This window comes from Haliotis asinina, chromosome 8, assembly GCF_037392515.1.
Source record: "Haliotis asinina isolate JCU_RB_2024 chromosome 8, JCU_Hal_asi_v2, whole genome shotgun sequence".
NCBI lineage: Eukaryota > Metazoa > Mollusca > Gastropoda > Lepetellida > Haliotidae > Haliotis > Haliotis asinina.
Genome location: NC_090287.1, coordinates 3,858,738 through 3,987,500, shown reverse-complemented (window position 1 = coordinate 3,987,500; position 128,763 = coordinate 3,858,738). Strand labels below are relative to the sequence as shown.

The 128,763-nt window shown below is 40.3% G+C and overlaps 8 protein-coding genes across 8 annotated transcripts in view; 4 read left to right on the top strand and 4 right to left on the bottom strand.

Annotated features, from left to right (window-relative positions):
• LOC137294917 (uncharacterized) overlaps positions 1 to 23 on the bottom strand; it is a 5,650-nt gene extending 5,627 nt beyond the window's left edge. Inside the window, exon 1 of the mRNA XM_067826088.1 lies at positions 1 to 23. This exon is cut by the window's left edge and continues 189 nt beyond it. Coding sequence (XP_067682189.1) covers positions 1 to 13 — 13 coding nt within the window. The 5' untranslated portion in view covers positions 14 to 23.
• A 12,828-nt stretch (positions 24 to 12,851) lies between these two features.
• On the top strand, positions 12,852 to 16,197 carry LOC137294060 (uncharacterized). The gene is made up of 3 exons (XM_067824989.1): positions 12,852 to 13,056; positions 14,967 to 15,128; positions 16,034 to 16,197. The coding sequence occupies exons 1-3, from the start codon at positions 12,852 to 12,854 to the stop codon at positions 16,195 to 16,197; spliced, it is 531 nt and encodes a 176-aa protein (XP_067681090.1).
• Positions 16,198 to 26,175: 9,978 nt separating this feature from the next.
• On the top strand, positions 26,176 to 30,034 carry LOC137294617 (uncharacterized). The gene is made up of 3 exons (XM_067825675.1): positions 26,176 to 26,525; positions 27,238 to 27,387; positions 28,166 to 30,034. Exons 1-3 carry the CDS (start codon positions 26,348 to 26,350, stop codon positions 28,312 to 28,314), a joined length of 477 nt encoding a protein of 158 aa, XP_067681776.1. The 5' UTR covers positions 26,176 to 26,347; the 3' UTR covers positions 28,315 to 30,034.
• Positions 30,035 to 52,687: 22,653 nt separating this feature from the next.
• On the top strand, positions 52,688 to 55,783 carry LOC137294768 (uncharacterized). The gene is made up of 3 exons (XM_067825878.1): positions 52,688 to 52,883; positions 53,614 to 53,763; positions 54,456 to 55,783. The coding sequence occupies exons 1-3, from the start codon at positions 52,706 to 52,708 to the stop codon at positions 54,599 to 54,601; spliced, it is 474 nt and encodes a 157-aa protein (XP_067681979.1). The 5' UTR covers positions 52,688 to 52,705; the 3' UTR covers positions 54,602 to 55,783.
• A 15,098-nt stretch (positions 55,784 to 70,881) lies between these two features.
• On the bottom strand, positions 70,882 to 93,834 carry LOC137293646 (ribosomal oxygenase 1-like). The gene is made up of 18 exons (XM_067824316.1): positions 93,462 to 93,834; positions 91,863 to 92,009; positions 90,959 to 91,175; positions 89,047 to 89,288; positions 87,962 to 88,089; positions 86,096 to 86,195; positions 85,583 to 85,696; positions 85,112 to 85,218; positions 84,235 to 84,342; positions 81,048 to 81,082; positions 79,509 to 79,603; positions 78,609 to 78,692; positions 77,953 to 78,057; positions 77,525 to 77,666; positions 76,597 to 76,720; positions 75,227 to 75,326; positions 75,027 to 75,113; positions 70,882 to 74,059 (listed from the first exon to the last, which is right to left on the bottom strand). The coding sequence occupies exons 1-18, from the start codon at positions 93,507 to 93,509 to the stop codon at positions 73,964 to 73,966; spliced, it is 2,079 nt and encodes a 692-aa protein (XP_067680417.1). The 5' UTR covers positions 93,510 to 93,834; the 3' UTR covers positions 70,882 to 73,963.
• Positions 93,835 to 94,027: 193 nt separating this feature from the next.
• LOC137293643 (fibrous sheath-interacting protein 1-like) lies at positions 94,028 to 114,361 on the top strand. Its single transcript, XM_067824314.1, has 13 exons — positions 94,028 to 94,256; positions 96,833 to 96,986; positions 97,541 to 97,721; positions 99,115 to 99,421; positions 99,781 to 99,890; positions 100,031 to 100,141; positions 100,716 to 100,834; positions 101,468 to 101,590; positions 102,602 to 102,784; positions 108,040 to 108,198; positions 110,615 to 110,730; positions 111,709 to 111,887; positions 112,242 to 114,361. The coding sequence occupies exons 1-13, from the start codon at positions 94,246 to 94,248 to the stop codon at positions 112,724 to 112,726; spliced, it is 2,238 nt and encodes a 745-aa protein (XP_067680415.1). The 5' UTR covers positions 94,028 to 94,245; the 3' UTR covers positions 112,727 to 114,361.
• LOC137293644 (cytochrome P450 2J6-like) lies at positions 114,282 to 123,519 on the bottom strand. Its single transcript, XM_067824315.1, has 8 exons — positions 123,041 to 123,519; positions 121,021 to 121,246; positions 120,274 to 120,400; positions 119,708 to 119,867; positions 119,046 to 119,182; positions 118,490 to 118,586; positions 117,617 to 117,823; positions 114,282 to 117,485 (listed from the first exon to the last, which is right to left on the bottom strand). The coding sequence occupies exons 1-8, from the start codon at positions 123,408 to 123,410 to the stop codon at positions 117,307 to 117,309; spliced, it is 1,503 nt and encodes a 500-aa protein (XP_067680416.1). The 5' UTR covers positions 123,411 to 123,519; the 3' UTR covers positions 114,282 to 117,306.
• Positions 123,520 to 124,637: 1,118 nt separating this feature from the next.
• On the bottom strand, positions 124,638 to 127,584 carry LOC137294704 (flavin-containing monooxygenase 5-like). Its single transcript, XM_067825779.1, has 3 exons — positions 127,535 to 127,584; positions 126,475 to 127,135; positions 124,638 to 125,824 (listed from the first exon to the last, which is right to left on the bottom strand). The coding sequence occupies exons 2-3, from the start codon at positions 127,099 to 127,101 to the stop codon at positions 124,805 to 124,807; spliced, it is 1,647 nt and encodes a 548-aa protein (XP_067681880.1). The 5' UTR covers positions 127,102 to 127,135; positions 127,535 to 127,584; the 3' UTR covers positions 124,638 to 124,804.
• Positions 127,585 to 128,763: the final 1,179 nt, after the last annotated feature.

The following is a 128,763-nucleotide window of genomic DNA, read 5'->3' as shown; positions in this document are numbered from 1 at the left end:
CCGAAAAACCCATGTTTACACGTCTTGCAGACCAGAGGGGTAGTTTTGACAACGGCAGTGTTGACACCTTTATACCACTGTAAGCGTTGTGTTTAGGGTGTCATCTCCAAGTTACCGCATACTAATTGTTCAAACAATTCTCGAAATCCACCAATCTGAGAAGCTCTGATAAAGAGGAAGTCACGCGTCCGCGTGTCATCCAATCAGAGAGTTCTTCACAATCTAGTGCACAATGCTAAGTTGTTAATATGTTACAGTGGAACAGATGTAGGCGATACACCGGCGAGGTGCTTGTGTTGGAGTATCAGGTGTGTTTGAATCAACCTCACGCATATAATCCTTGTCCCCAACTTACACATTAAGGCGATGCATATTTTTACCCAATGGGTAATGATATGTTTGAGTAACATTCTAGAAGTTGCTGGTATAGTGATGCCTACACTTTATGGATGGTCAGCTTCATTATTTTGACATGGCAAAGTTTTGGTATACGTTCTTATACCGAAACGTCGCCCTTATGAAAATAAAGACGCTGATCATCCATAAAGTTTTGTTATCTCGAAATGGGTTATACACTCCATAAATTGGAGCGTTGACAAGCAGCAAGTTTCCCTACCTGCAGGCTGATGTTGATGCCTTTCTATCACTCACACATACGAAAACTTACAACTGACATGACGTTCAATTTCCAAAGTCCGTTTTGTGACTTTGACAACTTTCGTTGATTTGGTTTTTTATATATTGTCTTCAAAATGTGTTCAAAAATGTGTTCAAAAATGTGAATGGAAGCGACAAAACTCTTTCCAATCTCTAAGAAATCTCTGCTGAAAGACTACGAATTGTACAACTGCAAATATACGAGGTGTATCTATTTGTTACAGCAGTATTGCAGCTGTATGATGGTGTTTGTAAACAAAGCTGGACAAACAATCAGGTGTTTTGTCACCATACGATACGATGACAGTGTCATGTGTTTATGAATCACTATGAAGTAGTGATGATACCAGGTGTTCGCGAAAAGGTGAGCACATCCCGTCCCATCGGTGGCACCCGTATAAATATATGCAAGATCTAGTCAATTGTTCACCTGAAATAATTGTGGAACGTATGTTTCAAGTCAAATCAGGGTCAGATATCACTGATGCATCAAATGTCGAGGTGTCCTCCCCCGTGTCTACCAATAAACCCTTTGAGAGCTTAACTGAGGCCTTGAATATGGTAACCTAGATGGAACAATTTGTTAGCAAGAGTGGCATGACGCTGTGTAAAATGAGCTCACCTCAAATGTTGTGAAATGTTCACACGAAAGACTGGAGCTGTTGGAATGTTGTTCGACATGAAATCAAAGTTGACTAGTGGGATCTTAACACAACAAGGGGGTTAGGCTATAGTCTGTTCCAAGAAAACACATGTTCAGTTTCTAGGGTAACTGCCTTTATTACATTTGAAGACCGTACATGATATCTGAACATTAGTACCTGCATTTAACTCATAACTTCATAGTTATATCTACATCTGTATTCAGCATGTTTACCAGTTCCTCATCTTCCGTTCATACACGCATGGACATGACATACACATTTTTCTCTTAACTTCAAAAATTAGCTATAAAAGAACACTAGAAGTATTAGAAGTACTAGTATTGGTTTACAGTCCAGTAAGATGTGAGACGATATCAGCATTGTCAAACACTGGTGCAACAGATGGGTCTTCTCTTTCTCAAGCCTCTGCTCGAGTTGTCGATGCCGTCTCTTCTTGGGGCGAGATTTGCTAGCTGCCTGTCGTTGTAGGATGGTTACTTCGCTATATGACTGCTCAATCTATAAAAAGCAATAATCTTTAAAATGTTAGGATTGGGAGTAGGTAACACCGATGCCATCTTCGACTGCCACCTTTCTACATGGTAAGTTGTTCCTGGTCCCTGTGTCTGCAAGTGGTTCCACATCGTGCGGCCATGGTTACCTTACACTCAGCATTCAGTCATGTAGTTAGCAGACTGGCCGAACCACAGCTGTAAGGTGTTGGAATCTGACTGAGGACCTCATCTGATATGCCATCAGATCGCAAACCCGAAATGACAGAAATAGATTATTAGATAATATTATGCTAACCAACACATGTGTTATATGGATGCATTTACAGATTTGTGGTTTGATTTAAACTCATTTAGGTAAATAAATATAGGCAGATAGTACCACAGTGCAAATGAGTTTGTCGACAACCTTTAGAAGTTATTGACAGCATGTAATTGTTCATACCTTACAGCTCTTCTCTGTATATGGAACACACTGGTGTTGTAGCCTGGCTTGTCAACAGCCAGTTCGTGTTGGTTTCACTCATGATTATGGATGTTCTTGTAATTGGTTATGAGACCACGATGGGTGTTGATTGTTACAGGACACCTTGCACTACAGCATCTCCAGTAAATACGTTCGCCCTTACTGGTATTTTTCCTGACTGTATGACCATCATAAACCATAGTGTTCACCTTGAGCATTAGCTAGGAACTGGATATTAATTTGAGCGGTAGCCATGGTTGTGATACTGACGGAAGACATTGTTTCTTTATATGTAGCCCAGTTGGATGAAGTGTTACAGTTCACCAATTTACTGTGACAGTTTATTTCAGCTCACCAATTATAAATTAGTCCGTTTGACTCAAAAGCGGACCAATGTAACTCGATACAATAAGTAATGCACATTACATACTCGCATCAAACGCTGATCATAATCAGAACATCACACCAACTCTGTGATGTTTTTGCAGAATATTCTTCCTTAAAACAAAAAGTTGTTTAAGAAACCATCATAAAAATATTGACACAGTTCACTATTTGTTACGAGGAAGGAGTGCAGAGAAAGGGACAGCCAGGTGTGCGAGAAAGCATGGAAACAGCACAGCAGAGGTTAATGAATAAATACCATTCTCTGCGCTTGTGCACGTGCTTCTCGATGTATATGTTTATGCGGATATTGTATGATGTTTTGGTTATGATCAGCGTTTCACTGAGCATGTTATGTTTATTACCCTTCGAGTTGCATTTCAATTCATCGGTCCGCTTTTGTGCCAAACGAACTATAGCCTTGTAACATGTGAACAGTATTCGCGCGGCATCAGAAACGGACTATGCCGCCTGACTGCTCTTTGTTGTTGTTTTTTTTTCAAAAACGTTCGCACTCTGTGAGTAAACCGTTGCATCTTCCACTCGAGTAAACAGAAGGACAGGTCATGTACATTTCATCATGTCGAGCACTTTTTCCTGTTATATGTATGAGTCTGTAAGACATAACTCAGAGATAATGTCTTAATGGAGCATAAAGTAAACCAGGAAGATGTGACAAGATACGATTAACTGATATAGTGCCATTCACATACCCCATGCAAACACCCATGGCATGCCCTTAACATATCCCATGCATTAACCGATATTGTGCCATTCATATATCCCATATATTTACCCATGAACTACCCTTCACATATCCCATGCATTAACTGGTATAGTTCCCTTCACATAGCCCATGCATTAACCGATATACTGCCCTTCACATGTCACATGCATAAACCCATATAGTGCTATTCACATATCCTTTGCATTAACTGATATAGTGCCCTTCACATATCCCATGCATTAACCCATATAGTGCTATTCACATATCCTTTGCATTAACCCATGTAGTACCCTTCACATATTCCATGCAATAACGGATATAGTGCTGTTCACACATCCTATGCAGTAACCGATATAGCGCCCTCTTTATGTGGCGAAGTCACCTTTTAGTCATAACTGGTTTCATAGTTTATTTCAATTCCAGTTTCAATTTCAACTACTTGTATATAGTTATTGCATACTTCAAAGGTGGCAGTTTTTAAATTTACAAATAAAATACACAAATCCATCTCAGTTAAATGTATCCCAGCATTTATGCAATTACTGAAGTTAACAATAGCCTCTCTACTGGATCAGGCCAGGTTCTGACCCATGCGCGTACATTCTGCACATGCTTCTTTTGTCCTTCTGCCTCATTTTTTTCTGGTCAGCTTGTCGCCTATTGTCTGCTTAGTTTTAAAGGTTTCTGCCATCCATAAAATTATAACTTGTTGACAGTCACATAGATCTTTCTGGAGGATCAGATCATTTCGGGTACATTTCTGGGATGTAATATCACAATCAGAATGATCCCTGATGATTGATTGACGATCCTTGACTGCGTGAACGCTATAATACACTCATTGCCATACAGCGGTAAGTGTACTTATATGTCATGTTATATGTATTGAACCTTATGCATCTTCTTCACGTAAATTTGTAATATATTTATTGAATGTCCTATATGATATATGTATGTGTGAATAGTTTTCATGTTGTTACTTATATTTCGAGATGCTAGTGCATTGTCGGGGCTAGCTGTATTCAGCGAATATATAGAAAGTGTTACACATGTATATGTAAACCATGTCACGCAATTTAATGATGCTCAAATACTTAGTTACATGTGTACATGTATGTATGTTTCCAGAGTGATTCTGTTTAATGGAAATACATGTCTGTCATCTGTGACCACCGGTAGCCTTTAGGTATGTGGTCTCTTCCCATCCACCAACATTAACCTCATATCCGCCACTGCTCACATATAACATGCATTAACCCATGCAGTATCCTTCACATATACCATGTATTAACCCACGCAATACCTTTCACATAAGGCATGCATTAACTCCCGCAGTATCCTTTACAAATACCATGCATTAACCCATGCAGTATCCTTTACATATACCATGCATTAACCCATGCAGTGTCCTTTACATATACCATGCATTAACCCCCGCAGTATCCTTTACATATACCATGCATTAACCCATGCAGTACCTTTTACATATACCATGCATTAACCCATGCAGTATCCTTTACATATACTCGTACCATGCATTAACCCATGCAGTATCCTTTACATATACCATGCATTAACCCATGCAGTACCTTTCATATCCTTCAAATCTGCATTAACCCATACATTACCTTTCACATATGTCATACATTAACCCATGCAGTATCCCCCACAATACCTCATACAACCCATACATAAACCTTCCCATACATTAGCTCATGTAAATTTCTGTACATTTACAGATGCAGTATCCTGTACATTATCCTATTTGGCACCATGCAATATCTCACAGTACCCTATACAACACCCCATACTATAACTCATGCTTTATCCCATACAGTATATATCCTCTACATTAACCCATGCATAATTGAGGACGGTCTCCCAGTAACAACGGAGCCGGTTGCACCCAGTGCAGTAAACAACAAGAAGTCATGCTGTTAAACTGCAAGCCAGTCCTTAGCAAGCACCTGCCAGTCACTTATAACAGTGCCATGTTCCCATGCAATATCATGGGATTCAGTCATGCCCATACACAGCATACCACTGCCATTACTGGTCCCAGTATAACGCGCAGTACACTGTCTTGTATCCAAGCTCTAATTCGTACAACCCCTATAGTATATCAAAGCAGTGTGCAACATCAAGAACAGTGAAAACACATTAACAGGTGAATATGCTACATTCTGATTTACAAGCATTCTCGAGTCTAGATTTTAAAGAGTTTTTTTATGTTAGGACTGTGATGTTTTGTAGACACTCTCGAAAACATAAGCAGTTGATATGTTTATCTTGACAATTGATTAGACATTTATCCCCTAAATGGCGCAGCTATACAGTCAGCGACAGTGGAATTAAAACTCCGTTGTTAACATTGTTGCATCACGACCCATACCGAATCTGTTGGACTTTCTGCAGAAACCTACAGCACTGGTGTTGTCTGGCTGGGATTCGAACACACAAGTAACGCATTATGACTTGCATGAAACACAAATGACTTGCCTGAGTAACTTGGAGTTACTACACAAACACAGTGTTGGCCTCGGAAGAATTTAAAAAAAGGCTTTGAGATATTTGACAGAATATGCGTTTTTCATCTTAAATATAAATAAATGACCGAATCTATGCCACATTAATATGCATATTAGGTTAGCAGCACAGTGTAGAAGCAGCCGGGGAAACCACCTCACTGGGGCTTTGTATGGTTGTACTGGATTTTACGGCGCTTCTTGCAATGTTTCGGCGCAATGAAGTCCTTTCCGCCTTCTTATCTCAGAAAAATGTCGGTCTTATGATCGGTCCATTCGGAATGTTCAGAATCGTTAATAAGCTAGTTCTCTAGGGTCCCTCTTTTATGACAACAAAACATGTTATAGACCGAAAAAAAACCGACCTCATTTACGCCTTTTGTGACCCCAAAACATTCTGCACGCTGATCCGACTAAACGAGTGGTTGAATCAGGAAGGGTTTAAACGTAAACACACTACCAAAGCTACTGCGCGCGTGTCACGAATGTCAACACCAGCATTGCTGTGGTTATAAAGATATTGCAGTGAATGTTTGTATTTTTTAATAGTCTCACCAGTTTGATGCGGGTCACTCCTTTTCATGTGCGCTGCACCGTGCAAGTGATGCAACTCGTTCAGTTATTTGTATAAATGTTAGACGCTCAAGTTGTTGGTCTTTTATAATCGTGTTTATGTTATCCTATGAGGTTGTGAATGTTTCAACGACAGCAGTCATCATCACTTCTGTCCATGTTAAAGTAAGTAATCCCTCATCCCCCAAAGCATATGTATCAGTGATATATTCGACCCCGTCATAAGTATGTCATCACTTGGTATTTGTGCAAGACATGGGCGATATGGGGGAAAGTGTGGCAACCTTTTAAACTCCTTACCATCTGTCCGTAAATTTTACCGAGAATGTTAATAATTTTGCACCAGTGTATTGAAAATGTTTGTCTTAAACAAATACCAAACAGTCCATCGAACGATTGTACGTAATATAACATAGGAAATCACGAAATATTCATATAATTTATTCTTGCAACAGCAGTCTTCATAAGCATAATTTATTTAATACTACACAGCAAACATAGTTATATTGTTATGAACTGTTCTGTGTAAAATAGTGAAGAAGTAGAAATCATGTTTTCTGCTTTTGTAACTAAGTCAGCCTTGTTGACCCTGGGCCAGTGGCAGCGTCGGTCGGACAGGTCAAGGGACATGAAGCACGTAGGACTCCGAGTCTTAAAAAGGAGGGAGGCAGAAGAACAGAGCCAAACGGAGACACAGACACAGCCTCAGCCGCAGTCCAGTGCACACCCTAGACAGTTTGGTCCTAACGTCACTCTGGTCCTAACGTCACTCTGGTCCTAACGTTACTCTGGGCTTATCTTGCAACAGATGTCCTGCTTGGAATAAAACATCCATCTCCTTGTACTTCTGTTGTTGTCTCTTTGTTACACTTTTTTACGGGAGTTTTATGTAGCACTCAGTTGCCTCGGTTATCCTGATCAGACTATAGTGACGTTTCAAATTAACAGTTGTTGACGTATTTGGAATTGGGGGGCGTATGTTGTGTAAATTACGTCATTGTTAGACTTTCAGCACATTTACATCAATTCGTCCTATACAAATATAATACTTCCTGATATTGGTTAACCTTGAACATCCGGGTTAGAACTGGCGACCTGGCTCGCTGACATGGTCGATACAAGTCATTGTATCCCAATTGCGTAGATCGATGTTAATGCTGTTGATCGCCGGTTTCTCCGACCGACGACATATAGCTGGAATAAAGAAAAACCGCGGCGTTAAACAACCAACCAACCAGCCAGCCAACCAACCAACCTGATAATTTTTAGCCGATGCAGATACATTACTTCCATGTGCAAATTCTAGATCTGTCATATCATAACGAGCACTTGATGTTCCTGTGACCAGGAAAAGACACCCCAGGACTTCTTCCTTGTTGCTGTTGCTGAACTTTATATAATGTTAATACCAGAAACGAAGAAAGAGTATATTAATCTTCTGTACTCGTTGGACTTCACTGAACGGCTCTTTGTTGGTATTACAGATCCCTTCATATAATGAAGCATAACAGGCAAAGGCTGGATATGCTATTTGCCATTTGGTAATACTCGACGCTGCTCTACCTATCCACCATATGTTTCCATTTTTCTGCGTTTGCTTTTCTTTTTGTAGAGTTTGTTTCAGATTTCAGTTCACCATAGCTACTCGCCATTCTACCTGCCATTGATCAATCTGTTTACTATAATATATAGTACAAATGGTACTCCCAATGATTACTGTAGTTTAGGTGTAAAATATCAGCTCTGAGTGTGCCATATTGACTGTACTATTACTGAATTAATAAAGATCTTCGTGGCAGTTACGGAAAGTGATTTTAACCACAACTTGACATTGGTAATCACATCGAAACTAATTTACATTAAAAAAAACCCAAACCTACCGTGTCTGACCACCGTGTCTACATTGCAAAAGATTTATCAACAAATGTTAAGAATATTCAAGACAAACGTGCAATCGTCATGACACCCTCGTAACCACATCAATGAACCACTTCGCTATAGAAGCGGCGGATAACTCACAAAGACTTAATGGATTTGGTGACAGACTCTCGGTGACGTCAATAATGAACAATACTCTCGGTGACGCCAGTGATGAAGGCCTGCTCTCGGTGACGTAAAAAATGGAGCACACTTCACGTGACAAGACACAACAGATGATACACATCCCAGTGACCGGTACACAACACACCTACACAATGCTTCTTTGTTAGACCTTCAGGTAACTCAGACTGATTGGGACTGACCTACTGCCAAACCTTCTCTGCAGTGCTAAAGCCAGCAAGTCTAGACGTCCTTAGGTTCTGATTCTCTGGTCTCTCTGGGGCTCCTCTTCAATTAAAAAGGGTTTATTTGTTACTATCAAATTCATATATATTCAGAGACTAAACCTTAGTCTAATGGTACACCTTTAAGGGGGGAGGTAATGGATGTCAATGTACATGCCTTCATCTGACAAAGGAGTAACGTAAGGTTTTACTCCTTATAGAAATAAAGTTGACATCCATGAATTTTATGTCCTAAATATATGCGCACATCAAAATGGAGCAGCAGCGTGTGCTCTATTCTCGGAACTAGCCACACATTGCCATGAAGAGGAGAAAACTGGAGTAATGACACAATTGAATGTGTAGCATATCAACATATGGTCGCCATTAGTCGATAGCCCTTTCAGTCACAGGACGGGATCTTTTGATCTAAGTCGATTCATAACGCTGCACAACAGTTACCACAACACAACTAAGATCGATGCATAGTCCCTAGCTTTCACCAATTTTAACGTTTAAACTTACACTTTGTAGATGTAGAAATAGGCTAGAGACAGAGGAGGTGAGTGAAATGTTTTTATCAGCCACTATCTTTACTCATCGTCACCAATATATTGAAATGCCTACATCTGACATCTCGGCTGGAGGGATACAGTTATCAGTCACAGATGTAGACTTAGTTCGATATACGTACGCTTATTCTACTACTGTTTCTAATGTATAGGCCATATCTGGCCGTATAGGATCAATAGAGTAGCTAACATGAGTGGTTGCTGTAGCCCGTTCATGTGTTCACACAATGATGTTTGTTTCTGTTAGACCCTTCACGCAGCAATATTCCAACTCTGTAGCCACGGTCTGTAACCAAAGTCTGTGATGACGGTCTGTAACCAAAGTCTGTAATGACGGTCTGTAACCAAAGTCTGTAATGACGGTCTGTAACCAAAGTCTGTATTGACGGTCTGTAACCAAAGTCTGTAATGACGGTCTGTTACCACGGTCTGTTATTACTCGAGTCTTAATACGAAAAACTACTAACTCATCTCGTGTACACATCTCATGCCATCGGAGTATGCATTAACTCGGTCAGTATCTACATCCACATCCATTAACTCGGTCAGTATCTACATCCACATCCATTAACTCGGTCACTATCTACATCCACATCCATTAATTCGGTCAGTGTCTACATCCACATCCATTAACTCGGTCAGTGTCTACATCCACATCCATTAACTCGGTCAGTATCTACATCCACATCCATTAATTCGGTCACTATCTACATCCACATCCATTAACTCGGTCAGTGTCTACACCCACATCCATTAACTCGGTCAGTATCTACATCCACATCCATTAACTCGGTCAGTGTCTACATCCACATCCATTAATTCGGTCAGTGTCTACATCCACATCCATTAACTCGGTCAGTGTCTACATCCACATCCATTAATTCGGTCAGTGTCTACATCCACATCCATTAACTCGGTCAGTATCTACACCCACATCCATTAATTCGGTCAGTATCTACATCCACATCCATTAATTCGGTCAGTATCTACATCCACATCCATTAACTCGGTCAGTATCTACACCCACATCCATTAACTCGGTCAGTATCTACATCCACATCCATTAACTCGGTCAGTGTCTACATCCACATCCATTAACTCGGTCAGTATCTACATCCACATCCATTAACTCGGTCAGTATCTACATCCACATCCATTAACTCGGTCACTATCTACATCCACATCCATTAACTCGGTCAGTGTCTACATCCACATCCGTTAATTCGGTCAGTGTCTACATCCACATCCATTAATTCGGTCAGTATCTACATCCACATCCATTAATTCGGTCAGTGTCTACATCCACATCCATTAACTTGGTCAGTATCTACACCCACATCCATTAATTCGGTCAGTATCTACATCCACATCCATTAACTCGGTCAGTGTCTACATCCACATCCATTAACTCGGTCAGTGTCTACATCCACATCCATTAACTCGGTCAGTGTCTACATCCACATCCATTAATTCGGTCAGTATCTACACCCACATCCATTAACTCGGTCAGTATCTACATCCACATCCATTAATTCGGTCAGTGTCTACATCCACATCCATTAACTCGGTCAGTGTCTACATCCACATCCATTAACTCGGTCAGTATCTACACCCACATCCATTAATTCGGTCAGTGTCTACATCCACATCCATTAACTCGGTCAGTGTCTACATCCACATCCATTAATTCGGTCAGTGTCTACATCCACATCCATTAACTCGGTCAGTGTCTACATCCACATCCATTAATTCGGTCAGTATCTACACCCACATCCATTAACTCGGTCAGTATCTACATCCACATCCATTAATTCGGTCAGTGTCTACATCCACATCCATTAACTCGGTCAGTGTCTACATCCACATCCATTAATTCGGTCAGTGTCTACATCCACATCCATTAACTCGGTCAGTATCTACACCCACATCCATTAACTCGGTCAGTATCTACATCCACATCCATTAACTCGGTCAGTATCTACAACCACATCCATTAACTCGGTCAGTATCTACACCCACATCCATTAACTCGGTCAGTATCTACAACCACATCCATTAACTCGGTCAGTGTCTACAACCACATCCATTAACTCGGTCAGTATCTACATCCACATCCATTAACTCGGTCAGTATCTACATCCACATCCATTAACTCGGTCAGTATCTACATCCACATCCATTAATTCGGTCAGTATCTACATCCACATCCATTAATTCGGTCACTATCTACATCCACATCCATTAACTCGGTCAGTGTCTACATCCACATCCATTAATTCGGTCAGTATCTACATCCACATCCATTAATTCGGTCACTATCTACATCCACATCCATTAACTCGGTCAGTGTCTACAACCACATTCATTTAATCGTCTGTACGACAGGTATGGGTAACTATAGAGGCAATAAGTACTCGGTGTGTAAATGAGTTTCCATGGAATAAATCCCTTCCTTTATGACTTGATTGTGCAGTGTACTGACGTTCAAAGCGGACTATGTTTGTCTGTGTTTAGCAGTATCAGATGTTTACAAACTTGCAGTAGATTACTAACCACACAACACTAATTACTATCGTGCATCAACCTCTCAAACATAAACGTATTCATCTGTTAATATTCACTCGTTCTTATCCCGCAAACCTATCTCAGATAAGCGTGAAAACTGACTTCGGAATTAGAGTTGGCTAAACATCGAATGGCGTAGTCAATATCAGTACACAGTTGCGTCCGTCTCCAATAGGTTTTCCAGCAACGCATGATCGTCAATTCTGCTCTGATCCGGACTAGATTTATCAGCAGCACATCCCTTCCGGTTTCACCAATATACTGCACGGGTGAGGCTTGGATCACTACACATCACGCGCTTTCTCGCTGACACGCCGTGAAAAGGGACACTGTTCAAAGCCTCATTAATACCATGCAGATATAATATTCCATGCATTCTACTCAATACAAGTTAAGGAGCACTTTGTTTGTTCAAATGACTACATGCCATCCAGGGTCCTGATCCTAATCCTTTTTTCCTCAAAGTTTATTATAACATAGGCGGATCCACCATCACCCCCTCTGGCTTAAATTCACTGTGACTGGCGTTTGTCTTTGTCAGAGTGTTACTGTTAAAATGTTCGTAGTCCTATAATATCTTTTTACATAGAGGAATTGATTCTCTCTTATATCAATCTCGAATGTCGAGAAAGCATAGCACCACGTCAGCGTCAAGAAACGGATCCGACCTGTCGTGTCTAGTGTTGATATTTCGGGTCTTTGACCTCTGAACCAAAGAGTCATCCAGTCCCCATGCATGTCGAGTGATCCGAGCAATGAGGACTCAGAGACGACAGTGTGTGACTGCGTTGTTCGTACCCCAGCATGGTGGATCTGTGTTCATACTGTCAACCAGTGGTCTGCTGGACGAGTCGCTTTCTTTACAAACAGCCGTAATATAGATGCAGTGAGTCACTGTTCTGTGATGCCATTTCCCAGCTGTTTTTGAATTCTCTGTATATAATGTTTCTTCCAACAGGAAAATGGCGTTTTCTGAACCATCAACATTGTCGAAAGTGGGGATGGGAATTTCCCTTGTTGCCGTGTTGTTTGACATCGCGGGATTTCCAACACCCTACTGGTTGACAAAGACTCTTGAAGTTACCGGCGCTCTCACAGAAACAAATGTAGGCTTGTTTCGAGCCTGTTCCTGGGGCAGGCTCTGTACCGTATTCAGCACATCGGAATGTGAGTCTTGTGTCTTCGTAAAACAAAACATAGTTCCTATAAATACAAAACACAACATGCATGCATTTCGATGTAATAATGTTATATCTGATGGGTCACAAGACCCACTGTCCAGATGAATACTGTGTACGTCTCACCTGTCATTTTTAATACCCAACCCCTTATACAACATAGCCTGGGAGTTTAGGGTAATAAACTTACTTAATTTGATGTTTTCCTTAAGTTATGATCTGTAGATATCGACAATTTTTCATGCATTTATTGACAGAAACACATGGGTGGTAAACGTGTTGTGAATCATAATATTACTATGTATTCAGGATATATCATGCCATATTATAACATCTCTAGTCGGCAGCAGTTATGTATAATGTATATTGTATATCGGCTAGTTTCCGAATTAACAGAAAGTGGAATAACATATATCAAGTGGTCATTTGTAATTGGTGACTAGTAACACTAATAACACGTAACTGGTGACTAATAACACTAATAACACATAATTGGTGACTAATAACACCAATAACCCGTAACTGGTGACTAATAACACAAATAACATGTAACTGGTGACTAATAACACCAATAACCCGTAATTGGTGACTAATAACACCAATAACCCGTAATTGGTGACAAATAACATGTACACTAATAACACGTAATTGGTGACTAATAACACGTATTTGATGAATTAACACACTTCAGTTACTTATAGCTTCTATCACTTGTCTGGAAACACGCTTTACCACGTGTTTGTGGTTTTCAACGTCAATATTTGGTATCAGCTGGTCACTCAGTGCTGGGGTTGATTGTGTATATTTGTACATACCTTGCTGCAAGTGCCGGTCACTGTAAATGGTAGAATCCGGATAGGTCAGCTCAGTGATTAACATGGTGAAACACGATGACGAGAGAGCATGTGTTTATGAAAATCTGATACCAGGTTCGGCGAAAAGGCGAGCGTATCTTGCCTAGATAGACTAGATAGGTGTCACAGGTCACCTGAAAACAAATCCGGAACTTATGGTATAGGTCAAAATAGGCAATTGTATCGGACATCACTTTTGGGCACTGATGCCTTCAGCTTGGAAATATCGACCATAATCCTTGTTGAACTCTTTATTGGGACCTTGAATGCTGTAACCTTCATCGAAATCTTGTTTAATAGAGTATGCTCAATTGTGCCTCAAAAGTTGTAAAATATGAAAACTGGAGCAGTTAGGAAAATGAACGGAAGTTCATTATTGGAAAGTTGACTGTCAGCAACCGCGAAGAGAGCTTTTGTACTCTGAATTTTCATACATAAATATGACAAACTTCAGGCGGTCTGACTTGTTGCCTATATTTCAACATTAGATGTAGGTAAATCAGTCACAAAGTTCAGGCGGTCTGACTTGTTGCCTATATTTCAACATTAGGTGTAGGTAAATCAGTCATAAAGTTCAGGCGGTCTGACTTGTTGCCTATATTTCAACATTAGGTGTAGGGAAATCAGTGAAATGAAATTGGCCATTTGATGGTTATTGAACGGTATTAGATGAAGCGTATTGTACAAATTACCTAGTTTTGATTTTCCGAAAACGAGCAGAAATTCTGATGCATATGCATAAGGAAACAGACCGGCAAATAAGCAGTATACTATTGACATACGCCTTTAAATACTCCTGCAATTATCCTGCTAGAACCTAACCAAATGACACCCAAGTTGTCCTTCCGAGTTCAAATTTCCCATTTGTTGTATTTTAAAAAACTTGTATTTGTGCGTATGTCTATATGTAGTCCTTTCAACCTGTACACATAATGTATTCCATGAAACAATTACCATATGATTAAACAGTTTGACAGTAGCGGCAGTATGTGTGTTTCCAGCGGGTTGGTTATGTGACATATGACACTGTGCCTGTTGTCTGTAGATGTCGCAATGGGCATGAGCTGGCTGGTGGCTGTGCAGGCGTTCACTATTCTGGGATTCTTCAGCGGCGTTGTAGGCTGCATCATGATCCTGCTGCACGTGGCAACCGCGCCTCACAGCAGGCGCCTCAAGGTCATCAGTCTGTTCCTGACTTTAGCTGCAGGTATGGAATTTGAATGGCGAAATCTTTGGAAAGAAAAGCCAAACAGAAGCAATCCAATTTGTTGCTCACCTTATTCTTTTACATCAGGGTTATATATCGGCTTCGACTTTTATGGGTCTCAACAGGAATCGTTGCTCCTGCTCTGTGCCGGTCCTACATTAGATTACTCACTCCGTATAGAACTGTAACGGTTGACCATACCTTATTTGCAGTGTTTTGCTTTGTACTCTGCCAATACTTACTGGACTTTCCGGGCTTTCCGCTGACAATAAATAACAACTAGATTAAAAGTGGCGTTGGAACCCTTTAAGTGAATTTGTGTCACATACAATACTTTCATTGTCAACCTTCCCAGGTGTAACCTGTTTGTCCTCTTTCCTATATGTACCCTGCTGTCCCACTTCGCAGACGTACCCTTTTGTCAGTCTTCCCAGACGTACCCTATTGTCTCTCTCCTCGGACGTACCACGTTGTCTTCCTCCTAATACGTACCCTGTCTGTCCCCCTTGCCAGGCGTACTCTGTTTGACTCCCTTCCCAGGCGTACCCAGTTGTCAGCTTCGTATACGTACCCTGTTTGTCCCCCCTTCGTATACGTACTCAATTTGTCTCTCTTCTCATCCCCCTTCCAACAAGTACCACGTAGCTTGTTTGTGCCACTTCCCATACGTACCCTGTTTGTCCCCCTTCCTAGATGTACCCTATCGTCCCCCTTCCCTGAGGTACCGTGTTTGTTCCGCTTCCCTTACGTACCATATTGTCCTAGTTCCCAGGGGTACCCTGTTGTCCCACTTCCAATACGTAGCCTGTTTGGCCCCCTTCCTAGGCGTCCACTTTTGTCCAGCTGCCCTGGCGTGTCCTGTTGTCCAGTTTCCCAGACGTACAATGTTGTACCATGTGTTGCAGCCGGAGTCACCTTGACAGCGATCATCATCTTTGGCATCAAATCAAAGGAAGAGGACATGTTGGTCGGTTATGACCTAAATGGGTCTTTCACTCTGACACTTCTGAGCAGTATGCTGTATCTGGCCGCTGGTGTTGATCTGGCCGTTGATGTCGTCGCTGGTTGAACGCTTCTCAATCCATACGCTTGGCTTTAAGAAAATCGCAGCAAGCTTTAGGAAAGGGCAACATGAATTGTGTTCTCCGACTTCATACTTATACTGGCATGGGTCGAACGGTCTTGCACATTGTAAAGGAAATCAACCGGATCTACAATTTAATACTCTGTATATCCATTGTACACTGAACTTGGTCGGTATGCTGTGTGAATAAGGAGGGCTTCAAGAAATCAGATGTTTTACGTTTCGTCGAGTGTGGAGCATCACTTCAAGTCAGCACCAACTGAATTGCTTGTTTTGATGTACCAGTAATATTGAAAGTTTAGGGGAGCTGTGTGAATTTTGAAAATGTTTTTGAATGTTTCAATATCATCTGAAATTGCCACTATTAGGACGTATCATTCAAACATACCTTTGAATACATATACCAACTTCTTGATCAACTGTTGGTCGATTGTCACAAGTTACACTTTCAGGTGTAAATGTTGCAATCTAACAGGTCGGATTTTTATTTAGATATGACATTTTCCTGAAAAATATCTTCACCGATTTGGATGGAACGATGTGACGACAGTGAAACTAACGATGGTTTAGGATCAGTGTGATCTTGTATACGTCCAAGTTGCAATTGCGAATATTTTCTTCTTACCAGATACTGAATGTGTTTGCATCACTTTTATCAACATTGATGGGAGTATTATACATGAGACTCATCGATGAAACAGGACACCTTTTAACGAACACCTGATGCCCTTAATGTTTGAAGTGATGTATAAAGACGTGTGAGGTGGAATTGTCCAATAGGACTCTGCTTTTATCGGGTGTTTCTTATGAATTAGGATAGAGTTTGTCGCTTGTATTTATGATTAGGGAACAGTTTGGCTTTATTTGTTCACAACCTGAGGGGACATGTCTGGAGTCGAAACCGGTTCTTATATGTTCTTATTGGCCCTTTTTTGCCAGTAGGCTACCTCTCCACCCCCTGTGCTTTTAATAAAGCTTTAATGAACATGAGCATCCGGGTTTTGTAATATTGATAATCTCTGAGTATTTAAAAAGCTTCCAAACCATCCAAAGGAAAAGCCAGGAGAAATGAATACTTGCACATTATGATTACAGGCCGACTCATTGACAGATGCCTGTCAGACACCAGGTGTTAACATGCCTGACATGTCTGGTAAATATCTACATGATATCGCTTATATATAGATATCGCAGCTTATAGATGTGTTCACACACCTCATATATATTTATGATAAAAATGTACATGATATAGCCTTGAAGCATTCCAAAGTTTGCAGCTTACACACACCTGACATAGCTGTTAAAACATAAAGGGAAAATACCTTGAAACACTTTGAAACAGGGAAAGTGAAAACGGTGACATGAAGAAAGACATTCCTTCCATACGTCACAATTTAAAATGCCATTACGAGAAACGTTAACACAACGCAGTTCGCAAGACAAAACTTCTTTGTTTGTTCATAAGTATTCACTCCTAAAACACGACCGTAGAAATTAAGTATCATAGAAAGGATAATACCTATAATTGAGTACGGTTTTATTTTAACACTGTCCCAACAATATCCCCATGAACGGGCTTCACATATTGTTCCCATACTGATTCGACGTAACATCCGAACGCCTTAAACACTGGGCTACCCCAGCTCTCTGTTATTGAAGTGTGTGATATACTTGGCATCATCAGAATTTAAAATATTTGCATATGAGGTCATTCAAGAAGAAATACTTTCATGGTCAAGTGGCCGTTACCATGTCCCCTGTCTCTATATGCCTTTAATGCTCCAAATATGGTCAGATTGGACTTACCGATGTTTTGCATTGTTTCTGAGTTTGCAAGACATTGAACTGGTTCTACATATACTTGATGAAGTGGGTGGTTCAGTCTCACGCTCTAAACATACACGGGGCCTGAAGCTGCTTGTATGAAATTATGTAATAAACATAATGATCTAATCAACTATAAGAAACACACAGAAGGCATTATATCGCAAAGGTACGTTTCAGTACCGTAAATATTAGAATTCGAGTCTCGTCAACGAAGACGACATTTTCTATCGCCTCTTGTTGAATCTGTCATGTTTGCAGACACATCATAAACGTTGACTGAGGTGAAATTGGTCCAGGACATGTCCTGTGTTGACTCGTCTAGATACATTCCTGAATGCCGTTGCTGACACTCTACCCCTAGAGGTTGCAGCGATGACATAACCTAACGTTTGGCGTTACGCGCCTTGAACGATCTGCAGTCGACTCCGTCTGCAACATGTTGGACCTCAGATTGACGACATCCCAAGGCTCGTATAGCTGCGGTCACGCATTGTCTAGCATCTCATCTATCGCCAAGATGATGTTCATAATGTCAGAATATTATTGACGTGTGTATGGTTCAGCAAGAACTACGGCCATCACAATTATTACCAAGAATGTGGGTATCAGGAAACAATGCATGTATCTATCTCCTACAATCACCGTCAACTCTAGGTATAAACGTAACTATATTGATCATTATTATGTCTCAATGTCACATCAAGACGCCCTATGGTATAACACCTCAGTCGTCAATATCTCACAATACTGGTCATCAGGGACGACCAAAGCTGTCTGGGGGTCAGGCTCATTGGCGGTGAAATAAACTGTCAGTCTGATAGCATGTCATAGTCCAGCAGTTGTGAACATCGCTGCTCATAATAAGATTGTCGAGAATACACTTGATCATATAAAAGCCACCTCGAGCCACCTGGTATCCACACACGTGACAAACTATGCGATTAATCAGTGTCATAGTCCACTTAGGGCGTTATTTGGGTAAAGTCCCTCTGTAATTGTTCAAGTGTTCAAACAAGGGACGGATTAATATTGCAATACAACACTACACGAAGTATGAATTTATTGCGACAGTATTTCACAAGTCCTTGTGAGTAGTTTAAGCATGCATCATGTTTCTCAATTCGCTGCTCACATCAGATATGTATGTAGTCTCCCTTGTGCTGTGACAATGGGCTGTGGTGTCAGAGGTTTCAGTTCGGTGTAAAGTCTGACGATTACCTCTTTAGTCTCATAAAGCCAGCATCGGTGGTACAAGAGCAGATAATAATATACATATGTACATAAATATAAGCATGCGTTATGATGATGAGTTATTTACGTAGCAATTTAGTGAGAGTTACACAATTGCTAAGATAAACAGATGAAACGTTTAAAATTGACTACAGGCGATATTACCTTGATTACCTTGGTAAGAGTTGGGGGGGGGGGGGGTCTACATACTCTTTCCTCTCTCGGTATGTTCTGCCATCTGTCAGAGTGAGTGAGTGAGTGAGTTTAGTTTTACGCCGCACTCAGCAATATTCAAGCTATATGGCGGCGGTCTGTAAATAATAGAGTCTGGACCAGACAATCCAGTGATCAGCAACATGAGCATCGATCTGCGCAATTGGGAACCGATGACATGTGTCAACCAAGTCAGCGAGCCTGACCACACGATCCCGTTAGTCCCCTTTTACGACAAGCTGAGTCGCCCTTTATGGCAAGCATGGGTTGCTGAAGGCCTATTCTACCCCAGGACCTTCACGGGTCGCCATCTGTCAGAATCGATCGGAAGGTTTACATTTGAGGTTCTACATTTCGAAAAAGCAGTCTAGTCCGCCTGTGACCGGGTGTTAAAACCTTGGAGTCAACTTTGTGTGCAGAATCTTTCCGTGTTGTCACAACCCCTAGTGTGCAGTACACAACCCTGTGAACTTAAAAGAACCCAGGAATTCGCTGGCATATGATCAGATGGTAGCTACATGAATACGTGCATACACTAGTTGCGGGTACAGTAACGTGCAGTAAACTTGGACAAAGTACTGTGACTATGTGTCCCAGTCCACCCAGCTGTGAACTGGGTACCTCGCTAGGATGAGAGAGCCACAATAAACTTGGTGCGCCTAGTGGCAGCAATAGCCGTATACTCCCCAATGAGGTGAGATTGATAATAAGATGCGACGCTGATACGGACAACCAGTGATCGGGGAAACAAATACCAGCGCCTTGAGCAAACAATACCTGCATGGATATGTGCGCCATATAAATATCCAATAATAATAATAATAAGATGAGTAGAGTTTGGAAATAAAGAATCTGATATTTAGGACAATGTGTTTTTAAAGTATTAATAACAGAATCCCTTAGAGCTGGAACGTTTCTCTTCTTTGCCATTTTTTAATAAACTGACCTGTTAGTATTTGTTTTGCTTTTGAAACTAAATACTTTGTAGAATACGTCGAGGGATTTACATATATTTCAGATAAATGTTTTATGGAGTGTAACCAAGTGAGTGAGTGGGTGAGTTTAGTTTTACGGCGCACTCAGCAATGTTCCAGCCATATGGCGACGTAACCAAGGGTATGCCGTAGGGTGTTGTTCATAGTCATGACTAATAAAATTGGTATAAAACATGAGATAGTTTGATCATCTCAGTAGACGCGAGTTTATGCCGAAAAGACAACATATAGATACAGGTTCTTATATTTAAGGAGGTACTACCAAATTCGCAATAAAGTTTGGGGTGGATTTTCTTAGACCGGAGGCAACATTTAGAAACTTTAAATGGACACTTTCGATAAGCTCTAGTTTTTCATGTCCCCATATTTCGGATCCGTATGTAATATCATAAGACCAAAAGCTGACATGAGACAATGAAGTGGTACAATTACATTTTGTGCTTTCTTTAAAAGACAGTACATCGCTTTTGTGGTATTTGCTGCTACTCGTTTACTACCGGTAGCCATTCTTTTATTTCTATGGAATTCTATTCCTAAATATATATTCATAGCCATCAACGATATCTAATTTTCGATTTCCATATTTAAATTCTAATCCTCGTGTTTTAGCAGGCTCCGCACCGAAGACAACGACTGTTGTTTTTGATAAATTAACGTTTAATTTCCAGTTTCCGCAATAATCATAAACTGAGTCTAACGACTTTTGAAGATCTCTTTGCTTTTCAAAAAGAACAGTATCATCAGCATATAATAGTACTATAAGTTGTGAGAACACTTGTAGTTCATTTTCACTGAACATCTCTAATTTAACTCCATCGTAGCCGCGTTCATAGAGATGGTTTTGTAAATCGTTAAAACAGATTGAAAAAAAGAGCGGGAACAAATTTTCTCTCTGGCGAACACCTTTTTCACAAGGAAAATAACAAGAGGAATCATTGTTGAATTTACAATTGATTTAATGTTATCGTACATGTTTGTATCGAGGGTAAAGAATTTACCATGAATTCCAATCTTCTATATCTTCGTTCACAGATCAAGTCTCCAAACAGTGTCAAATGCTTTCGTGAAATCAGTAAACGCTGAAAAGAGTTTTTGTTTTTGAGTCAACATCATATTAGCAAGCATAAGTAAAAGAAAAATGCTATCTATTGCTGTAAAGTTCTTTCTGAAACCAGCTTGTGCTGCGGTAATTAAATTGTTCATTTCTAGAAATTCCGAAAGTCTAGCCTTTAAATTAAAGGTAAACAATTTTTCCACACAACTCAAGATTGCTGTTGTTCTGTATGAACTGGGGTCATTTTTACCGCCTTTGTTTTTGTGTACGGATTTTATAATACCGATTAGCCAATTCGGGAAGTTTCCCTGTTGAAAGTATGAGATTGAAGAAGTCGACGTAAAACGCGGCTAGTGTATCAATCATATGATCATTTTCAACATTATATAAATCCAGTGGATTTACCTCAATTTTGTAACAGTTCTCTTTATTTCTTCTAAAGTGATATCTTATTTCAATATGCCACAATCGAGATTACAAACTGCCTTTTCAGTGTGTGGACTCATTTCAGTTGACATTTGAAGCTTTATAATAATCATAAAAGAGTCAATAGTGGGACATTTTCCATTTCCAGAGAAATTTCTACCTTTCAGGGCGTTCCATTATTGCTATGGTGATTTCTTTAAATTATTTCTAGACGTTCTTTGGAGTGAGGTTTTATGGATTTGGATATATTTATACAAATATTTGATGTAAGTTTTCGATTCTGCACGGAGTTTTTGAACATTGGCGGGGTGTTAAATTTTTTTAGCTCGGCGTTTAGCTTTATTGAATCGGAATCTTAAGTGTCTACATTCTTTACCGAATCAAGGTTAGTTAGGTTTTTTCTACGGTTGATATGGCGTGTCTATAATCGACAAGTATGCATTGTTGGAAAACAAGCGATGTGCAAGATCTGTAAGTCTATTTACTTCATTAGTATCTATGGTTTGCGGATATTCAACTTTCCTTTCTACGTTGTAATGTTTAGGTTTCGATACAGAATCTTTGTTCAATATGAACAAATTTAGATTTTTACAAATATCTATCAATTTGTAACCAAAGTTATTTACTTTTCCATAATCCCGTGAGGACCTTTCAAATGGGAGATGGTTCTTATTTAGATACATTTCAGGAGAAATATCTTCAGTTTCGCATAACATCAAACTCCTCGGTGAAGAACTTATCATACTCAGTATAATCAGATAACGTACTTGATCTTGCGTTAAGTCATCCATTAGCGTGACATAATCTCTCATTGTTAACATTTCCAGAATAGAACTTTCTAATTCAGAGCCTTCGAGTGGGATATATACAATTCCCAGAAAAATGCCATTCTCAAGTTTGAATAATATTTTACCCACATTGTCATATCATTTTCTTATCTAATACATCAATGAATTTTTTATACGTTATTTCTAACAGCAATTCCAATACCACGTGACTTTCCTTCTAGGCGATCTAGTTCTATGATGTAAGTATAAGGTGTGGCCTTGGTGAGTGAGTGAGTGAGTGAGTGAGTTTAGTTTTACGTCGCACTCAGCAATATTAAAGATATATGGTGGCGGTCTATAAAGAATCGAGTCTGGACCAGACGATCCTGAGAACCGATGATACGTGTCAACCAGGTCATCGAGCCTGACCACCCGATCCCATATATATTGGATATGGAGATCATCTAATATGTCAGTTTTAGTCTCTTGAAAACCAGTAAGTTCTTTTGTTTCAATTAAATTTTAAAATTCAGCATTTTCAAGTCTTTTGCGGAGACCATGTACATTAATACTTAAAAATGTAATGGGAGTAAAGTCATCATCATCGTCGTCATCGTGGGCCAGTGGCCTTGTGAGCACTGAAATATAGAACCGTCGGTATTGATACCGTAACAATAGCCACACATGTGCACACCATATATACACACACAATAGTGACACATGTGCACACCATATATACACACAATAGTGACACATGTGCACACCATATATACACACACAATAGCCACACATGTGCACACCATATATACACACACAATAGTGACACATGTGCACACCATATATACACACAATAGTGACACATGTGCACACCATATATACACACACAATAGCCACACATGTGCACACCATATATACACACACAATAGTGACACATGTGCACACCATATATACACACACAATAGCCACATATGTACACACCACATACACACACAATAGCCACACATGTGCACACCACATACACACACAATAGCCACACATGTGCACACCATATATACACACACAATAGCCACACATGTACACACCATATATACACACACAATAGTGACACATGTGCACACCACATACACACACAATAGCCACACATGTGCACACCATATACACACACAATAGCCACACATATACACACCATATACACATAACAGTCATACATGTAAACACCATATATACACACACAATAGTGACACATGTGCACACCACATATACACACACAATAGTGACACATGTGCACACCATATATACACACACAATAGCCACACATGTGCACACCATATACACACACAATAGCCACACATGTGCACACCATATATACACACACAATAGCCACACATGTGCACACCATATATACACACACAATAGCCACACATGTGCACACCACATATACACACACAATAGCCACACATGTGCACACCACATACACACACAATAGCCACACATGTACACACCATATACACACACAATAGCCACACTTGTAAACACCATATATACACACACAATAGCCACACATGTGCACACCATATATACACACACAATAGCCACACATGTACACACCACATACACACACAATAGCCACACATGTACACACCATATACACACACAATAGCCACACTTGTAAACACCACATATACACACACAATAGCCACACATGTACACACCATATATACACACAATAGTCATACATGTACACACCATGTATACACACAATAGCCACACATGTACACACCATATACACACACAATAGTCACACATGTACACACCATATACACATACAATAGCCACACATGTACACACCATATACACACAATAGCCACACATGTACACACCACATATACACACAATAGCCACACATGTACACACCATATACACATAACAGTCACACATGTACACACCATATATACACACACAATAGTGACACATGTGCACACCACATATACACACACAATAGCCACACATGTGCACACCATATATACACACACAATAGCCACACATGTACACACCACATACACACACAATAGCCACACATGTACACACCATATACACACACAATAGCCACACTTGTAAAGACCATATATACACACACAATAGCCACACATGTACACACCATATATACACACAATAGTCACACAAGTACACACCATGTATACACACAATAGCCACACATGTACACACCATATACACACACAATAGTCACACATGTACACACCATATACACATACAATAGCCACACATGTACACACCATATACACACAATAGCCACACATGTACACACCACATATACACACAATAGCCACACATGTGCAGACCATATATACACACAATAGTCACACACGTACACACCATATATACACACAATAGCCACACATGTACACAACATATATACACACAATGGCCACACATGTACACACCATATATACACACACAATAGCCACACATGTACACACCATATACAGACAATAGTCACAGATGTACACACCATATATACACACAATAGCCACACATGTACACACCATATACACACAATAGCCACACATGTACACACCATATATACACACAATAGCCACACATGTACACACCGTATACACACACAATAATTGCTGATGCTGTTATATTGTCATTCTTGTTTGGACATGTCAGCTCATGTCTTCACAAAGTCTTCGCTGGCATTCCGTAGTCCTTGTATTCCCTGAAAAGTATTCCTGTCAGCCTCATCGTGTTACTTGTTTCTCAGGTTTCTCCTCATTACAGTACATGTCACTACATGGTGCACACAGCTTACAAAAGTGACCCATGGAAGGCCAGGGATAGAAATTGTCCGTCTAACACAGTGCATGCTCTGACGTCCCCGACCTTGGCGGCTATGCATTCACATCTCATTGACATCACAGACACGTACGACTGGTCTGGACTCACTATCACTTTAGCTGGCTACTGGACAAACCAGGGCTCGGCTCAGGTATAAATATAAGACAAGGGAGATGTACGGGTATAAACAATTAATCTATGCAGTTATGAAAGCAATACTTGGGATAAGGTGAAGCCAGGTAACACAAGTAATGAGGATAAGGAGCCGCAAACACAGTCACCGACAATTGCTATACTCGCAGGAAGCCAGCGATGTACATGCTTTTCACGGGTGAATGGAAATGCACCCTATCTAAACTTTGCAACCTGCGCCCCGACACCCGTCCCCGCTCCCCCAACACGTGCACACATCATGCCATCATCTTCTATATTTCAGACATCGTACAATACATGGTATTCGGGTCGCTTTGTATGAATAAGGAAAATACGATCCATGTTACACCAATGAGAAGGCAATCCGATCTATAAAGCGACATAAACCCGGAGGCCCTTTTCAGCCTTCACGCGTCCTTGCTATTACGCAATTAGTCGACTCTCATTGGTTGAGAAGAGCTGCCACTACTCACAATAAGCCACATTTAAACTATTTCGACATCCCTAATATATTAATATTCCCACCCAATAACGCCGACACATACCGCCCCTCACGTCTGTTTGGGAATCTCATAATCACGATACAAGTTGACTTCTTCTATACTGGAGGCATGGGGTTTAATGATGCATCCAAGTTTTCAAGAATTGCTTTCGGATTGGCGGTAGGAGGTTTTTTAACTGACATTATCGGATTTCCCTCTCCATACTGGATTGCGGGATCGAATCTTTCTCAAGGCCTCTTCCAGACTTGTGCCCTTGGGAAGTGTGTGTCGCTCCCAGCTGGCCTGCGTAAGTAAAGTATAACTGTTGTACAATGTGGACGTAAGTAGTACTTCAATAACTCCCATCAGCAAACCAAATATTGTATTGAACATATTTGTAAATAACAGTTTATTAAGAATCTTCTAAATGTAAGAAAGTTTAGACAGTGATAAAATTCTGTTCTGTACACGTTTTCGTTAAACAGGGAAATCTGAGTTTTCGAAAGCACATTTGGATTACAGCATATTTGACCACGGGACTTGTGTACATGTATTGCTGCATGCTTGAACCGATGGGAACTTGTCGAGTTAGTACGATTCTTCAAACATGCAAAATATGCAACAAATATTTACATCGAGTCCTTTTTGCATGGAAATGAATACACAAAACTGTTATTCCATTAAGTAGACGGGGGAGATTAGAATACTCAGTTAATGTTGTCATATATTTGACATTTAGCTGAAAATAATATCGTGCTAGTATGAAAACAAGTCACTATCACTTTGATTTTTGTAGAATATAAATTGATTTAAACATGCTTACTGTAATCACCCGAGTAACTTTGAATACTTTTCCCCGGCACAAATGTATAAACATGTGATAGACCATTTGTTCTTAATGGATCAACAATTTATTATTACCATAATTATCACCGTCATCATATTACCATTTAAAATGATGTTCCCCAGCAGACTTCAATCACTGAATGTACACACACTGACATCAACCATGTGTTTAGTACCAGGTTGGGCTAAAGGAGTTATTGCGATGGAGATCCTGGGATTCCTGGCCTGTCTCGGTAGCTTTGTGCTCATGGTGCTGTACGTACATGTGAAGAATGACCAGAAGAACCTCCAGACCATAGCAACTGGACTGGCGTTTGCTGCAGGTTCGTATCAATGGAACCTTACAGCTGTTTTATACGAACAATTGTCAGAAAAATCACCTAGTGCAAAACATACAGCTGTCATAAAGCACATCCATGTAAAGCAGGCTTAAGTCGGATAAAGAAGGAAAGCTCTTGCAGAATATCTTGTGATGTAGTCTAAATTCACTTACGGTTAAATATATTGATAATAAAAACGGCGATATAAACTGGCGTCCGAAAGAATGCATGCACTTCATTTTTTATATAAGAAGAATGTTAATATGTCGTCCAAATAGAAACAAAACTTGTAAAGGTGTCTTTTGAAAAAAAAGAGAAGACATTTGTGCCTCAGGTATCAATGCACATCCAGCACGAAATGCTCGTGCTAAAAAAGCACACACATCAGAAAAGATGAACTTGTGACATCTTCTGGTTGAGAAACCAAAGGAGAAACCAGTTAGCACCACAGTCAACCTTCAGGATATGGAACTGTCTCTTCTGTTCAGGGCTATGCGACTTTAGGGACAATTTGGTTCATCACACCTTGACCCCACGTCAAAAGACACTTTTACTTACACAGCATCTCGTCTTTACACGAGATTACAAGACTACTGCCATCAATACGTACCATTTGAACAGTTTACATGTTATATTTTAGCTGCTTTACTGGTAGGGACATGTCCTGATTAGGAGGCTTCCATGTACATCAACAACCATCAGTAACCGTCAGCAACCATCAGCAACTGTCTGCTCCTCACACCTACTTCATCCATAGAGTTATTGTTGCTTCCCCTTTCAGCGGGATTCATCCTCATCGGGATCATCATCTACGGCTCTAAACTTTCGAGTTCTACATTCGGCTGGGCGTTCGGGATGACCATAGTAAGTGGCCTGTTCCACATCGGAGTCGGCGTCCTCAACGTAATGGACAAACTTTCACCATCGTGATAAGGAAGCGCAGCTTCCACTCCTGACTGCTGGATCATAAATGTACATATGTAAGATGTATTACCCCTAACTTGTACCTTTATTTTCATGGAACTATCAATATATTTTACTGTCTGTTAAATTTTTTTGTGGGAAATATAGCAAAAGTCCAGTGACGCGCACCCGCCTGCGTGCGCGCGCGTGTGTGTGTTGGGGTGAGAGGCTGAGTGAGTGTAGGCATGCATGAGATCCACACTGAGGCACCCACAATAACATGAACACACTGAACACACGTTTTCATATTTAGACACAAGCATACACAGGCACTCACGTAGCAAAGCCCAGACACTCAAAGACACACAACGAAACGGGTCACATACGAAATGTTTGGGGTTTTTTTCTGGAGAAGGGGGCGTTTTGATTTGAACCAAAGATGCCAATGATGGTGAGAGCAGCTTGTGAAGTTGCTTGGCGAGATTTTTCAAGTGACAGCTTTAACGGGTTTCTTTTGTAACAGAACAGCCAATGAGTGAAGGTTTCACACGCTGTTCGGTTTGCATAGCAGGATCTTAATAAATATTAATGTGTTACCCTGGCGGGCAACATCCCCAGCTTTGTTACTCACTGAACACGGCTACAATGGGCGAAGCGTTTACAATATCATCCTCACCTGCGTCAATGCACAGGGAAGATACTGGCTGCTAAAAGTCTGAAACTGATTGTGAACGACCCCTTGCGGATCATCCGCATACGTCAGGTGCGCTCTTCTTGAAGACTTTTGAAACATTTGTCATTCCTTGTTACAACATTTTCTTCCGTTAAAAGTTAACACTGATTGTTTGCCGTTTTATTGTGTCAAAATAACCCAAATATAATGCGATTTGTATCCAACAAAGTGTACGATTCTGACCATTCCACAACCTGCATCATGGAACACTATCGCGGAACCATGCGATCGAGAAAACGTGCTCTATTCCATCGGAATCACCCATCATAAAAACACGCAAAAGCATGTCAGTTGTTCACCTGAAGAATGGCAACTTAACATTCCCCAATATTTTTTAAAGTGATCAACAGCATGAGCACAGATATACACAGTTTTGATGCGGTGACATTTGTCAACTCGATCCCCTTAGTAGAATCTTACGACAAACTTGTGTTTGCTGAAGACTGATTGTAACCCGGATGGCCAGTGGTTTATAGCATCACGGGCAAGGCAAGAGTGAAGTAAGACAGCTAGAGAAAATGGAAATGAATAGATTGAAGTAAAATCAATAAACACAAATAACATGAATAGAGAGAATTGCGATCAGAAAGTAAGATGAACAGGGTGAAGTAAAATAAACTGAGGAAAGTAAAATGGATAGAGAGAAGTAAGATGGATAGAGAGAAGAAAGATGGATAGGGAGACGTGAGATGATAGAGAGAAGTACAGTGGATAAAGAGAAGTAACACGAATAGAGAGAAGTAAGATGAATAGAGAAAAGTAACACGAATAGAGAGAAGTAAGATGAATAAAGAGAAGAAAGATGGATAGGGAAAGTAAGATGGATAGAGAGAACTACGGTGGATAGAGAGAAGTAAGATGAATAAGGAGACGTAAGATGGATAGTGAAAAGTAAGATGATAGAGAGAAGTAAGATGGATAGGGAAATGTAAGATGAATAGGGAGAAGTAAGATGGAAAGGGAGAAGTTGGATGGATAGAGAGAAGTAAGATGGATAGAGAGAAGTAAGATGAATAGAGAGAAGCAAGGTGGGTAGGGAGAAGTATGGTGACAGGGAGAAGTAAGATGAGAGAGAGAAGTAAGATGGATAGGGAAAAGTAAGGTGGATAGAGAGAAGTAAGATGATAGAGAGAAGTAAGATGGATAGAGGGAAGAGAGATAAATAGAGAGAAGTAAGATGAATAGAGAGAAGAAAGATGGATAGAGAGAAGTACGATTAATAGAGAGAAGTAAGATGCATAGAGAGAAGTAAGATGGATAGTGGAAGTAAGATGAATAGAGCGAACGAGCATGAATAGAGAGAAGTAAGATGAACAGGGAGGAGTAAGAAGGACAGGGAGAAGTAAGATTAATAGGGAGAAAGAAGATGAATAGAGGAGCATGGGAGCTGTACATTCAAAGCAGCGGTCCCCGTATTTGGTCCTAGATGGTCTGGTGATAAGTAGATCTTTATCTTGTGATCTAAGAGTTCTTGTTGGTCTGTGGCTGTTCAGAAGAAATGACAAGTAAAATGGAGCGGTGTTAGTCTTCAGGCACTTGTATCTGATGGTGATCACTTTGAAGATGAGTTAAAGGAAAGTAGCCAAAAAGGTGAAAGTGACACAACAACAGGAAGGTTAAACAGAGGAAAGTAACATTAACAGAAGGAAGTAGGACACATAAAGTGAAGTAAAATGCACAGCTTTACTGACGGACCATGACATGCACGGGCGGAACTGAAGCACGATGCTATAGACATGTCAGTTCACATTAACTTTCATTGTTACTGTTACATCCCTCTATTTACCTTTCTACCCTTTCCTCAGCTTACTGCATATACATGCGGCAGTAATGTAATATGCACTTGATACAACGACTCCCGCCGCTGATGAGTCTACAAAAGTTACAGATACAGTTGTTGAATACGAATCCTCATTCGTTATGCATCATATAAATAGAGGCATTGTGTACGGATCCTGATGAGGGATTAAAGCGCTCGCCAGTCACGCCGGAGGCTCGGGTTCTACATACAAGACGCTATTATGGATGACAACTTCTTTAATTCTTTTAACACGACGTTTCAAGGCTAATTCTTGCCCCTTCTTCATCCACCTGACGAAGGGGCAAGAATTAGCCTTGAAACGTTGTGTTAAAAGAATTAAAGAAGTTGTCATCCATAATAGCGTCTTGTATTACCTCACCAACTTCTAAATGCCTTTGAATGGGTAGAATGTGTAAAACCCATTTCTGGTGTCGTCCGCCTGGTGTCATGTCGCTGGAATATTGATTAAGGCGACGTAGGACCCAACCTACTGCACAATCATTATGTTGTTGGGTCCAGACTCGTACCGTGACGTACAGTTGTAATCGTACTGAATGCGATGCCAATCGAACACATATTATTCATGATACAGTCACAATTTGACTTTCTTACGGAGGCGGAAATGGTTTTGTCGTCTCTATCTTAACTATCTATTGAAGAGAACGTCTTCAATATCAAGGCGTGCCATCAAATCCCTCCTCTCTCTTTGCCTAAATAGTATGGAAGATATTGACAACACTGATTCCAACAATAAACATTGATGGCTGTGAAACACTACATCCTATTCATGGTAAAGACCTTGAATTAGCTGAAAACATCCTGTGGTGACTTTGCCAGGATTGTACTAGGTCTTGATAGACGCACTCCCGCTGACGTGACTGATTGTTAATCACTGGCATTGTGACAACTCATGCATCTCAGTAGATCTGTTTTCTGTGCGCCTCACTCTGGTATTTCCATAACTATAATTAGGACAGTTTATGTGTGGTGTTGCTCTCAACAGCTACGACATAAAACCTGCTTCATCAAGTATTTCACCGCGTTCGCTCAATGGAGAAAAATAAGATGAGGTTTGCTTGAATGAGAAACAAACTTGTCAACTATGGAAATATAAGTTGTCATGTCAAATAGCTGCCATGTCTCAATATATTCTGACACACAGCACCTACACTGGTCCCCTACACCACTGTGTTATCACGCTGGGCCAGGTTATATCCAGCATTGAGTGAGTAGGTATAGTTTTACGCTGCACTCAGCAATATTCCAGCAGTATGGTAGTAGTCTGTAAATAATCGAGTTTGGACCTGATAATCTAGTGATCAACAACATGAACATCAATCTACGCAGTTGGGACACGATGACATGTGTCAACCAAGTTAGCAAGTCTGACCACCTGATCCCCTAAGTCGCCTCTAACGACAAGCATGGGTTACTGAAGATCAATTCTAACCCGGATCTTCATGGGTCTATATCCAGTATTGAGGAAAGATATGCTCTGTACAATAAGGGAGGGATGTAGAAGCAAATGAACACCGTGTAATACTATTGTTGATGATTGTTATCACCCTGCCAGTTTTACAGTGAATGTGTACCTGAAGAGTGATACGCTCTTTTATACTCGATGTTATTAGAGATGGTGAGAATTCTTTCTTGTTTCAAATAACAATCATGACACTTAAGAAAAAGCATGGCATTTTAGAATTCCCAAAATAATTCTTTTGATTAAATTATGCTAATTGGACTTAGTTGGTATTTATGAATACTTCTGAATGTTTTATTTTGTACATATGAGGGACTGATATATTTAATTACACGATGCCATTTAGAAAGTGGTCAAATGCAACATATGTCATATTTGGGATTTCACTTTCTTAGTAAAGTACAAATTCTAGTACTTTTTTTCGGTTGAGTCCCATCCGGGATTCGAACCCGCACCCTCAGAGTCAGGCACCTAATCGCCAGCACACAAAGTCAGCCGCCTAGCCCGCCCCGCCAGCACACAAAGTCAGCCGCCTAGCCCGCTCAGCCACCGCGACTTCCACGAAGTCGCGGTGGCTGAGCGGGCTAGGCGGCTGACTTTGTGTGCTGGCGATTAGGTGCCTGACTCTGAGGGTGCGGGTTCGAATCCCGGATGGGACTCAACCGAAAAAAGTACTAGAATTTGTACTTTACTAAGAAAGTGAAATCCCAAATATGACATATGTTGGACTGATATATTTAAGTTTTCATATTACTTACTTCAGTTAACTAGATAATTGTCTGTTTTGAAAATTTTCAGTTTAATCTAATAAATAATGAAATAGCAATCCATTTATCATGCGCATTGTTCCATGCACAGTGAATGCTCGAAGCGCCCAAACAATCTTATTATTATAAACCAGGATAACCCAAGCTGCCAGGGAGGGGCTAGAGGGTTATGGTCACATGACATAAGACACATTTTTTGATTGGGTGAACAAAGGCAATTTTGAACAAACACACTTGAGTAAGGTGAGACCAAATGTATACTAACATGTCCTAGACACGCTCAGATACAAACTGCTAAACACGGTCACTGATTCAAGGCACTCTCCGCTCCTAACACTGCTTAACGTCACTCACGGACCACCACTTGTGAATGGAGAGAAATAAGGCTCTCATTCATTCATTCATTCATTCATTCATTCATTCATTCATTCATTCGGATTAGGAAGACTTCCCATCAACTATAAGTAACCAAACTCACAACACATAGTTTTAACCTCCTATGACAAGCAATAGGTGCTGTTATAGTGTTAGACACGTGAAGATCTACTACAGAATAGGCCTTCAGCAACCCTTGCTTGCCATGAAAGGCGACTCTGCTTGTAAGAGGCGACTAACGGGATCGGGTGGTCCGGCTCGCTGATTTGGTTGAAACATGTCGTCGGTTCCCGATGGCGCAGATCGATGTTCATGCTGTTGATCACAGGATTGTCTGGCCTAGACTCGATTATCTACAGACCACCGCCATATAGCTGGAATATTTCTGAGTGCGACGTAAAACTAAACTCACTCACTCATTCACTATTATAGTACAAAACAATAGACTAGTCTGGCAGAACTGTCGGCTATGACAGCAAGAGTTGAAAGCGCCTATGACACGTCTCATCGCGGCTTTGAGTTACTAAGGATCACATGTGAATGGCTACATAGAGCACAGGTCACTCTTATTTCGCAATGTCAGCGATAATGATAACTCAAGTATTTGAAATGATGTGGAGAACCGCAATGACAAATTTCCCGGGACACGACGCCATTTTCTATCGCCGTTGTTCATATCACCCGTAAGATGCTTTTCCCTATTTTCCCGACTATTGTTAACAATATGTATATAACGGGTCACAAAGTCGACAAAGTCGACCCGAACCAATACTCCGGCATGAACACAATCTAGAAACGAATCCTACTGGCCTAGATATCAGGTGTTATCCTGTCAACTTGAGGGGGCGTGGCATGTATCTAGACCAGCAGCCAGAGTCCGTGTATACTACCATTGACATAGACACAGTAGTATTTATATGACGCATGAATGTCATTGATACTCCTGGCACAACTGAAGCACACTGGATTGCAGACCCGATTACAGACTGGGGAAATCCCACTGAATCACTTCAAACAACACGTGCAATGAAAAGTTGAAAATATTTCGACATTCCCCGTGTATTTATTTTCCCAGGTTTACCTACGGCCACTCTGTCTAGGCACACTCGTAAAACCAACAGACATGGGTTTTCGAGAAGTAGCGATGTTTCAAAAATCGCTTATGGTTTGGCGTTGAGAGGTTTTTTAACCGACATCTTGGGATTCCCCACCCCTGTCTGGGTATCGGCCGGTGGGGCTACTCAGGGCCTCTTCCAGATTTGCACAAATCGCTGCGTTAAAATCCCATCGGACCTATGTAAGTAAATGATACCTCTTTGATCAGCCATAGTAAGAAAACATCGGATTTGATGTAGTAAGCACCTAAGGTACACCTCTTCCGTAACCTTGCGAAGAAACATGCTGGATACAACACGTGACCTTCCAACAGGTGCACCTCTTAAACTAATGGCAACATATTAGGAATCAGCTCCCGAATATCGCATTTCAGGTATAACAACAACAGAGGCTATATCTGGGAAGCAGAAACAATGGTTTCTCGATTATTTTTGGAATCGATAACATGGTGTCTCGAAGACGAATTCCAGCTCAGCTTTTCTGTGATAGTGACTCCGTGGTGTTTCCTCCCGACTGTGATGCCTGGCCTGACCCATGGTGGATGAAACCAAACTAAGACACATGGCTAAAACCTGCATATTCCCAGCCTCATCCGTGCATGACCTACTGACTCCCAAACCCAACCCCAAAGCCTCGTTCACCAACCTAATGCACCTAGATGAACCAAACCGCCTTTCAACAACTTAACACACCACGATGAAACTAACGGGCTCGTTTACCAACATTACACACCACGATGAACCTAACCAACTCACTGAACAACGCAACACACTACGATGAGTTCAACCGCCTAGTCCGACAGTTTAACATGCCACCATGAACTTAACCGCCTCCTTCAACAACTTTACACACCATGATGAACCTAACCGCCTCATTCACCAACTTTATACTCAACGATGAACCTAACCGCCTCATTCACCCACTTTATACTCAACGATAAACCTAACCGACTCGTTCACCAACCTTATACTCAACGATGAACCTAACCGACTCGTTCACCAACCTTATACTCAACGATGAACCTAACCGCCTCGTTCACCAACTTTACATACCACGATGAACCAAACTAACTTGCTACGAAAGGCCCAATCTCCTAGTCCGACAACTTAACACCCCCTGGTGAGCTCAACGAACTCGTTCACCAAATTACTAGTCCATGCCCAACCCAACCGCATCGTTCACCAAATCAACCAAACCCTTTGAACCCAACTAACTGACACACCAATGTATTTCCCAATCATTTCTTTAGTGGCAGAGTGGAACAAGGTGGCGATTGCTTGCGAGATCATTGGATTCCTGGCCTGTCTCGGATGTTTGGTGCTTACCGTGCTCTACGTGCATGTGAACTATGACAAGAAGATCTTCCAGACCACAGCAACTGGGCTGGCGTTCGCTGCGGGTACGTATCACTGGAACCTTATAGCTGTTTCATACAAACACAGTCCGGAGGTCAGAACATACAGAAACCTTGAAGCAAATACCTGATAACCACATTTAAGTCAAAGGAAGGGCTGGTATCAGTGTACACCGTTTATCATACTGTTATTCTAAGCACCTAGCTATGGTGAGAAGAAACGTGGAGTAGCGACAATCATAACAAATCTCTGCTGAAGGAAGGATCAATCTACGATTCCCTTTTTGAATCACTACCAATACTGCTTCTGTCGGCACAAACACGGCCAAAGGCAAGTGAATTGTTCATCTAACATTTGGTACAAGTCTTTAAGTCACGTATTTGTTATGATGCACTTTTTGTTGTCCCATCACGATAAATACAATAATATTCGATATCAGCGTTATGGTAGATTATTAAAAAAACAAACAGCAGATAACTGTGATAATTCGGACGTTTTGAACATAAAGTACAAGTATTATATGACTTTGTTAAGTGTTCAGTGTGCGTGGGATTGAATTGTATCTGTGGTCACATTCCAAATAATTTCAGCTGCACCACAGCTATTTCGAAGTAAGTGAATCCGAAAGTAAACTATTAGCTGATGCCCTGCTGCTATCACTGTAGCTTCTCCAGCTGGGGCGAGGTGTGTGTGTGTGTGTGCGTGTGCGCGCGTGCGTGCGTGCGTGCGAGTGCGCGCGCGCGCGTGTGTGTCTGTGTCTGTGTGTGTCTACACGGGTACAATGTGTGGACCTCCGCGTAGAATTAAACTCACTCGCTCACTCTCCTTTCAGCTGGATTCATCCTCGTTGGAGTGATCATCTATGGAGGGAACGTGTCAGTCGCGTCATTCGGTTGGTCATTTGGAGTGACCATCGTTAGTAGCCTCTTCCATATCGGTGTCGGTGTTGCCAACCTAATAGACAAATACTTGTCGATGTGAAACTATGGAAGCTCATGTGTACATTTGAACAGATGAACCTACTACTTTGCTTCCGTCGTATAAGATCACAGGAGGATTCCTTTTTAATCCAAGTAAGCCAAAGCTTTATGTTACCAGCTGTTAACTACATCAAGTAGATCTGACACAAAACGAAGCAGTTATCACGAGAGATGTGACCATGAACGCTTCTGAACAGTACCCAGAGGCCACGGAACACAGTACAGAAACTTTCCATATGACCAGGTCATTTTTCAGGTTGTTTTCAGCTCCCACGCAAGAGACCGTGTCTCGTTCATGTGACCTGTGGCGTGTCCTGATTATCCAGAATCATATCGTGTAATGTAGATATACCATGTGCGGCAGCTGATGTCTTCCTGCGGTCTTCGATGTTCTCTTCTGCTGTGTTGACCTCATTGTTGTGGCAACGAAAGATGTGTGTTCTCCTGAAAGTGAAACGCCGCCTCCTCCTTTGGGTCCGGACTTCAAACTGACAGTTGAGCAGGGCTTTGTAATATATTAAGGGAACATTTTTGAGTAATATCATTACATTTTATGTAATTAAAGCATATCTGTGATGTCACTGGTTGTTTATACAATGCGTTCTATTTGACAGTCATGCTGTTGCCTGTACGTACATTTTCTTGAATCCATATTTCAAATTATGCACACAAGGAGCTACGTTTTCACATTTTGAAATGAATGATTATATAACATTTATGGGGTATTGGACTGATGACTCTATGAGAAGCAAGAATGAACGCCCTATTCTGTGGCACTGTTGCAATACACAGAGATGCGTTTTGGTCCTGACCCTTCTTGCCTACTGGAACAAATAGTTGTCTTAGCATTACAAAGGGGCACTAACACCCTGCGATTTGAAAACAAGGTTTCATCAAAAGCTTTGTTTATTTGGTTTGGGGGGGTTTACCACCGCACTCAGCCATATCCCGTCAGTCGATTTACAAAACTTCATGAGACAGTGACGGGTCTGTGTATTCAGTGAAGCTCTCATAAAATCCTATTTGATCTTGGGGGTTCCATTTTTCTTTCGTCATTTATTCACCATCAATAGTGCAGTGCAGTGCGGTGCGGTGCGGAAAGGCTTTTACGTGTCTTCAGAAGATGTAGAGATGATGAGTCCCTTACAGATTATATAAATATGAAAAATAAGTTTACGTCTGTCACGAGAAATAAGCAACGCTCCTACCACGATAAAGTCCTACAGGCGCTAAATGATGGCCTCAATAATAGCAAGACATTTTGGAACGTTTTGAAAAGGTTTTCTAATCCGTATTAGCCCTAATATTCAACTCCGGGAATGGTATGATTATTTTTATGGTATTTTCATGGCTTCCAATTCTAATAATATAGATGAACTTTTTTATGCATCTGAGATTTGTGACGATAATGCTACATCTATTCTGGATTCCCCTATTTCAGTTGATGAAGTGTTAAAACCAATTGATGCCCTCAACAATTCGAAATCGGCTGGTGATGATAAGATAATTGCAGAGTTCTTCAAGCACTCGCGTGATGTGGTGGTCCCTATAATAACTACTCTCTTTAACATTCTCTTTGATAAAGGTACTTTTCCTGAAAACTGGTCTGTCGGTATAATTGTTCCTTACATAAGTAGGGTGACGTAAATGATGTCTCCAATTATAGAGGTATCACTGTTCTCAGTGTTTTTAGTAAGTTATACATTTCAATCATTAAGGAAAGGCTGCAATTTTGGTCTGATGCTTTTGGTAACATTTCTGAGTCGCAAGCTGGATTTAGAGCTGGGTACTCCACTGTTAACAATGTTTTTATTTTATATGATATTGCAGAAAGAATTCCTTCTAAAAAACAAAAATTGTATGCTTTTTTCGTAGACTTTTCAAAGGCTTTTGATTTGATTAATAGGTCAAAGTTATGGTTGATTTCGAATAAAAAGCTTCTGTCTCCTAAAATGGCGAGGTCTATTAAGTCCATTTATTATAGCGTCAAATCTTGTGTCAAAACAAATAATACTTTTAGAGAAAGGTTTCAGTGTAACGTTGGTGTACGTCAAGGTTGTGTGTTAAGCCTGTTTCTTTTTTCCATATTCATTAACGAGTTGGTAGAAAATATTGTATGCGTGTGTTATCCAGGCATCCAAATGCACCCCGAGTTGACACAGTTATTTCTCCTACTGTTTGCTGCTGATGTTGTCCTCTTCTCTGACACAATATATGGTCTACAAAAGCGTATAAATGTTTTAAATCAGCATTGTATTGATTATGACCTTACTATAAATTTAGATAAATCAAAATTCTTAGTATTTAAACACGGTGGCAAGCTTTCAAAAAAAAGAAAAGTGGTTTCTTGGAGATATCCGCATTGATTGTGTATCTTCTTACAAGTATTTGGATATTCAATTTTCGCAAACATTAGCTTGGTATAAACATTTTGATAACTCAGCTTTACAAGCTAAAAGGGCTTTGTTTATTATACTCAGATCTATTTCCAAATTGCAATCTTCGAATAGTCACTTCTTTTTTTAAAAATCTTTGATTCAAAAGTTATGCTTATTCTGTGGAATGTGGAAGATTTCCTGTATATATCTTTGGGTATAAGCGCTGTATTAAATTTTGTCACAAGTTGTTGAAAATGCCATAATCACGTTTTCCCAGAAAATGTTATAATTTAATGTTATTGGATGTATCCAATGGTAAAACTAACTGGGCTGCAAAACTTAGAATGTTGTTATATAAGATGGGGTTTGGGTATGTGTGGGAAAGACAATGCATTAACAATATTGATGCATTTTTATCAGAATTCGTGATGAGGGCGCAGAATATGTACATCCAGGGTTGGTATGAATCTCTGTCATCAAGTTCTAAAAGTTATTCTTATTCACTATGTAAACAAGTATTTAGACAAGAACGTTATTTACAGTGTGTGAAGGTGAAGAAATTCCGTTTTGCTCTTGCTCGCTTTCGTTGCAGTTCTCACCAGTTAGCCATTGAAAATGGTAGATATCATAATATACCTAGATATCTCAGATATTGTAATATGTGCTCAGGTAACCATACTGAAGATGAATACCACTTGTCCAGCTTATAATCATCTGCGCGCTCTTTATATTCCTCAATATTATTATAACCCTCCTACTCTGTTTAAATTCAATGTATTGATGTCTGTAGACAACCCAATGGGATTAAGAAATCTTGCAATGTATGTCTTTCATGCAAACGAACTGCATTAAAACCGTTTGTTGGCTGCAAAATAACTCATACAATGCTATGTATTATGGGTCGATGGCCTACATACTCCTGAATAAAAAAGGAATGAGAAAAAGATAGGTGCGGTGCGGTGCGGTGCGGTGCGGTGCGGTGCGGTGCGGTGCGGTGCGGTGCGGTGCGGTGCGGTGCGGTGCGGTGCGGTGCGGTGAAGTGAAAATCAAATGATAAATCGACCTGTCCGGAAGGACAGCAGGCATGTGACACGAGTGTCCTCTCATGAAATTGTGATTTTAACATAGACACAGCTGACCTATGAAATAACACTTTTATTTTATCACGTTGGGCAGCACAACCGCATTCAAATAACCACCAAATTATCAATTCTTTAAAAAGTATACTTGTGTAACATATAAAATGTGTTTGCCTGAAAAAAGCCTTCAGTATGCTGTTTCATCTTGATGATCTTTGGAAAGAATGACTGGACATCTCACATTTGCACCTTACTATGCAGATATGGTTTTCGTTAAATTTGGTTATCGCAGACAATTTGCAATGTAAATCTGTTTCGTGTGTCCTGCTGATGTGTTTAAGGAGGAATAGTATTCAACTATTAATGAAAGTTCTATTCATGATTCACACCGTCAGTTTAAGTCGTTGCTCGAGTCTTATCTTGCTCAGCTATGCTTCAGAAATGTTCGCAATGCTTTCATACGATTTAGATTAGACCATAATGATTTATTACTTAACCGTTGAAAATATGTATCTATGGAAAAAAGAACACACAAAGATTATGTCCATTCTGTTGTATTACTGAAGATGAATTTGTTTACATGTCTTGTATTTAAAAATCTAAGAAATATGTATTTACAGCAATTGACCTTATCTCAAATCAATGTCAAAACGTTGTCTTCCTTTCTTCCAAAACAATACAGAGTAGAAATATTTATGTACAATGTTAAGAAAAGAATTGATTTGTTAGAAAGTCGATTATATATGCCATTGTCTAGATGTGTCTTTCGTACCATAAAGGATTGAAGTAAATTGAATTCCACGACCTGGGTAACAACGTGTGAGGACGCCCCGTCAGGCTCGTCATATTGTCCATCACCATATCCGTGATGGAATGCTGCCGGTTGCCAGGAATCCTTTACATGATAACATGAAATATGGTGCCAATTTTCGTAATATTGCTCATATACATGCTCAATTTTGGAAAGATTTATGGTACAAACATTACTATAGAGTAAAAAAAACCTTGATGAAATTTTAGCACATCCATTATGGTATAATCATACACTTGAAAACCAAAATCATTATATCAGACATTGGGCAAATAAAGGACTATTAACCGTGAAATGCATGTGTGATGGTCTGATGTCTTTTGATTGTATGAAAAGTAAATATTCAATAAAAAAGGCAGAATTGGATCATATATATGTTCCAAATATTTTACCCGAGGCATGGACAAATACAATAATAAATCAGAAGTATATGCATATATATGACATGAATCTAAATTCTTATCAAAAGAATTTTATGAAATCAACACATGGATCAAGATTATGTTATGATATATTGTTATTTAACAATAATAATGTTCATATGTGTCATAAATGGGAGAATATGTTCGATGACACAAATGTCGATTGGCTAAAGACCTACAGACAAGACATTAATGATGTAAAACTCTTAGATTTCCAATTTAATTTTTTTTCATGGTATTGTCTATATCAAAAATGAACTTATATGAACCTTATTCAAAGTACCTTGAGCAACTGTAGTAAAGATCAGGACAAAAACTTTTGCCATTGGAATCTTGTGAAACTAAGTTTTGGAATCATCAGATCAGATATGTCAGATATGGTGCTAAGTACACATGGTATGTTGGATTTGGTGCTGTATACGAAGCGATATGTCAGATGTGTTTGCAATATACAACATGACATGTTATAGGTGGCCCTATTAACAACACAATACGTCATATGCTGGCTGTGATGCATTATAGAACATGAGAGAACAGATGCAATGCAATATACAAAAAATAAGATATGTTGGTTGTGATGCAATATACAGCATGATATGTTTGATGTAGCGATACAGACAATATGATATGTCGTACATGATGGTATATACTACATGACACATCTGATGTTAATGCTATGATGTCAAGACCTGTGCTTTATGATATATCAGATATAACACAGTATATAGCATGATATTATGATTGTGGTGACTTTGTACAACATATATCGGATGTAACCCCATATACCATTGTATACAATATAATACGTCTGATATGGTGCTATATACAACACTGTAGGTGGGTGTATTGCTATACTAGACACATAGAGAAACAGTGCATTGTCGAAATATTTTATCATGCAATGGGTACTAGTGTTCTCGACAGGAAAAAGCCAACAGATAATTTCTGTATCCGTTGGGGTAATATACGGATACCGATGCAAATTGGGGAGATCATATGCAAATTTTAGGGACTACTTTCACACTGTGAACAAACATAACGTCATTCTCATCGATCGGTGATCGTGTCCAGATTGACGGCTGTGGTTACGGTACTGTGAGCGCCTTGATGAGAGATGGGTGGTAACATAACAGTTAACATTAATTGTCTCAGCTAAGACTTCACCAGCACCGAAACGCAGGCGTGTTGCAATCATTGACTCAGTAGCCATTAAAATTTCGAATGAACTTTTGGACACTTTGCCACTTGACATGTGCGCTTGCAAAATGCCTCGCGAACATTATATTTGTTGTTAAAAAATTTAACTGAAATGTTCCCAAATTCCATACGTGTTTTTGTCATTTTTCAAACTAAGTTAATATTTGTTGACAACATGACGTAACGCAGTCAAATGAATGATCAGTAGAAAACTGCGCCACCGAGTTTGTGACGTCACGTAGTACTGTGCACATATTTGTGACGCCATATATATGTGGACACATCTCAGGAAGTTTAGTTTCATGATCTGCGGCAAGTGAAACACTCATGTGTTTTTGGATGGTTAATATCCTGCATTAGGTGTAAACAATGTTTATTCCCAATGCAGGATATTAACCATCCCAAAACATACTCGCGTGAGAACCTATATATCCCTGTTGATAAGTACGATAACAATGTCAAAGGTACATATAAACCTTAATGGAGGGATCACGTGACCATAACAAGTCGGGAGAATTTCATTAGAAAAGTCAATCACAATGACGTCACGAGTGGCTGAGTGGATTAGGCGGCTGACTTTGTGTGCAGGTGATTAGGTGCGTGACTTTGGGGCATGGGTTCGATTCCCAGATAGGACTCAACCCAATAAAAATACTGGAATATGTTCGTTACTGTGAAAGTGTAATCTCAAATATGACACGTGTTACATTTGGTCGCTTTCTAAATAGCATTGTGTGAACAAAACACATTCTCATAATACTGTCAGAATTGTACCACTGACTTCTTGAAGATGTGGAAAGGGTTTTGTCGTTTCTATTTACATACACAATATTCATGGGCATTCAGACAAATTCAACATAGATATATATTTGTACATACACAATCTTAAACGATGTCCTTGAATGTCTCCTCTTGGTGTTGTGGAAATGCTAAAATTGACCAGGGATACACTACTACAGGGATAGGTCACTCGCTTGCTTTCTTTACCATTTGTTCTAATTAACGTATGCCTCGTCACGCTCCAACGCACACAGTGATTTGGCTCGTTCCCAGTGCAACTTCAGTTGTGTTTAACCAGGGAGACTCTATAGAGTATATACTTTGTAGATTATCCCTGGTTTAACAGAACTTCAGCCAGTTTATTGTATCAGTAGGAATTTTACAAAGAAAGAATGAATGAATTATAGTAAGAATTAAGAGCAGACAGACAGACAGGTTTATTTCGTAGATGTGGCCATGAGGCCAATAGTACAAAATGACATATTGTGTTAAATTATTGCAGAGCGCCTGGACAAGATTTTATTTACAAAAATTGCAAGACGGAGTATAATGTTATGGTTCTTAGTATTTAGAAGATGTATAAATTTATGTATATCCGGGTTCATGGAATAGATACTTGGTATATAGTGGGTTCTTTCTGCAGCATAAAGAGGACATTTCATCAGCACATGATACTCATCCTCTGGTGTATATTTGCAATAGTCACGCATGGCTAAACTAAGGTCAGTGTCTTTAGATCTTCTATACCCAACTTTTTCTATTTCATGGCGGATAACAGTTCCCCAAATTTCTGCTCCATACAATAATATAGGTTGGATTTTACAACCAAAGATTTTGAAGAGAATATCAAACGGTATTCTTTTGTATCTGTACATGAATTTCCTAATAGGAAACAATGCTTTCTCTGCTTGCTTACACAAAACATCGCAAGCTTTTGTGAATACATTTCTACAATCCCAGATACTTATAATAGGAGACAGTTTCTAGTTTCTCTGTTCCAGTTGACCATTTTTCTGTTTTAGCTATTCTGCCACCTTTTTTGAAAACTGTAACCTTTGTCTTATTTGTGTTAATTTCCAGTCCCCATTTAGTACAATATTGTTCTAAGACATCAATCTTTTTCTGCAGGTTCACAACGCTGTCACCAAATATAGCTACATCATCTGCAAACAGAAGGATTGATAGTGCATTTATGGTCTCATCAATAAAAGCGCCGCTGTACTCGCTATTTATGATGTCGTTAACTAATTCATCAATGTATATAATAAATAGAATTGGTGATAAGATACATCCTTGTCGTACTCCAGTCGTTGGGTTAAATATTTCAGACATACTGTACTTCGTACATCTAACCGCTGCTTTTGTGCGAGTATACATAGAATGTAAAAGAGAGCTAAATTTACCATGTAATCCATTATTGAGGAGTATGTATAAAAGCTTATTTCTGTCAACAGTGTCGAAGGCTTTCTTAAAGTCAACGAAAATACAATAAAATTTTCCACGTTTTTTCCTTATATACTTATGGACAATCACGTTTAATACAAATATTTGGTCAATGGTACTGTGGTCTTCTCTAAAGCCTGCTTGAGATTCGGAGATTATGTCCTGTGTTGCAGTCCAGAGTTTTATACGTGTGTCTAGAATACTTGTGAATACTTTGCTAAGTATATCAAGTAGGGCAATACCCCTGTAGTTATTGGGATCCTGTCTATCAGCCGCTTTGTGTAACGGAACGATAAGACCAAGGTTCCAAGAATCTGGAAAATTGCCAGTGTTGAGAATCTCGTTGAAAAGACGTTTATAGAAAGATAATAATATCGAACAGGTTTCCTTGATGGCCTCCGTTGGAATACCATCGGCCCCAGGAGATTTACCATTTTTCAAATGGTACCAGTGTGCCGGGTCGTTAGTGACTCTGAAAGTATCAAGAAGTGTATATTTGTTTCGTTTCGATCTTTCACAGTCTTTGTCAAAACATCTGGGTTGCTTGTTTCGTGTGCTTGGTTTTAGTTGTTGATGTGTGGTAGCCTTGTTATCTGCATACACAAAGCAATGTCTAAACAAAGTCTGAATAGATTCTAGAGCAGCGTCTATACTTACATGCATACAAAGGTCAAATTGTTGAGAGAAATAAGTAAGGGATTGCTTTAATATATCGGAGAACTTACCCCTATATTCTGTTCGCCACGTGTGTCTGTGTATGTGATGGACGGTGTGAAGCTGGGCGCCTGCTGCACGCTGTCACGTGCTCTAGTCATGTCAACTGCTAGTGGGAGGTGGTCAGAGTCTGTTTTTGTTAATATTTTGAAATTAATAAAATGATGATATATTTCTGTAGGCACAATACAATAGTCGACCACATTATTTCCTTGACCGCCTATGAAAGTGTAATCTCCTAGTCTATCAGAGCCTGATCTCCCATTTAGAACATGTATTTTGAAGTTTCTACACATGTTTTGAAGTTACCCTGAGTGTTAACGACACCGTCTCGTGAATTTCGTAATATACGAAAACTACCTAAGTCATAATCATCTTCCTCAATTGGAAGATAAGAAACATCATCATGTTCGATAAAGCACTGCTCCCTGCCAATACGAGAGTTCATATCACCGAAAAGTGTAAACACAGCTGTGGGGTATTCTCTGATGAGACAAAATAACTTTTCCTCTAGAAGTTCAATACCCGTACAATCGCAAGAGTTAGCTGCTGTTGTTGTAGCATCTTGTACATACACAAAGCCAAAGATGTTACACTGGGTGGGTACATCAGTCAGGAAGAAGACACAGTATGTCCACTCACTGTGGATACGGGTGAAAAGTGTTGACACTGACTTCCTGATGTATACAGCGGTACCTCCGCTGTGTCTACCCACTTTGTGCAGCCGCTCCCGTACACATTGGTGGCATGTGTGATCTGGAAAAATGTATGCAAAGTCAGTAGCATTTTTTGCCCACGTTTCGATCAGCGCAAAGACATCATAATCATTTAGAAAACTGAGGTCATGGATTTTGGAATATAAACCATTAATATTCCAAGACAAAAATGTTAGAGGGATGGTGGTATGTGTTTCATTGCTTTGTTCAACAATATTAAGATCGTCATTGTACATAACTTGTGAATGTGTATGGCCTCGGCCACACTCCTATCTGTCGAAGTCACGCGATGGGCTAGGTCTCTCACGCGCATCTGCGTCTTTGTGTCGTCTGCTCGGATCGGGACTGTCCCGTCTCCTGGTCCGGCTCGCTTCGGGGCTGTCGGGTGGGGGTCGGCTCTCGGAGGGTAGCATGTGGTGCCGTCTCCCGATTTCCACTAGAGTCTTCCCGGACCAGTCGTATTTAAACACAGAGCCATTAATGATCAGTTTATCATATGAGATATAACAATCGTCTCCTCTACTACGGTAGTCTCTGACATACTCTCCGAGGACTTTCCTCGTCTGTCTCACCCGAAGTGTCTTATTTCCCTTAAGACATATTCTAGCTGCCTCAAGAATGTTTTCTCTGCACTTGAAGGAAGACAATTTCACTACAATAGGCCGAGGGGAGCGTTTTGTATTTAACCGGTGTGCCCTTTCAATTCCTACTTTTGCCACGTCACTGTCACTCATATCAAGTTCACCAACGAAGAAGTTTCTGATTTTCTCTTCACTTTCCTTCCATTTTTGGTTTACATTATCCTTTATTCCAAATAATATCAAATTATCCCTCCTGGACTGGGCTTCCACTTTTTCAAGTTTGGAGGCCATTAGTTTGTTTTCTGCTTCCAGTTTGTCCACTATTTTCCACATCTCATTTTGGTCATATTAATGTTTTCCAGTGATTTTTCAAATTTGTCGAACTTACTGTGTAGCAGCTGCAAGTCATTTCGTATAGTGTGTAGGATAGAGGTGATCTCATGCTCGCTCTGCTCTGCTGACTCCACGTGTACACCCGAGCTTGACTGTGTGAGTCGACTCTGGCGTGTCCCTCGTGGCCGTGGATTGCTTTCCACATTGCCGCTTTGAATCAATAAAACTCCAATACATAGTAGAATTTGTAACTGTCTTGCACAAAATCCATTTGACAGTTTCAGACCATGCAAGCTTTGTCCTTTTACCTTTCTAGGTTGTACATTCAAACCAATACGCACTCTCCAAAGTTCGATATCTACTCCAATGTTGTTAAACACGTCTGCCCGTCGCCATTGCAGGTAGCGCTCAGAATTAAGAGCAAGAATTATGTGAATGAATGAACGAAATAAAGTAAAAGAATACAAGAAAGAAGTACATATGTGAATGAATGAAAGAATAAATGATACACCGCGGCCTTCCCTCCCAAAACATGTTAAAGAACGCAAAAATATCGCGCGAATACGTGTTAACATCAGTTGTCCTTTTAAAAAATCTACTTAAAATCTAAAAAATCACTGTCACACTGCCCTGAAAAATAAAGTGTAAAACTCTCACAAAACGTTCTAAATCACCTTTCCAGTTTTGTCAAATAATAAGATCAACAAGAAAGAAAGAAGTTATGGAACTATAACCCTCAAGCACCAATGGCGAATCAGATCAGGTCGGCAATATGTAATATTTTTCACACACCTCAAATACACCCTAACAATTTGTTTTAGATTTTGGAACTATCACTATTACTTGCAAACACATTTCACCTGATAGCATATTCTCCTCATAAGAATTAAAGGTGTATGTGAAATATGTATTCGAAGTAATAACTAGAAACACTCAAACAACGGCGTATAGTATTTCAATGACGGGTCAGAGCAGATCGGCGATGTGTCACATTTTTCACACACCTCAAATACGCCCTAACATTCCTTTTTAGATTATGAAACTATCACTTTTACTTGCAAACACATTTCACCTGATAGTATATTCCCCTCATATGAATTAAAGGTGTATGTGAAAGACGTTTTTGAGCAAGTAACTAGGAATACTCAAACAACGGCGTATAGCATGTCAATGGTGAAAAGTCATATTTTTCACACACCTCAATTACACTCTAACAATTTTTAAGTCATAAAACTGTCACTGTTACTTGCGAATACCTTTCAACTAAAGGTATGTTCTCCTTCTAAAAATTAAACGAATGTGTGAAAGAAGTTTTCATCGGTGAATCGAGAATAGAAGCTATAGCTTTCCGACCTGAAACTAATACCAATTATTTGACTTACACTGACGTGAGAAAAAGTTAATCTGTCTTATACATGTTGGATTTCAGTTGTTATAACACTCAGCGAACTTAATCGGCGGTTGAAAATAAAGGGGGCTCAACCTTAAATACTACCTTGCCACCATATTGGCTACACTGATTACGTAACGACCTGAGACATACGTTCGGCGACTTTTCGAGGCGTTTCTTCTCCCCCTCTATATAGGCTCCCTGAATTGACGACACTAACATCAAATTACGTCAAACGACTGAAGCCAAGTGTTGTACATTTCTTTCATCAATATATGTGATACCCCAATCACCCAGTAGCACCTCCGTATGTATATTTCCTAACTCTGTTTTAGGCAGAGAAAGAAAGTGAAATCCCAAATATGACATATGTTGCATCTGTTTTAGGCAGCCACCAAAGTCATGGCAAACCTCATCTAACCGGGCTGAGTGATCACAGTGGCTCCTGATAGAGCTGTGGTTTACCGATATACACCGGTTCAGACATAAAAACGATACGTATTGCGATATGCTAATCGAAAACCTGTATTTTGACATATATTCGAAAAACTTCTTAAATATCACATATACTCTTGGGGGTTCAAATGCATAAATCACTCATTGACATCGTTATAAATGAAACCCCGTCATTAAAACTGCTCATTTCGATCTTTAATTACCTCAAATCAGGGATGCTCTATAACTCTCTATATAGGCTCCCTGCTCAAATCAAGCTTTTTGACAACAGTACACAATTCTCAGCCACAAACGAAATTTCAACCAATCAGAGCGGCGCGTCTCCGTGACGTAGTAGTAGGTATAGATATGAGGGTCTAGGGTGCAGAATTCATCTACATTTCAGGGGGTAAAGTATTTCGTTTACAGGTTTGTACAAACCTGAAATCGTGACAGCTGTTGTGAAAAATGAAAGATATATATTCTCACAGTTTGCTTTCATGTCTCCTGCTTTGCCTAGCTTCCGAGTTACAACCCTTGTTGTCATCAGACGATTCTGTCAAAATCACTTGGTGTAGCTAGGTTGTAACCCGTGTTAGGTGGTATAAACCTACACGTTATTTTTCAACATTCACTTGATGCTCAGTTAATGAATTTATAACAGGTGTAATTAGTGGTAACGCCACTTAGATTACCCGACAAAGGTCCCCATTTGGCATTTCTTGTGTCTGCATAGATCAAAGGATTAACCGATAACACGCTGATTGATTAATTACCTTTATGCAGATTTAAATGAGGAGTTGTCAAAAGTTAGTGTTCATGTATGTACATTTACTAATCTATACTGAATACACTCTGTCGTGTCTGTGTCTATGTAAAAACATCACCCTTCTTCCAAAGGATTAACCGCTAATATATTGACTGATTGCTCATTATTGGCTAACTAAATAACGTTTTAAAAAGAATGGCGCACATTAAGCAGTTAGTTGCCAGGTGTGCTATCTTGGGTGACCAATGAGATTATACAGCAATGTGAAAAATCTGAAACGATACATCACGTTTTCGTATATTAGACTATTAATAGACACATCTCTTGGGAAATCTGCAGATGAATTATATATCGCTCGTTTTTGTGGATATTGATGGATACATTCATCGCACAAGGTAATAGTCTGACATTGCTCCTATAACTTTAATTTGTTTTAATTTTAATATTTGCATTTTGTTTTTATTAAGTTGTCGTAGCTTTCAACAGAATCATTGTTTTCGTCGTGAAGTGTAATGATACAGACGACATACACTAGGGCGTGCTTGCGAATTATGATTCATATAGGCAAACAATAAAATGTCTGCATATTACATTCCTGTCATACATTCGCAGATCGCTTCTTTTTTTAAGTTTAAAAAAAGTATGATTATAAAGTAATTAGGATTATGAGACCAAATATAAAGACGTATATTGACAAGTGTCTATATACTGGTGAGTGAACTTTTACAAACCAAGTAAATTTAGCAAGTGAAGAAATTTATCGCGCAGTATTTTCACTTCGACACCGACCTCGCTTATGTTATGTTACAGGTTGTGTCATGCAAAGTCCTTTTGGTCATGATTCAAATACATACTTAACTACTAGCAGAAAGTAGTTTTGATTTTCTAACTTGATGAAAACAAACCATAATCTCGTTAATTCAAATGGACTTTAGTCCGTGACTTCACGATTTTAAAAAATGGCGAGGATGTCTGAGGATGAATGCTATTTAAGTTTGTTTTCACCCACTTACTGGTAGTAAAATATGTAATTTATTGATGGACAATAGGATTTTGCATGACATTGCTTATAACATGACAATTTCACTCTTGGAAGCGAGGTGGAGGTCAATATAGTATTACTTCCAATATTAATGTCACGTCGACCCACAGCTTGCATCCGTGGAAGAAGTCCTTATGTTGCAAGTTGCGTTATGCAGACTCCTTTTAGCCATGATTCAAATACATATTTAACTACAAGTAGAAAGCCGTTTTGACTTTCTAACTTGATGAAAAGAAACCATAATCTCAATAATTCTAACGGACTTTAGTCCGTGACTTCACGATTTTAAAAAATGGCAGCGCCCTGTCCGAGGATAAAAGCTAATTAAGTTTGTTTTCACCCACTTACAAAATCAAACTTACTTTTCACTGGTAGTAAAATATGTATTTTATTGATAGACATTGGGATTTTACATGACATTGCTTACAACATGACAATTTCATTCTTGGAAGCAAAGCGGGGTTCGTTGTAACATTACTTGCGGTAATATTGTTACTTCGACCACAACCTCGCTCCCGAGGAAGAAAGCGCTATATTCATGCAAAATCCTTTTGGTCGGCAATGTGTAGTGAGCAGTCTTGATTTTATAAACTCAATGAAACTTGAACTCCATTTTCTATCCTGGAAGCGTGGTAGGGGGAGAACCACCCGATTTAGTATATACCACAGGCTTCCACAACGCTCGCTTCGCACACACAAACAACCAATTTAAGCACAAACTACGGGGCCGGTGGAAATCAGTGCATAGTGGCACCATCACGCGATCACAAGGAACAATTGACGCAACACACCAATTCGGCATGTCTTTGGTGACGTCGGGAAATCAGCAAAAAGACAAGCTTCCTACACATTTTCTATACAACTAACTGAAAATCGTTCCTTCTATGACGTCACTGCAGGGCTCTGGCGACATAGTTACGTAACCTGTCTGTGGTTTCGTTTGCGGTCGAGAGAGAAGCAGACGGCGTTTTAGCAACTTTTTATGCACTTAATATTAATTATCCACATTTTTTTTGGTTAAAAATGGTGTTCCGTTTATGACTAACTATGCAGTGGTCAAAAGAGTACCTTAGAGAGTATCTCAGGAATCTTAGAATGTTTCCTTTTAACACCCAAAGTGAAGTTCGGTTTGAAGGTGTGTTTTTAAAGTTTGTTCAAGCGTTTCGCAATGTTTTTGAGCTGACTGTTTTACACGTTTACTCATAAATGACCAGTGATTGTCTGATAAGTCCTGAACAGGTTAATTTTAACATGCTGTCTAAAATCCCTGGGATTTCTTTGAGAGTGGAGTCAAACTAGATCAAACCAGTCACTACTGTGTTGATGAAGCACAGTGATTTTGTTGTGTCTTTGTTTAATGAATCAAGCATTAACTCTATTTTAGTATTTGTTTGTAACAAATATATAAAAATATATTGTAATACATATCGCGGTATACGCTTTCACGTTGCAGTGCACTGTCATATGAAACATCAGGAATACCCACTCCTAGCTTCAGACGAACCTCATACATCTTGCTATTGCACAAGAGACATATAACGTCCACTGGTTGATAACAGCGCATGATTAAACCTGGGCAATGTCTAAACTATTTCGACATCGCTACTGTATTTATATTCCCACCCACGTAGACCGTCACATACCGCCACTCATATCTCACCTAGCTGGGATATAATCAGGAGACGGCCTCCTCTCACATCTGATTTCTTCCATCAGGAGACATGGGATTTAGAGATGCATCCAAGTTTTCAAGAATTGCATTTGGCTTGGCCGTAGGAGGTTTTTTGACTGACATAATTGGATTTCCCTCCCCCTACTGGGTGGCAGTTCTGGGTGGTTCTCAGGGCCTCTTCCAAACGTGTGGATTTGGAGGATGTTTTTCGACACCAACTGAACTGTGTAAGTAAAGCATAGTCGTTATACAATGAGAATGTATGCTATACTTCAATAACTCATCGAACCATTTTACATACTGTGTTTGACTTAATTCTTAGTCAATAATAGCTTATTGAGGAACCTTAGCCTGAATATGAGAAACTTTGGACAGTGGTAAAATACTTTTTGTATGCATATTTGTTAAATGGGGGAGCTTGAATTTAATTTTCAAAAGCACATGCACAAGAGCGTTAAATTAAGAGTTGCTTATTATTGTAGAAGTAATGTAATATTCAGCAGTGTCCACTAAATTCCATTCTTCATGCGTTGTTGCTATGGCGACAAATATTTTCACACAACTCCTTTTGCATGGAAATTATACAAAACATCTTGTTTCTCTAAGCAGACAGAGGAACAAAAGAGACTTCTCAATTGGTTTTATATTTTGTTATACTTAGAAGAAAATAGTATTTTGTTTGCAGTGGCATATAAAAATAGCAAACTAAATACTTCTGTGCGGTTAGATTCTTTAAGAATACAAATTGATTTTTTTTTAAATACATTCGTTGGCACAAACGTACAACATTTGAAAATTGTAGGAGACATTGCCTTTGTTCCTGCTATAAAGTATACAAGATCAGTAATTTATTGAGAGAAGTATTATCATCATCATATTATCATTATGGTCTAAAAATGGTGTTCACCACGGTGTTGAGCCAAACTCAATCACTGACTAATATAGTCATGTTTTTAGTACCAGGTTGGATAAAGGGAGTGATTGCGCTGGAGATCCTGGGATTCCTGACCTGTCTCGGTAGCTTTGTGCTCATGGTGCTGTACGTACATGTGAAGAATGACCAGAAGAACCTCCAGACTATAGCAACTGGACTGGCGTTTGCTGCAGGTTCGTATCAGTGGACCTTATACCTTTATAAAATAATGATTAAACTGATTTTAGCTCCATCCGATATGACTAAGACCATGGAACCTTCTATACCATGGATGATACAGTGTACTTCTTGAATTAATCAGTGCCCATCAAAATGGGTTCTGTCTATGACAATATACCAGTCTACACATCAAATAGATCATGCTGAAACCACTCGACTTGCTTGGCTTATTTTCAATACAGTGAGAGGTGGGGTAGCCCGGAAGTTAAAGCGTTTGCTCGTCACGCTGGAGACCCGGGTTCGAATCTTTTCATAAATACAATATGTACAACCCATTTCTGAAACGGCGTGAAACCAATCCTCAGTCACTCCAATACAGATGAAATATTGCTGAAGCTACAAAACGAATCACAGTTAAGTGTCATGAACCAATTCAGATTTCAAAGTGATTGTTTAGTAGTTTCCTTTGAATCGGGCCTTTCAGTCATCACTAACACACAGAACGAAAAACTTCACGTTCATATAATCTGCTCCTAAGCAATATAATCATTTGTTTGATTGTATACTAATGCAGATTGTGATTTTGAATCCCGGCCCGCCTTTCAATGTTTGTCAGAACTATACGAGTGCTCGTTATATTCGCCCAAATAGTAAACGTCCAAGACCTTCCTCCTATAGAAACTTCACTCACTCACTCACCTTTCAGCTGGACTCATCTTTATCGGTGTCATCATCTACGGCGCTAAATTGTCGGGTGCTACATTCGGCTGGGCATTTGGTATGACAATAGTTTCTGGCCTATTCCATATTGGAGTCGGTGTCCTCAACGTAGTAGACAAAGCGTCTTCCTGAAACTGTATTATATAGTGTGTGTCATTTATATGCATTTGTAAGATAAATACACCCCGTCCTCAATGTCATAATTTATCTACAGTCAATAAAACGATGTTTGTAAATGAACTGAAGAACTGTTCATGGAATATGTTTATTTTGTATTCAAACAGTGCAAGGAACTTGCGGGCGCGAGCGTTTTCAATGCACACTGGCTTGAAATAGGCACGTTCAGTTAACAGTCAACTGCTCAGTGTATTTGTATATTTGTGATCAGGCAAAGAACTGCACGCTAATTTAACGTGCTTCGCCATTACAACACAAATATGAATGTATTGTCCCTGAATGCTATTACATAAGCATGGTCTTTGCTTGACAAGTATTAGATGATCCAGCGCAATGAACGCGTTTGTGACAAGCAGGCGGGGCAAGTAATCTGAATGAATACACTTGGTTGCTACAGGCAGATTGGCGATTAAGCTCGTACGATACATGCTGACCGTGGCGTGAAATCAATACTGCTACTATTTGACACGTTTCTCGTGGAGCGATTTAGTTCAGCAAAACACCGTCACGACACGAGTCAGTTTTGAATGTTTGCAGATGTCCTTGATTAACATGTCCAAGTTAGGGGAGCATGGGCAAATGTATTCTATTCTCAGGCAAGAGAGATAGCCCACGATGTTATCATGTATATGGAAATGACATGTGTATCCAAAGCAGAAGCTATTTCAAAAAGTAGCCTTGCTACAGGTTTTTCCAAGGCAACTTTAAAACGCATCAAAGCGGAAGGTGGTGTGGGACAAGTTGGCCTGCTTTTACTAATCCCACCAAGTTGCGAAAACCCAAAACCCAAATCGTAAGGTTTTGTGTACTTGCGTACAATAAACAAAAGTACCGAGATGAAAATGGTACAGTCATCTTTATCGATGAAACATGGTTTCATGTACACCACATTGTCCCCAAATGTTGGCAACTTGATGGTGAGGTTGTAATAAATGTGTTTCAGCATCTGTCCGGCACCGGACCTCGGAGTATTGTGGTTCATGCAGGGTCTGAAAATGGTTTTGTACCAAATGCTTTACTTGTATTTGATTCAAAGCTCAAATCACCTCAATTCCACCTCACACCGTTATTGATATGGATAATGCGCCATACCACAGCAAGCAAGTGGACAAGTGTCCAACAACGGCTAACAGAAAAGATGATGTAAAAGCACAATGTTGCATATGATGATAAAATGCTCAAAGCCGAACTGTTGTTGACAAAATCCGACAAAGCGGGCCCTGTCTGTAGAGAAGACACTATGTTGAAGCAACGTGGCCATGGCGTACTACGTCTTCCTCCTTACCACGCACAGTTGTACCGAACTGAGTCGATTTGAGCTAGTGTTAAAAACATGTTGCCACACAAAAAATTCGCGAAGAGTTACCATAAATGGAGGATGTCTGAAATGGGTGCTAAGGAATGGTCGGAGTGTTGTAACCATGTCAATACCATTGAAGATGACTACTTGCAACGGGAAATTGCAGTAGAAAAAGAAATTGACAGAATCGTGATCGATTTAGGACTGACAAGCATATCAGACGCCAAGTCCGATTTAGAAAGTGACAACTAAGGCCAGACGTCAGTCTGTTTAAATCAGTAAACCCTATGATGGATTTAATCAGTATTTGACCGCTGTGTGGATGCTTCTGACTACACGTCGATTATTGCGGCTGTGCAATATTACCGGTAAACCGGTATATACTGATACAGTATCTCGCGTTACGATTATCGCGACATGGCTCCGATTCTGCAATATATTGGTTCATCCAGAGTTCGCCCCCTTTGAACTATCTACTCTTGATTTCCGTAGCAACAAAATGTGCTCAGGTTTCATGTAACATTTTACAGGAGGAAATGTCTTTATCAGTGGCTCCAGAAGTGCCAAAATGCACATTCTACCAAATGTTTTATGTGCGTGTTAGTGGTTTTATATGTGACGATGTGGAGAAATAAGGGGCCTCAAATGGACCAGTCTTTTAAGAAAAGCAAGATTTATGGATGTAGACATTTTGTTGTGAATAACACGACGTGGAGGACTGTATGCTTGCTCCTTCATCAACGTCATGTAGGAGCAAACGTACTCTCCGAAACATCGTGTTATCCACAAAAAGAATTTAACATCCATAAATCTCGCTTTTCTTTCCAGTGGCCTGAATGTTTTGAAAGTCCCTCCGATCCCTAAATAGTAGCCGTTGTTCGATTGGTTGTCTGACGGTTAAATCTGTTTAAGCATCTCGCGTTTGATGGGACGGTCGTTGGTCGCTGAAAGGTTACGCGACCTACGCGATGTGGACGCGACCTTCTACTAGGTTTTGTTAGACTCAGTGGTGGAGTGTAACGAAATACACTGAAACTAAGTTTACTTAGACTGCATGAAACAAGTGGCTGAATGAAATTACTTACAGAATAAGCTCGCATATGGAGACAACACCTGTAACAAATATCTGACAATTAAAAGAGCCCTCCATTGACATGAGATGTTAGTTTTCAATCCCTTCTTCATCCCACACAACATCACTATTTGACATAGAGCTCCAGATTTCATACGAAGGTTTAAAGAGACAATTTCAGGAGAAAATGTACCACTTAAGAGTCCAAATGGTCCACTGCAGCTCTAAATATTCCCGAGCGAGAACGGTGCCGTGCTGTGTTACGACGTTCTTCTTCGTGGTCTGGTATGTACAATCATATCGCTCCTGAAAGAGGCACAACTGAAATAAGAGTCCAAATGGTCCACTGCAGCTTTAAATATTCCCGAGCGAGAACGGTGCCGTGCTGTGTTACGACGATCTTCTTCGTGGTCTGGTATGTACAATCATATCGCTCCTGAAAGAGGCACAACTGAAATCACCACCACTCATACAAATATATACTACCAGCTCCTAAACACGATGCCCAAGGGTGTTCCCAGTGGGCCTAAGAGACTGTGACAAACTAGAGTCAAGGTCAAGGCAGAGTGGCTTTAGGGTTGTTCTGTACTGTCAGTGTGCGTTAGGGACGGTGAGCTGTGACACAATCATTCAATTAATGCTTTTCTGATTTGTGTTTGGTTGTTTGGTTGTTTGGTTAGTTTGTTGTTTAACGCTGCAGTCATCAGTATCCCAGCTATGTAAATCTGTAAATAATCGAGTGCGGATCAGATAATCCAGTGAACAACAGCATGAGCATGTTGTTACGAGTGTGTATTTTCTATATATTTTTGTTATTAATTAAGTTATAATTATGATTGGGTCACAACGTTTAGTGTTTTGAATATTAATTATGATGGGTCACATTTCGTTTTTATAGGTGGTCAACACTTTTAGCATTCTGGTTTTCCGGAATTTATCTGCTCCTAGTTTTCTACGTGTTTACATCCATGAAACTTATTCGAGGGCATTCTACAGTGTTGACGATGTTCGTTTGTGCCCGAACTTTCGGGAAATGACTTAGTAAAAATAAATAAAGGGTGGTTGCCGTGCGGAGGGTGACACTCACACTCATTCATATTTGCTGGAGCTACTGCCACGTTTGATCATTAAAACCCGTCAACGCCTGACCTACATTATCTGCTGTCACACCGATCACTGTGTTGACATTCTGCACAGTTGATTACCTGAGACTTTGGTGAGTTTGATATATTATATTTTTGTGACCCATTGACTTAGATTTTGTCTCTCTTGAATTGTACCTGAAATCTGTATTGTGACTATTGACCTGTGATTTTGTATACCTTGCTCTCATTGCATAAGAATAATACAGAAGTTTGAACGTTTATGACTTGCCTTTGTTCTGTTTTGCTGGTTCACAAGGGGATTTCTTACATCGTTTGTCACGGTAAATTCTTAACCGTAACAATGTTCAATCAGAGTAGCACCTATCCTGACATCGGGCACTTGATCAAAGCACAACATAACCTGATGACACAAGGCAGTGTGTAAAGCGGTCCTAAATTGGCCATTTTCGGTTCAATATTTTCCTACTGCCTATCCCTCTCTACAATGCTAAAGCTTTAATTGAAGCAAGTCTAAATTTCCTCAGGTTCAAGATTCCCCAAGTAACTGGGGCTCCTTTTCAATTTAAATGGGTGTATTTGTTACTGTCAAAGTTAGATATACTACAAACAAAAATTAAGGGAGCACCATAAAATTTGATAGTCATGTATAAACTTCAACATGGTGACATTTCGGAACATGGAGTGAAGCAACTGATTCAACATTCGTTGAGTCTGGGTGAAATGAAACATTGTCAAAAACAGCGAAAACTAAGGGTGCTGAAACACGCCAGTACCATTTTTGATTCAAAGGCCCAAACACAAAAGCTAAGTGCACGTGGAAGATAGTCGTCGCAAGCAACATGGTTCTGGCAGTTGTGCATCTGTGCTGAAGGGTTTGAGCACAACATGTCGATCACCTGCCCGTGATGTTTTTCGGGGTCTTCCAGAGTGAGGCCTGTCCTGTACTGTACCAATGGCCATGAACCTGTCTCTCGGTCTGTGAATGACAGACGGATACACCTGAAGACGGAGAGCAACACTTCTTACAGATTCACTATCCTGTCCTGTGACAATGCAGTGGCCCTGCTTCTGCCGTGGGCGCTTAACGGTCTGCACTGTGTGTAAGGCTGGGAAGACTGTCTTCCACATGCACTAGGCTGTTGTGTTTGGACGTTTCAATCATTCATGGTGGCGTGATTTTCACTGTTATTGACAATGTATTATTTCACTCAAATCAAAAGAATACTGAATAAGTTTTTTCACTGCATGTTCCATTAGACCTTTCCACGGTTACGTTTACATATGACTTTCAAATGTTAGGGCGTTCCCATGCTTTTTTTGTAAGTAGTATATATTCAGTCTACCTATGAGGATGTACAAGGTGTTGTTACGTCAGTCATAACTGAAGAGTGGTGTGTTTGTGTTACATTGTTTCTGGTGAGGTCTAGTGGCTGCTAGCTTGTATATCTACCCTGGGCGTCGGGACGACGCTCTCGGAATCCAAATCATTCCAGCGAGTTGAGACTATCTGCACACAGGGACGTTTTCATGGCTCAGTGATCTAACAAGGGTCTCCTAGATAGGTCATCTGTTGTTTGATTGTATGACCAATATCCCATCTCATAAGGTTGTCAAATAAGGTTGTCAGTGTATTTACAAGTCACAACAAGATGTAACTCACCTGGCATCTGCTATTTGTTAATGATTTCCCAAGTGGAGCTGTTAGTCAAGGATACTTCAACCACCTGATAACATTGCTCTGGTTGTTACTGGGCAGCAAAACATGAGGTGCACAGATAGAATGTGAGAAAGATTCTCCAAAACTTGAAACAGAAGGTGTTTCAGTTCTCTCGTGGACACACGTGAGGTTCCTCCATGGTTCTGCAAGAATCGCACAATACTTCCCCAAAGAAAGGAGACTTGACTGATGCCAAACACTTCCACCCTATCACATGTTTAAATGCACAGTACAAATTATTCACAGGGTGTTTGACAAACCTCGTGTCACCTTACTGCTCTGGATGAAGTCACCTTGTCTCAAATGTGAAACTGAGGTCTTCCTTTTTGCTGCCAAGGACCAGTCACTTCCCACTCACAATCGCCAAAATGTGATTCTTAAAGAAAATGTAAATACGAGTATGAAATGTCGTCTTTGCAATGAATTTACAGAGACTGTCCAACACCTTGTCAGTGGATGCCCTTCTTGGCACAAACAGCACATCTTAAAAGACATAATGGCATGGCTCACTGCTTTTACTATCGTCTCCGCCATGCCTGTGACTTTGACTCCGAGGTCCATCCATGGTACGACCCTGAACATGTCCAGGGCGTCCTGGAAAATGACAGTGTTAAACTTCTATGGAATAGGCCATATACAGCCTCAGAAAAATTCCAGCCAACAAACTTGATCTTGTCCTATTTGATAAAGCCAAGGAAATTATTTATATCATTGAATTTTCTGTTCCTTTTGACAGCAATGTGATTGGCAAGATACATGAAAACGTTTAGTTCCTTTAAAAACAATTAAAAGAAATCTAAAGGAAATCCACCCAATTCCAGAGATTTGTTGTTTTTCTTTGATTTGATCAAAACGTTCTTCCATAGTTTCACGTGTTTGGCTATCCAGGGATGGGGACTGCAATATTATTCAAAATATTTCTAGTATCTACTGTTGCGACATCCGAAGACTTAGATAAATGTTCACAGAAAGATCGTTTTTGTTCATTAATTATTTCTTTCCCATCAAAACGTTCCTCTCCAGTGTCTTTAATAAGAGAATTAATTAGTTTAATGGGATATTGGCGGTTTTAAAGGTGACAAAAATATCTTGTAGACTTTTTCTGCTTCTTCGTATCACAGTGACCTCTATACGGCTAGATGTTTTAGAATACAAACTGAGTTTTTTGTGAATGTTGAACATCTTTGAATATAGATACATTTATTGGATACAAACGTGCAACATTTCAAACTTGTTGTACCACAAACTTATAAGGATCAGCAATGTATTACTAATATCATCATTATCATCGTATTATCATTATGATCGACGAATGATGCTGACCACGGTGTTGAGCCAAACTAAGTCACTGACCGATGTAACAATGTATACACACTGACGCCAACCACGTGTTTAGTACCAGGCTGGTGGAAGGGAGTGATTGCGCTGGAGATTCTCGGATTTGTGGCCTGCCTCGATAGCCTTGTGCTCATAGCGCTGTATGTACATGTGAAGAATGACATGAAGAACCTCCAGACTATAGCAGCTGGACTGGCGTTTGCTGCAGGTTCGTATCATTGGAACCTTATACCTTTATAATATAATGATTAAACTGATTTAGTTCCATTTTGGGATGGCCAACCGTGAAACCATGGATGAGACAGTGTATTTCTTGAGTAGGGGTTAGTTAAAATGGTCTGTCTCTGACAAAATACTAGCCTACACATCTCATTGATCATGCTTTCACAGGTTTCGAAATTAACACCTTGAGATAGCAGATTTGCTATTCAAAATCTAATTTTACTACCTGAAGAAAAGTCAGTAGCAACAACTTGCTACTTGGTATTTTTAGTGAAACTGCTTGCGTTCATCAGTTAGACAGGTAGATATCTCCACGTGTGAACTTTTACTCGTTAATTTACCCATAGTGGTGGTTTTTTTTGTTTTTGAGAATCATATTACAGGAGTTAAAGTTCGTGTAACGGAGTGAATACGGTAAATACTTACATACATGCATGTTTATTTTCATACTGCCTGGTGTTCAACATATACATAAAATGAAATGATAGTTTGAAATCCTTCAGTGACGGATACACAGATCAACCTGCTGGTATGTATTTTATAAGAAAATAGTAAGTTGTGAGGAGAAGTATATTCTTATTACTTGTATCTATGTTAAATACGGTAAATTGGATGATTTTTAATTACAAATCATCTATTTTATGAATATGCTAAGCACTAATAAATAATTGAATTTATGTGACAAACAGCCTACTGTGACATATCTCTGGGTAGTGTTCTAATTCAATGGCTCTTGGGACCAATTAGCGTGTACGTGCGTTTTGTGTGGGATAAACACAATTTTCGTTCATTATACAGTCCTATACTTTTGACACCTGAAAATATACAGTATGATGATTACAAAACAGAGAGTTAGCTTTTATTGCAATTAGTTCCAGGCTGGGATGTAAATGAGCTCGGATGACCGGATCTCCTTCACATCGGACCTTCCTCTCACTCACTCACTCACTCACTCACTCACCTGCTCACTCACTCACCTTTCAGCTGGACCCATCCTTCTCGGCGTCATTATCTTCAGCGTAAACATGTGAGGCGCTACACTCGACTGGTCATTTCACATGACAACAATTTCTAGCCTTGGTGATATTTGCGGCGGTGTCTTCAACATAGCTGACAAAGCGTCTTCCTGAAACTGTAGTTTCCAATGTATCATTTACATACATATGCGAGAAAAATGCCCACCATCCTCAATGGCATAATTTATCTAGAGTCAATAAAACGATGCTTGTAATTGGGCTAAAAAACTGTTCATGCGTTTAGACACTGCAGGGAACTTGCGGGCGCAAGGTTTCTCACTGTACACTGGCTTTAAATGGGCAGGTTTAAGATAACTGTCCAGTGTGTTTGTATATTTGTGGTCAGACAATGAACAGCACGCGAATTCAGTTTTCTTTGCCATTATAACATTAATGTTACTGCTGTGTCCCTAAATGTTATAACATAAGAATAGTCTTTTATTGGTTTAGTTGTCAATCCTAAGTCATCACCATGAACACACCTAAGAAATTATCTTTAGCACAATGTCTGTCATGTACTCTTTAGTCATATTCGAACTGATTTCAATTTGGATACCATACTTAGCTTGGTTTGTTTTCATTTATTTCTCTATTAAATGATGGGTTGTTAATGGTAAATTGTAAATTGAATTTATTGTCCTTCCACTAGAAGTCACAAAGAAGTCGCGTGTTTTAGTCACGTGTCATCGAGGGAACATGACGGGAGGTGTGGGATGACGAGTTGTGTGTCGTCCAGGTGCAGTCTGTGGAGGCCTGGGTGGTATTTAGCAAACGGAAATATTTTTGAGTGTGGCGTTATAAAACAAACAAACCTTATATTTCATATGTCCAAGTGAGTTTCATTTTCTATGTGTTTGTTTGTTTGTTTGTTTGATCAGGATACACACATCAGCCACCTTCAAGTCACTGAAGAGATTACGAGTGTCTTGAACTAGAGTCTAAACTACCTGTACATAACTGAATTGTACACATAAACGTAATCATGTTTGTATGAAAATGAGACATTCCCTGACCTATTCCAAGCAGATTTTACACCTTGAGTGCAACATCACATCCTGAGGTTCAAAGTATCTATATTCTTTGTCTCTGCTTTATCAGAACACAATCATATACATCGTGCGCTCTTTGCTCTGTGCGATTTCGAGGTATTGTGAAAGAGTTTTTGTTTGCCCTCCTCAGGTGTTTAATCTAGGTTTTATCACAAGAATGCTCAAGTGCCCAACCTTGTTGTCCTGCAATATCTTATACCCACTGTTATCTCCACTGTCGTACCGGGGTCGCAGTCGGTACTGAACCACTTGCTCACGCGGGTTATCACACACACACGTTTATCCCTGCACTGATTTCCCTTTAATAGGTGGGTGGGATGGGACAGTGCGGGAGAGAGGGAGGGAGGGGTCTAGTTACGCTTGAAGCGTTCGCTCGTCATGCCAAAAATCCGGATTCTTTTCTCAGTATTGCCGCTTATCAACTGGAGAGACCCAGAACATATCTGAAGACATATACGACGACTGGAATCATATTTTCGAGCGCCATATTTCAACCTCCATGAAACAAGTGGTTAAATGAAAGAGTCCACCATTGACATGAGAGTTTAGTTTTCAATCTCTTCTTCATCCCACACAACATCAATATTTGACATAGAGCGTCCAGACATATGGCGGTTTGAAGAGACTATTTCAGTAGAAAATATACCACTCACGAGTCTAAAAGTCCCACTGCAGCGAGAGCGGTGCTGTGCTCTGGGACGACACCCTTCTTCGTGGTCTGATCTGTGCAAGCATATTGCTCCTTAAAGAGGCACAACTGAAGTCACCACCACTCACACAAATATACTACCAGCTAATGAACACGATGCCCAAGGGTGTTCCTGGTGGGTCTACAGACTGTGACAAACTAGAGTCAGGGCTTTGTTCTGGACTTAGGCTGGGACGAAATCATACAATTATCAATGTCTTTTAGCCAGCAGGTGCTTTTCTGATTTTTGGTTAGTAGTATAGGGAATGGCGAGAAAAACCGGTAGCGGGTACACCTTTGCTCAGAAGCTTCAGAGTATAGCTAATTCTGCTACCAGCATATATATTCAACAAGACCCTTTCGATAAGACCACTTTTAGGCTGCTTCCAATTACTCCCAATTATAGTGTATTCCCAATTAGAGCTATGCGGGTACATAGACATAGAAATATGCCAGGAACCAAGCTCTCGCGAGAAGCATATACCGAGATCCGATCGGGTCGTTTATCCATTCGGGAAGCGAAGAGGAAGTATCACATATCGCAAGCTCGATACACACGAATCCGAGGTGGTATAGGCAAGCCCACAACTCCCGATATATCTGAAGAATTGGAGGCCCTGCTGCAGAAGTGTCGCCCCATGTTGCTTTCCGACCGAGAGAAACAAATCCTGGAGCAATCGGGACACACCTTCTACGAACACTACCAGATCCCCAAACAGTTTCTCGAACTCTACTTGCTGTGCTTTCGTCCACTAGTAGAAGCCGGCAAAATAGTTGATTTCGTCTACATCTACCCACCCAACCAATTTCAACCCTCGGCGGGTAAACTCCGAATCATTCTCGCTGATAACTGCTATCCGGGCCCCAAGGACAGACACAACCGATGCACCGACTGCCTAGCCACTCTATCGGAACTGCCTGCTCTCTTCGGACCCGACAACTCTACGTGCAAGTGTGGTGCCACCGACCACTGCGTCGACAGCAAGAAATGCATTCTCTGGGAACAGAAAGCGATAGACTACACACCCCAGGAGCGACTTCCACTCGAGGTTCCAGAAGAGATCGAGGTTGGCAGCTGTTGTGTGAATATAGAGAACCTATACGACAACACCTGCCTTTTCTGGAGCATAAAATACGCACTCCTCATCAACAAATTGATGGACTGTTGTACGTGTAAGGAGAAAGAGTCTTGTATCTTATGGCGGTTATCGGAGAAAGCAGAGGTACCACAGGGGCGGGGTAATATTTGGCATACCCCATTACCCGACTATGGTGGACCCAAGCATATGGAAGTAGCACCCCCTCCATGCAGCGAACACAAAAAAGCTGCGAACGTCCCAGAAGGAGTCTACTTATGCAAAAAGTTTGCTGTAGCGGGACACGAAGGGAAGAACCGGCTGTTATTACTACTCGATCCCCCGACTGGGGAAACGATTCCAGTCTATGGCTACAAGATACGAGAAACGATTCGGGCTGCCGGGGGAATAGAACGCCTACGGTTAGTGCGGGAACCGTTTCTATGCAAGCTCGGTAAAATCTGCTACTCACCTATATCAGAAAAGAAAGACGATAGAGAAATCGAATTACTGCTTCCAGACATTGGACGAGAATAGGTCCGGCAGCTCGCCTAGTATTTTGGTAGATGCAGTCGTGGGCTTACAAAGGACGAATACTTATCTAGGCTAGTTTTTCGTATTCCAACTGCTTTTCGTGGTACCCTACTACTTTTTTCCCCTCAAAAAACAACACTCTACTGCATAATGAAGGGATCCCCACGTTTCGTCTTGGGTGTTTCTACCTTCTCGGTCGGTGTGTGCACTGATTTGCTGTGCTTCCAGGTCTTGTAGACGACCTTCCAGAGAAAAACAGCGGCTAGCGAAAGGTAGGTCCACCTTTGGGCTGTTTCTAGTATCTGCCGCACCTTCTGGATATCCAGATGGGTCTCTTCTTGTTCCTCCTCAACGTTTTCTATTTCCTCTTCCTCATTGTCCTTATCCAGCATCGACAAGATGTCGACCAACAAATTCGTGGTTTGCTCCATATGAGCCGGCAACGTATTCGTGGTTTGCTCCATATGAGCCGACATCGCTGCAGTTTGCTTCACACTAGCCTCTAGCCTCCCCAAGCGGTTGTAGAAGTCCTGGATGGTGGACACAGTCGGCTCTGCAGCAGGCAATACGCTCTCGCTAGGGGGTAAGATGGCCGCAGGCAATACGCTGCCGGCAGACGTCTCACTAGCGGGAGCAGGCAATGCGTCTGTGCTGGTCGGAGGTTCTACAGCAGGCTCTCGCCATATGTCGTAGAGTCTTGTGGATCCAATACCGAAGCGCTTTTTGACCTCGCTTGCTGGGAGCACCCCTCGAAGGGAGCGTATTTCTTGGACCTTTTCCGAAGACAAATCTCTTCTTGGTGGCATGGGGTGTTTTTCCTGGGAATATATATATATATACCATACTTCCTACTTGTCTATATAGGAACCAATCCTCTCCCAGGAAACTTCTAATAATGCTTAGCATTGCTAAGCATTGCTAAGCATTATTAGAAGTTTCCTGGGAGAGGATTGGTTCCTATATAGACAAGTAGGAAGTATGGTATATATATATATATTCCCAGGAAAAACACCCCATGCCACCAAGAAGAGATTTGTCTTCGGAAAAGGTCCAAGAAATACGCTCCCTTCGAGGGGTGCTCCCAGCAAGCGAGGTCAAAAAGCGCTTCGGTATTGGATCCACAAGACTCTACGACATATGGCGAGAGCCTGCTGTAGAACCTCCGACCAGCACAGACGCATTGCCTGCTCCCGCTAGTGAGACGTCTGCCGGCAGCGTATTGCCTGCGGCCATCTTACCCCCTAGCGAGAGCGTATTGCCTGCTGCAGAGCCGACTGTGTCCACCATCCAGGACTTCTACAACCGCTTGGGGAGGCTAGAGGCTAGTGTGAAGCAAACTGCAGCGATGTCGGCTCATATGGAGCAAACCACGAATACGTTGCCGGCTCATATGGAGCAAACCACGAATTTGTTGGTCGACATCTTGTCGATGCTGGATAAGGACAATGAGGAAGAGGAAATAGAAAACGTTGAGGAGGAACAAGAAGAGACCCATCTGGATATCCAGAAGGTGCGGCAGATACTAGAAACAGCCCAAAGGTGGACCTACCTTTCGCTAGCCGCTGTTTTTCTCTGGAAGGTCGTCTACAAGACCTGGAAGCACAGCAAATCAGTGCACACACCGACCGAGAAGGTAGAAACACCCAAGACGAAACGTGGGGATCCCTTCATTATGCAGTAGAGTGTTGTTTTTTGAGGGGAAAAAAGTAGTAGGGTACCACGAAAAGCAGTTGGAATACGAAAAACTAGCCTAGATAAGTATTCGTCCTTTGTAAGCCCACGACTGCATCTACCAAAATACTAGGCGAGCTGCCGGACCTATTCTCGTCCAATGTCTGGAAGCAGTAATTCGATTTCTCTATCGTCTTTCTTTTCTGATATAGGTGAGTAGCAGATTTTACCGAGCTTGCATAGAAACGGTTCCCGCACTAACCGTAGGCGTTCTATTCCCCCGGCAGCCCGAATCGTTTCTCGTATCTTGTAGCCATAGACTGGAATCGTTTCCCCAGTCGGGGGATCGAGTAGTAATAACAGCCGATTCTTCCCTTCGTGTCCCGCTACAGCAAACTTTTTGCATAAGTAGACTCCTTCTGGGACGTTCGCAGCTTTTTTGTGTTCGCTGCATGGAGGGGGTGCTACTTCCATATGCTTGGGTCCACCATAGTCGGGTAATGGGGTATGCCAAATATTACCCCGCCCCTGTGGTACCTCTGCTTTCTCCGATAACCGCCATAAGATACAAGACTCTTTCTCCTTACACGTACAACAGTCCATCAATTTGTTGATGAGGAGTGCGTATTTTATGCTCCAGAAAAGGCAGGTGTTGTCGTATAGGTTCTCTATATTCACACAACAGCTGCCAACCTCGATCTCTTCTGGAACCTCGAGTGGAAGTCGCTCCTGGGGTGTGTAGTCTATCGCTTTCTGTTCCCAGAGAATGCATTTCTTGCTGTCGACGCAGTGGTCGGTGGCACCACACTTGCACGTAGAGTTGTCGGGTCCGAAGAGAGCAGGCAGTTCCGATAGAGTGGCTAGGCAGTCGGTGCATCGGTTGTGTCTGTCCTTGGGGCCCGGATAGCAGTTATCAGCGAGAATGATTCGGAGTTTACCCGCCGAGGGTTGAAATTGGTTGGGTGGGTAGATGTAGACGAAATCAACTATTTTGCCGGCTTCTACTAGTGGACGAAAGCACAGCAAGTAGAGTTCGAGAAACTGTTTGGGGATCTGGTAGTGTTCGTAGAAGGTGTGTCCCGATTGCTCCAGGATTTGTTTCTCTCGGTCGGAAAGCAACATGGGGCGACACTTCTGCAGCAGGGCCTCCAATTCTTCAGATATATCGGGAGTTGTGGGCTTGCCTATACCACCTCGGATTCGTGTGTATCGAGCTTGCGATATGTGATACTTCCTCTTCGCTTCCCGAATGGATAAACGACCCGATCGGATCTCGGTATATGCTTCTCGCGAGAGCTTGGTTCCTGGCATATTTCTATGTCTATGTACCCGCATAGCTCTAATTGGGAATACACTATAATTGGGAGTAATTGGAAGCAGCCTAAAAGTGGTCTTATCGAAAGGGTCTTGTTGAATATATATGCTGGTAGCAGAATTAGCTATACTCTGAAGCTTCTGAGCAAAGGTGTACCCGCTACCGGTTTTTCTCGCCATTCCCTATACTACTTGGTTGGTTGGTTGGTTAGTTTCTTGTTTAATGCTGCAGTCATCAGTATTCAGCTATATAGTGGCGGTCTGTAAATAATTGAGTGTGGAACAGATAATCCAGTGATCAACAGCATGAGCATGCTCAATCAGAGTAGCATCTATCCCGACATCGGGCACATGATCAAAGCACAACACAACCTGATGGCACAGGGCAGTGTGCAAAGGGGTCCTACCTTGGCCATTTTCAGTTCAATATTTTCCTACTGCCTACACCCTCTACAATGCTAAAGCCCGAAATAAAGCAAGTCTAAATTTCCTCAGGTTCAAGATTTCCCAAGTAACTGCTTTATTTGTCACTGTCAAAATTGAATATACTACAAACAAAACGTAAGGGAACACCATACAATCTGATAGTCATACATAAACTCCAACATGTTGAGGTCATTTATTTTCTAAGGTAAATGCAACCTTTCGTGTACTTTATGGACATTTTAAACGGCATGTTGGAACATGGAGTGAGTGAGTTTGGTTTTACGCCGCTTTTAGCAATATTCCAGCGATATCACGGTAGGTGACACCAGAAAATGGGCATCACACATTGTACCCATGTGGGGAATCGAACCCGGGTCTTCAGCGTGACAAGCGAACGCTTTAACCACTAGACTACCCCACCGCCCAGCGACATGGAGTGAAACAACTGATTAAGTATTTGTGGAGTTTGGGTGAAATGAAACATTGTGAAACAGCAAAAAATAAGGTTCGGAAACACACCAGCACCATGTTTGATTCACAGGCCCAAACACAACAGCCAAACACACAACTTCCAATGTAGCTTATGGCAAACTTGGCAGTTGTAAATGGGTTCTGAAGGTTGGGAGCACAACGCAACACCTGACCTTGGTGTGTTTCTGGGTCTTCCAGAGTGAGACCTGTACTATACCAATGGCCTTGAACCTGTCCCTCAGTCTGTGAATGACAGAGTGAGACCTGTACTATACCAATGGCCTTGAACCTGTCCCTCAGTCTGTGAATGACAGAGTGAGACCTGTACTATACCAATGGTCTTGAACCTGTCCCTCAGTCTGTGAACGACAGAGGGAGACACTCCAAGATGGTAAGACTTCATATGGATTCACCATCCTGCAATCACGCAATGACCCTGCTTCTGCCGTGGGTGCTCAACTCTCAGCACTGTGGCATGGCAAAGGAGTGTGTGAGGTTTCAATACTGTCTGTAGCTTCATTAAAGGAAACATTGTTACAAGCTGCATGGGATGACATGCACTAGGCTGTGGTGTTTAGGCGTTTGAATCAAACATGGTTCTGGTGTGTTTTTCGCTGTTATGTTTCATTTCACTCAACCCGATGAATATTGACTTGGTTTCTTCACTGGATGTTCCAACAGACCTTTCCTTGTTTAAGTTTACACATGACTATCAAATGTTAGGGTGTTCCCATACTTCCTGTTTGTAGTATGCATTCAGACAATAGTGTTGCATCTGTTTCACATTGTTTCTAGCGAGATTCACTGGCTGCTACTTTCTATATCTACCCTGGGATTCTGAACCACATTTTCATAATCCAAATCATTCCAGTGAGTTGAGAATTTCACAGGATATGTTATGGAAGTTTCATGTGTACACAAAGGGGCGTTTCATCTCTCTGGGGTCTCCTAGATATGTCATCTGTTGTTTGTTAGTGTGACCAATATTCACATCCCATGAAGTACTAGACCATACCATTACATGCAACTCAGTCAGTAAGCCTGACCCACTGATCCTTCTAGGTGCCTTGACCCCAAAATGTCTTCTAACTAGAATGGGCAAGTATTGTGTCTTGCTGCTCATAGCATCATTACTGCATGTGAAATAGGCTTAAGACATTATGCCATGAGGAGAATGTGATGGGCTTCTGCTTGAACCACTAGATCAGCTCAATGCTCAAGGAAAAAGTCAAATCAACATATGTCTCTTTATTAGTAAAAGCACAGTATTACATATCAGCTGGTCACTGTATACACAGGTCACAACATGATGTAAGTCACCTGCCATCTGCTATTTGTTAATGATTTCCCCAGTGGAGCTGTTAGTCAAGGATACTTCAACCACCTGATAACATTGCTCTGGTTGTTACTGGAAAGGAAAACATGGGGTGCACAGATAGAATGTGGAGAAAGAAATGAAACACTCAATGTCCCAAAACTTGCCCCTGATCCTGGCAACATTTGAAGCTGGTTAAAACGCACTTCATAGCTAAAAAATGAATCATATTTTGGACAAGATAAACAATGGACAACTTCCATGAATTAAATGAAACAAAACATGGTGAGGTTATCACCACATTGATCAACATGTTATCAACAGTTCACATAAAAACCAAGATAAACATATTACCATATTCAACACAGTGAATAATGAGTGTTACTTTAATGAATGACACAAGATGGTCAAAGGCAACTAAGGATGAGTGTGTGACTACTGGAAGACACACTATCCCATCTAATATGCAGATGAGTATTGAATATGAATATTGTCAGTGAGACACTTACTGTCTACAGGTGAGATCTGTTGAGTCCTTGAATTAGGCCTAATGCCACTTTTTCTACTTTATATCCTGACATGCCAGCTTCATTTGGAGGGTAGCCTGAAGGGACACTGGTCTTCTACGTTCACCGCTTTGTTCAAATGAGTGTATATGGTACAACAAAAACTAGAAACTTGACTTGAATCATCAATCACAGGATCCTGACACGCATAAGGCATGCATAATCAACTGCATATCTTGCAGTGATTTACCTATACATGTTGTAATTTAGCTTTCATTTATTTGATAAATGCATGTGCAGGTAAGTCAACTGAATATGGTGATACCAAGAAACTCGAGTCTGGCAGAATCGGTATTAACACAGGGATAAACAGACAAAAACATCATGTACATAATTATAAATGGCTCAGCTTATTAAAGATATTTACAAGAAATATAACAATAATATCTGCCTAGTAATATTTTTTACATTATCAACATGATTACATTTCTTGGTGAGGTTAGAACTAAATTCATCTTCCTCCAATCACCTAACTGATATCTGGTAAATCTGGATATCATTTTCTTTGAATTGGTAGTCCAGGGCTATCACTATCAAGAAAACAAACAGCCAATATATCTGTCTATCCATGGCCAGTTGCAGTTGTGTCTATCCCTGGGAACACAGGTGCCTCTCACTCACTGTCATCTGAGGTGCTATGTTTAGCTTGGATTGGTTTATCATGGATTGAGAATTCTAGCAATCTTGTAAATATTTTTGTCTTTGCCAGATGGTTAGTTCATAATGATGTCTGTCCACCGGGTTTGTTTATTAGCTGCATGTAACATGCTGGTCTGTGTGGTGGCAGATAGCTGCAGCAAGCACAAGCCTTCTTACCTTGCAATAAATAACACAATATAAAGGTGTTTCATATCTGGGAAATATATTATATAGACTGCTCAAAATCCACCAAAACACTTCTAGTGTTGGCAAATACATTGAACAGTTATTTAGATGACAGTGAGACCAGATAAGCCCCTGACTAGCCACACATTTACTACAGGCCATAACTAGTATAAGTAATGAGTTGTAACCTTTCAGGAAACGTGATGCTATGTTCACTTCACACTAGAGTATAGATCAGTGACATGATGCATCAGGAACCAAGTGATTTCATAAGGCCACACTTGATGAAAAAACTTTGTAACCAAGGTAACATATGCTAAAATAAATGCAATTAAGGCTGAACCTAACTCACAAGTACAAGCACTGCCATGCCACAATCTCCAATTTTTCCTTCATAATGCCGCTAAAATTATACTGATAACAAGCCAATAAGCCCTAATCCACCTAGCAAGGAAACACAATTAGCATGAAAGAGCGATGAAGCAAATTAAACATACAATAGATGTGTACATTATCTGCTCTAAACAATGTGCTTAAAATGTCAGCACATTTGATACAGTTTGAGAAGTTTCCATCATATAGTGTGTGCAGGTACACATAAACTTATACAGCCAACCACACACAGAGTAATGCTGAAAACACCTGCAAAATCTTGCATTACTATCAGTATCCATAAATGGAATCCTTTATACTGTTACAATGGTAACAGCACAAGCCAGTGAGTGATTTCACCAAGCCCTTAAACATCCACCAAAGAAAACCAAAGGGCATCCAAACTATGGAGTATGTACACATTTAGAATAAGACTACTTACACAAATTATGAACAAGAGACAAGCCCAGACAGTAAGCCACACAGCAGGTGACCCCTCAAGTGTTTCAGACCTTCCTGTTGGTTTTCTTATCAGGTCTTGTTCATCATTGCTCTTACATGCATTCATATACCATGGTTCATCTGGGCAGGATATGGGCAAGACACTGTGACATTCCAACTCTACAACCTACTCAACAAGCAGCTAGTTCACAGCCCACTGCAGCTTAGCTGTGTAACATCACAAGCAGGCATACCTTTTATGATGGTGATGATTAACACCAGAGATGGATTGCTCCTCCTAGTGTTGCAATATTCACTTGTAGTTATCTGGTAAAGGAAATGAATTTAACACATGGCAGCATAATACTGTAATGGCTTTTAGACACAGAGAGGACAGAATAGTTGCTTTTCCACAAACAAATGGAACCCAACAGTTAATCTAAAAAATACACTCATTTGCTGGTTTCAAACTTGGACCCTGGGTGTATACTATTTGAATACCATTTGTATGTCTCAGATAATTAAAAAATGAAAACTTACATAACATCTAAAAATAGATGAGATTCAACAACATCATAACATATTGCATACAGAATATACAGGTAAAACATGAGGACCCCTAATGAAGGTCTTTGAAGGGCATATAGAATGAAATGGTGGCAGCATCAGTTCAGTATGTGATTCCTCCTCATGCTGCAGGTGCTGTTGCTGATGATTATGTGAATGTTGATGTTGGTAGTGGGGGTGCTGATGTTTTGGTGGTGATGGTGCTGTTGATGTTGGTGGTGTTGCTACAAGCTAGCTTTGCTCCCCTTCACTCTCCTCATACAGAGGTTCCAGGGGGTCACCAGTAATCAGTAGGCCTCTCTCATACAGATCGCGGGCAATATCGATCTGGAAGATAACACAGAGTGTCAGTAACAGTTCAATACATCTCCAGATGAGGTCAGTGCATGACATATGCAGTTGAAGATAAGCAATGTTGACCAAGGATTAAGGATTATTAAGGAAAGTCGTCAGGGTGACTTGTGTTTGGCAGATTGACTCCTGAGAGTCTCTAAGAATTCATCCCTGCCCACAATGAAGGGTATGTGACACATGTGGTCTCAGCTTAAGCAAGTGAGTTTCTTCAATACTGCCTCTGTTCAGCCAGCAGTGAATGGGTACCCGGAGGGCTATTAGCTTCCTAGCACCTAACAGGCAGCTTGGTTTAACCGCGGTAATCATGTCTCAGCACTTGAGCATGCATAAGTAGGTAGATATAATGTTAATTATTATCAAATTATTCTCAAGTTTATCACACAGAAAAGATTCTATTGCTGACCATATGAAAAATCTACATAGACTGGATTCAGGGGTTCAATCTTTTCATTTTGAAAGTCACTTAGAAAGTAACTTGTCCAGACTTATTTTCCACTTGCCCTGATTTTATGACATAATCATGATGATGTAATTATGAAAGAATAAGTCAACATGGTATTTGATGTTTACGTTTACTGGACTATTTATTGAAAAGTGATAAACAGCAAAGAAAGATAACACTGCTTGCGAAATTTAATGACTACATTTTGAGAAGATACGAAATGAATCCAAGTTTTGCTGTTTGAAACCATAGGTGGAAATTATATGGTAACCCATGGACAAGTAAGATATCATTATTTGATTGCCCAAAATGAAAAGTGACTTGTCCCGCGGCCCGGGCATCACCAATGGGATTTTTGAACCCCTGGGTTTGAAACTAAAAATTCAACCCATATTTAATTAGCTATCTGACTTGCATGGCGAACTCCTAAAGTACATAAGACACACAATATTAAGGTATTTAGTGCTTCCCAGAAAATGAATTGTTAACTGAACATACTCTGTCCTGCAGGTTGTCGAGTGGCAGACTGTCAATGGCGATATATTCGGGATATGCATGGATGAGGTATTCCACCGCTGGAGCAGCCTAGCAATGAAGGAAAAAATTGGAAAATTGAATGTACTGTATGATTTTCATCAATACAAAAGTGATCACATTGAACCATTCAAGTGCAGCATACTGAACTTGATGAACATTACCTCTGCAAGTATTTCTATGAACTGTGGCTCATTTTGATGGTAGACACGGCTGTTCTCAAGGCAGTGGTAGATCCGAACCTGGTCCTCCTCAGTCACAAGTCTACAATTATAAACACAGCATATCAAGAACTGATCTGTAGCTTCCATTACACAAGCATATGCTTAAAATACATTGACAGACTCACAGTTCATAGAGATATCCAGTGTTAGACAATAAAACAAATGTTTCTACATTACAGAAGGAGTAAAGACAAATCACAAACATTTTCACAGTCCCGATGCCCATGATCTAATCCCTTGTGTCATGAACTAATCCACAAAGTCATGAGGTGAGATGAAATGGAGTTAAACATCGCACTTAAGAATATTTCGCTCATATGATGACATGCATAGATGACTGTTGGCTCTGCACCAGATATACAGTGGAAGCTGACCAAACCGGCACTCATTGGGCCTGAAGAAATAATCTGATTTAGACAATTTGCCAGATTGTAGAACTGATGATAAATGTACAAGTGATGGATGGGATGGAGATTTTATGCCAGTGTTGACAACTTGTCGGATTGGACAGATGGCAGTTTAGACAGCTCCCACTGTAAACTGGTCATGTTGATATAGTGCTGGCTTCCTCAGGTCCCATACTGCAGTTAGGGATGAATACCCCACTCAGACTCCGAGCTAACCAGTCTTCGTACCTATTGATGCTCAGTGGCGGGCAATGACCGGTTCTCCTGGAAGAGGTCCCACACGTTCATGAACTAAACCACACTATGGGCAGGCTCAATGACTTCATGAAAGTGAGCCATTGTATCAGACAAAGTCAATCTCCATCAACAGTAGCAGATCCAAGACTGTCTGGGTCTGGTCTTGGTATAATACAAGTTACCTTCTTACAGTTGAGATATTGTTAAGACCCGCATTAAACCCTCTGTACCACACACACGCCCACACCCACCAACCCCACCCCACCCCACCACACACACACACCTCGAGACATGGTGATTTTCATGAAATCATCATGAATGTATACAAAAATAATTCTGCTGGTAAAAACCTTCTTTTTGTGCATAGAGTGACTATTATGAACTAGCCAGTGTACCAGTGACAACCACAGGTAGTAACACCAGTCCAAGGCTTGTGGCCATACTTCAGTCAGTGAAAAGTAGCCTTACATAGTTACAATAAAGTTTACTTACCAACTTACCCATCAGTTTAACAATCCACCTATTCTTTTACAGTTGCTACAATATACTCTTTCCTAATATTCAATCTTTAAGTCCATAAATGAAATATATATGAACATGTTATAACTTGTAAATTAAAGACAGCAAAACTGGCATAAGAATTTACATGTGTCAATGTGGTCTGACCTGATGACACCTCTGCGTATTATCTTGATGTGTGTATCAGGGTCGAGTTCAACGGTACACACCACACGCTGCTGCCCTTTGTCCCACCGCTCACCAGTTCCATGGATGCTGCAGGCTTTTTCCTCTGTCAACAGAAGTCATATTGACTGAATGTATGGGGTGAAACCAAACAATCAATTGTATTTCAGTTTCAGTTTGCAAGCAACTGAAAGGAGTTTCACATTATAGCACCTTGACAATTTCACCAGTTGGAGTGTTTTGGGCCAGTAATAGTTGTACGACAAGATAGGTCTGTGACAATAATACTAACAGTGTTATTGCATCATGGTGATGGTAAGCAAGACTGTGGCGTAACTACAGACCCATCAAACACTGAAACTAGACCAGATGAGCTACAAGTGGGTCACAATGACCAAACACTGACCATCCCAGCGTGACAAGTCCATACATTAGCTATAATAATTTTTCAAGATGTAAGACTGGACAACTCTGACAGCTCATCTCCAATGGTGGTGATCTGTTCCAGTCAACCTGATGCAGCAAATGTTTGCTAGCTTTCACATGATGGATGGGTTTCAAGAGGGAAACATGTTGAAACATAATATTTTACAGTTATCTTCACTAATGCTTAAAAGAGTTCACCGCATTAATTTAGACAAGAAGGAAATATGCAGCAAAAGGGATCCATAAGACCGCCCAACGGGCAGCATGGGCAATGAAGGGGAGATTGATGAAAGCTAAGCTCATACCACATGGAACTGTTTTGGTGGGAAGGGGAGGCTACATGGGTGAGTGACATTACGATTGCTTCAGGGAATTGAAAGGCATTCAAGTATCCCCTTAACTGTTAAAGAAAAAGGGAGATCAGTAATAAACGTGAGTCAGGATAAAGGAAAACATTTTGTTTTGTCTCCTTGGATCAACAAACCTTCTGAGAGTAGAGGTGGCAAAGCATCATGGATGGCCTTTTTCCCCATCTGATCACAGGAGGCGTCAATTGGGGCATACTTGAACATTGACACCATCAGCTGCTCCACCTTCTTCAGGAACTCCTTCCTTTCAGGACTCTCCTGGGGAAGAGTCATCAGGTCAGTGACAACCATTTCTCACCACTGGCAAACACACTCCACATTTCCACCAATGAACATTTGGTGTGGGAGAAAGCCTGAGGTGATGTTTAAGAGGTGCACCACTATGGTGAAATTTGCAAGATCAGGAATGGTACTTACAAGCATAGAAACATAGAAAGATAATTCGGGCAAACCTTGATTCAGTGATACAAAGAACCTTGATTCAGTGATACAAAGACCCTTTACTTATACACTGAATGAGTGTTGGGGACAGCTAATAACTCACCTTATCTGAGTTGGCCACACCCATATAGCTGAGATATTCCCTGGGCAGTCCTTTCCTGAACTCGACATTTTCTTCTATGGCCATCTGGAGCGCTTGTGGCATCAGCTGGAGTTAACACATAGAACTCTTGACATGTTGTCATTCCTCATTCTCAGACATGGCTGCTGGAGTAGTTTCCAATCTTAGCATTACTTCATGAAGAAGTATATGAGGAAGTGACCTATATTCCACCAATATACTGGCACTTTACTGAACATCTGTGATAAATGAATCCAAGAACACAAGCAATGATAAATGGCAGCATGGGACAATAATACATATTCAGGTGTGAATGACCACAGAACCTAATAAGCAGACAGTAACACAAACACATTAGGTTTTCAAATCCCTCATTCAGCATGGGGCTGCAGCAGTTTGACCAAATCCTAACCCTTACTGTTTCACAATGTAAGCAAGTGATCATTCTAGAATTCTAGTCATCATGGGGACATTGTTGAGTATGCATGTTCATGATGAGCTCATCACAGCTGTCCTGACACGTCCAGACACAGATCAGGGTTTTACTGGGCAAGAACCACACACACAATCCTGAAGAATCCAGAACATTTGCCAGCAGGACGTACAGGCATGACATACTTCTATGACACTAACCATACCTTCTCCATGAGGTCTCCCCAAGTGTTCTTCTGATAGCTGGACACTGTGATATGGAGGGAGTGTTCATCATCTGTGGTGCGGCCCTGAAATAAGGCCAGTATCATGTCAAGTACAGTTCACATACAACTGAAAGCAGTTAAGATCAACCAAAATATTTCACATGGTGGTGGGTAATATGTCACTGCCTGGTGTACAGTGCCCCTAACCCACCTTGTGTATGGTGCCTGTGACCTACCCTGTGTATGGTGCCCCGACCCACCCTGTCTGGAGCCCCTGACCTACTTAGGTGTATGTTGACCCTGACCCACCTAGGTGTGTGGTGCCCTTGACTCACCTGACATATGGTGCCCCTGACCCACCCAGTGTATGATGCTATTGACATATGGTGCCCCGACCCACCTGTTGTATGCTGCCCTTGCCCCACCTGGTGTATGGTGCCCCTGACTCACCTGGTGTGTGTTGCCCCTGACCCACCCTGTGTATGTTGCCCCTGACTCACCTGGTGTGTGTTGCCCCTGCCCCACCTGTTGTATGCTGCCCCTGACCCATCCAGTGTATGCTGCCCCTGCCCCACCTGTTGTATGCTGCCCTTGCCCCACCTGTTGTATGCTGCCCCTGCCCCACCTGTTGTATGCTGCCCCTGACCCATCCAGTGTATGCTGCCCCTGCCCCACCTGGTGTATGGTGCCCCTGACTCACCCGGTGTATGTTGCCCCTGACTCACCCGGTGTATGTTGCCCCTGACTCACCCGGTGTATGTTGCCCCTGACTCACCTGGTGTGTGTTGCCCCTGACTCACCCGGTGTATGTTGCCCCTGACTCACCCGGTGTATGTTGCCCCTGACCCACCCTGTGTATGGTGCCCCTGACCCATCCAGTGTATGTTGCCCCTGACCCACCTGGTGTATGGTGCCCCTGGGAAAGTACAACATGTCCCCTGCCTCTAGCAGTACGTCCAGGATGGGTTCCCCTAAGTCCTCCTCCTTCAGGTTTGCTACAAAGTCCATGTAAAGAAAACAACAACTGTAAATCATCAAATTAATGAGTCACAAATTTAATGCGAGTGCGAGGGTCTAACCTAAAATGCATCACAACATTAATGCTAGGTCAAGAATCTGTGTTGATGATGAAATGTGACATCATGAATCTTTAATGTTCCTTTTCTGTTCACTTTTGTTTATCTACCACTTAACCTGAATTGAATCTTGTTAAGCAATGAATGGAAATATGCGGACAATGTTTTGATTATGCTGCAATTTTTAATCATGTAATTGTGTGCAAATACCTGTCTTATAACAACATTTATACATGTAATCCAAAAGGTGTACAAAGATCGAGAAATGATCCTGCGTGGTTGGAGAATGTCCTTCAGTGACCGTAAACTATGACCAGTGGTTGTAACCAGTGATAATTACATGTGACCTGAAATACCTGTAAAGAGGAGTGACCTGTATTGATGTAATGTGTAGTGTCAACACTTCCGCTAATACATCCATCCATCCATCCATCCATCCATCCATCCATCCATCCAATGAGTCTTGAGGCCACTTTTAAAATTTGATAGTTCTATTTCGGAATGAAGAATGGATGGTAAATTGTTCCAGAGGAATTGTCCTACTCTAGAGGAAGATCTGTCACCATATGACTTAGTTCTAGTTTGTGGTATTTCAAGGAGAGACTGTAATGTTACACACTAGTAATCTGCCAATGAATAAATACAATGGACATTAATTAAAGTCACGGAAATTAGGCTCATTTATTTTATGAGATGAATTTATTTCATGAGACATTTCTAAATTGTTGTTATATTCTCTATTGTTATGATGAACACTAACCCGACAATAAAAAAACACAAGAAGAGGTTTACATATTCTGTCTTGGTCAGACTGAAATAAGTCAATAAAATAATACGTAGAGAGTACAGATGCATTTTTCGCATTAATAAAATGCTTGCATTTATTTCATGATTTACAGTATGTTAAGTTCTGTTAAATTATATAGACAAATGTTGCAGTACTATAGCAACTTAAAGTCTTTGTGAAGGTATAGGAATCAAGATAATATTGGTTCATTACCAACAAGCAGTTACCAAAAGAAACTGGTTAGCAGCATTTTTTAGATTTTCCTATTCAGGTTGCTATTGCAGATCACATGGTTGTTTGTTGTTTTTCATTAATCAGAACACCACTAGTGTCATATCAACATATACCACTACTATGCTACTATAGCAAGATCAACTTAACCCATGTTTAAGTAAGGAGTCACCTGGTGACCAGATATCATGTCAATACATGGTCGGATGTGCGTTACATTTAACCACTGTCATCGGCATCTGTACAACTTAATCTATTATCCTCATCCTTTGATGCCGTCTTAGTGCTTTATACATTAAAATCTTTCAACACAGAGTAGATATGTGAGTAGATACTTATACTTACCACTTGAAAACCTTGGCAATACCTCAGACTTGTTTCTGAAAACACACAAATTTAAGTAATTTTATCTATATATGTACATGTTGCTGTTTGGAACTATTGCCATATAGGGAAACCACTGCTGTACTGTGGAGGACAGATAATGCTTTCCATCATTTTCTACACTGACTTACCACACACTAAAAGAGACCTGGGCTGACAAAGTTTCCAGCCAATGTGTTGTCATGGTTCCTGAAATGGTGAGCTTTCCTCACGTGCAAATAACCTCAGCACCCATGCTCCTCTGCTGGGAGCTTGACTTGTTTCACCGTGGGTTGAGGAGGTTGTGTTTCGTCGACATGAGTGATGTTGAGCAAACTACCTCCAATGGGAGTAACTGGTCACTCCACATTCTTTGGCAATTTTTTTCAGTTCTCGGACGGTGAGCATTCTTGCTATTATCAGCTATGATTGTGAAATCTCTAATATGATTTTCAAGGCTTATTCAGCTGCAAGGTCAAATCTCCAATAAGATTTCACCACAATGTTCACCTATGAACCTTTGAGGTCAAATGTCTAATAGGACATTTACAGCGATGCAAAGTCAAATCTCAATCGTTAAAAAAAAATAAAAAAAAGTGCAGTAAAGTTTTGCATGCACATTCTGATTTTGATTCTCAGTTGGTTGCATTCGTTTCTCATTTCATCAAGTAGAGAAAACGGGCTTGGACTGTGTCTGCTCTGTGGGCTTTGATCAGCAATGATGGCATTTCACGCTAATCCCGCACACCTCGCACGTGTAGTTGACAAAACATTTTCAGATGGATAACATGTGTATACCACAATATTTGACGAAGCATTTCTCACTGCAGGTCTTAGCAGAAGCACATGCTTGCAGTTGAAAGGTGCTCGTCATCCCATGGTTTTTCTATACATACATAAAAATTTCTTAATACTGAAATAGGATGGGTGTATTGCCAAGAGGTTCGAGTTGTTTGCCGGTGAGTTGGTAGTATTCTCGCACACTGTTGTTGTTGAGGTTCTTGGATGTTTTCATGGCATGGGTTTTGTGTGCGAATCGGGGATTGATGAAATCGATTCACCGAACATGTTTTTCAGTGAACTTGGTTTGAGTAGCCTGCTGCAGTTTCTCCATGGCCGCATTGTGACGTTTCTGTTTGGCTTCCATTTCGGCCACCTTCCACGTTTACAATTGAGAGAAAAGGTAATTTGCTCCGAGAAAAAGCCAGATACTTGGCTAATGACCCACCATACGACGTTTTAACTTCAATAAAAGTGTTTCTGGCATGATGACTTGCTTGATGAATCACAAGCATGCCCACGTCCTGCGGGTTAAAATCAAGCTTAGGTGCAAGTTGTTTGGTGATCATTTTGCTCAACATGGCCTATAAACTGACCACAGTGGCGTGATATGAGTTGCTGACAAACGTTTTCCCATTGGTTGTTGACATTGTTTTGTTTTTTCATTGCATGATGTGAGGGTATACTTCTAACTGATATTTTTTATTGGTGGTGGTGCTTGCAGCAGTGGTGGTGCTGTTGATTTGAAATTGTACAGAAATGCAGTTGTGGTGATGATGTCACCGCATGCCGCTGTCGCAAGTGGAATCCACTGACGATAAGTTTTTCTTCGGCTGTCTAACGAACCAGCCATTGTGACTGGTGGCTTGGCATTCTTGGCAGTATCAATTGATGTTGTCCTTCTTCCTCCTCCGTCACCGTTGTCTGCTATTGTTATTGCTGTTCAAGAACGGCAGGTTTCTTTTCCTCCTGGTTCCTTGGTCGCCACCCAGATAGTGTTTGGCTTTGCCCCCGACCGTAAGTGCCATCAGTCTCTCTTGCTTGGTGCTATTGCTTTTAGTGTTATCATCAGTGATCATCACTTGCAAGAGTAGTTCATTGCACTTCATCTTGTAATGTAACAAATAATTTTTAAGTCTAATAAAACAAACTCGGATGCACACGAAACACAGTGAGATGAAAGTGAAGTTACACACGACGATAATTTCGAACATGAACTAAAATATGCTAGAGGTTTGAGTAAGTTTTGCTAGAGGTTTGCTTGAGTTTAGCTAGGTTTTTGCCTTAGCTGGCAAGACTTTATATGTTACGAGTTGGTTGGTTTTCAACAAGGGTTTAGCATGTTTTGTTTTGGCGAGCTGCTTCTTCATGCACTCTTGTTCTTGTTTGCTTGGAATCACATTGTTTTATCACAAGCTATCCTCAAACGAATCCTTGTCCTTCAAGTGAAACAGGGCCACCCATCGCCTCCATCTTTCAGCTCCAAGTTGAATTTATGATTTAGTACCCAAATTTAACTTCATCTGTTGTCCGAGAAGGCCACGTATGACAGCGCATCTCTCTTTTTCATGAATTCCCTGTTGACGCTGCAGTCATCTCCTTTCGGTTTGTCATGGTAAGAGCGAAAACCAGTCCTGCAGATGCATACTCGGACTGACTATGCTCATGTCCGGGTCTGTCATCACCCATGCTTTCTCCATGTATGTCTTGTTCATGCTCAAGGTTGGGCTGAGGATGACGATGTGATTAAAAGCGTCTTGATAATAACCTTCCAGTCGGTCCAGTATGAATGCTGTTTTGCCGCAACCGGTCTGACTGCACACGATTGAGCAGTGAGGATCACGAGGAAGGTTAATAGATGGTTTGCACGAATCTCCCATTGTCATTATCCATAATCATATACAAGTATAGTTTAATTTGCCCTTCGCATGAGCGTTCTTGGTAATTTGAATGGTGATTCCCTCGCTGCACTGTCCATGCAGCACATTATCATCTGTGGATCTTTTGTCCAGCCACAGTGCATACATTTTTGTCATGTACAGTCAAACCGCGTTAATCCGAAAACTTCTGTTTTTCATCAAAAACGTTCGGATAGTGAAACATACGGACTACTGAAGCAAACACCACTTCAGGAGTGTTACTTCCCTTTGACATACTGAGACAAGAACACACGAACGTATACATGTATCACTGACCGAGTATCTTGTGTATATGTAACATGTACATCACGCACCTGGGAACTGCAAGCGGCAAACCTGTTTTACTGCTGCACATGACTGATAACACATGACCTTGAACTGTAGCCAGAACTACGTCTACCAACTGAGTTGCCATGGTTACGCTGAACTGTAGCCAGACCTACTTCTACGAACTGAGTTGCCATGTTTACCTGGGACTGTACAGACGCCAGTGCTTCTTTCCTTCCAGCTGCAGTATAAAGGCTTCTATGTCATCGAAGTGAGGAGCAAAGCCCTGGGTCCCTGGAGGGGTAAGATACCTGACACAAAGAAACCAGTTTATAAATGTAACAAAAAGAGATAGGAAATTTAGGTCACCATTTACCGGTACATGTATTTCAAGCCCCTGGCCTGAACTATGCTATCATACAGAATTAGCGTTTAGTCAACAAAATAAAAGGTTATCATATTTACCATGGAAACAAAACATGCTCAAGACACAATGAACAATCGACTTCTTGCAGCCTTATGTATATGGTGCTGCACCCAGTAAAAGGTTCCCGAATCAGCAGAAAATCCGTCTCAGTAATGACTGGGTGTGAGTTGTACTCAGGAATATTCCAGCTATGTGGCAACAGTCTGTAACTCATCAAGTCTGGACCAGACAATCTGGTGATCACCAACATCAGTATCAACCTACACCATTGGAATACAATGACATTTTCAACCAAGTCAGCATATCTAACCCCTCAATTCCCTTAGTCACCTCATATGACAAGAATGGGTTACAATTGCTACCTAGATCTTCACGGATCGCCTCAGCAATGGAATCACATTCTGGCTTGCTTCACTTATAATGGGAATGAACCGTAAAGTAGGCATGTTTGACAAATCATGCAATGACCTGAGATCAAGCAAGTGTGAAGTTTTCACATGCCTAAGCGACTTAGAAATGTTGACCATCAAATCTTCCCTGCCTTCTGATTTGATATTTTGATCTGGGACAATATGGTCTATTTCAATAGGCAAGTACGGAAGCCACAGCCTTAACATTAACATTGTTTAACAACTGTATGATTCAATACTCACACATTAGCACCGACACAGCAGCCAAAGTATTCCTGCAATATGGCCAACAGTTTCCAGACATTTCGGGAGTAAGTCTGAGGATTTAACAATCTCACTGAGCAGCCATTCTGCAAGACAACAATGGTTACAATATCAAACAAATAATACCTCAGGACAGCAATTGTGATGCAAATGGGTATGACACACATATCCACACACTTGAATAAACCTAACGGAATATGACAATCAAAGTGGCTTTGATGACTGGGATGTTGGTTAATGATACTATCTAGCAAAACACACTTACATAAGTTCACGGTGTGGCTGTCTGGACTTCGTTATATCAAACCTCATTTAACAAACTGTATAACACATTCAGAGCGATCCATTAGTTAATGGAGTCATTAAAATGGGTCATCAACTGATAATAATAGTAACTCCAATCAACAAGTAAGTGAAATAACAGTGCATCAATATGACAGTGTCACCCACCTGGTAGTAGTCCCACACAACGGGAGCATATGCTCGGCCTGCAATGTTGTGTGTTTCTCGGACCCCTTTTTCAAAAGTTGTCACATCAAGATTCACCCCGAACTGGATATTTTCCTGGAAGGGAGAAAAACTTTTCTTAATGAGATGAGAATATTTGCAAAAGTGACGAAACTCAGGCCAGCCAAGCACCTGGTCCATCGTCCCCACAAACCAAACACCATCTCTGCCAACTTCTTAAAGTCTCTAGAGATGCTGTCATTGAGATGATGTCTTTTACGAAAACTGATACAAACAGCTGATAAAACAAACATGACACCAGGGCCATAAAATTAAAGAAAACATTTTTGATTTTTTTTTAGGATAAACAGGTTTGTTTGAGAAATATGGTGGAATTATCATTCCTTGCCTAAACCAAGTGAACCATGGCAAAGGTCATCGCTGAATGTAAACATTAATCAGGTTCACTGGAATCTGTACTAAATAACTGCATGAACACCAGACAAGCTGACTAACCTCACGTAGTATCCTGTCAAGTTCCGATGTGCTGAACCAACCATCATTATAATGTGGAATGTGGCGCTTCACAAGCAGGGGTTTCCTCTCCCATAGCTCACTGCAGGACATAATATAACAGTGTGATGTAAACAACACAACAGTGTGATGTAAACAACACAACATTGATGAGGACATAATACAACAGTGTGATGTAAACAATACAACAGTGTGATGTAAACAACACAACATTGATGAGGACATAATACAACAGTGTGATGTAAACAATACAACAGTGTGATGCAAACAATACAACATTGATGTGGACATAATACAACAGTGTGATGCAAACAATACAACATTGATGTGGACATAATACAACAGTGTGATGCAAACAATACAACACTGACTAGGGCACTATACAAGGGCACTATACAACAGTGTGAAAGACATGATCAAACACTATGAAGGACAATACACAACACAAGGAAAGACATGATATAACACAAGGAAAGACATGATATAACACAAGGAAAGACAATACACAACACTAAGAACGACAATACACAAAACAAAGAAAGACTTCACACAACACTAAGAAAAATTTCACACAATACCTAGGAAGATGTGATACAACACTAGCGAAAACTTGACACAAGACCAAGACAGACATTATTAAACACTAGGAAGGGCAATATACAACACTAGGAAAGTAATTACAAAACACTTGGATGAACTAGTGATTGCAATGCTATAAATTGCCCTTTGGCCACTGGGGCCTGATGGTACATGCAGGCTTTAAAATCCACAAGCCCTGAATGAAATCAGCAGCCCCATTGTGTTAAGCTACAAAAACAATTAGCAAGGTCAATTGTGCAGAGAGAATTTTTTCATTTGACATGAAAAGCGCTGAAATATCAGGAAGTGAAACTGTAGGTTATTGCAACGTGACAGACCATGGATAACTCCTCAATGTTAATGTAGAAAACAAATATGGGAAAGATTCCAGCTGAAGGGAAATATTGTCAGATAACTAAATGAAGGCCACAAGGGCCTGCAACTATTTGAAACAGGTGCTGGGCCTCCAGGCTGACGACTATTTCAAATGCTCAGAAGGACACAAGAATTAAAAATATATGGATTACAATATTAAATTAAACAGTTTGAAAGTATGAATGCAACAATGCTTTACTTCAACTCTGCAGCCTCTACAGACCTAACATTATTTCCCGTGAACCCCATAACCCTATGTACCTTGGAGGGGTCTTTATCAATATCCTACAACTCCTTTGGAGAATGAACTTTGCAGATGAAGCAGAGGCTAACATCTGGTGCAACAGCATATGCAACTTGCTTGATACCATTATGGCCAACACAAACAATGTGTTTGACAGTTTACAATTTCATTTATATCTGTTTGGAAGCTGTTCGCCTCAAAGTTTCAATTATTGATTTCAGGCAAGTTGTATGAAATCATGCATTTCATTGCTTTATTCATCTGGGGCCCTTTTACACAAAATCCCAAGTTAGCCTATGATCTTGTAAGTTTTCTAATAGCCATTGTACCTCCTATACTGTAACACAGCAGCTATAGATGCTACGAGAAAAGTTACGAGATCTTAGGCTTTTGAGAGCTTTGTGAAACAGGGTCCAGGAAAGCAAAACATAAGAACAAATCAGGTCCCATTGCAATCACCCACTCTTTGGTTCATTGTGACCTGGTAATGGTGCCGGTGAGGGTCATACAGATGGTGTGTGAAGATACAGCACAACAAGCATGTCAGCTTCCAATAGGATTAACCACACTATACACTGTCTGCTGCCACACAGGCACCAGGCGACACTGGGGTACGGGGTAATGTTCAAGTTACAGGAATGGGATCTCACCTGAAGAACCTATCTGTGGTGAGGGGATGGATGAGGCATTCAAATGTTTTTTTGGCCTGCTCGCCACTGTCGTACATGTACGGCAGACGCCGGGCTACAGGTTCCTCTTCCTCATTGCCATCAGTTTCCTGCAGCGGAAGGCATATCTACATCAAACACATCAATGAGGAATAGACACCATGTCCTAACTTTCAAGGATTAATAGTTTAATAAAGAGGAGTGAAATTGATGTTTATAGTAAATCATTATTCATATTTATAATGGATGGATTAATAAAATATTAGGCAAAGTTATCTGACGAAGTGAAAGACACTGTAAATGGACAATAAGTGAACGTGAATGAGTTTATGTCAAAGCAGCAGAAACTGACGGTTGAGGAAAGACCATCCAAACTGTAGACTGAGAGTTTTAACATCATTCTTGGTAGGAAAGACCTCGTTTCTTTTCAGAAACCAAACTTCATCTCATTTGATCATAATTACAATATTTCATGATTCCAGACCCTATATTTTCAAAGCTCTCTAACTGCTTAGATAGTTGCCAAACATTAACATAAACTTATGACTATCTTAGCACTAAGACAGCTTCCAAAACCTAGATGCTGGATTCCAGGTCAGTGTCACCGTTGAGTTCTTTCACTACAGCTGCTTATCATATCTCCCAGGCATTAGTTTTACTGATACAATGATGAAGACTCGCTGTAACACAAAGAACTGGCTTCAAGGTATATGCTGTCACTGTCTTAGCGCTACTACTGATTACACCTTCATACCAATTTGCTTTTACATTTTTAAACCATTTTGGCTACAACAGTAGTAAAACTACAATTAAAGACATTATCATTTTCTGATTGTTGTGCGTGGTTTGAATAATTAATGTGACAGGAGTACAAGAAGAAGTCAATGAAGACACAGTACTTAACCATTTGGTCCTTTCTTTACTACTGACCATGCTGGGGTTTCCCTGTACAGGTTCCATGGCACCTGCCATAACCTCAAATCTTAGAGAATTCCACAGTTTGAACTCCATGATTAAGAATTAACTATAACATGTTGAATACAATTCTGAATAAATACATTTCTTACTGGCAATGCTGTCACTCCTGAGATTTGAGATGTGTCAGCAGAATCCATGAGACTGTTTGCCATTTTCTTTTTCTTTTTCTCTACATGTTCTGGGGAGCTCATTTTACGTTTTGTTGCCTGCTTTGCCTGTGCGTTTTGCTTTGGAGGTTTAGGTGGCAGAGTGACACCTTTAGCAGGTGAGGCAATCGTTGGCTTTGGCAACTGTCCCGTACTGGTTTTGGATTTACCAGTCGAGGTTTTCTCTGAAACCAAAATAGACACGGTTGAAATATGAAGCAAAGAATAATCCATACTGAAGAAGTCACAGGTTCTTTTGTGTCATAGTTACCAATACACATCATATGACAGTAATGTCAGGCATCTGCCCAGATCAATTCTACCTGCATAAAGGGAATTAACTCAGTTCAAAATCCAGTTTCCACCTTTGTCAACTTCCTTTCCTGTGACTTTGGCCGAATAAGTTGCTGACAATCAAATGTAGTAAATGTAACTAAATGTCACTAATTACAAACTAATAAAACTTAGACACTAATGGAAAGGCTATGACGTGATGGCGTGTATTGTACAGGTAACACAGCAACAAAGAAGAAAGGGCATGTAAACTTGATTTTGAAAACAATCTGAAAATTTCTTTGAGAGGCATTGTAACATTTGTAAAGATGAAGAAAATCAAGTTCTAAGGATAGTCGACTTATTTGTTGCAATGTTGCACACTGACCTAACAAACGACTCTGCAGCCCACTGGTGCCTGCCATTGTGAACAAAGGGGACCCAGGTTGTTTTCGATTAAGCATGATCATGTGAAGGTCTTATAAGCAGGCAGAATGCAGCAATGCGTGGAATCAATTTCACTGTCATGCACTGCATGTGCACTAGCCTACGTCCACTCTCCCTTTCACAAATCAAAAAAGTTTAGTCATTGCAATGTACAAAGTATTTCTCGTAAATGCGCCAATCCAACTTATCCTTGTTTGCCAGTATATACACATGACGATAACCTGTAAACAAAACTTTCCTTAAAGGTCACATGCAACCAAAAAATCAAACATTATTAAAACACATTTATCACTTATTCATGACATATAATATACATTGCTGCCTTTAAAAAACCAAATAAACACAATTATAAGCATACAATCACGATTCAAAAGTGCAGTATTTTGTACTTGGGCTTACTTCCCCCCGAAACGAAGCCCTCAGGAGACCGAACCCAGTTATAGTGGGTGGATATGCACTCAAGTGTAACGACGGCTTCCGATTGGCTGTTTCATTTGCTGATATGCTGAGGAATCTGTTTGATGGGCATTTTAGAAGTATAGCCAGTCTGAAGAAAGTAAGATTCTTTATGGATAACAACTTTTTTTGTGTACTTGATGCGTCATTTCAGTATGGATACATATACTGTTGTCAAACAAAATCATATGCACGAAAAGAATTTGTTATCCATGAAGAATGTATATAGAGATGTTGGGTTTGGAAAATACATGTTCTCTGAATCAACAAGTTGTTTTACGTAACGAGTAGATTATTTACTTGTTTGTGTACACAACCAAGATTAGACTACTGCTCACGACCTCAGACGCTGGGCATGCATACTGTTTCAAGCTCCGCGAACCTATTCACTGCGCATGCGTTATGGATGCAGCACACCACAGCTGTTGAAACCAGTTTTCCCCCCAGCGCTGGGGGGAATTTAGTGAAACGTTTGAACTCCGATTCCGCGGGCTTTTTTTCATAGCGTTTTTTTTTTCAACTTTATAGGTTGAATTGGCATTTTTTATGATTTGTTTCAGTAAGTGTATACCGAAAGGTACTAGAATCTGCAAAGTTGTGTTTTACGTTGCATGTGACCTTTAATCAAGCAATACTGACAGAATAAAGAGAGTGGTTGCAGAATGACAATGGGTCTCACCGGGTGAACCTTTCTTTGTTTTGATGCTGCCGATACTGTCAATGCTAAGAGTGCTTCCCCCTGATGTGATGGGCATGTTGTGTTTCATTGCCGTCAGTTCACAGCCGTCATTGTTGGCCACATAGGGGCTGTCATTCACTTGGTCACGGAGAATGGAGGGTCTTCTTTTGCTAGCGGACCTAATACTGCCCCTCAAACTGCCACCCTTCAGGACTTTCTGAAATTGAAGAATTGGCATCTTTAGTGATCTACTCAACAAGCCAGACAGTGACAGAGTTCCAAATAAGATTTAGCTCATGTGGGTACTATATCCACTGTATTTGTTCAAGTGGGAAGTATGAAGGTTAAGAGGATATTTCATTTTCCACCACTCACTTTCAAATATATGTACGTGGGTATTTCAGTGATTTTACTCAAGCAAGTATACATCACAGGCACATGTATGTACTGCCCCATGTCATACCTGATCAGAACCAATCTAAATATAATGGAAATGATTTCATAAAAAGTCACTCCTCCTATACTGACAGTACAACACTAGTATTATACTATTATTATTGACAGTATAACTTGATAGCAACCAGTGTCTTTTTCATTATGCCAGTGATGTTTTACTTTTAAACTTTTTGTGCATTTAACATTTTTAACATGTCATTAGTGTGCAACAATTACTTTTCAATGCGTAATTGGAAACTTTCTATGTGTATTTTACCCATATATGCAGCTCATCTGGGCTTCTGCATGAAGCACCTGCATATATGACTGGGAGTCCATCTGCATGATTCAAGGCAACCAAAATATCTTGCCTTGCTATCCTACCACTATTTTTTATCAGATTTTTTTATCACTGTTCTCGCTGCTGGAGGAAAAGGTCTTGACAGAGAGCTGAACTGAGGCAACATACTAGGAACTTTTTCCCCTTTGTAGCACTGTCTTTCTTCTGTTCATCCAGGGCAACAGGTGTGCTCGCGGCCCTTCTCAGTGACATCTTCCTGTCTTCATCACCGTTCATCACTGGGCTTGGTTCCACATCCTCCAATGTACCCTTTGTCTGTAACAGCGATACCAGATACTAGTAACTCAACACACATGAACTAATGAGAGCCACATGGGCACCAAACCAGGCCATAAAATGCAATTAACTCCATAGTCAACCAAAGCATCGATATTAATGATATTGGGATCAAATATAGATGCACATGCTATAGATGAGTTCTATAAAACAAAGCTAACTGTAAATATGTTGACCTGTTTGATTTCACAATGCATCTCAGACACCTTGTTTTTTCAAAATGACAAAGCTGGCCTCCTGGTGATTTGAAATGCAGTGTAAGATGACAGCCAAGAGTTCATTCCCTGTATGAGTTTATCATGTTTATTAAGTTGAAGGTGACATGCAATGAAAAGACTACTTAGCAGATTCTGATAAATTTTGGTATGGACTTACAGTTACAAATTCTCAAAAATGCAAAGTCAACTTTTAAAGTTGAAAATAATGTGAAGAAAAAATGACAGTGAAATCGGTATTCAAACGATTCACTAATTTCACCCCTGCTTAGGTAAAAAGTGGTTCAACAGTTGTGCTGTGGTGTGCTGTGCACACAGCGCATGTGCAATGATTAGGTTTGTGTTGCTTGAACCAAGAAGACGACTTTTACAGCTATGTTCTATGTTCACAAGCATTCAACTAGTTAAAGCCTATGTGCAGTAATATGTGGAAAATGTACCAGTATATCGGGCAGTCACAAGCACTGGGGGACCATACATGTCACATCCTCTACTGTATATATTATAAAAGAACACGAAACTCTGGCATCATTTGTTAAGATATGTAAAATACACAATCAATAAATCAAGGAACATTTATTCCATAATCAGGCAATATGCATGATATATCCCATAAATTTACCCACTCCACATCCTTTAACACAGTTGTATATAGAAGTAAAACAGAGTCAGGGACAACTGACAGCGATTGGAACTGAATGGATCACAGTCAGTACTGGGGTTACAGATAAGTACTTTAGTATGGACAAAAGTGTACACTCATGAATATAAGAATACAGAATGGTTCCCTAACATGAAACCATTCCACACACAGCAGTGCACTCAGCCGTTTGCTTGATGTTGACACTCAACTGAAAATGCTAGTTTCAATTTCAAAACAATCATTCTCTTGTGTGAATGTCAAAATACTTCGTAAAAGCTCTGGGTGGGTGTCAGATGACACATGTACACAACACTTGACTAGGTTATAGGGATTCCTTCTATGTCTGCGACATATTGACAGTGTCATATTTCAGTTCGTCTTTGTACTTGGTAAGCAGCGAAAACTGATCACCTTTGTAAGGAAATAAATCTGAGCCATGCTCCAAGACATGAATACGGTTACAAAGAACAAGATTAACACAGCATTAGATGATAATTGTCAACATGGTCAAGTGTCATCCGGTCACAAAATTACATAAAGGAGTTGATACCGCAACAAAGACTGGAATCTTACCTTTTTCCCTTTGGCATGAAACATAGAAAATGCAGACACTTTCTTCATGGCTAAATTCCTCTCTCTTCTGCAGGAGAACTTTTACACCGCCGCTATCGATTTTGATTCATGGCCTTCGGCGAGGGAAATTTCAAATATTTTTTTACCCCACTTCGCGCAGCAAAGTTGACTCACTCTTCCCTTGCGGTTTTCAAATTTACCACCACCTTCCACAGAATGCAAAAAATGTGGTTCATGCAAAATGTTGTCTGGCCTCTATTGTTGCTTGCAATCTACCGTTAAAATTGTCAACAGGTGCGTTAGTTGACCTCAGACACCACATGGACGATAGTACCTTTTGACCCGGAAAAACTTTAACCGGAAGTGACAAAGCGGTAACTCTGAAAGTCGTAAATGAAATATACCTTTAACTGTACCCATTATCCGCGTAGTGCCACTTATTTAGAAATTTCAGATTTTATGGCAATAGTATGAAGGAATGTATGTATATGGATATCTCGTAGTATTTAAGGACCATCGACACAGCGACTGATTTCTTATGTTTTCGATGTAACATTACACTCCACGTTTTTACATGACCCGAGAATTCCAACATGGCCGTCTTCTAAGGTATAACCAACATAGTTTATGTTATGGATGTCCACTCATATTGATGACAAACAAATTCTAGTTATGAAATACACAGCGAAGAGGCACCTCATGAGTACACCGTCATCGTATCAAAGGATAACAGGATTCTAATTCATACAACTTGCATATCTGGACTCATCGACGTGCCATTGCTATGGAAATTAGGTAAACAATTTGTCAAATGACTTTTGAAATTCGAGGTTTTCTTCATCAGGGATCATTTGGAAGCTGAAAATGGCCACGAACACATACAGTTAGATGTGAATGGACTTGTGTCCCATCATTTGAATATCTGTGCTCGCCGACAAATTTGTTGATTATATTTAAAACTTTGAATTCTTTAGAAATGTCATATTGGTATTCCCAAATACCGTGGCCATGTATATCAATATTTTTATATGGTTTGTATGTGAATTTACGGTCGTGAGTAGATGATACATACTGTGTGCTGCAGATGAAATTGTATTCAATGCACTCAAAAAATAAAAATAATAAATAAATAAATACCGTGCTGTACCTTGTTTTCAAGGGAACCATGTTTTCAGGGTATTTCTCTTCCCTGTAATTTCTTGCTTAAAGTGAGATGACAACGCCACCTGTAACCACTGTCTCATGTGAAGAAGCTACCATCGCAATCGGAACACAAAATGTTTGAAATGTTCAGCTTTCACTGAAGTTGTGGCCTAATTTCTTTCAAAGTACTAAAATTCTACCCTAGAATGTTATGCACTTTGAGAACCTTTGTAAATGTGATCATAACTTTTGAAATAATGCTCACAACTTGTGAAGCGGACCATCGTCTGCTCGAGTGAAAAGCCAAACGTAAATATTATGTGACTCAAATGGAATGTTGCCGACGTAATAAATAAGCATTGAATGCTGAATTGGTCAGCTCTTGTATATATTTTTTTCATGATGCAGAATTCGTACCAGACGTGTGACCTCTGGGTTCATTTAAAATACTACTGCGATGATACTATACTGCGCAGACATGACACATTTTATTGTCCCTGCCATGGTGGGCCATGCAGGCAAGAAGAATGAATATGCAAATGATTGAATAATTTACCTGTAAATATGTTTAGTTTAACAAATTTCACAAGAAAAACTATTAAAATAAACAAGAAAAAAATTACCAGTTTGCTTGGCTTTTGATTAAAATGATATGTTGTATTTATTGATTTCTGTGGAGAAGAATGCATCACATGCACTTCCATACAAGGGTTTACCCCGCAATAACGAATAACCCGAAAACATGGTACATCACTTCTAGCGCTCGTGCTTGCAGACAAGACATGAAATGTACGCTGCATTGGAAACCAACGTATGACAGAACATTCTAACAATACATTTATGAAAGGTCAGGTGATATTTATTTATGGAATTACAGTTTTGATAATCTACTGATACGCGATAATGTTCATAATAATCTTTTGCATTATTACCCCGAAAACACTTTACACCATGGTAAATAAATAAAAAAAATAAAAATTAATAATAGTAACAATTACTAGGCAATTCTCCTTATTTTACAACAAAATATTTCGAATTCTTGGTTGATATACTAATTGCTGAACATGTATTTAGACAGTCACTGGTTAACTCAAAGGTGGTACAGCAGCACATGATATGGTTAGTTTAGTGTGGCAGTATATGTACTGTACTTATATATGTTGTAGTCATAGAAGGATTTCTTTGTAGCAAAACAATATGTAAAATGCAGTGAAAAACATAAGGCCAGGGTACAGTTACAGAGTATCGGATACCTAGTGTGATGTCACCTTAACCCTAACCCTAACATTAAACCTTACCCTAACCCTAACCAAAAGTAATCTTGCTTTCAAAGATGGCAGATGGTGTCTGGTATTCTGTAATCTTGCCTAAGGACAGTCAGACCTGATTTTAGGATTAGTTCATTTGCTTACAAGAAAAATGTCTGGTCACATGATGTGCAAGTTAGCCTGGCACTGGTGAAATGCTATGTCACCACTACACCACTGTTACCCAGTTCAAACGATTCACTTAATTTCCCCCAGCCCATAACGTATGGGAAGTGAATAGGTTTGCGGAGCTAGAAACAGTATGCCTGCCCAGAGCGTGAGGTCATGAGCAGTAGTCTAATCTTGGTTGTGTACACAAACAAGTAGATAATCTACTCGTTACATAAATAACTTGTTGATTGTGGTAAGCAGCCTCTGTCGTGGAGAAATCTCAATGTATGGTTTATTGACACCTATATGTCTGCCTGCCTGTCTGCTAAAGACAATATACAATACACAGCTCCAATCATTGACCACATGCAATTTGAACTTAACACCTGAGAGTTATCAAGGGGAATTACACTACCAAGCAAACATGCATTGGCGTGACAGTCTTTTTCTTTTCCTCTTTGAGGCTTAAGTCGTTTTTGAATCGCAATTGTACGCTTATAATTTTGTTTATTTGTTTCTTTACAAATAGCAATGTATATTATATGTCGTGAATAAGTGATAATTGTGTTTAAATTATGTTTGATTTTTTGGCAGCATGTGACCTTCAGTGATTTGAATTTTCTACAATTCCGTCATTCTAGAACACTCCCAAGTGTTCCCTGAATATATGGTACCTCAATGAACTCATTGGGCTCTGTAACCTTTATTCATGTTGTTATAACTTGATCAGTAGAAAATTCATTCCTCCTTAGTTCCATCATTGGTTGTGGACATGGAAGGGAAAATAAGCATAATGTCTTCTTTTTACAGAACAAATAGTATGGATGGTAGAAATGATGCAGTAGAATCTCAGGTATCTGAGATCATGAATGGTGACACAGCACCAAGTCAGTCTCCGGACTACGACATCCTCGCTGAACAACTTGCCTCACTGGGTGTGTCCACAGATGGTGCCATGTCTGAAGTGAGTTGCTTGATCCAGAGACCATATACTGAAATTAAGACTGCTACTTCGAAGATTGCTACTTCAGTAAACTGCTGTAAATACTGATTCGGATTAGCTGATTACCCCCTTTTAAATGTTGGGTAGTCTATATGGGAATGTGGATTGCAATTGATCTCTGAAGATATATTTGCTTTATGAAGGGAGTGGGTGCACAGGCAGTCTCCATGTCTTGGATGAACATGTTGCACATCATTGTAGTGGGCACTGGAACTTGTACTATGGTCTGTACAAATGTGCCCAGTAGTTAAGATACCACAAGATATCATAGAAGTTCACTATGAGTTTCATAAGTTATCATAAGGATAACAAATCTTAGTTTCTGCCTCTGCAGAGACTACATTAGTTTCTAACTGATGCTTAGAGGTTATGAGTGTCAGTGAGTGGTTTTACTTTGAAGTCATCTGAATTTGACTATATATTGCTACTGTAGCCTTGTTAACAATACCTTGTCTAGTGTTTATTTTGCATGAATGAAATGGTCATCAGTTGTCAATGGATACTTTTGCCTGTAGGATGGGGATTTGGATTTGGAACTCCAAGACTTCTCAGATGACACTGAATCAGAATACACATTTGATGAAGACGATGAAGTGAATGAGAGAGGCAGGGACTCCTGTGAAAGGTCTCCAAACAATGGCACCACAGCATATGGGAACAATGGAGTTCATGGTACAATGGAACTTGTTCCTACAGGTGAGCTTTATCATGCACTATATGTCTGTAAATGATCTAGAATTTTACCCGTGAAGATCGGGGTAGAATAGGTCTTCAGCAACCCATACTTGTGTTACAAGAGTGGATTTTCTGTAATTTGTATTAATATTGATTAAGTGATAGTCATTGTTGGGTCACATTGTTCAGAGTTTTGAGTGATAGGTATTATGGATCAAGTTTCGTATCGGTAATAGTGTTTTGGCGGCAGGCCTTTAAGGTAGCGCTTTAGAGTTGCCTCCCTTTGGTGTGTTTTTACTGTTGGTAAACATGAGCCGATCGCGAAGGTTCCATACTTCACTAGAATGCTCAAGAATTAGTGACTGTGTATATATAAGGCTGGTTGTTGTGTTGAGGACACACACAGACTTACAATCAGAGTAATACAGATGCTGTGTCATCATTCGGCCTACCTACATCTTTCTGCGTCTTTGCCAACGCTGACCTACATTAATAAGTCCATTCAACATTGCTTGCTGCTTTAGATTTAGTAGAACTCTTTCTCACTGAAAATCAAGACTGCTGAGTTGATATCATATTTGTGACCCGTTACTTTAGATTTGACTCAGTTGCATTGTACTAGAAACCTTTATTGTGAATCATTGTATCTTGCTATTTGTCTGCTCAGTACGTAATATTGAACATTTAAGACTTGTCTGTAGTATATTTTGCTGGTTCAAGGGGATTTCTTATACCTTTTGTCACGGCAAATTATTAACCATAACACTTGCCACAAAAGGCAACTATGCCTGTTGTAAGAGGCAACTAAAGGGATCAGGTGGTCAGACTTGGTTGACACATCACAGGTTCCCATTTGTGCAGATTGATGCTCATGCTGTTGATCACTGTTGTTGTCTGGTCCAGGCTTGATTATTTATAGACCACTGCCACATAGCTGGAATATTGCTCAGGGTGGCTTAAAACTAAACTCACTCATCATGGAATTTATTGAGATAGGTTGGTGACTCATGATCCTCTGAATCATGTCATCATGACCATGACTGTAGTACTGCATGAATGATATGTTGATGTATGGGAGAGCTGGGCAGAATACCTAATGTATATGGTGCTATGGACGTTTACCAGTACATAAACTTGTATTATTTGTCGTTTATTACATTTACAAATGTTTTTAATGAAACCAAAATGAAATAAGTAAAAATGTTAGGTTCCAGGTTGTTTGAAATTTTGATGATGTTAAGACCTTGTATAACCGAACCTCCAGTTGAGCTACAGTGTGCAGCAGTGAACTATGGGATATTGTAAGCACTACTGATATAGATTGGGTGGTTAGACTGCCTTCATTTGGAAAGACTATTGGTTACTGTGTCCCTGAACAACTTTCACTCTCTCACTGAACTGTTGTTTGATTTAGCTGATGATGATGGGGAAGAGATTGACAGTGAGGAAGAGAGAGACCTCTTGAAGGAAATAAGAGAAGAAATCCAAAATAAAGTGAAAGAAGAAATGAAGGATGAGCTCCAGGTGTACAAGGTCAAGCTGAAGGCCATTGAAGATGGCCAGTTGCCTGTAGACAAGGAGAGACAGGAGCAGGAGGAAGAGAATCTTGACCCCAAGATAAAGGAAGCACTTATGAAGATGAGGAAGCTGGATCGGATTCTGAACAAGAAACTCAAACGTGAGAGGGAGGTGAAGAGAGACAGAATCCTCTTGGAGAGAAGGTACACATACCCTGATGATGTTTACATTGGCCAACTCATCTTATCATCATTTCAGCTTTGTGTGAAAGGGAAGCAATGTAAAAATTGCTGATGTTTACACGTTTTCTTTTGATTAATCATGTAGAGTGGATAGTTTGGTGCTTCTGGTTATGACTTAGTTTTGGTCAGATTACTGAAAATGATAATGTCTATGTACCTCAGTTCCATTTTCAACTTCCATTGGCTGGACTAATATTTTTTCGATGATTTCTTAGAGAGGTTTTCCATGAAACAGCCTAGTTCTTAATTGAAGTTGGCCTTTTGTCCAAATGGAAACCACGGTAATGTTTTGATGTCCTTCAGTTAATTTTTTTTTTCAGAATCCGAGATGAAATCCAAAACCTAAAACCAGAAGGTCGTGAACACAAAGAAGTGAAGGTGAACACAGAGAAATTTATGGCTCTAGCACTGCCCCCCAGTCACAATGAAGGTAACTGACACTCACTTGTCTTTACTTGTTTGGAACAGCTGTGAAGTATAACCTTTCCTTTTGATCCTTTGTAGATACCTGTAGATTAGATAACGTGAAAGTCAGCTTATTTGTGACCAGAATGTATTGTTCCATCTCAGGTGTGCCAGTAGAGACAGAACCTGCTACCCCAGTGTTTCAAACTCAGCTGAATGAAAATGAGTTTCAGGAGATGAAGGACAAGGCAAGCAGGAAGACGAGATCTCATGGAGGTAGGAGTTGATCCTGTCTGTAGCACTGGAGATTGTTTGTCAGTGAGGTGAAATATTGAGAGATCAGGTGTGCAAATAATTGTCTTATGTGGGAAAGCTGTAAGATTTAAATGTAGCATTACAGTGATATGAAAAGCACAGTTTGCACAGGCTAGAAATGTGATGCTTTAAGAAGTCTAGGAAAATGTTGTGAAGTTTCACATGCTCATTCTATTTCCAGCTGACATATTGCTTGTGTTTTCAATATGTATGATGGCAAAGACTGTCTTCTTATTTTATATACTGGCCTCCGTTCAGTATTGCTCGCTTACTGAACTTTGTAGCCTGCCAAATAAATAACAATTTGTGTGAAAGGTGTAACCATGATGGATACAGAGCTTGTTGTGTATGTCAGCGTCCATGGCAAGATACTGAAGGTGGAATCACGTGATTGTAGTTTTACAGATCTGTATGAGTTCACCTATAGTAGAACTGTTCAGTAACAGGCTGCTGTATGTGATGACAATGTTATGCTGTGTGTGCACTAATGCAGTTTGCCAGATCTATAATTAAATTCCAATAATGTATCACACAGACCTGGCTGGTGTGGAGACATCGTCAGTGACTGGAATTTCCTCCAGTCGAGCTGGTGACAATGGAAAGAAAAGCAAGAAAAAGAAGAAGAGGAAGGATTTCATAAAAAGGAATAGAGAAGTGTGTAATTTGAGAAGCTACTGTTGAGTGATGATTTGAATGCTTGTAAGATTATTTCATGTAATAAAAATCAATTTCTAATAGTGACTTCAAAGGAGTGATTATACTATAAGCATCTTGAGTCTTGAAATGGATATAATACAACATAGATGACAAAGATTTACCATACTGTTAATATATGACTTATCTAGTTGACATGATCAATAGATTATGCTCTATAGGTCTTGGACTGACCCATGAAGATTTGGGTTAGAATTGATCTTCAGTATCCCATGCTTGTCGTAAGAGGTGACCAACGGAGTGGGTGGTCATGCTCACTGACTTGGCTGACTCATGCCAACTTATCCCGCTTGCATAGATCAATGCTCATGCTGTTGATCACCAGATTGTTTGGTCCAGATTTGATTATTTACAGATGGCACCATATAGCTGAAATATTGCATAAAAATAGTCTCGGTCACAGACTCACCTAGTCCAGGTCATAATTAGTGACATGTATAATCATTATCTGCTGAAATTATGTAGATGTATACATTACACAGCTGGAGTATAACAAAAGACACACAAAATGGGTTTTGGATGGTTTGATGTTGCTGCAGGTAGTGTACCATTAATGGCTGACCCATATTTCAGTTGGCTGCAAATGCTGATGAGATGATTGCCATGACAGAGGAGGAGAGGGAGAGAGTGGGGGCACTGCTGACAGATCTGGACTCCCTATCTGACCTGCCAGAGGAGATGGACAGTGGGAGAGAGGTGAGAGACAAAATGAATAGGAACAATAACTCCAATTCCCAAATACAACAACTAGTATTCTACTACAGCTGTTTGTATTTTATTACAACACAAAAGATCTCTGTTCGAAAACCTTGTGCGTCGTAGGGTTAGTGCGTCAATAAGGAGCATCTTGGCAATTCCATGTCCTGCAGTGTACCATGGGACTTGCACATCAATAAGGAGCGTCTTCACTATTCCATCTCCTGCAGTGTGTCAGGGGCCTTATGCATCAGTAAGGAGCATCTTTGCTATTCCATGTCAAGCAGTGTACCATGGACCTGGACCTTGTACATCAGTAAGGAGCATCTTTGCTATTCCATGTCCTATGGTGGATCAGGGGCCTTGTACATCAGTAAGGAGCATCTTTGCTATTCCATGTCCTATGGTGGATCAGAGGCCTTGTACATCAGTAAGGAGCATCTTTGCTATTCCATGTCCTATGGTGGATCAGGGGCCTTGTACATCAGTAAGGAGCATCTTTGCTATTCCATGTCCTATGGTGGATCAGGGGCCTTGTACATCAGTAAGGAGCATCTTTGCTATTCCATGTCCTATGGTGGATCAGGGGCCTTGTACATCAGTAAGCAGCGAGGAATGTCATGTGTCCAGAGCCACAGTAAGCAGTACCTTGACTCAACATTGACCTGCAGTGTGTCATTTGGCGAGAACCTCATCAAGAATTGTCTGTCACATCAGTGTCATCAAGATGTGTCACTCACATGAATGTCATTAAGAACTGTCACTAATCACAGCTTCATCAAGAATTGTCACTCATAACAATGTCACCATGAAGTCTCACTAACGTCCTCGTCATCAAGAATTGTCACTCACATGAACATCATCAGTAACCCTGTGTGATAGTAATGCCGTCATCCAGCTGATCACCACAGGTCATCCACCATGTGCCCACTCAGTAGCGAGCCTGGCCCCTTCATCTAACCGCTCCACCTTGACATGTTGCATTTTGTCATTTTTTTTTCTAATTTGCAGGATCCAAGTGGACATAACCCATTCCAGATGCTCCCTGTTCGACCTGGAGAGGGCTACTGTGGGGACGAGGTGGAGATGAAATCAATGGCCCAGATTGATGGACAACTGAAGGGGCTTCTACCTGAAGAGGAGTACAGCTCATTAGTGTGCAGTACACCCTTCAGCAGTGCTGGAGAACCACAGGTAGATACAATACATTACAATGTGTTCACATGCCAGTGTTGGTAGCTGCTCACTGGAGACTTGCATGGCAAGGTGAATAACAAAACATGAAAAGACTGACAATTTTACGAAACAAAAAATGAATCTTAGTATTTCAGTTTTTACCGAGGTAATTTGCAGATGCCTGTTTTTGCTGAATGTAGTTGTTGCATGTATGCTACTCCACTTTTGACAAGAATTTTTTCATCTTTCCACCTGATAGATTTCTCACAACAATTACATATTGATACAGAATGACATAGATCATCATCTCACCTTCATGTAAAATAGTTCAATTTCATTTCCATGATGCTGTAACAAGCTCATAAATTTAACATGGAGGAAAGATAAATTCGTTGTAGACTTCTCCCTTGGGTAATGCTGTCAAATGTCTGCCTTTTTGTAGCAGTATCATCCCTTGCCTTCAGTGACACAGTTATAAGAAAGCATCATCCCCTGCCTACTGGCTCGGGTAACACTGCTAGAAAATGGCAGGCATCATCCCTTGCCTACTGGCTCGGGTAACACTGCTAGAAAAAGGCAGACATCATCCCTTGCCTACTGGCTCGGATAACACTGCTAGAAAAAGGCAGACATCATCCCTTGCCTACTGGCTCGGGTAACACTGCTAGAAAAAGGCAGACATCATCCCTTGCCTACTGGCTCGGATAACACTGCTAGAAAAAGGCAGACGTCATCCCTTGCCTACTGGCTCAGATAACACTGCTAGAAAAAGGCAGACGTCATCCCTTGCCTACTGGCTCGGGTAACACTGCTAGAAAAAGGCAGACATCATCCCTTGCCTACTGGCTCGGATAACACTGTTAGAAAAAAGGCAGACATCATCCCTTGCCTACTGGCTCGGATAACACTGCTAGAAAAAGGCATCCCTTGCCTACTGGCTCAGGTAACACTGCTAGAAAAAGGCAGACATCATCCCTTGCCTACTGGCTCGGGTAACACTGCTAGGAAAAGACAGACATCATCCCTTGCCTACTGGCTCGGATAACACTGCTAGAAAAAGGCACCCCTTGCCTACTGGCTCGGGTAACGCTGCTAGAAAAAGGCAGACATCATCCCTTGCCTACTGGCTCGGATAACACTGCTAGAAAAAGGCAGACATCATCCCTTGCCTACTGGCTGGGATAACACTGCTAGAAAAAGGCAGACATCATCCCTTGCCAGCTGGCTCGGGTAACACTGCTAGAAAAAGGCAGACATCATCCCTTGCCTACTGGCTCGGATAACACTGCTAGAAAAAGGCAGACATCATCCCTTGCCTACTGGCTCGGATAACACTGCTAGAAAAAGGCAGACATCATCCCTTGCCTACTGGCTCGGATAACACTGCTAGAAAAAGGCAGACATCATCCCTTGCCTACTGGCTCGGATAACACTGCTAGAAAAAGGCAGACATCAACCCTTGCCAGCTGGTTCGGGTAACACTGCTGCAAGAAGGGGTACATCAGGTCATATTGCCCTCAAGAAAAGAATGCAACTTATATTGCATTCCTGTCAAAAGTTGAGTGGTATGGTTTTATATCCAGACTGCCTGGTGATGTCAAGGGCTTATCTTTCACTGAAATGTCTGTGTCTTCATAGGAGATTGTCTGCCTAATGTCTTTCATTGTGTTCATTCCACTTATTTTTTTTGTTCCTTTCCACTGATGTAAGTCAATGCTTAACCCCCTGGATGCCAAGGTTTTTTTTCAGCGCACATTTTCAGAAGGTTTGTGCGAGAATTGTGCTCAAGTAGTCCTGGATCTACCTACAGCTATAGAATTACACAAAAATGTAGAATATTAAATTTCCTATCCAAAATGTTGTCTGAAATTTTGTAATAAGTTTCTCAATATTTTATCATGCATCAATAAAAGTACAGTGCAATGACTTTTTCAATTTGCATCTTTACGGAAAGTGTGAGCAAATACCATCTGATATCTGAATGACATGAGTATATGTGGATAAAGTTATGCACTTAATCTTAAAACTGACTCGCAAGAAATGTTGAAAATGGATTTTGCTCTATGACGTCAAATGACAACAGAAAGGTTACTGGGGTCACTTGGAGGGAAGTTGCTGTGGATACAGACAAAAAAATGTGTGATGTTTTGTTAATGTGAACCAAACTATTCTAATGCCACTTATGGTTTGGTAATGTCCTAATTTATAAGAAAAGATTACAACTTATTATACGAGAAAGCATCTAATACCAATTTAGATGGCTCTATCCAATATGTAAATCACTTCTTAGATTCCCATATTCTCCTGTAGATGTATTTTGACTAATTTAGCACCAATATTAACAGGATACTAGGGATATCTTCAAATGTACTGAAATTACCCAAAAAAATTATGATATTTGTATGTATTTTGTGACATTTGAAAAAGAAGACATTAGTGTGTTGATTAGTATATCTCTTACTTAATTACCACTAACTGAATAACGGGTCTTGGTTTCAGTGTCAAACTTAATTAACACTGGACAGAATGTAAAATGATTGATTTTGCTGTTTAAATTATGTTCTGAATAGATGTGTGTATCTTAATGTGAACAACACAAGCACCTGTTTGCCATCAATGTAGCATATTTCACAACATACAAATATATTTTTTAGGATAATACTTTTAGACAGACACTTTATTCAGTAATATACAGGCTTATGGCCCATTTTACGGTTAATATATAATGTATTTGTAATGTCACGTGAGCACAAATTGGAATAGTTATCTAGCAATAAATAAATGATTTAACAATGTTGCAAATGAATGTATAACAAGATGATTTTGAAATGTTAATAAATTTACCATAAACGTTGTTTTTATGGACATGTTTAAAATGTGGAAGATATTTCTCTCTCATATCTCTATGTTTATCACAAACTAATACTACTACATGATATTCATCTTCAATAAAACCCAATTTACAGTTTGCACATTTGGTTAGACCAGTATCATCTTGTTTATTCCTCCTGGAAAAATTGACATTGAAATTGTGTAGGGAAAGTATCGCCTAAGATGGCCGTATTTGAAGCAAACTCCCCAACCTGTAAAAAGCTTTTAAAATATGATGACTAGACTTTCTCTATTGCCTCACAATATTTTGTGTCCCATATCTCTGACCAAGATGACAAAATCAGCTCAATTTTACCATTAAAAATAGAATATGCTGTAGAAAATGGAACATTCACAAATGTTTTGAAAAATGTATAAACTGGAATAACAGCTTTATATGCTTGACATGCTACAAGATACAAGACCATGATAATCTAGAAGATATCAGTAATCCTAAATACTTATAATATGTCGTAATTTCTGAGTGTTCATCCAGAGCAATTTTACCTCCATTTCTAAATACATGTACATGACTTTGTTTTTTGTAAGTTGACTTCTAAACCCCAGAGTGTGATTTAGAAATAAAGTCGCTATTTAGATTATCATTGTTATTAATATATGTAATTTTGATATTCAGTCAGTTTCACTGGGACCATAACTGTAATAATACTTTTCTTTGTTTATGATTATGTGGCTATTTCTAGTCAGAAGTATACAATGAAAGATACAAAAAGGAAAAAAGATTTTTGTATGTAACTATCAGGAAAATGGTAAAAGCTTTGTTCAAATAACACATGACATGGTTTATTCGTTTTTTAACACCTGCTGTAGAAATACAGATATCCTGTTATCACAATATTTTTCAATCAATTGTGAACTGATATTACACTGATTTGATTAAAACAGTGAATCGTAAAGCATTTGTGACAAAAGAGCTCCAGGGCAATCAATATGCGTCATTGTTTGTCTATAAAATGACAAAACTAATTCTATTAACAAGACAATTCCTTTATATATTTGTGTCTATACATTTCATGAAATATATAAATCATTTTCCTTGATATTGTAAGTTTTCCTTATATGGTTAAATTCATTCACTGTTCACTAACCTGTTTCTATGAATTTCCAGTAATAGTCCCAATGTAGTGAATATAGTACATCATAGGAACTAAAGTACATGTTGCAGTTATGCCTTCTAGCACTTGTGTGAAGGTATAAAATATGGTGTACAACTCTAAAATGATCAATTTCTTATGTAAGATGTCATTACAGCTTTGTCCAAGATAACAGTGGATGGTATTCGTATGCATGATATATTTTGAATGTTATTTGACTTCAAAGTGATGTTTGCAGATGAAGGACATATATGTTCCTGCGGCACCCAGGGGGTTAAGGATGACACTTACAATATTTTCAAAGGATATGATTTGATTTGGGATACATTTTTTTAAATCAAGAGAAAGAAAACTGACTTTGAACGCTATGATTTAAACAATATCAGTTTATTCTCCATTTGTTCTAAAGTTATTACTGCTTGTATATTTTATGGGTGTTCCTTTCAATAATTATATTTGAAACTGGAAATATATGTTTTGAGTATATGATGGCATTTCTAATTTTAACGTTAATGTTATTGAATGAAGTTTTCAATGAATTTATCTCAGTAATTATTTTGTTTGAATACATTTCACATGAACTTTTCTGCAGAAAACCTTGATTCTGTATCACTCTTTAAATATGTGATATTTGTTAAGGTCCTATGTTTTGTTTGAATTATTCTACTGTCTTATTTCACTCATGATCAGCTTTTTTATATAGTTTGTTGTTTTTATTATTTTGTTTGACATATCATTCACAGGCTCACATCTTTCACCATCAAGTGTTAGGCAGCGTTACCATGGTTTCAAGCAGGCAATACACTACTACTGTACTCATAAGTGATATTTTCGTTTGAAAATATTTAGGCAAAGGCAATTTATTTTTCAGTTTTAGAGTTCTTTTGACCATTATGAGTCTGGTTAACATGAAACACTACAAACTCAGGCAGATTACTTGTCCTATTTCCAATCAATGTTAGCATTTGTGATATACTTGTTTAACTTTGATAAATTTTCTCTTGGCTATTCTATGTATAACAAAATATATTTTGTCTGACTTTGAAATTTGTATTATATACAATCAGTGAAAGATGTCATATATCTGGAAAATACATTTAACACTGAATGAAAGAAGTGATATTTCTGTGTATTGACCAGTAACGTAATGTAACAAATAATCAAGGCCATGTAACCTGACCTGGTATAATTGTAACATAACACACATGGGGAAATCAGTATGACCTGTGGATTGTATGGCACTGATCACTGCATAGGTTTTGCTCACTCAGCAAGTTTTCTTCACAGCACAAACTGTTCACTCGTGTGGACATTAGATCTGTTGGTGAAATAGAGCGCTATGGTGAACGAGCTCTCATTGAAACCAAAGAACAGAGAGAAATGCAGGCCAGGTTACAGAGGATAGAAGAACAACTAGCCAGATTCAAAAACCCTGAAGAATTGGAGGTATTTTATACCTAACAGTTAACCTTGAACTAACCTTGACCTTTACACTTTGACCTTGAACTAACACATTCCTGAAACCTACAACCTTCAACCATAACCTTTGCCCTACAGTTTTGATCCTACCCTTGAAGTTTCAGCAAGCTATTATCTTGATTTATAAATGACTCCTGTTATGCATGACCATTGACCTTGACCTATTGTATTCATTACCATTTTGTTTTGCATCAAGTAGATATTAACAGATAATAGTAGTAGGCTTACCCTTGTTTCACTCCATGCATAGAAGGCATGCAGGTGATTCTTTCAGTACAGCAGTACTTATCTTGTGTGTGATAACTGGAAATGGGTGGGAATAACCATATACAGATGGATCATCTGGATCACTATGTCATCATATCATCATAACCTTGGAAGGAGTAGTAATAATATTCTGTGCTCCAAGGGTCCTGGAGTGAGATCCGTTGATCCACATTCTTGCCAGAAGTTGCCTAATGAAGATCTGTTGTTGTGTAATTGTCTTTAATGTATTGGTATTACTGTGACTAGAACTGTCAGTCTGTTGTAAAACACTCCAGTGTTCATAGAAGATAGGTAGCTCAGTATTGGTATTACTGTGACTAGAACTGTCAGTCTGTTGTAAAACACTCCAGTGTTCATAGAAGATAGGTAGCTCAGTATTGGTATTACTGTGACTAGGACTGTCAGTCTGTTGTACAACAATCCAGTGTTCAGGGATAGGTAGCTCTGTACCACTAAACATATCAAGTGATGTGACTTCTTTGACTGAATGTCCACATGTTACAATATATGATCATGATCATGTTAAATTTAAGCTGGTTTTGATTTCCACCACATGGCGGCAATATTACAGCATGTGGCTATAAAAAGGAATATGACTAAACAATTTTCATTTGTCTTTGTGATGGTAATACAGGTGAGTGATTTTGTACCTAATCAATTTTGCCAGGTAAAGCAAACAAGGCTTGGCTGATGATGTATAGAGTGTCCCACATGATGTGACAATTATACTTCAGGTAGATATTGTATACACATGATGGATGATAAGGGACAGGGCTCCTTCAGTGAATCTCTGATACTCTTTGAGCCATTTCCAGCGACAGTGTCATCACTGGTCAGCCATACAAATGGTGAACAATTAATCCTCAAAGCTGAACTTATACACACCAAAACAGAACCAAACTCACCAAAATAGGAAAATAAACATTCACAGTGGAGTGATGCCATGAATACTTTATTTACAAACCAGAATGATAATCAGTAGCACTATGTTGACAAAAGGCCCTTTTGTAGTCAGACGAGGGACCATATTGTGCAGAATCGCAAGCCTGACAGTGACACAGAAGAATGAACATAGGTTTCAAGCTAACTGCAATAGGGGTTTGATTGGCGACATCCTGATATATAACGTTCAAGATTAGACTCATAGTGACAAAAAATTATTTACCAAAGCCTGTTCAGCTTCCCTTCATATCCATCCTTGACGATTTTTATGTCATTTCGGGATGCTACAACTGGGGTTATGGGATGTCATGACTTCTGTTTTGTACACTCAGTGACAGTTCTCAGGTGCTCAGTTTTCAAAGATTATATTTTCCATTACAGATGTGTTTGGTTTTGTTTAAGTGGAAATTGTTGAAATTGTTTCAGTTCTGGAAGTTTATTTTCCTAGTTTGATGATTTGTGATTTTGGTGTTCTGTTTTTGTGTGTATGAGTTCAGCTTTGAGGATTTGTTCACCGTTTGTATGGTAGGCTATGGCAGGCTGGTCATGATTCTCAGAGGAAGAGATATGACAAGGAATCAAAGGGCAAATCATATGTTCTGCTCATAGGAAGTAAAGGTATATTGCACAAGGTTTCACTGTTAAGGTTTCACTCTGATGTTTTTTACTGTAAGGGGTTTCATTGTTGTAGCTTCACTGAAGAGGGTTTCACTAATGGGCTTTCATTGTGAATGAATTCACTCTAAAGGATTTCACTGTATTCTCTAAAAGGTAACTCATGATGTAGTGACTGCAACAGGTGTGCTGTTATGCCTGCACAATGTATATAAATTTGTGGTTTCTCAAATATTTTTGTCCAGGATGAATTCAAGGCTTCATTTGAAATGACAGGAAGTTTTGTCAGTTCTGTAACACAAAAGATATGTTTCATGATGATGAAATCCAATGAATACATTTTGTTCTTTACATGTCTTTATGAAATACATAATTTCCATAACATGTAAGGCTAAGAATTGTTGTATATTTGTTTGTTAACAGTAACAGTGTGATTACCATCTCACATTCATGTAGTGTTTAATTGGAGCATGAGCAATTATGTACATGGTTTTTTTCTCTTTTATGCTTCAAGGGTGTGTTCTTCATTGTTCTTGATGCCAACACATTATTTCCCCAGATTGAGACCCCAAGATTATCTGATGAGGCTCTGAAAGGCTTGATAGACCAGTGTGTTCGGTCTCTGTCTCGCTCATCCTATGCTGATGACATGTCTGTCAATGAGTCAACACCCAGGTCAGTGTTACTATTCAGTGTTACACATCTTCAACCGTATATCAGCAGAGACTAGAGGATCTTTTATTTGTTTGATATGTAGACGCAAATGCAGTTTGACCAGTAGTGTGGTGAACAGACGCATCGACACTTGTGTACAACGTCTGGACAGTGGGTGTCTTTCTATTGCTAATGACCTTGACTGTCTGTTTCCTAATGCATAGAGGTGGTGGAGTGACATATAGTGGTCGAAGCATCTGCTTGTCACACCGAATACCCAGGTTCTATTCCCCAAATTGGGAAACAACATGTCGAGCCCATATGTGGGGTTCCCCGCAGTGATATTGTTAAACTATTTCTCAATGCACTATGAAAACAAACTCACTCTCTCATGTTGTTGGTTGTATGTGCAGGGATTCATTCTGTTGATCACTGATGTTTATCACACAGGGTTCTGTTTGACAAGCCACCTTTAGTGTTAGGGTAGCCTAGCTCCCTGATGGAACGATGTTCATATGTAAAAACAGCTGTAGCTCAAGGTTTCTGGAATGATACAGCCAGCTGTTGCTATTCTTGCTGGATTTTTATATTTACCTTCGATGTAAAGTCAAGGTGTACAGGACATGGATAGTAGAATTTACAAGTTTGTCCAAGATACATAACTAGGCTATACTTGTACGGAATTTTTTGGCACAAATTCATTTTGAATACTCATGTAGGATAACAATGTGTTGCAATATTTCACCAGTGATTCTGTTTGATGTGTAGTAATGTTCATCAAGTTGCAAACAGGTACTCTTTAGGGTCAAATGGCAAAAACAATGCAAATCTTACAAGCAGCTTGACTGTATACTCCCCAAGGAGCTGAATGCAGTGTGAAAGCACACAGATCCTTCAAACAAGGGAACACATATGTCAGTGATAGGTATGCTTTCATCAATGGATTGTATGATGTGTTGAGTATGCAATAACTAACTGTAGGATGTCAATACTGCCCAGGTCGGAAGTGTCCTCAGTGGTCAGCGTCCTGCAGAACCCTCCACGCCTGACAGATGACGTTCTGCAGAGACTGCTGGCAGAGGCTCACTTCCCCCTCAGCTCTCGTCTGGAGGCTCTCCAGGAAGAGGATGATGGTGAGGAGATAGAAGAGGAGAAGGAAGAAGGTGGCAGGGAAGCAGGTATGTTGATGATGTTGTAACAGTCATAGTGTCACTGGAGGTGAAGAAGCTAGTTAAAAGTCAATTAGGTGGTCAGTTCTGAGTAGCTGCAAGATTACTATAATACAACACTGATTGCATCGCCAGTCAAAGAGTTCTTGTGTAAGGGATCTGTGAATATCCAGGGTAGAATACGTCTTCAGCAGCCACTTTGCTTGTCATAAAAGGCAACTCATGGGATCGTGTGGTCAGGCTAGTTCACTTTGTTGACAGATGTCATTGGTTCCCAATTGCACAGATCATTGCTCATGCTGTTGATCACTGGAATTTTATGTTTGTGTTTCGGTACACTTATTGACTTGGTATTTCCTTCAGGAACATGGACGAGGCAAATCCGTGCTGAAACATGGAAAGCCATAGCAGAGTCAGACATTTATGAAAATGGCCATGCTGATGACATGAATTTAGAGTCAGTTTCTCGAACCTCATCAAGGAGCACACTCAGATTGAGTTCTGTGTTGGAGAAACAAAATTCAGACATGTCAAGGCTCCATAATGTTGCTGAACCTGAAGAAAAGCGATTAATTTTGCCAGAAATTAATCAAAGCCCTTATCTAGTGAGCCAAGGCCTGAACAATCAAGTGTCCAAAAATGAAACACATCATCATCGAAACAATGATCGGCCACTGAGTAGGGACAGCATTGATATGGTGAGGAATAACCTCAATGGTGATGATTATGTAACGGACAGAGACACTGAAGGAATGATTATCCCTCGACCACCAAGTGGTGACCGCCGGTCAAATACTGAATTTTCCTCCAGCAAATCTCGGACAGTGACACCTTTGTTGCAGTCTTGATGGAGGATTTGTGTTTGTGGGACTTCTCATGAACAAAATCTTGAAATGTTCATTGTATGTGTGTGTCTTACAAGTGGGAGGATTTCTGCATAGTAAAGTGGCAGCTCTTCAAGATGGACTAGCTGCCCTCCAGAACGGACTACTGTGCACTTGGTTAAAGATTCTGCTTCAGGATTGACTCTTTGCCCTTCAGAATGTCCTTACACCAAATGAGTGGTTGTCTTTGTTGGCGATTGTTTGCTGCGTAGGTTACTGTTCAACATGGACTTGTTGCTCAATGTAGAATTAGTTGTTTGTGTGATATTTATGTTTGTATTGAGTAAGATATGTATGTGGTGTCCCTGATATACTGATCACCATACACAGAAATATTCTGGCTAATCAGCTGTGTTGTACTTCTCTGGATCAGTACATTGCGTATTCTTACTTGTACTAAAATACAGTACAGGGCCCATTTGTACAAAGCAATCAAAGCACTCAGATGATAATAATGCCTGTACGTCACCTAGGCCTTTGACAAGAGTACTACGATCACTTTGTGCAGCTGGCTCCGATCTTGTTTGTTGAAAACACATCCACAAATATTTATGTTTTAATACCTCTGTCAGTATTCTACACAGTTGTTCATATTGTACATAGACACATTGTGTTGCACATCAAAGCATTTAATGTATGATTATGATTTCTGTCCATTCAGCTAATATCATTGTGTCCCAAATGTAAATACAAATTTACTATCATTTTCAATATGTAAATAACTGAGTACCACTCCAGCAAATGGGCACATGCACTGTGAATCTATGTAAAGACAATGGGTGATATGTGTGAAATTGTTGTTCCCAGTGAACTATACTCTCATGTTTGATTAGCCAGTATATTGTATGGAGATTCTGCTCTGATAAATACCTTGTAGCTGTTCATCACCATCACACTCTTTTGGAAGTAACATTACCATCTGCATCGTTTTCATCAGCAACCTTGCTTAAAATATCTTTGCTTATAACTCAGTTTGACTGGATGCTATTTTTAGCATTACATCATTTACTGGTGTATTGTATTGAAAGGTATGGTAACATTTGTTTTGTATTGACTGTGGTGTTTGCGCACTTCCTCTGAAGCCAAACATTGAGATGACGAAGCTGATTGTCCAGTAGAATGTCTGTATAATACAATGGCTAATCAACCATGCAATATTACATGTCTGTGTTAGGACCACCAAATGACCAAGACTAGAACAGTTCAACATATACTTCTTGTCCTGTATTCATTGCACAGGCCAAAGACCATGGTAAACAGTATTTGTTGCTGAGAGTTGATGGATGGGTGACCTTTTGGTACCTTCACTGCTCGGAGTTGCCCCAGCTTGTGCCCTACAGGGAAAAGAGGGTGTGCTCCTTGGGTAGTGTAGAGTTTGTAGGAAGGATGTGATGTTAGTGTTAAGCTGACGAAGCAGGTTGTGTTCTATAGTCCTGTGTAGGAGCAGACAGTGATAATGACTGCTGTATGATGAACTTTGATGTCCAGTGTAAATGGTTACAATACATGATGCATGAAGTTTGACATAACGTTTTTATTGTGTTGATTGATATTTACTGCATCAAATGACAGTTATCAAAAATAAATTATCACTGCTTGTTTGTTGTTTTGTTTAATACTGTATTTGACCAGTGGTACGTACTCTTGACTAAACTTTGATGTGTTTGTTTTGTCATGATGACGTGACCATGTGATGTACAATGAAGCCCAGATAGTAAATACTCGTAACCGACAAATTAATTCAAGAACTCAAAACTTGAACATCCTCCTTATCCAGTCTAAAACGTCCTGGATCTAAATCAGTTCAGTGTCATAGCAAAACTAACATATTTGATCCCAGAATAAAATGTGATAGAGCCATATACATGTATATAAACTCACGTTAGGTACCAACTGAGACTCAGTAATTGTGCTAACCAAAGAAGACAAAGTTTAACTTGTGCAAGTCAGGATTCAAACCTACCAGCAGATGGCGCTGATACATCCTTACAACTTGTTTCTGCCTGCCATTAATATATACTTGTAGTTATGTCCATGGCTAAGGTGGTGATAAAAGGGACTTTATGAATATATTTCAAGGAGCACGCAACGACGGTTTTGATTAAATATTTTTCAAAGAAGTGGATGGTACAATATATGGATACATTATTCACAAACATGTATCCCTGAAGCCTGTTCAAGGCATGCCAGCCACTAAGAGAACCTGTCCACACAGGAAATCGAAATATACAGTGGAACTACAGGTGTACGCAGAGACAGAAATTAACACTTTAGTTAGTGAGTTGACCAGTTATGCTAGGTATCAGACGACTAATAAACCGCGCATTCTAGCATGACATTCGACCATAGGGGCTTGTATTGCTGAAAATAAAACATCCTGGGGCCAACAAGCCTACACTGATAGGACCCAGGATGTTTTATTTTCGGCAATACAAGCCCCTGTGCATTCGACAACACAGTCACACGGCTACGTATTCCCATTCCCACCGAATCCCCGTTTCACCGCCGTTGAGGTTCCTGGTGGAGGACGTCCACGTGTCACAACACAAAGACAGGACAGATGGATGACTCATCCCCGGCACAGACTGCAGTAATCACTATTTTTGCACTTCAGCGTATCCTCCCCAACACAGTCAGGAACCGACTGCGACCACGTTGTCCCGCCATACGGCCTGTCCTGACGTAGCATCATAGAGAAAATCACGTCAACCTCTGTTGTAAAAGAGGACTGTTGTTTTAACGGAAACGATCTGATTGATCATTTCTCGCAATCAACGTGTCTTAAGACCCGAAGACGTCGCCGACGTGCACTGCTGTTTGGCATACCCGCCATTACATTTGTGGCCTTGAACTTGAACCCCGCCAAACATTTGGACCACGTTATTATGAAACACCCTTAGACATTTTCTTATGATCTCAATGTACACCCATAAAAGATAATGGAAATGTTTCTTAGGTTTTTTAAAATTATTTTTCTGAATTTGACAGGAGGATTAAAAGTGACAGTGAAGTTAACGTGGGCCACCCCTTTTGCATAAATGGGTATGTCCCATGCTCAATTCCCGGTGCCGATACACTACTCAGCTCCATCAAGTTCCCGAATCCAATTACCTAAAACAGTATTGTCATAAAATGATAGCAGATAGTAGTAGTTAGATGGTAATTAATAAAGACATTAGAACTGATTTGGATTAGTCCATTGTACATAGTAGGTGGTTCCATGTTTAACCTTGCATGAAGCGTAAATGAGTTCTGATAAGAGCGTGGGCAAAATGGGAACATTGAGTAACAAACAGCTATAAGAATACATCAGTCTCATGCCAATTACATTATTAAAATAAGTTAGAAAATACATCTTCAGATGAATGTTTTACGAGAGGCAGAATATACACGATAATAATCAAACAAACACTGCATACACTCAACAACAGTTACGCAATATATGCATGTAACAAATACTATGTGTTAATGCAATCACAACAAAGAAAATATCACATTAGTTTTAAAATACTAATACACAGTTTTAAAAATTGAAGGTTACACATTGTCTAAAATACTGGTACAAATCCAGTTATAAATTATGCAGTGGTTTACTTCAGAACGGATATCTGTTGAAACCTAACGCAGTGTAATTCCAAAGCAGTCCGATTGAGACGAGGTCAACTTTATATAAGCACCACGGATCGCTAGTTTGTCACGTGTAGCCTACGTGAAGGTGAGCTGACGTCAGAAGTTTGTTTACAGACACCATCATAGAGAAGTACACATAGTAACTTAATGCAGTAACAGATTGTTGGAACAACACAGTTCCAAGTAAAACCGCCCGGGTTGAGAAATGTCTGGATAAACGAATCATTATACATAAACGTTAATAGTTTGGCTATGGGAGAAGTTCTTTGGTATCATGTTTCTCTAGTTACAATTTAGAAATTTCGGATATAAATACATGTGGATACTTAGGCAGTCCTGGTTGAGGTAACACGGTCACACACAAATGCAGCCTCAGGTGATTGTGCCAAATGAACGATCAATAACAGCATCCATCTTGTTTCTGATCGAGCTTGTCAGATACCATATGGCGAGTCTGGGATTTGAACTGTAGGAATCCATTTTTGTATGAGTATTCTACTGAACCAGTTGCTCATTGTCTCTCCTTTATACAGTTTTGCATGTCTAAGAATCACTGAGAATAAGATTCACTAAGAATCATATTCCGATGTATAGTCGTTTGATTCAGTATAGCTCTCAGTATCTTGTCAAATATATTTACATACAATATCTTTTGTAAAAACATTCTGACAACGAGCAGTATTGAACAGGAAATCCGACCAGGTAACGGGTTCGATAATAAGAAAACCTCGTGATTTTCAAGAGAAGGACTTCACAAATGCGTTTCATGACTATCCCTTCAATGCAGTTTGGCTTAAATGGCAAGTCTGTTTAGTGTGCATTGAGGTCATCTGCCCCCGAACATGCCTGAGCTGTTGCAAAAATCTTATTCTAAATATAGCCAATATAGAAGGAACAAGCACCACTGGTTGTCATTAGAGTCTGGACTGAACTGTAACTTCGTACGACTTTGGAGTCATTGTCATCCCAAACTCTGGGTCAATGTCAGGTTCAGCGTTGCCGACCTTGGAGAAGTGGAAACTCTGCAGCAGGTTGGAGAAGAAGAGAAACAATTCCATCCTCGCCAGAATCTCACCTGCGCACATCCGTGGACCTGTCCACAAACAGAACAGTTTACCATTTTAATATGATACTCAGTACATTGCCTTACTATCAAGATGCTGTGATGTCATGATATCATGTAGACACTCCGGTACAATATCCGGTTACTAGAAATGTACCAACCTCCACCAAACGGAATCCACGGATCAGGGTAAAGTATGTTCCTTTCGGGTGTGATGAATCTTTCCGGTTTGAAGATATGTGGATCCCCCCATTGATCTGGGTCGTGCAGCACCGAGCAGATGTTGGTGTACACCAGGGTGTTCCTGGGGATGCGATACCCTCCCACCCAGGCATCCCATGGGCTTGTACGGAGTACAGCTGCAGAAGCTGAAGGTAGATATGGTGTATTGGATTATGAACAGAATGATGACCACGCATACTATATTCACGAGAATTCTTAACCTTATAATAAAAAGCTTGACCACCGTACAGCCTATTTCGCCTGTCACATACACGCTTTCGCTAACTCAAAGTGCGATATGCGCATTTCACGACGTAAAGACCATGAGCAAGTACGTGAAGGTTTTCGCCTTTTATATCAGGTTCGGATAAATCCATGACGAAGAGGCTTTAACATATAAACTTTTCTGGAATCGAAATCATAATACATAGTCTTGCACTACGAAGAAATCTTGCGAAATCGAATAAAACAGGGCACATGTTGTCCAGACCTCGAAGGCAATCCACAATTCAGAGTAGCGTTTCATTGTGGTGCCTGGACCTCCTGATTGCAGGTTGACTCGCCAACTATCTCCATCTATGGTGGATTGTAGGCACCATGCGGATTCATTATATGATTTAACCCAGATTTCACAATGGCCATGAGCTATCTGGGTCGTCCTTATCCATATCGAACTTTCGAGGTTTGGCTCCTGCTATGCAGCAATGCTGTGACACAACCAGCTGACTCCATACGTCGGATCTATGTTGCTATCGACCCCAGGAGCTGTGCGAGACAATGAACCCTCAACAAGAAGAAGAATGTGGACTGACCAACACTTGACATGCGCTGTATCTCCATTATTGTGGCTTCAGTGTAGACGAGGGAAGGTCGGTCAGACACTCGCACTGCACGCCCGCATCCTACAACCTGTAAGCAGCAGTATACAATATGTCGCCTTACGTTCACACGAAACAATTGCTGTGGACATTTTGTCAAATTCTCCAGATAAAACCATGCAATTGATCATTTATCAACCTATGATATGTATTAATGACTTCGGCATATATCTTGCAACTGACGAAGGTGTATGTGTTGCATAACAAATGCGATAATAAACACAAGTTATTAAAAATACAATAACAGTTTTGGGTTCGAATCCAACACTTTACCTAATCTTATTATATCATAGCTGAACTCCTAGGTTTCAAGAAAGCACCTAAGGCGCTGAAATTACCAATGAATATCCGTAGCTCTCTGTTCCACCCACTCACTCAACACGGCCATGGAATGCTAAAAATATTGCAACGTCTCCATGTTTTTTTCCCCCCAAAATAACCTTATCAATAGATGAGTACAATATACCACAGGCTCTGAGAGAACAATTACCCTGTCTATCTCCTTTTGACACTTGTGCTGAACATCTGGGTACTTTATCATATACAGGACCCCGAAATCCAATGTACCGGAAGTTGTCTCTGTTCCAGCGAAGATTAGATCCAGAATACACCGCGTCATATTGGAAGCTGGAGACAAGCAGGTTGTGCAAAGTAGTGTACAGTACTAGCTGTAAAGTGCTACAAGCCGTCACCAGGGCACTGTTTAATGAAGCTATTATCGACTGTCGCAAGTCTGTCTTACAGTATATAGGAGGTACGACAGTCGTAGCGCTACGATAGCTTTCTGCAAAGGGACCCTTGTGCATCACCAGATTTGAAATACCCTAACCCACTGCTGTAAAATCGTCGACAAAGTTATGCTTTGGAAATAATAATCTAGCTATACCTATTTCTTTATAAATTCACATTCTTGTTTTGGAAAAACAAACTGTGGAAGTGCAAATGAGTACTCATTTCTAAGCAAGTGGATTTGTATAAACCAAGTGGAGGCACATGCATTCAAATGAGACAGTCCCTTAGTCCCTGTATGTAACTGAGACCACACGAGAAGGTAAATGGTAGGTCACCTTGGAGGACTTGCAGTGCACTGTATTGACTTATAAACACATAATTATGAGTTGTACGTTGTTTGAACTTATCGGCTATCCTCACTTGTGTACACGGTGGACTCAGGATTCTCAGCCTCGTATTTGATGAAGACGTCGACGTAATCACGTTCCACGTCGTCTTGGTAGGTACGTCGATGTTCTTCAATACGTGCCTCGGCGTACGTAGTCATCTTTTCAATGCCTTCAAAGTACGGACGCATCAGCTGTCAAGGTATGATTGTGATGTTGATCTAGCAAAGAATTTGTACGAACACTTGTGGCCATCTTGAAATTCTTAACCTGCGAAACTGACATCAACCTTCCGTATGTTGCAATTGGGCGTAAGCAACCTCCATTATCTCTGGACAGACGGGCGATGGATAAAGACGCATGACATGATGGACATCAGCAAGGCAACAACTTTAATTGATATTATGAAAAACCGCAGGGCTAGTTGCTTATTGGTTTGTTGTCTAACGGAACGCCCAATATTCAAGTAATGCGGCAGCAGTCTGTAAATAAGCGACTCTTGACCAAACAAGAGTAATCAACAGTATGAACGTCGACCTATGTGATGAGGGTGCGAGGAAGACGACGGATGGGCCAGTATAGACAACGGAGGGTTCTCACCTTTTTGAAGTACGGGAGATGCCTGAGGGATGGGATAGCATTGATAGCCCCCATTGCACCCTGGGTTCGGAACAAGTTATCTGTGACGTCCAAGAGAGATTTAAACGTCAGATCATCGTACTCAAATCTAAAGAGAACAGAGCAGAGCATGGAGACACTTCGTTGGATCAAACTGAGATCGTATCTGAGTCACATTTAATTTTTATATCTCAGGATCTAATACACCTAAAGTATGTTGTTTGATACTTAACGCCACCAGTGGGCATCTGTCTATGGAATAGGGGTTCGTTAGAAGTCAATATTGTCAAAACACCCGATTAAGTCGCTTACCACGATAAGCGTGGTTTGCTGGGTGCATATATTCATACCCTGAATCCTCATGGTACCCCATGTGTCACGGACTTCTTACAACTGACCGTTAGTGAGATGTATTAAGCCGTTTTACAATATCTGTTCAATCGTTTCTTGCGTAATACTGGAGCTAAGCCTAATGCCTAAAGTCTTCCTGAATGTCATACTAAATGTGTATTGGTATGATGACGACATACCAATGATCTATCAATGCTTGCCTTTGATTAAAAAATCATGACAAGCAGACATATAATAAGCCTGGCAGCAAACCATACGACTCCAGCTGTAATTGAGAAGGAAATATGAGGCCACATGGTCTGTCTAAAGCCGCTTTTAGCACTCGGCTACTTATCAGCGCTCAAGATTACAGAAGATGTTGTATGTTTAATATGTTACCTTGAACCAAACACTACACTGTAAATAACATTGGCAACAGATCGAGTCAGTAGTTTCCTGATTTGTACTGGATGCTCGTCTAGGTCAGTAAGAACGTCCTTCAAATAATGTATCTCTTCAGTGATACGTTCCTCCAGAGGTGATTTACCAACACCAAGGTCACGTAATGCCCTCAAGGTCATTCGACGTATTTGTGTCCACTCCTCGCCATCCCCCCATATGATTCCTGGAAACAGCAGGAGGATTCCAGTTGTTGTTTGTACACGCAATGGTAATGTAATCCCATTGTTTATACTTTACGTTATTAGTCCTAGCCTGCATAAAAAATAATGTTTCTCGGGCACATTTTTTTCAACAGTGACGAGGGCGGTAGGACACTGTTTTTATTTTTTTTCTTATTTCTCTCAGAAATACAGCTTGGGAAGTTTAGCACGTGTTAATAAGTTGCAGATTCAGTCACACTCGTTCTTACAGACACTCCATCTTATAGTGGACAAATGGATGATCGGGACGCGGTCAAGTCAAAATTATTACTTATAAATAGCAACAAAAAAGTGTTACGCGCACAAATAAAAGTGACGCGCCGATGCCCGAGAAACATTCCACCATTTAGCCTCACCATACTGCCAAGCAATGAGTCCCTACACGGGCAAACTGTAACGCAAATGGGGCTCCGCAGCATCGACAAAATGATCAGTCTTCTTAAATGCGAGCGAAGCGAGCAAAGGTTGGCAACGTACTATCCTAACTTCGGTTCGAGAAATATTTTTCATGTCCAAATAGAAATATTTTGCATGTCAAAATATAACATCGCCACCATCAAAAGTATATACCCATTTCTTTACTGGGTTGTGTTCTCACATTTCCAACCACATGTTGAACAATTACTCACGTGAGTTAATTTTTTTTATTAAACAATTTAAGCGCATCTCGTGGTACGTCAGACCGTTCTTCGCCTCCATTCCCCCTTCCACCTTCCGGTTCAACGGAGTGAAGAAAGAGGAGGGTATTATTCCATGTGGAATACTTACAGTTACCTCCCCTGCTTCATTCGCCCATTACCCGAGAAGTGTTTTTATGTAGAATCAATGTTAAGAAAATTCTAACAATAGCGACGACAGAAATGACAAATAAACGCCAACATGTTCATCATAAAATTAGCCAATATGGTGTTTCTTTCTAATTTCTGCTTATTCTTTTTCCGCCACACCGTTCAACTGGAAGCTGGCAGGGGTAATGGAGGCGAAGAGCGATCTGAATACCACTAGTGGCGCATAAAATGTTGAATAAAACATATTTCACGTGAGTAATTATTGAACATGGGGTAGGAAATCTGAGAGCACAACCAAATGAATAAATGGGAGTGTGAAGCGATCCGAAGCGATGGAAGTACGTTGCTAACCTTTGCTAACATTCGCTCGCATATAAGAAGACTTAAATTGTGATATTCTCTATGCTGCGCAGTCCCATCTGCGCTGCAATTTGCCTGTGGTCCGTATTACAAAAGCTTATGAAACTTAAAATGTCACAATCAATCTTGGTTTCCCACTTGATTAAATGCAGGGTTATTGTACGCGACACTGGGGACACAATTTATAAATACCTGCATGAAAACTGATGGTGTTTTCACCAATTGGAATTTTGTGCTGACTCTTTTTTGTATTTAAAGTCTCAAATTGATACAATTGTGAATGTTTACAGTTTTCGACACAACCATGGAATGTTGGGAAATAAACAAGCGTTTAACTGTTTAAGAAATTTCCACATGTATTTACTCTCACCAGTGACCGCATGATATGGTCTCTGCTCATTAGCATGAACACTGACTGCACTGATATCATAGAGGCTGACTGCCATGTAGATATCAGCTCGAGTATCGGGACTGTTCGTATAAACATATATGTGATGTGATAACCAACAACAGCTGACGCACAGTGAGTACATAGTATTCAAGTCATTGCGTTTCCGTTTACCCACTGGACAGCCAGTTTCTGAAAGTTTCCAACCCGGAAGTGCTCACCTCTCGCTTTCTTTGTTGCTTCTCTTGTGCTGTATAACCATGTCGGACGGTAACTGAACACCCCGCCTTGCTTCACCAACACCTCGTGCACAGGCCCATAACCATTTACTATGGTCATCATTGAACTCCCGAAATATATCCTGTATACATTCCCATACTTTTTCTGCAGTTCCGAATAATACAAATGCACTTTAGTGCGTCCATACTTCCCTAGGTCCAGTAGATTGCCAATAACTGGCCAGGCTCGAGGGCCAGGTGGCAGTTCGTGTGAAGAGGAGCAGAACAGGTAGTATGCCACAGCTAAAGCCACTAATGTCACTAGGAGAGTCTGAGGCTCAATTAAATCGAGGAGCACGGTCGCCATTTTCATTCAGCTCCCCAGAGGATTGACTACGGCGGATAAAATACAAGCTGATTTCAGAACTGGGTCACACCGTCGTCATCTGACCTCGTTCACGTTTGTGCGATCCGCGGTATCTACTCAGGTGAAACAACCAGTCGGCTATTGTCGCCCTTTCCCGTGAGTCGTGGATTTGTGTGGAAACAGTTCAGATGTGTAGGGTTTCATGTAGTTATTCATCTACTGTTATTTGAGATGTTAATATAGTATATATACATGTGGATTTGTGGGGAAGTTGGTTCATATGTATAGATCTTTATCTACTAATTTATTATATATGTCGTTGAAATTGTTCAGATGTATAGGGCTTTTAACTGTAATTTGAAATATACCATAATGCAGTATTTTGCAGTAAGACTGCAGATGTCTACATACAATTTACATTCGCTCACGTCGAAGACCGGGTTCCCCCATGGGTGTAGTGTGTGAAACCCTATCGTCCCCGGCCGCCGTAATATTACTTGAATATCGCTAAAAACGGCGTAAAACGTTACTTAGTGTATGTTTTCCTTCGTAGGGCTTAGTGTCCTGCACAATATATAGTAGTCCGAGTAGATATGTAGGCCCCTACTAACCCATGCCTGTGAGTCCACGAAAGGGGTCGTGTGGACAGGGATCGTGACCTTGTTGATTGCACGTCGACCATGGTATGCTAATTGTGTGATCGGGGTATCAGACACTGGGTGGCCACAAAAAATAACTACGTGTACCACTTGTTGAGACCCAGGAGCACGAGTTGTACTGACAATGACTGTAGATCTTAGTGAATCCACGAACTTTGGGTTATTGAATCCAAAGGGACGTAACTCGATGCAATGATGGCTCTATATTGTTTGTGGGTGTCACACAGGCACTTTTCCAGATAGTTGATGGCAGTCTATACATATTTGAGTGGACGACAACCCTGTCTCTCGCCTTCGTGCAAACCTAAGCCGAATGTTGGCGATATGGGTGTGTGCGTGCGTCTCTCTCTCTCTCTCTCTCTCTCTCTCTCTCTCTCTCTCTCTCTCTCTCTCTCTCTCTCTCTCTCTCTCTCTCTCTCTCTCTCTCTCTCTCTCTCTCTCTCTCTCTCTCTCTCTCTCTCTGTGTGTGTGTGTAACATCATCACTGTGACGAGTACAATCAATTTGCATATTCATGTACGGATTTCCGTTCCTGTCAATCAAACATTTCATGTCAAACAAATAAACAACGATCTACAACCAAAATAACCATTCTTGTTTAACGACGTCCTCTGATTGGACAACAGTTAGTATATCTAGAAAAACCATCGCAGAAAAACTAACGTCGCTGACATCTAGTGACTAGGGTGCAGAACTGACACCATGCTGACTCTCAGATGACTCTGAGAAGGCAGGCAGACATCATATGGCAAGTTCTAACTTCTCCATTAGAGTCACCAGCCCATTCGGGAACAGCCACTTCAGGAACAAAAGGACCAGGACGCACAGACACAACTTCTTCAGCAGACTTATCCATCCATCATACAGTCCATCCCTTTCATTCTGTCCTGATTTTCTGGTTTGCATGGGATACAGCGTGTTCTCCTGGACCGAGAAGATGGCATCCCGAGCCCCGGACCACTTTCCCGGACCTTCCAGCCTCCACTGAGGGGGAACCGCGGGTCCGAACACCATCTTGTACCAGAGCTTTGGGTCGGTGAAGAAAAGTCGACTCAGATTAGGCTTGCAGCCGATGAGAGAACCGATTTCATCTTGGTATTGAATGAAATAAACTTGAAGCGAGTATCTTGCGGAGTCCACGTACCTTGATTTCAGGAATGCCTTCCGTTTTTCCAGCTCGGAAAGCATAACCGAAGGAGGAGGCAACTTTGCTCGACCAGTGAATACTCTTGAAGCTAGTCGTGCTTGAATCTCAAGAACGGGAGGAAGAGATCCGAAGGGTTGGACCAAGCCAACCACTGCAAAAGTGTTTTGGCGAATATTTGGAGGGAAAATAAGTTTGTACAAGTAAGAAAAATGTCCCTCCATTTTCACAATCGAACTATCAAGAAACGGGAAACTGTAGTTGTAACCTGTAGCCAAAATGACAACATCGATGTCCTTTACCTCTGTCTCATCCTCAAATATGGCGCCGGTTTGGGTGAAAGTTATGATGTCTGATTTTATACTCATAGCTCCAACGAGAATTCTGTTTGGCAGATCGTCACTTATGGTGGATACTCCTGCGTCAAAACGGAAGTTGGGTGAAAGTCCGTAATCCCTGTGTCGGTAGCGGTAGTTGATTTTGTGGTAGTGTATGGGGCGCATCAGACTAACTGGAATACCTTGCACCCAACGCTGGATAGCGACCTGGTCAAAGGGTTGACCAAACTCCCCCGCTCTCTGTATAGTGTAGCATCCACGACGAGTGCTGATATACACCTGGGAGTGGAGGAATAGGAAAGTGAATTTATCAGCAATATTAAATAATGAACATACTCGTATGAAGTAAATGGTACCATCTCGGAAGCATTCATTTCAACCAGGTTTGTTCTTGACTGAAAGTACCAAACCCTGGTGTGGTGTGGTGTGGTGCGATGTGGTCTGTTGGTATATATTATTTCTTCATATGTTAACACGAGAGCGTAACAATGTTGTAACAATGCACCTAACAATCAATAAATTGCACTTTTTGAGTCTATGATAGCAATCAATGGTAAGACAAAAACTATCGATGCATCGATAGCATTTGTGACAATCGATAGTTTAGTGACTTTTTTTGAATAAATGCGCATCAAATTATTTTTATGAAATGTTTATGTTGTTTTGTATTTTTTTTGTTTGGGTGCAGACTTCGTGCTTCATTGAGTTTATGTTTAATATGTTTACGTGATCTGGGTTTCAAGTTTATTTTAGATATTTTAGCTAGTCTCAGTTACATGTAAGCTATACATTCATTGGGAAATGACTTCATATGAGACAATTCGAGGCCTTAGTATTGCAATAGTTGATCGGAACAGACTATCGCTAACACAATTGTTGTTCCCCTCAATGGTCACCCCTAATCATAACATAAGAACAGTAGAACTCACGTGTTCTGTATGCCTACTCAATTCACAAGCGACGTCACTTCCGGAGTTTCCAATCCCAACAACCAGAACTCGCTTATTTTCGAATCCACGGAAGTCTTTGTAGTCGTGAGTATGTAGAACCTGACCATTGAATTCTTTCAATCCTTCAAAGTGGGGAATGTTAGGTTCTGTCAGGTGCCCGTGACATACCATCACGAAGTCCACCGCCTCTCTTTCGGTCTGTCCTGTCCGTAAATCACGACTGATGATAACCCAACTTCCGGTTTCCTCAAAGTTATCTCCCTTTTCAACCTTCTCAACTAGTCGATTGAATTGGATGTACTCGCGGAGTTTGAAATGACTGGCATAGAGCTCCAGATACTTTTGAAAGTTAGATCTATGCATGAAGTTTGGAAACTCTTTGGGTATGGGGAAATCACTGTAACATGTCATCTCCTTGCTGGTGTTGATAACGCACGAACTGTAGACACTAGGGTAGCCATCTCGGGGTGTAGGGGAGTAATTCCACAATCCTCCAATGCCGTCCGACTTCTCAAAACAGATGGGCAGCAGACCTTCGTCGAGGGACGTCTTAATGGCCGCGAGACCCGCTACTCCTCCACCTATCACTCCAACTGTTTTTGGCATGTCGGCTGCAGGATACAACTGGCAGTGAGTGCAGCTGCAGGTGACAGAAAATATGGACGAGGTAAAAAGATTCATAAGTCATAACTTCATCTTTGATATTCTTACAGAACAACTTATTTTCAAGCATGTAATCGTTTATGATCATTTCTGTAGACACGCAAAACCGGGATGCTTTGGGTTTGCTTTTCGTCATCGTACGGCAGTTTTGAGATAAAGTTACTAAGAAAGGCTGTAGTGAAAACGTCCATTGGGACGATCAAAACGACCATAATAGCAAGAACATGGCCATTATACGTCAATTATACGCCATTAATTAGTTCACTCACTTAATCAATCAATCAACCAATCAACCAATCAATCCAGTCTGAGGCTTGTCGAGATGGCACGACTGACAAGTTCCGTTTGAAATACACACACCTAACTTGACACATACCTGTCTTGTCCGCGCCTCGCAGTCAGTGACGGGATGGTTCTTCAGCCCTTATCTGAACCATCTGGGTAACTCCCATATATATAGTCTGAAGATCTTTGGTACAGAAATAACTTATTCAGTTCTTGTAGATATAGGTGTACACTAAACACTCATCAATGTAGGCATTTACATGTTCTGATCTACGCGGGAAAGCTGTCATTGTTCTGGTTATGTTATTGTGCGCCATGGAAGTTGTAGCATTGTCATTGTTCTGTTCTGCTGAACAGACAGGAGACATTTGAGTGAGTGAGTTTAGTTTTACGGCGCATTCAGCAATATTCAAGCTATATGGCGGCGGTTTGTAAATAATCGAGTCTGGACCAGACAACCCAGTGATCAACAACATGAGCATCGATCTGCGCAATTGGGAACCGATGACATGTGCCAACCAAGTCAGCGAGTCTGACCACCAGGTACTGTTAGTCAACGAAAATTAGGAGATAGAGGTATTCTGTTTCAATTTTTGCGGTCCATGAACTAGTGACTTAAGACCGGTAAATGTCATTTAAAGTTGAACGCGTCTCCTATTGTTTAAGGATTTCATTTCATTTATATCAGCTGATTCTCGTAGGTCGTCATCGAATTAGTATATCAAATTATTCTCCAAGCATCTCGTAGAGGTTACCGACATGAAAATAGTCGATGTAAGATTCTTGTATACATGTTTGTTTACAAACAATAGGGTCAGTGAGTACTAGGTATTCATACGCAGGTAAAACAATCTATGTGTTATTAGCGATCCTTTGATTCGGGTTTAAGGACGGTCACATGCAACAATTAACCAATCAGAATCGAGTATCCCACAATGTCTTGGTAGAATACGTAACAATAGTTAGAATCTGTGGGTCAAGTGCAAATACCCATATACTTACTTTTAATGTTTGTGACGACTTGGAATGAAAAATACGTGCGTACAGTCTTCTGTCACTCATGAATCATTTCTGCTTGACATCGGTACTCGGAAGACGCACTCACGAAGGTGTTGTCCATATTATCCATGTTGTATTCTCAAGTGAAACAACTTGACTGTTTCTATCAATAGGCGACTTGACTACGGTAGAAACAACTTGACTGTTTCTATCAATAGGCGACTTGACAGCAACCGACCTGACTATGGCAGGAACATCTTGGCTGTTTCTACCAATAGCCGACTTGACTATGGCAGGAGCAACTTGACTGTTTCTACCAAC

Coding starts and splice junctions, on each gene's coding strand:
- LOC137294768 (XM_067825878.1), top strand. CDS start 52,706: ATGGGATTTAGAGATGCATCCAAGTTTTCAAGAATTGCATTTGGCTTG. Junction 52,884..53,613: donor TTCGACACCAACTGAACTGT/GTAAGTAAAGCA, acceptor TCATGTTTTTAG/TACCAGGTTGGATAAAGGGA. Junction 53,764..54,455: donor TGGACTGGCGTTTGCTGCAG/GTTCGTATCAGT, acceptor CTCACCTTTCAG/CTGGACTCATCTTTATCGGT.
- LOC137294060 (XM_067824989.1), top strand. CDS start 12,852: ATGGCGTTTTCTGAACCATCAACATTGTCGAAAGTGGGGATGGGAATT. Junction 13,057..14,966: donor CGTATTCAGCACATCGGAAT/GTGAGTCTTGTG, acceptor TGTTGTCTGTAG/ATGTCGCAATGGGCATGAGC. Junction 15,129..16,033: donor GTTCCTGACTTTAGCTGCAG/GTATGGAATTTG, acceptor CATGTGTTGCAG/CCGGAGTCACCTTGACAGCG.
- LOC137294617 (XM_067825675.1), top strand. CDS start 26,348: ATGGGGTTTAATGATGCATCCAAGTTTTCAAGAATTGCTTTCGGATTG. Junction 26,526..27,237: donor GTCGCTCCCAGCTGGCCTGC/GTAAGTAAAGTA, acceptor CCATGTGTTTAG/TACCAGGTTGGGCTAAAGGA. Junction 27,388..28,165: donor TGGACTGGCGTTTGCTGCAG/GTTCGTATCAAT, acceptor TTCCCCTTTCAG/CGGGATTCATCCTCATCGGG.
- LOC137293644 (XM_067824315.1), bottom strand. CDS start 123,410: ATGAAAATGGCGACCGTGCTCCTCGATTTAATTGAGCCTCAGACTCTC. Junction 120,401..121,020: donor AGTGTAGTGTTTGGTTCAAG/GTAACATATTAA, acceptor TGTTCTCTTTAG/ATTTGAGTACGATGATCTGA. Junction 119,183..119,707: donor TGAGTCCACCGTGTACACAA/GTGAGGATAGCC, acceptor GCTTGTCTCCAG/CTTCCAATATGACGCGGTGT.
- LOC137293646 (XM_067824316.1), bottom strand. CDS start 93,509: ATGAAGAAAGTGTCTGCATTTTCTATGTTTCATGCCAAAGGGAAAAAG. Junction 89,289..90,958: donor AACAAAGAAAGGTTCACCCG/GTGAGACCCATT, acceptor TTTTGGTTTCAG/AGAAAACCTCGACTGGTAAA. Junction 86,196..87,961: donor ACCACAGATAGGTTCTTCAG/GTGAGATCCCAT, acceptor TATGTCCTGCAG/TGAGCTATGGGAGAGGAAAC.
- LOC137294704 (XM_067825779.1), bottom strand. CDS start 127,101: ATGCCAAAAACAGTTGGAGTGATAGGTGGAGGAGTAGCGGGTCTCGCG. Junction 125,825..126,474: donor TGAGTAGGCATACAGAACAC/GTGAGTTCTACT, acceptor CTCCACTCCCAG/GTGTATATCAGCACTCGTCG.
- LOC137293643 (XM_067824314.1), top strand. Junction 99,891..100,030: donor GCCCCCCAGTCACAATGAAG/GTAACTGACACT, acceptor GTTCCATCTCAG/GTGTGCCAGTAGAGACAGAA. Junction 110,731..111,708: donor GTCAATGAGTCAACACCCAG/GTCAGTGTTACT, acceptor AATACTGCCCAG/GTCGGAAGTGTCCTCAGTGG.